Source organism: Centropristis striata, chromosome 18 (genome assembly GCF_030273125.1).
Source record: "Centropristis striata isolate RG_2023a ecotype Rhode Island chromosome 18, C.striata_1.0, whole genome shotgun sequence".
NCBI lineage: Eukaryota > Metazoa > Chordata > Actinopteri > Perciformes > Serranidae > Centropristis > Centropristis striata.
Genome location: NC_081534.1, coordinates 10,162,665 through 10,306,843, shown reverse-complemented (window position 1 = coordinate 10,306,843; position 144,179 = coordinate 10,162,665). Strand labels below are relative to the sequence as shown.

Sequence of the window (144,179 nt, the reverse complement as noted above, 5' to 3'; positions counted from 1 at the left end):
TTGTAATTAGGCTCATCTGTTTTTTTTAAAGAAGCCTTTTCCAATGAGTTGGATCGAAGTGTTTTTGATTTATAAAGTTGTATCTTCAATAGAACACAAAACATATTGGGCAGTTTTAGTTGTTAAATTGTACTAGATGTCTGGGGTGAAAACTACATTACTTTTAAGCAGTTGGTATATGTAACTCACTATCATTGCAGTTAAATCAACCAAAAGCTTAAGTAGTATTGACTAAGGGTTAAATTATATCAACTGAAGGTATCAAGTTAAATCAACTTAAGAAATTAGGTGGTGAAGTTATATCAACTACAGTTATCAAGTTAAATCAACTAAAGAAATTAGGTGGTGAAGTTATTTCAACTAAAGTTATCAAGTTATATCAACTAAATATATTAGGTGGTGAAGTTATATCAACTAAAGTTATCAAGTTATATCAACTAAATATATTAGGTGGTGAAGTTATATCAACTAAAGATATTAAGTTATATAAACTAAAGTCAGAGTTGAGTCAAATAGCAAGATTTATTTGAGTTAACTCCATTTTCTTTGTTGGCTTGACGTAAAATTCTTTCGCAGCATGGAAATTCAAATTTTTACATTGAAACAGCTAGTTGGGTTTTACAGTGTACTCAATAAAATGTAGGCAACAGATTGCACGCAATATTATTAATTAAATCTAACTACGTTACAAGTTGAGTTAATAACAACTTAACAGGAAGTGCCTGTCAATTAAAAACGGAATAAATCTATTGTGTTGGATTCATTCAAAATTCTCTTGATTTAGAATTACATACACATAAAGATTATATTTAATGTGATCAAAATAAGTAGATTCTATCTCAAACATTTTATATTTAAGTTACTTAAACAACTGCCTCAAAATCAAGGATGCATTTATATTTAATACATTTTATCAAATATATTAAGTAAAATGAAATCACTACAGAATAATTTGTTAGTGTAGTATTTCATATTTTCGAGTTACTGTGTATTAGTTTTCATCATGTCTAACTTTGTATTAAACTTCTTTTCTTTGTCTGGTAGAAATACGATGAATAACTGGTGATAAGGAGGTTGTAATTGTAATTGTTAGCAGATTACTCTTTTTTGGGGGGGTGGGGGGACTGTTAAAATTCCACATTTACTATGTGTCCATTTGATGTTCAAGAAATCAAACTAAATACTGTACATATTTAGTGGTACAGTAGTAATAGTGTACAATGTTAACATATTCTTATCCTTAAACCAGGCTGATACTGTGAATACCTTTAACTTTGATTTATTTCGGGAAGCTTTGCTGAGTACACACTACCCATTTCAGCATCTACCAACTTCCCACTTTAATCATCTGATACATTCCCAAATGGAAGCTGCCCAGTAAAACTTCCATTCTCTGCCATTTGTTAAAGAGCAACACCACTGGAGGTTCAAACTATGCTTCAAACTATGCCCTTTAACTTCAAAATGTGTGTTTGTGTGTGTGTGTGTGTGTGTATGTATGTGTGTGTGTGTGTGTGTAAGTGTAATTAAAATCACATAAAGTTACCTGTGTGTGTGTGTGTGTAATTAAAATCACATAAAGTTACCTGTGTGTGCGTATATGAAGCATGTTTATGCATGTGTGAGGAGTGTGCGCACTTTAGTGCGTGTGTGTGTGTGTGTATCTGTAACTATAATCACATCAAAGATCAAAGGCAATCAGATCAAAGCAATCAACAGAATTAACTGCAGCTGTTGATGTTCCGAAAGAGTGACAGCAGCCAGAGGTGGACAGACTCGAATTTCTGGCCTCGAACAGAAAGCATTTTTGGCAAAACCATAATACCTATCATTGATCCGACTTCACTTTGAGCGTCCTGAGTTCTTCCTGAACGTCTACATATGATTTTTTTAAAGAAAAATAAAAAAAATTGCTTTGTTAGAGCGATCTAAAAAAACTGTTACATCTTCCTTTTTTCCAAATCGTTGCGTTTTTCATATGGGAGCCAATGAGGCTGTTGGTGGTGTTGGTGGATCATCTCTGCGTCGTACGCCCAAACTATAACTCTGACAGCTTTACCAGAGCATTGTGAGTGAGAAGATAAATTTTCCTACGTTTCTATGTATAAATTATTTCTGTAGAGTGGAATTTGCGGCCTGGAGCGCAGTTTTCAAATGTATTTTTTGACAGTTTTACCTCTCCCTCTACACTCTGAACGATGACATCACACACTCTGACACCAACATTCCATGCAATACACACCCATTATAATCTCAGAATTTCTCCCAAAATGATCATGGTCATTGAACAGGGATTGATAAAAAACTATATGACCTATCGAAACGTGGATTAATACACCAATACACAAGACTTGTTTCTACTGTTTAAAGTTTAAATGGAGTCTCTACGTGAAATTATGCCAGATAAGTAGACGTTTAAAAATCTCCAATTATTGTTCTTTTTCACTCATTTTTTGTCGGCCGTCCCATTCATTTCAATGCAAAATTTACGACTTACGTCGCGAAAAATTCGTATTCTGTAGAGAAAAGTAATAGCACACCGATCCCGATCAAACCGCACGTTTTGATATATAATTTGTCCTGCAACTCTTCAAATTGTAGGACTAGTAGCGGGACGAAAAGCATCCGGAAGAGGAATAAGAAAAAATCCACAGTATAACAGTAGTGGTCCCTACAGCTATTGCTGTATGGGACCAGTGCTCGGTGCGATTGCCCGGAGGCCCTAATTAGCCAGTAATACTACTTTAAAAAAAAAAAAAATCATTTCAGTATCTGTGGGTAGATACTGGTGGTTAGAAAATACTTTTGAAACAGCATTTAAACTCTATGCAACTCTCAACTGGAACCAACATTTTAGGGAACAACTCACCATATTCAACAGTTGAATAGATTGAAAAGCATGAAAACGCTCACAATGGCAATCCTAAAAAGAAGTCTTTACACAAGACTGAAATCCCTGTGAGGAGGTTATTCACTCATTTTTGCTACAAAATGAAGCTAGGTAATAGGTAAATTATACTCAAAATAAGAAAATTAAGATACTATTGCTAGATATAAGAAGAAAATACTTGGTAAGCTTCATGATTTTGCAGTGTCTCAACCTTACAATGTGAAGACATCCAGCAATACAATTTATTGTTCGATCATTATCCATGAACAACCTAGCTGCGGCCTCTAGCGGTCAAAACAAACATTTATGTCACCTTAACTATTTCACTCGGACATTACATACATTTATTTACTGTTTAAACTGTCTTTTATAATGCCTTACTGGGAATTTTTTTTTGCCCTAAACCTAGGTCATTGGTTTTGTAGCCTAAATTCACCAAAACTGGAGCCTTTTTTACAACTGCACGTGTATCTATAATGACGCGTGTGTGCGTGTAATTAGCAATCAGAGCAGAGCAATCAACAGAATTAACTGCCACCAACTGCTAATGTCCCGTAACAGAGGTGGACAGACTGGGATTTCTGGCCTCGAACAGAAAGCATTTTTGGCAATATAGTGGGGCGGATTAGCTCAATATTTTACAACAATCGTTCACTTTGTGATAAAAGCATGAAATTTGGTAGATGTGTTGGTGAATATGTTTCGAACAAATCTGGATATTGGGCCACCTCAAAGCGCCCCCTAGTGGCCATGGCAGGCATTTGTTATACGAATAAATCAATGATTAATAAAAACTGCCCTTTTAATAATACCAACTGGTAATGAATTGTATGTTGTTGGAAAGCCTGATTAGTCACCTTTACAACGAGGTACAGCTTGTAAGGATCGAGCATTCATGGAATGAGCAACGGGGCTAAACGTGTGGGTAGCACCCCCCAAAAATGTGCATCCCCTGTGTAGTGGGGTAGATTAGCTGAACAATCGTTCATTTTGTGATAAAAGCATCAAATTTGGTACACTCATTGCTGAATACATGTTGAATGAATCTGGATACTCGGCCATCGCAAAAAAAATTCTGATGGCTGTGGCGGCCATTTTTAAAAATGGCCATTTAAAAGCGGCAATTTTTAAAAATGGCCGCCGGTGGTTACTGGCGAGGAATGCTTTGCCTACCCTACAGCTGCTGTTTCATGTTTTCAGCACCACAAATATAATTTAGAGACATGTTAAAGTGACAAAAGCTTTATTACAGTCTAATAGAAAAGAACATTAACTTTGTATAACATTTTATTAGGTCTTGATATTCCCATTCCCAGCTAGCTCATTTGCTAGCTAGCTCGATGGCTAGCCCGATTGTGGTGGGGCAGGAAAAATAACTGAAAGAATGTCTAACTGGATTTTTGTTAATTTAATATGTGTATTTACATTTTTTAATTTACGTTTGTATATTTAGTTTAAATTTTTTAAATATTTTAAGAAATAATTTAAATATTTTTTGTAATTTTAACGAAGAAAATGACTGCTATGGCCACTAGGGGGCGAATTTGCGATGGCCTAATATACAGATTTGTTTCAAACATATCCACCAACACATCCACCAAATTGTGTTCTTCTATCACAAAATAAACAATTCTTGTGATTTATTGAGCTAATCCGCCCCACAGGGGATGCACATTTTTGGGGGGTGCTACCCACACGTTTAGCCCCGTTGCTCATTCCATGAATGCACGATCCTTACAAGCTGTACCTTGTTTTAAAGGTGACTAATCAGGCTTTCCAACAATATACAATTCATCACCAGTTGGTATTATTAAAAGGGCAGTTTTTATTCATGATTGATTTATTTGTATAACAAATGCCTGCCACGGCCACTAGGGGGCGCTTTTGAGGTGGCCCAATATCCAGATTTGTTTGAAACATATTCACCAACACATCTACCAAATTTCATGCTTTTATCACAAAGTGAACGATTGTTAAGCTAATCCGCCCCACTACAGAGGATTGTGAGTGAGAAGACAAATTTTCCTATGCTCTATGTATAAATTATTTCTGTAGAGTGGAATTTGCGGCCTGGAGCGCAGTTTTCAAATGTATTTTTTGACAATTTTTTCTCTCCCTCTACACACTGAGCGATGATGTCACACACTGTGACACGAACATTCCATGCATACACACCCATTATAATCTCAGAATTTCTCCGAAAAATGATCATGGTCATTGAACAGGGATTGATCAAATCAAATCAAATCAAACTTTATATATATAGCGCTTTTCATACATAGAAATGTAACACAAAGTGCTTTACAAAAAGTAAGAATAAAAAGAGAAAATAAAAATGACAAAACCCATCCCTCCCATCCCCACATACATATCTGTATGTACACACACACGCAGATACGCATGCACACAAACACACACTCAGACTCACACACAGCACATATTGATTGACAGTGTAGGGCAATGGCATAGCCACCCCAAAAAATTGCCGTCAGATGATGCATTGCGACACCTGGACAGGTGTGCAACCATCAGGAGTGATTCTGATTTGCGCTCCTTGTGGATTATGATCCTTGACAGACAGTGGTAAAGTGGGCGTAGGATGATTTCTACGCAAGCCTCGGTATTTATCAATTTGGGCGTGAGGACATCATTATTAGTAAATGTAAAGAGGTGAATAATATATCTCCATCATAATAATAGCAATATTCGGATATCATATAGATTATTAGGCTTTATATATCACGATGTAATTACTCAAACCTCGCTGGGAGTTTAATGGTCCGCTACTTTGCTGACAGCAGCACTGATTTCCTTCTTTTTCACTTTTTTTGCTGCCAAACAAAACCAGTTTGTTGTGTTGCAGCTGTCGGACGTCAGCGTTTCACTCTGACTCTGAGAAATTCCTCCTCTTTTGGAATTAAAACTTACTTTAAAACATTGTTTACCTCCTTCAACCAAAAAGCTGTGAAAACTTCTAAGTCCGTGCTCGAAATGTAAAATATTCACTGAACTTGTTTGAGTTTATAACTGTAAGTACTTTTATTTCATAACCTCTGTCGCTGCGTATTTCTGTAATTAGGGCCATGGGGCAATCGCACCAAGCACTGGTCCCATACAGCAATAGCCCCGAGCACTATTGTTATACTGTGGATTTTTTCTTCTTCCTCTTCCGAACGCAATTTCGTCCTACAACTTAAAGAGTTGCAGGACAAATTATATATCAGAACGTGCGGTTTGATCGGGATCGGTGTGCAGTCGAAATGAATGGGATGGCCGAAAAAGAACAATAATTGAAGAATTTTAAACGTCTACTTCTCTGGCATAATTTGACCCAGTGACTCCATTTAAACTTCAAACAGTAGACACAAGTCTTGTGTATCGGTGTATTAATCCACGTTTCGATAGGTCATATAGTTTTTTATCAATCCCTGTTCAATGACTATGATCATTTTTGGAGAAATTCTGAGATTATAATGGGTGTGTATTGCACGGAATGTTCGTGTCACATAGTGTGATGTCATCGCTCAGAGTGTAGAGGGAGAGAAAAAATTGTCAAAAAATAAATTTTAAAACCGCGCTCCAGGCTGCAAATTCCACTCTACAGAAATAATTTATACATAGAGTCAGAGTTATAGTTTGGTCGTAGGACGCACAGATGCGCCACCAACACGCACCAACAGCCTCATTGGCTCTCATATTAAAAATGCAGGAAGATTTCTGAAGAAGGGAGATGTAAGAGTTTTTTTAGATCGCTCTAACAAAGCTATTTTTTCATGTTTCTGAAAAAAAAAAACATATGTAGACGTTCAGGAAGAACTCAGGACGCTCAAAGTGAAGTCGGATCAATGATAGGTATTATGGTTTTGCCAAAAATGCTTTCTGTTCGAGGCCAGAAAGTCTGTCCACCTCTGGCTGCTGTCATTCTTCCGGGACATTGGCAGGTGTCAGTTAATTCTGTTGATTGCTTTGATCTGATTGCCTTTGATTTTGATGTGATTACAGTTACAGATACACACACACACACATGCGCGTAAGCGCGCACACTCTTCACATATGCATACACATGCTTCAAACACACGCGCGCGCACACACACAAACACACAGGTGACTTTATGTGATTTTAATTACACACACACACACATACACACACACAAACACGCTTTTTGAGGTTAAAGGGCATAGTTCTCTGAAGAATCTCATTATAGTGTACACACACCGGCAGTAGCCCCCGTGGCCCTTTCAGAATTTCCCCAGAGGAAATTTTCTAGTTATGTTTGATGTTTGTTTGTGACTTGTTTAGTTTTAATGTTATTTAATGTGTTAAAGTTGATTTACTTATTTAGGTTGGTTTTGTGATTTTATTGTTGTTGTCCTTTTTCTTTTCTTTTTTTACTGTGTTTTTTCAATTGGTGATTTATGTTGTGTTTTGTATGAATTAATTTTAAAAAAATTTGGTGTATTTTGCTTAAAATAGCAAAATTATCTGCCAATGGAAATAGAAAATTTGGCTTGTCAAGACTTTCTAAAACAAGTTAAAAATATCGGTAACCCTTCCTTTTACAGTCCGGTAATTACCAGGTAAATACCTGGTAATAAGATGTATTTACTAAGTAATAAGCAGGTAATTAAATGTAATTGCCTTGTAATTACCAAGTACTTACCGGGTAATTACACAGTATTTAATTACATATTTATCTGGTAAATACCAAAAAGCTACCTGTTATTTACTAGATATTTTCCTGACATCTACCAGGTATTTACCCAATAATTACCTGGTAGATATCCTGCAATTGCATATTGTAGACAATAAACCCACTGAATGTGTCTATATGTGACTTTGTTAGGGTGATAATAACTGTATATATTTACCTCAAAAATTATCACTATTTACCTGGAAACTAGCACATATTTACCTGTAGTTACCTGATATTTATCTGGTAAATACCAACAAGTTACCTAGTATTTATTAGATATATACTAAAAAAACTACCAGGTATTTATCCAGGAATTATAGATTACATATTACCCACCAACCTGTGTAGTGACAGTGAGGGTAGTAATGACTGATATTTACCTTGTAAGTACCCAGTAATTACTTGATAACTTGCAACTATTTACTAAGTAATTACTTTCTAATTAACCAGTAGTTACAATTTACCCAATAACCCCCATGTAATTATGCAGATATTAACTGGTATTTACCCAGTAATTACAAATGTGTACCACGTATATTCCAAAACATTATCAGGTAAAACCTTGTGAATTACCCTGTAAGGAAGGTGGAACTGTACTGTAAAAGGAAGCCTGGTTTGTTTCAATGATATTACCATATACTTTCCTGGTAATTGCAGATTATAATCATCTACCCCACCCATCAGGGTCTGTAGTTTTGAACATGATATCTGGCAAAAACTCCCATATCTCCCTGATAATTATCGGGATCATATCGGAGTTTTACACAGTAGTTACCCTATAAGAAAGGTGGAACTGTACTGTAAAAGGAAGCGTGGTTTGTTTCCATGGTATTACCCTGAACTTTCCTTTACATAAAGATACAATGCATTTTGTTACACTCCTTCACACAACCTGTGACAAATATGCAAAAACAGGTGAACTGTCAAAGACACTAATTTTAATTCTTAATCTGCAAAATACAATCTGCAATACTCAATACATAAAGTGCAAAAGAGTTTATTGCAAAACAAGTAGGACATGTTATAAAAAAGTGCAAAAAGTGCCAAGTGCAGTTGCATCTTGCATGGAAATCTAACACCAAAAAAGTGTCAGGGTAGAAATAATCATAACAAAATAAAACTTTGCTGATCCAACGTGTAAACTTGCCTACTACTACTATGCCTAAATAAAACAAGTAAGTCTGACAACATCCTACTGGAAATGGCAGGGAGTGGCTAGTCAACGGTTATTGAACGATATCAAACTCTAGGGGCAAGATAAAAGACCTTTGGAGAAAAGAAACCAGGGTCTAACTACCAACTAAAAGGTTTTTGGATACAAGAAATGTGGTTGGATCCCCACCAGATAAAACAAAAAGACAGTGCAGTAATACATTAAAATAAATGTATTTTTTTTAAATGACATGAAATTACTGCACTTTAGAGCTTGATCCCTCACTTTGGCAGGGGTTTGTTGGCATCTAGAAATGCCTTGCAAAATTTTGCGTAGTTTGCTAAAGTCTGTTTTTCTTTGAAGAGGGGCAGCTCCCCAAATTCTGCGCCCTTTGTGGCTATCATGACATCTGCAATGACCGCAGTCCCTGCAATGGTATTCCTGTCCACTCAGAGTTCTTCACAGGTGTTGGTCATGCTGCGGTTTCGCCTGAAGACTTTTAGGACCGCTTTGTAGTGGTGGACAACGTCCTCTGGGCTCAGAACTACAAAACAGATCATCAAAAGAAAATATAGATTAACACTGTTTAATAATTCCAAATATATTTATAATCCTGACATGACATGAAGATCAGGGGTTAAACCAGTCATCTTGTGTCTGCAGTGCACTACTCTTCTTCACTCCATGGTTAAATTGATACAGTTGTGGATACTCTCTACATAGCTGTTTCGTAATAGGGCCAGCCTTGACTCTGGTAAATATAGCCCATATAAGATTGTGTTTGGGTGGAGGGGAGGGTGTTACCTTAGTATTATGCCACATCAAAAAAACAACACATGAGCATGATACACTGAAATTATGATGGAAATGTGACTGCAGTGTCACAATAAAAGATGCTTCCATGAACATGAACATCTTCGGTAGACCTTGGTAGGTCCATGTGACAGGAGTCTGAAAGCCCTATGCAAAAATGAGCTACCAGGTCATCTAGCTTCAATGTAATGTAATCAAAATAAATAAAACAAATTAAACTTTTGCCTTCAATGTATAAAACGGGGTGCATTTACCAAATTTTGGGGGCATTTAAAAAAATAAATAAATGGTGCATAATATTGCTGAAGTGTAATGTAAACAACAGTGCTGTTTGTGTGTGCGTTGTTCCAGAAGCAACAGAAATGTGAGTCATCTTTTTCCAGATGATGGGTTACCTCTCTTTCCAAATGATGAGGGTTTTTTGGATTTGCTCTTCTTCCAGTCATCATCAGAGGAGTCTGAAGACCCATGTTTTTTGTGTTTCCTCTTCTTCTTCCTCTTCCGATCCTCGTAAGAGTCATCTGAGTCAGAAGAGTCAGAGGAATCCCCATTCCTCATTTTGCAGTTGCAGAGATGCGTCCGCCCTGCTTCCAGGATTACAGAAGAGAGATAGCGGACAATGAGAGTTAGGGGATTTCAAGTCACTGACTAAACACTCTTTCAGTGATTGCTGTAAGAATATAGAGCCATTTCAAACTTATTTTAACACGAAAACATTGTTGGATGTTCCTTTAACTAATCAAGACTCCTTTAGATTGTATTTACAGCCTTTTGGGAGGAACAGTATTGATACCTTTTGAAGTTGTGTGGCCAACCTCTGTGTGGAGAGCCTTCTCTTGGTTGAAGTCACTCTCCTCTTTCAGGAGTCGGTTCTCCTCTTTCAAGAGACAAATTTCTTCCTTCAGTAGCTGGTTCTCCCCGTTTAATTTTTGAAAGTCACCCTTTAACTTTGCCATGGTTGGTGCCTTTGTTGGTGCATTTTGTTGAATCTCTTCAAATAAAAATAGTGCAAAAAGATGTATTAAATACTTATTATGTTAAGATTATCTTATTATTTCACCGTGTTGAAAATTTGTGTTCAGTCATAAGCTGTTCTATTTCATTTACACTTCTAAGCTTTGTAGGTCCCTGAATACCCAGGTATGTGAACTAAAATTAAGATAAAAATAATTTAGGGGGTTTAGCTCGTCTTTAAGAATAGAGTTCCTGACAGCCTGGCGCCATGCAAGACCACTGTATGAACAACAAAGATTGAATAAAAAGCCATTAGTTTATGGTTACGACTGGCTATGGGGGAAAACTTAAAATGGTTTATCTTACCATCTTTGTCAGACTGGATCACCTGGTCATTGTCAGACTGGATCAACATCGTAGGGTTCTCCTCTGGTGCAGTGTGCTGCTTTCTTTTGGTTTTGCGTGTGTTCAGCATAACTATAAGGGGTAAAGGAAATAAATTAAGATACATTTTTCAGAAAGTAAAAAGACATTTGGAAAATTGTCAAGAGAATTTCATTAGAAAAACTCCACTTTTAAGTAGTAGTGAAAATAGCCAATTTACAAGTTCACAACACGTGTGTTTTTAATGTCTCTTCTGTATAAATAGAAAATTCTCAAGTTATGATTAAAAAAAGTCTCTCTGAGAAGTCATAGGCTTAATGTATCTCTAGAATGTAATAATATACATAAATAATAGTGTTAATATAGCATCAACATTTGTTTAAACACTAATACAGCTAAATTGGAATATTTTCTAAACATTTAACAACACAGGTCTTGTATGGGGGTCACTGACACAAACATCTTTCAGATAGGTATGTATTGTAAATACTGTACTTATTTTTAGGATTTTTCTCTATTAAATTATTGTCTGTAAAATGATCAAATTAATGAATAAAGTGGAGAGGACAAATAGTCAAAGTGCTGCTATGTATTCTCCAATAAACTACATTCATAATCTAATCTTTTAATAAGCAGGACATTAAGCCTATGTGTCAAAGCTGTTATATTATCATACTGTTAATACTCAGTTGTATTAAAGCTTTTCATCATGTTCTGTTTAGCTGATCCAATTTTATTGGTTACATTTCACAGAATTGAATCTCATTATAGTTGATTTTACCTCAGGTAACATCACCTGGACATTTGATTTAATGTCAATACTTCACTGATCATGTGGCTTGTAATGTAGCAGCTAACAAACCAGTGTGGATACAGACAGCTGATAAACGTAGGGAAGCTAAAGACAGACTGACAGCTCAGGACAATACAAATGTGGAGCATATACAAATTTATGGACTCACACGGTTCGACCAGATGAGTGACACACAGACAAACTCTGGTGTTAAACGTGAACACACAAGTGTCTGTCTTTCTCACCTTCAACCAGCAAACCATCCGCCCTCTCCTCCACTTTCTGTCTGTCTATAGTCTTGGCTACACGCGCTGCAGAGCGCGCGTAATCTCTCTCTCTCCCTCACAAAGTTAATCAAGACTCTAAGAAGTACAATTTATCCAAAAAAGTTCAAATCAATGGACAAAAAGGGGGTCGCATGTCTTTCTTACCAAGGTGGAGGTGTTGCAGAAGATCCGTGGCTGGTGGTCCGACCTCAACTTGCATCCGAGCTTTTCTCCTCCTGCCCCCGCACGCTTCCGTGTGCTACGTATCATGCGTCATTGCGTCATTACGTATGCTTCGTTGAATGCCCGCGAAGAGACCCTCGGAGATGCTAGTCTGTGCAGTTTGAGACGGACTACTCTGCAAAGCGTAATATGACTTTGATAAGAAGATTACTTGAGAGGACAGCGCAAGGACGTAAACAGTTGATAGGATGGCTCCAGGAGGAGAGGCTATTGGCAAAGAAAAAAAGATGCCCTGTTTGCAACAACGAAATGAAATTCAAAAGAACAAACACGACCAAGGATGGCTATCGGTGGTAAGGTGGTATTATTATTATTATTATTATTATTATTATACATTGAAGTCAATGGCAAGTTGCATGTGTTTTTCCCCTAAAATGACCATATTGACAATCTAATGTACTATCATAATGTAGGTGTTACTCCTTCTAACTATCTTTACAGTGCATAGGCCTACTTGCTATGTTGAATGAATGATTGAAATACTTTTTTTGCGAGAATAGTACAGCAAATACAGTTAAGAACAATTAATGTTAACCTGTTTAGCACTAAAGACCCTGTATACAGGTACTTTAGCACAAAAAGCCTTGGGCTTGTTTCAATTATGGTCATGTATGTTATTATGTTACAGGAGCTGCAGAAAATCAACTCACAAGGGCAGGAGTATCACAAGGTCCATCAGAGATGGCTCAATATTCTCCCGGTCTCACATGTCATTATCATCATGGATGAAAATGATGCACAGGTTGGTTGCTCTTTCTCTCCCTCTCACTTCAGTTCAAATGGCTTTGTAGGCATGATGTAACACTACATATTTTGACAAGTTAAACATTTATCTCTTATGCTCTCTCTCAAGATGCATACATGTGTTTTGTTGCGCAATAATAATGGCCAGTGAGAGCTGATTAAATCAACATTGGCTTTTTCTTGCATCTTAGTTAATTTAATTTTATCTTTAAGACTATTCCAATCAGGCTGACCTGATACTGTACATGCAGATACCATGATGTACACAGTGTGTCTTAATATAAATAGCCAAATGCATACACACATATTACATAGTCAATCAAAAAAAATCCAAGAAATCACACATGTTCATCCATCCCAACATGTACAATAGCTATCGTAGGCACCAACCTAACTATAATTATCCCTACCTGACTCCAAAACTCTCCCATCCTTGTTGCTAATACGTAGTTGTCCTCTATCTTGGGTCAGTTTGTCACAGGGTTTGAGGAGAAGACATGTGGATATGCTAGAGGATGGAGTATGTGGTAGCAGCAAATCACTGACTGGGGTGACTACACTTCTATGTGAAATTTTCTGTGCAGCAGTCAGACGACTGGAGAGAAGAAGGGAAATGCGAATTGGAGGGAGAAGAGCTTTCGTAGCGATAGATGAGAGCAAGTTCAGACACAAAAGAAAGGTACACTTGTATTTTGTTCATAAAATGTCAATTTCTGTTTTGTGTTGCACGGTGCAGTATTAAGTAGTTGTTAAAACAAGGACAATAGGGTTTAAAGAAATGAAAGGCATAGTCCACTCAAAAACATCTACAATCTATAAAGCACCAAACTGATTGCGACTTTATCATTCTTAAATGTTGCATTTAAGTTGGACTGCCTTTAAGCATGACATTTTGTTTATTTTCAGTATGGACGTGGACGATTTGGAAAGACCTGGCGACGTCGCTCGTGGGTCTTTGGGATGATGGAAGTCAGGCAGTCCCGTAGACGCCCTGTTTTAAAACTGGTTGAAAATCGATCCAGAAGGAGATTGCTTCCAATCATTAGAAAATATGTTAGACCTGGAAGTAAAATCATTAGTGATTGCTGGCGTTCCTACAACCGGTTGTCCCATGACGGCTACATACACTACCAGGTAAATCACCAGAGGTATTTTGTCCACCCTGGGACTGGTGCTCATACACAGCACATTGAACGGGCATGGCGGACTTATAAGGAGGACATCTACAGGTACAGGGGGAACCTGACAGAGAAGGCCTTGAAGATGATCTTAAGGTTCATTGAGTGGAACCACTGGCTCGGGAAAGAGCATAGGAAGGGCATTCTTGGACGCTTATTTAAAGACATAAGAGCATTTCACAAAGTGTAACCAGTGATGAAGTACTGTACTGCATTGTGTTCACCTCTGTTATCATCGTTTTCTGATTGAATAAAACACTAGTTAAGTTGTTAAATTTACTTTATTGATCCTGCAGGGAAATGTGTATATTCCTTATGGTGCAAAGGCTCAAATGCTTTCTTTTATTGTACAGCTTCTACTTACTCTATAAATTGTAGACTTTCCTGGTCTTACCTGGTAATATTGCAGAACATATTCAAAAAGCAGATTTATTCCAAAGGATATTGTAAGAACATGGTAATAGTACAGGAACAAACAAGGCATCCTTTTACAGTACAGTTGCACCTTACTTACTGGGTAACTTGCAAGGTTTTACTTGATAATGTTTTGGAATGTATGTGGTAAAAGGTCCTAATTACTGGGTAAGTACCTGGTGATTACTGGGGAAGTATGAATTATTGCCAGGTAACACTGACACAGTATACCGTACCAGTAATACCACTAGTAATTACCAGGAAAGTATATGGCAATATCATTGAAACAAACCACGCTTCCTTTTACAGTACAGTTCCACCTTTCTTACAGGGTAACTACTGTGTAAAACTCCGATATGATCCCGATAATTATCAGGGAGATATGGGAGTTTTTGCCAGATATCATGTTCAAAACTACAGACCCTGATGGGTGGTAGATGATTATAATCTGCAATTACCAGGGAAGTATATGGTAATATCATTGAAACAAACCACGCTTCCTTTTACAGTACAATTCCACCTCTCTTACAAGGTAACTTCTCTGTAAAACTCCGATATCACCCCGATATTTACCTGATAATTATCAGGGAGATATGGGAGTTTTTGCCAGATATCATGTTCAAAACTACAGACCCTGATGGGTGGTAGATGATTATAATCTACAATTACCAGGAAAGTATATGGTAATATCATTGAAACAAACCACGCTTCCTTTTACAGTACAGTTCCACCTTCCTTACAGGGTAATTCACAAGGTTTTACCTGATAATGTTTTGGAATATACGTGGTACACATTTGTAATTACTGGGTAAATACCAGTTAATATCTGCATAATTACATGGGGGTTATTGGGTAAATTGTAACTACTGGTTAATTAGAAAGTAATTACTTAGTAAATAGTTATCAAGCAATTACTGGGTACTTACAAGGTAAATATCAGTCATTACTACCCTCACTGTCACTACACAGGTTGGTGGGTAATATGTAATCTATAATTCCTGGATAAATACCTGGTAGTTTTTTAGTATATATCTAATAAATACTAGGTAAGTTGTTGGTATTTACCAGATAAATATCAGGTAACTACAGGTAAATATGTGGTAGTTACCAGGTAAATAGTGATAATTTTTGAGTAAATACCTGGTAAGTACCAGGTAAATATATACAGTTATTATCACCCTAACAAAGTCACATATAGACACATTCAGTGGGTTTATTGTCTACAATATGCAATTGCAGGATATCTACCAGGTAATTATTGGGTAAATACCTGGTAGATGTCAGGAAAATATCTAGTAAATAACAGGTAGCTTTTTGGTATTTACCAGATAAATATGTAATTAAATACTGTGTAATTACCCGGTAAGTACTTGGTAATTACAAGGCAATTACATTTAATTACCTGCTTATTACTTAGTAAATACATCTTATTACCAGGTATTTACCTGGTAATTACCGGACTGTAAAAGGAAGGGTTACCAAAATATCTAATATCCTTCTCATTTTTTTCTGAAGCATTTCTAGATATTTCTAGATCTTTTCCTGGATTTGCTACATTTTTTTCTAGGTCAGCTTCTAGATTTTGCTAGATCCTTTTAATTTTTCTAAAAAAGAAATTGATATTCCTAGACTTTTTTCTAGATTTTTTTTCCTAGTTCTTCTGAGAGCTTTTCTAGATTCTATATTGACTATTTTTTTGATTTTTCTTGATCCTTCTCTAGATTTTTCTAAATTATTTCTAGATCTTTTTCTAGATTTTTTAGATGATTTTTCTAGAATCTAGAAATGCTTTAGAAAAATCTAGAGAAGGATCAAGAAAAATCTAGAAACATCTAGAAAAGATTTTGAAAAATTAAAAGGATCTAGAAAAATCTAGAAAATGATCTAGAAATGCTCTTGTAAAAACTAGGAAAAAAATCCAGAAAATGTTTTAAAAAATCTAGAATATGATCTAGAAAACAAATATCTAGAAAATCCAGAAAAAGATCTAGAAAGATCTAGAAATGCTTTCGAAAAATCTTTTGTTGATCATTTTCCAGATTTTTCTTGATCCTTCTATAGATTTTTTGAAAGCATTTCTAGATATTTCTAGATCTTTTCTGGATTTTGTAGATTTTTTTCTAGAATCTAGAAATGCTTTAGAAAAATCTAGAGAAAGATCAAGAAAAATCTAGAAAATAATCTAGAAATATCTAGAAACATTTCCAAAAATTAAAAGGATCTAGAAGAATCTAGAAAATTATCTAGAAATGCTCTTGTAAAAACTAGGAAAAAAATCCAGAAAAAGATTTTTTTTAAATCTAGAATATGATCTAGAAAACAAATATCTAGAAAATCCATAAAAAGATCTAGAAATATCTAGAAATGCTTTCGAAAACTCTAGAGAAGGATTAAGAAAAATCTAGAAAAGATTTCGGAAAATTAAAAGGATCTAGAAAAATCTAGAAAATGATCTACAAATGGTCTTATAAAAACTAGGAAAAAATCCAGAAAAATGTTTAAAAAAAATCTAGAACATGATCTAGAAAACAATTATCTAGAAAATCCAGAAAATGATCTAGAAATATCTAGAAATGCTTTTGAAAATCTAGAGAAGGATTAATAAAAATCTAGAAAATAATCAAGAAAAATCAAGAAAAGCTCTAGATCTCTAGGTTTTTTTCAATCTCACTTTCTAGAGTTTTCTTGATCCTTCTCTAGATTTTTTTGAAAGCATTTCTAGATATTTCTAGATCTTTTCTGGATTTTCTAGATTTTTTTTTCTAGAATCTAGAAATGCTTTAGAAAAATCTAAAGAAAGATCAAGAAAAATCTAGAAAATAATCTAGAAATATCTAGAAAGATTTCGAAAAATTAAAAGGATCTAGAAAAATCTAGAAAATGATCTAGAAATGCTCTTGTAAAAAGTAGGAAAAAAAATCCAGAAAAAGATTTTTCAAAAAATCTAGAATATGATATAGAAAACAAATATCTAGAAAATCCAGAAAAAGATTTAGAAAAATCTAGAAAAGATTTAGAGAAATTAAAAGGATCTAGAAAAATCTGGAAAATGATCTAGAAATGCTCTTGTAAAAACTAGAAAAAAATCCAGAAAAAGATTTTTTTTAAATCTAGAATATGATCTAGAAAACAAATGTCTAGAAAATCCAGAAAATAATCAAGAAAAATCTAGAAAAGCTCTAGATTTTTTTTCAATATCACCTAGGTTGTCCTAGATCTATTTGTTTCCTAGTTTTTCCTAGAGAAAGATCAAAAAAAATCTAGAAAAGAATTTAGAAATATCTAGAAAGATTTCAAAAAATTAAAAGGATCTAGAAAAATCTGGAAAATGATCTAGAAATGCTCTTGTAAAAACTAGAAAAAAATCCAGAAAAATATTTTTTTTAAATCTAGAATATGATCTAGAAAACAAATGTCTAGAAAATCCAGAAAATAATCAAGAAAAATCTAGAAAAGCTCTAGATTTTTTTTCAATATCACCTAGGTTGTCCTAGATCTATTTGTTTCCTAGTTTTTCCTAGAGAAAGATCAAGAAAAATCTAGAAAATAATTTAGAAATATCTAGAAAGATTTCAAAAAATTAAAAGGATCTAGAAAAATCTAGAAAATGATCTAGAAATGCTCTTGTAATAACTAGAAAAAAAATCCAGAAAAATATTTTTTTTTAATCTAGAATATGATCTAGAAAACAAATATCTAGAAAATCCATAAAAAGATCTTGAAATATCTAGAAATGCTTTCGAAAAATCTAGAGAAAGATTAAGAAAATTCTAGAAAATAATCAAGAAAAATCTAGAAAAGCTCTCGATCTCTAGATTTTTTTTCAATATCACCTAGGTTGTTCTAGATCCTTCTCTAAATTTTTCTAAATCTTTTCTGGATATTTCTAGACTTTTTTCTCAATTTTTTTCCTAGTTTTTCCTAGTATGTTCGTGTCACAGTGTGTGACATCATCGCAAGAGTGTAGAGGGAGAGAAAAAATTGTCAAAAAATAAATTTGAAAACTGTGCAGAAATAATTTATACATAGAAACATAGGAGAATTTGTGAGACGCGCCACCAACACACACCAACAGCCTCATTGGCTCCCATATTAAAAACGCAGGAAGATTGTGTGTGTGTGCGTGTGTGATCATGATTTATCAACAGCCGATCATTTTTACGGCGTGATTGGAGAGATACGATCTTTTGATAAATCCCACGTGAATCCTGTTGTAAGACGAAATATACACTCAGATCTGGTGGTTCGATCCCTGACCGTCGCAGCCTACATGTCGAAGTATCCTTTTTTGCAAGATACTGAACCCCAAATTGCTCCTGATGCTGCGTTCATCGGTGTGTGAATGAATTCCCAATTCCCAGGTGGGACCGTTTAGGGTAACCTCTGCCACCAGTATGAATGTGTGTGAAAGGGTGAATGAGCGCAGTGAGTGGTCGCAAAGCGACTAGAACAGCGCTATATAAGTGCAGGTCCATTTACCATTTACCATGATTAAATAGTGTTTTTGATCACACGTAATGTGGATACGTTATGGCTACGTGTATGAGTATGTGCATGAATGTTAAATTTCACTATGTTCATCTCATTGGGCACGCAATGTCTGTGTGTGTGTTGTGTTTTTGCGGTGTGCTTTTTCTATTATTTTATTATGCTGGGCTTACACCAGATTTTAGTTTGGAATTAAAATTTTCAACAATAAAATCACAGGGTGCAGGTATAACCTCAGCAGGGGTGCTCTGTAAAATCTCGATAAAATTTGCAGCCACTTAAGAAGTCTCACCATTCTCACCGGGGGCCTCCTGAGGGTTAAAACTGGCGATGTTAAAATACACACAGTAGTGGTCAGACACAGCGAGGTCCACAACATAGGTCACACCAGCGGACAGGCCGTAGGTTATGACCAGGTCCAGGGTGTGTCCTCTGTTGTGAGTTGGCTGCGCGACGTGCAGTTTAAAATCTAGGCAGCATAAAAGGTTTAAAAATTCTCTGGACATTGTGTCCGAGATATTGTCAATATGTATATTAAAATCAGCAGCTATTAAAACCCTGTTGTAAGTGGTGTGTATGATTGACAAAAATTCTTAAAATTCACTGATAAAAGAGGAAGAATATTGAGGTGGTCTGTAAACTGTGATGCAGATAATCGGACGGCTGCTAAAAACAAAGTTCAAAGACTCATTTAATAAAACTTTTTTGAAAGATAATTTTAAAGACCCTTTTATTTTTAAGTTTTGACAGTAGCATATCAGATATGTTTTAATTGCTGATGCGGTAGGCTATTGTTGACTTTTAAAATGCGCCGGATAATAGCCCATTTTGTAAATAACTGAGGTGATGCAATGCCTAGTAGTGCTTCAGTGTGTTCCTTTTTTTTTTTTTTCCCATGTATTTTTATTGAGCTTTTATAATACAAAGATACAAACAAACATTCATTACAGAACGCTTAAACAGAGACAACAGAAACAGGTTGACAAAAAACCACCCCCCCACCCCGTGGAGAAGACCCGCAAGTAAAATATTACAAGAACCCTGCTATGCTTATAGGAGATCAGGTATCAAGTTGGGTTAGCATTAGCAAGGTACTGTATGAGAGGTTGCCAAGTTGCGTCGAAATGTTGGAGTTTGTCTTTTAGAACATATCGAATTCTTTCCAAGTGGAGTGTATTAGTTAATTCCCCTAGCCACATCTTAGCTGTTGGTGTGTTTACACTCTTCCATGACATAAGGATCATTTTCTTCGCTATTATAAGACCATATGAAATAAAACATTGTCGTGTTTTGTTTAATTTTTTAAAGGTTTCAGACACCCCAAGAATAATAAGAATGGGTTCTGGTTTTATCACAAATTTCATAACCTCGGACATTATGTTAAAAACCCCAGACCAGAAAGAGGAAATCTTAGGGCATAGTACATAACTATGAAGATGGGTTGCAACGGAAGACTTGCATTTATCACACACAGGTGGTACTTCTGGATATATTTTATGTAATTTTTCCTTTGAGAAGTGGAGCATGTGTATAATTTTAAATTGAATAAGGCAATGTCTTGCACTGTGTGAGCAGGTGTTGATCTTCTCAAGAGCACTGTCCCATAGATCCTCTGAGATCGGTTCGCCAAATTCTTTCTCCCATTTGTGTCTATGTGTATGGGCAGGGGGAGGACTCAATGACAGGAGATTATTATAGATACGTGTTATCAATTTTGGTTCATTTACTGGCAATTCCAGACACTCATCTATTAATGTTTTGGGTTCAGTCTGAAAATCCTCCAAGTGCCTACGTATATAGTCCCTGATTTGCAGATATTGAAAGAAATTATTATTTTCCAATCCAAATTTCTGCTGTAATTGAGAAAACGAGGCAAGTACACCTTGTATATACAGATCTTTAATACATTTAACACCTTTCTGATTCCACTTAGAGAAGGCTCCACCCAAACCAGACGGGGCAAAAGTGGGGTTTCTATCGATGGGTAATGCAGAGGATAGGGATTTAAGATTACAACTGGATTTGATTTGTTTCCAGATACAAATCATGTTATGAATAATAGGATTGTTGTTATATAATAATCTACTGACCTTGGTTGGTGCTAATAGAATTGTAGCCAGTGAATATGGATGGCATTCCTCCTGTTCCATCAGTAGCCAATTAGGTGGTGAGTTTGTGGTGTTTAGCCAGAAAGTAAAAGTCTTGATCGCTGAGGCCCAGTAGTAAAACAAGAAATTTGGAAGTGCTAACCCTCCTGCAGATTTAGGCTTGCAGAGATATTTCTTACCTATTGTGGGAGCTTTGTGTCCCCACAAAAAGGGAGTAATTAAGGAGTCTAGTTGTTTAAAAAAAGTTTTTTTAAGGAATATTGGAATATTTTGAAACAGATATAGTAACTGTGGGAGTAAGACCATCTTAACCGCATTTATTCTCCCAATCATCGAAATTGGGAGAGTATCCCAGAACAATAACCTAGACCGTAGTTTTTCTATTAAGGGAGGAAAGTTTAGTTGAAAGAGAGAAGTATATTGTCTTGTCACTTCTATACCCAAATAGGTGAGATTTTCCGAGGAGATTTTAAATGGAAAATTATTCAGGAACGTCAGATCATCCCTGTGGACTGGCATTAAGACACTTTTTGTCCAATTAATCCGATATCCTGCAAAAGTGCCAAATAAATTGATTTTATCTAAAAGTACTGGAATGGTAATTTGTGGACGTGTTAAATAAAGAAGAATATCATCTGCATACAATGATATTTTGCTAACTGTTCCTTTAGTGGTGTACCCATGTATCTGAGGGTCAAGTCTAATACTTTGAGCCAGCGGCTCAATAGCAAGAGCAAAGATTAAAGGGGAGAGGGGGCATCCCTGCCTCGTCCCCCTACATAACTTAAACGGGGAGGATAGTGTTCGGTTAGTTAGGATTTGGGCTGTAGGGTTTTTGTAGATAAGTTTAATTAGTGACAAAAAACCATCTCCGAGATTGAATCTATTGAGAACTTCAAATAAATATCGCCACTCAATCTGATCAAACGCCTTTTCAGCATTGAGTGCAAGTATAACAAGATCAGAGTTTGGTTCTCTTTTCGTGTACATGATATTAAAAAGGCGTCTCAAATTGAAAGTAGAGTTTCTGTTAGGTACAAAACCCGTCTGGTCAGGATGGATTAATCTCTCCAGCAGGGGGCTCAATCTGTTAGCAAGCAATTTGGCAAATAGCTTCCCATCAACATTCAGGAGTGAAATAGGGCGATATGCACCTACTTCCTGTGGATCTTTCCCTTTCTTATGAATTACAGTGATCACAGCTTCAGTTAAAGTCGGTGGTAGAGCCCCACTTTCCTGAGCGTGTTTAAATACCTTCAACAAATAAGGAGATAACTTTTCACAATACGTTTTATATAATTCTCCAGGGAGTCCGTCAGGGCCTGGTGATTTATTACCCTTTAATGAGGCAACAGCAGATTGAACCTCTTGGATTGTGAGCTCCGCATTTAGCGATTTACAATCTTCAAATCCTAACCTGGGTAGATTACACTTATCTAAAAACATATTAATAATCTCGGGCTCTGAGGTGGATCTAGAAGTATACAAATCTGTGTAGAATTCGAGAAACCTGTTATTAATATCTTTGGGTTTTGTGAGTATTTTGTTATCACAGGCTTTTACCTTATTTATTGTCCTATCATTCTCCATTTTTCTGAGTTGATGAGCCAATAATTTATGTGGTTTATCTCCGAATTCAAAGAACCTTTGTCTGGTATACAGGAATGCTTTACTTATTTTCACAGACACAATTTGGTTATATTCATATTTTAATGTTGTTATTTTCCTGTGCAGAACTGTAGATGGGGATCGAGCATTTTCCTGATCCATTGCTTTGATCTGTCCTTCCAGGTCTTTCAATTTGGACATGTTTTGTTTCTTCCTTGATGCTTCAAATGAGATGATGCTACCTCTAATGTAGGCTTTAAACGCCTCCCAGAGAGTGGAAGGAGAAGTCTCTGGGATATCATTCATCTCAAAATAAAATGAAATTTGATCTTTTAGGTACTCACGAAATATTTTATCTGTAAGTAGGTGAGGGTTTAGTCTCCAAGAGGTATGCGGTTTATCTAAATGGTCTAAACATATTGAAAAGGAAAGTGGACTGTGATCTGAAATCACAATACTATGATAACGAGCATCCACTACAAAAGGTGCCAGTTTGGCGTCAACTAGGAAATAGTCTATCCTACTGTAAGAGTTATGCACAGGTGAATAAAATGAATAATCCCGACCAGAGGGGTTCATCATCCGCCATATGTCTAGGATATTTGCGTTATTCATATATGTATTTAGGAATTCACTTGAGGCATTTCTGGGAGGTGTCTTTGTGGAGGATCTATCCAGATATGCATCCAAAACGGTGTTAAAATCTCCTCCGATTATCAAATTAGTCCGTGACATATCTGGAATTAATGCAAACATTTTCTGAAAGAATACAGGGTTATCAGTATTAGGTGCGTAGATGTTTACTAGGGTGAGGGAGATATTCTGAGTCTCTCCAATCACTATAACATAGCGACCCTCTTTATCGGTTATTGTTTTTTTCTGCAAAAAAGGTACACCCTTTCTAATTAAGATTGCTGCACCTCTTGCTTTGGAAGAAAAAGCCGAGTGATAGATCTCACCTATCCACTTTGCCCTGAGCCTGCCATGTGATTTATTATTCAGATGGGTCTCTTGTAAAAACATAATATCCGAGGCCAGTGTTTTAAGATGGGACAAAACCTTTCCTCTTTTGACTGGATTATTTACTCCACGCACATTCCAACTGGAAAAAGTGAGGGTTTTTTTCACCTTGGTGGTATCATTCATAGTATCTTGCATATTGGTAATCAGTTTTTGTAAGGTCTTCTGTCCCCAACCCAGCTCTCCCTCCCCAAGTCAACCTGACCCACATATTAACAAAACTAAACAAAACAAAATAAACTACTCTAGCCAGTTCAAGTGAATGGCGCGAGCCTTCTTAGGGAAGCCGAAAAACAAACAAATCAATAACTAAGGTTACTTCCACACCTATTGGTGGCCTGTTAACTTCAAAAACGGCTCCCGAGCTCTGAAACTTAATAATCAAGAACTTAAAATATTAGAAAGGGAACGAGCGATCGCACAGGGGGTGTACATGTGGGCACACACACCCCCATTTATACAAGTGCATCTATCATCATGTATCACATGTACCTGGGAGACGCAGAGTAAAACACAAATGTACTCCCCAAACCTGAACATCTATTCTACAGGGTAAGAGTGGGTCACAATGGGCATCACACTTAGACATATAGCTGAGTCTAATCACAGAACTAAATAAAATGGATAAATGAATAACGCTTATACTGAGAAAAAGGGATTGTTGTCAGATAGTAACAGTACAGTATCTAAATTATAAAGGATATGGTGTAGTATCCCACGACTTTTACACCTTGCATATTTGTTCTCACCGTCATGCAGTTGTGTGTCCATTGTGTGTTTTTTGGCAGGTAACAGTTGTTGTGCTGATGTCAGCTGCCGAGGCAAACTAGCCAGTCACAGATAGAAAAGGAAAAACAATTCCCAAGATCCATGTTTAATCAGTCCGCTGCTGCTGTAGATGACTCTGGTCCGAAGAGTCGCCCCGCGTATTCTTCGGCTTTTTTCGGGTCTGTAAAGGATGTCTGTGTACCATTGTGTGTGCCCAGGAGTCTCGCGGGGTAAAGTAGTCCATACCTGACGCCGGGCTTGTCGCGCAATAGCTCCCTGGCACGGTTGAAAAGAGCCCTTCGTTTAGCCACGGCCGGAGGATAGTCGGGAAATATTTGAATCCTCTTGTCTCTGAAGTAAAGTTGTTTCGCCGCGCTGGCTTTCCGTAGGATGTCCTCAAGCACATGATAATAGTGTAGCCTCAGGATGAAGGGCCTGGGGGGCTCTTGAGGGTCGGGGGTTCTCCGGAGGGTCCGATGCGCTCGGTCAATAAGTGGCTTTTCATCCAAAGATAGCGCATCTTTTAGCAGGTCAGCTACGAAGTCCCGCGGTCTGGATCCTTCTACCCCCTCGGGAACTCAGATTATTCTAATATTGTGCCTCCTAGATGTGCCTTCTAGATCCTCACATTTTTCAGTCAGTTTCCCCACTTCGGAGTTCAGCCGTGTTACCTGGCGGTGGAGAGCGGTAACATCATCGGAGTGGAGTGAGGCTGATTTCTCCAGCTCTTTAATAGTCTTCTCGTGCGAGGCCGTGGCTCCTTCAAGTGTTTCAATGGATGTCTGAATTTCCTTTTTAGTTGTAGCCAGCTCCTCTCTCAATTCTGTGCAGACAGTCTGTATGCGTGCATCTATGGAGGCACATATATCGTCCTTGATCTGAGTGACTTCATTTCGTAGGTTAGCGATAGCGGCTAATATTGCACGGTTAGGTGGGTCCGCCTCGTCACTCATATCCTCAGGTATGGGTGTGTCACTCGGGTCCGAGGGCTGGTCGGGGCCTGCTTCTTGTTGGTCGTATTTCCTCGTTTTCCCCTTTTTTGACATAGTTTTGTTTACATTGGTCTTTATAATGCACTTTTGTGTGTCTTCTTACGTCGTTCCAAGGATCTTAAGAGCGGATTTGTAAAAGTTTAGTGTATTAATAAAGAAAAAGTTATCAGAGCTCGTGGGAACACGTCTTACTCCTCCATCGCTCAACAGCGCCCCCTTCAGTGTGTTTCTAACTACTCTCCAGTCCTGGTGTTATAAATGCTGGCATAATGAAAGGTATTTATTGACTAAGTTGGACATCACTGAAGGCCTAAGTGTGAAATGTACCGCCCGCCACTGATTAAAACCGACATGGATGATCAGTCTTTTGACAGAGGATGGAGTGAGAGGAGCAGGTCTGGGAGTTTTTGTAGAAAAGTTGGAACAGTGGAGCCGGGGAAACAGTGTGTGGTGGCATTGAAGAAGCGCACATACCGGATAATGGAGTCCCCAATTATTGCAGTAGTCGGTGGGAACAGCAGATAAGGTGAGGCGGGGCGAAGGCGAACTGTCGCACTGATCAGCCATGTGATCAGCCGGGGAGAAGGATGGAGAGGGATGAAGGAGGTGGTGGGAGAGCAGGATGGAGATGAGCGTCTCGGTGCTGGGGTGAAGACTGGTATGGAGCTGCGACGCCGAGGCATGGCTGGAGGAAGGGCCGGAGTCGACGAAGAGCCTAGGGTTCCTCGGGACAGCAGAGAAGGTGGAGGTATTCCTGAGTCCTTGGGCAGTGGAGGGAAGTCAGGCTGGGAGAAGATATCAAACCTGTTTTAAGCAGAGTGTCGCAGCTCGGTGGCACGCGGGAGGAGCGCCTCCCTCTCCTGCCGCAGGCACCGGCCAGAGTCCAGGGCTCAGAGTGGGCTGGAGTGGAGGTATCCAGGGCTTTATCCGGGAGAAAGCCCGGAAAGAGGGCGTCAGCAGCGGGGCGGCCAGCAGCGATGTCCGCCTCAGGAGGTGAGGAGGCTTCCGAGGCCAGCTCGGCGGGGCCTAGGCGGCATGCGCTGATTAAAATCCTTTTCCAGTCCAAGTTAAATGTTAAAACATCAGAATAAAATGTTAAAACGAATCATGCATTAAAACGTTAAAACATTAAAAACAAATGTTAAAACGATCTCTGCAATAAAACGTTATAACATCAAAATCAAATGTTAAAACGATCTTTGCATTTAAAACGTTAAAACATTAAAACCAGGCACTGGTAAGACTTTACTGATGTGGTTTCTCTACCAGTGGTATGGTTTCCTCCAGGCCGCCGCTCAGTGTGCTTAAAATCAACAAGTCCGATGTCTAAAAACCTTTAATGCACGGTCATCACATCTCACAGATAGCAGGATCCAGTGCATAAGGCAAATAAAATCATCGGCAAGCAGTTAAATTGCGGTTAAAAATGTTGTTTTAGGAGATTTTCCCTCGCTGTCAAAATGTTTGCCGGTAGCCGTGGCTCGATGGCGACCGGCGGACGTGACGTCTCTGTGCGTCTCTGTGGATTGGGTCCAACGAACTCTCCAGATTCAGCTGATAAAAAACTATATGCCCTATCGGAATGTGGATTAATACACCAATACACAAGACATGTGTCTACTGTTTAAAGTTTAAATGGAGTCTCTAGGTGAAATTATGCTGGAGAAATAGATGTTTGAAAATCTACAATCTTTTTCGCTCATTTTTTTTCGGCCGTCCCATTAAACTTGAATGCAAAATTTTGACTTCATGATATTAAGTCTAAAATACACAGATCTTTGAATAGAGTTGTCAAACACTTTCAACCCATAAGAACCCATGGTGACACCTGTGTAACAAACACTTTAAATCTTCTAGAATCTCCCATATTCAGCTTTATGCTTCACCTTAACTCATTAAATTCCTCAGCAAGACTTCTCCAAAATGTGGCTGTGACTGGAAACAGAAATGTGAAAAAGTAGCTAATTTCAAAAAGCTTATTTTTGTTACGAGGCTAAGTTTAAACCTATTTAACAATTCTAATCTGTTAACAGGGTGTCCTGTATTACATTTAACTTGTTCTGACCAGATTTCCTGAACAAATTGAGATGAGATGGAGATGCAAACAAAAAGGCAAATTGATATTTGTTTTATTTATTATTGATTTTTTTTTTTTCTATGTGGTCCATTTGGTCTGTGGTATAGTTCCCATCATTTTCCTTTAAGGATAAACAGGTCTGGGTTCTTATGGGTTAACCACACTTATAACAAAATCAATTTGAAAATGTATATTCACTGACAACAAGACAACAACACTGTAGTTACTGCACTCTGTTTATGCATTACTATTAGAACCTTTTACAGCAAAACCAGAGTGAACTAACTACATTTTGGGGGTCAAAAGTAAAAAAAATCATCATGATTTTTTGGAATAAAAATTACATCATCAATACAAGTAGAAATGAGTGTCATATATATATGACCCATTTGGCTGGCCAGTTAAAAACGTTCAAAACTTTAGAGCAGTTTTTTTCTCAGTTTAACCCTTTGCGTAGTTACTGCAGTTAGGCTTTGTAGGGCAGTAGCAGGGCGCATTACATTACAGATATTGCTGGGAACACGTTTCTATTTTATTAAATTTTTCGCATGGGTACATGACCCTCATATCCCCCAAAGTGCTGGATGACAGCAGTTTAAAAGAAAAATTGAGTTTTTGAATGGGGTTTTTGGGAATGGGGAATTTGTGTTCTCTTGTCCATTACTTTAGCCTTCTGATTGCTGCCAAACAACCAAAAACAAAATATTTTTTCTGGTTTTAAAGGTTGCATTACAGTGACATAGCTTATTTGTGCTGTTCATTACCCACTTAGTTATGATAATCACATCACTATTGTTTTCTCCATATCAACCAGCCATTTTTAGCTTAAGTGCAATATTAAAACATTAAACGCTACATTACTTATAATAAAATGTTTAGTCATGATCAAAGGAAAACCCATCTTTCATGTAAAGATGGTGAAATAATTAAGTTGTGATCTCAAGATAACATGCTTTTGTCTTCTGTAGATGGCTCTTCACTGTAAAAAAAGCAACCTGTTTTTACGGTAAAAAACTGGCAGCTGTGGTTGCCAGAACTTTACCATAATGAATACGGTGCAACTTTTTCGGTAAAATGATATTAGCACTGTTGATTTGACATTTTACCGTAAAAAAAATAAAAAGTTTTTCCATCAAAAGAAACGCTGTTCTGACATATAATTGACAAGAAAATACTTTATAAATGCAGCATATATTAAAGATTTCACCATTAAATATTAGAGTATATTTCTGTTAGAGATATGGTGTTGAGTACATTTAACAGTGAGAAAAAGTATTTTTTACAAAAAAGAAATGCAAAAATAACAGTGACGGCTTGTATATATATTACATTAAATACATATTTCAGTGTATTTTACAGTGGAGTAATGTATTTCTTTTTTTTAATGTAAAAAACACTGTTTTGGCTTATATATACATTTACAGTGTTTCATTGTTACTGAAACTGAATTAACCCATTTATCATTTTTCAGTCTTTTACTGTCATGGTTTAGCAGTTTTTCACTGTAAAATCTACAGACATTTTTTACTGTGCACTCTGTCAACAATAATGTACTTGTCAAATTCCAATGAAATGGAAACAAGAAACAGTCACTCACAGGTTTTTTTCATAGACAAAAGCTCTTTTAATGAAAATCATGTATTTTTCTGTCAAGTAGAAAAGATTGATCATATGCATACTATTTATAGCTTTTACATAGCAGGCAGTAGAAAAAGAGTTTACATTTAAAATATTCAGAGCATTCAAAAGCATACATCATCTAATAAATTAACACTGAGACATTCCCGTACATCATCGACTCACTATGGTTTCTACTTTTGGCTGGTCTGATTGGTGGTTGTTCAGCTCCACTACAAGAGTGTGCAAGCCTGGACTCAATTCCATAGGTCCAGAGCAGTGCCAGAACTGGGCTTTAAGGAAGATGCTGTAATGTGCTGAGTGAACATAATCAATCACTGTATGAGAAGCTATAGAAAAATGTTTCTGGGTATTATTTTGACCCAGGTGATTTCAGTCTGACACATCTGAAGTATTTTTTGTTTATTTGTTTTTTCCAGCTGAGATGGCTAAGCTTGCATGTCCGAGAGGTTATTTCTGCTGATAATGTATCACTTAGCTGTCTGCATTCATGGAAGACTGCTTGTTCATTTGCTGCTGATTTGCTGTTTGTGTTCTTTCACATAGCTGATGTTGACACGTAAAATTAATGAGGGTACAACCGCAACGGGACACACATCACAAAAATATACAGAAGCTTACATAGCATATATGCTTCCATCTAATCCTCACTGGACATAATGTGTGTGCTCTACTTCGATTATAGGGCCAATACATGTCCGCGTATTGACAAACTGTTCTTGTTACAGCTATATCATGCATACAGTACGTTGCTTGTAGAGTATATGAGCACTTGCAGGGGATAATGCTGCCTCACAGTTTATTCATTACTTCAATTTCTTGACTGCAATTGAAGATTTTGGTGAATTTAAATATGGTTTGCACTGTTACTGGTTAAGCAATGTGACACTAGAGAGCTGGAAATAATTCTATGTTATAAATTATCACTTTTTGACATAACTCTGCCTTAAAGGACACAAAATGTGTATGATAATTTCCCTTTTCTATTTTGATTCTTTGACAGACTCAGTTGTGTAATTTTTCCTATTTTAGAGATTTGGAGGTTATCTTTTCAGACCACAGACCAGCGACCTTGCAACTACTCAAGTTTTGCAGCAATCAGATACTACACCCATCCTAAGCTGATAATTATTAAAATGAGAGTATTGTTTGTCTGAAGTAGATAGCCCTAGCGGTAGGAAAACCAGAAAGTCTGGCTATATAAGTATTGAGACACTTTGGGGCTAAATGGTAGGAAAAAAAATTGCTTGACAATCTGTATGCAAAAATACTATAGTAACAATGTAGAGAGAAAGCAATAACGAGCAAACAAATTTTGGATCATGGCAGAAAATAAGCTCTATGGCAAACACACCTTTCTGATGCTTTTCAGAAGCTATAATCAGTAGAATAATCTTCATGACACAACCTTATTATGAAGCGTTAATGCAGTTGACAAAAGTAAAAAGCTAAAGTAATGCTATCGCAAACTACTCCACGGTCTCGTGACTTGAACGTCACAGCCGTTAGCTTCAGATGCTCCCCAACAAGCTAACCAGCCATTTTGACAAGCGAGCAAATCCGTAGCCTAATAAATTGTTTATTAACATAATTTACTAAGTTCACACCAATGGAAGAGGTCTGAAAAACACGACTAGAGGCTGTGAGGCAGACTAGTGAGAAAGTTCCTGTCTGTGTCCGCTGTGATGACGTTTAATGTTCCCGACAACCACTGTAGTCTTATTTAGCCACTTGTTAGCAACCGTCTTTTTAAGGACACATAAAAACACCAAAATTCACAAGTAGTACTTATTTTGTGTCATATAACAGAATGTGAACATCTCTTCGGCTTATGTTAACCACATACCTTATTTCAGGCATCTAACCAAAAACCCATTCAAAATCTTCATTGAGTTTGAGAGGAGAGACCCCATGAAGATAAAATGTATTAATGAATTAATTCCAGGTTTAAGAAAACTAATTCCTGTGGCGCCCTATTGTGTCACAGCAAGTTATTGTGCAATTGTACAATAACTGTGATTGACAGCCCAGCTAACAGTGCTGTTCAAAAGTTTGGAATCTCCTGCCTCAGCGCTTGAGAGGACAACTCTATATATTTTGGTCATGATGGCCGACCAATTAAATATTAAAATCAAATTCATTCCTGGTGCCCGTTTTTCCATTTCGTATTTTTGATCTGAGCCAAAGATTGAATTATGAAAAAAAAGCATTTTTTTGTTTTTTTGTTTTATAATATAAACAAATAACAAAAAAATAACCAGTCATTTTTTCATTATTTGATTTTGATTGCCAATTGACAATGGAAAGAACGGATGATACACGGATTCACCAGGAATTAATTTGATTTTAATATTTAATTGGTCGGGTTTACGTGACCCTGAAGTTTGACTGCAGTCAAGTGAGCCTTCATTCGCTTCTCCATAGTCAAACCAGCCGCCCCTATAATGTAGTGACCCGTATTTTGATATTTATGGTAAATTCGTTGAAACTGCTCCAAGTGAGCTGACATGAAGGACAAACACTTTACTGTCATTCTTTTTCACTTTTTTTCAGTATAAAATTCTTACCCGCAGAGAGGAGATGAAGTATCAACTTGACCACGTGAAATACTTAAATTGGGTGGCGCCAAAAATGTATTTGTTGAATTGACGTGCGGTTTTCAGTTTTCAGAATAAAAGTGTTACACAACCAGGCCCAAATATCATTTAAATATCGATTTAAGATTAATTGCATGATATTCATGATGTTCTCTGTGTATTTTTTTTTTTTGGATATAGACTGGACAGTAAAATATTCCATTATATTAAAAAAAAAAAAAATTGAAATTTGTTTCCAGGCATAAATTCAACTTCAGGTAAATTCTAGAAGACCTCAAGTTTCTTCTCATAAACTTACAGGACGTTTCACTGTGGAATATCAGTTTGAAATGCCCTTGAATATTAACTGTACAGTAAATATTCAAGTGCATTTTATTATGAATTTTAATTTAATGTAATATTTTACTGTACAGTCTATAGCCAAAGGCGTTTCATTTAAAAAAAAAAAAATCCGCAGTGAACAGTTTGGTGAATATCATGCAATTAATCTTATTTCCACATTTATCTGATATTTGGCCTGGTTGTGTAACACTTTATTCTGAAAACTGAAAACCGCATGTCTACATCAAATACATTTTCGGCGCGGTGCAATTTGATTATTTCACATGGTGTGTTCATGTAAAGTTAATACTTCATCTCTTCTCTGCGGGTAAGAGTTTTATACTGGGGAAAAAAGTGAGAAAGAACTTGACTACGGAGAAGCGAATGACGGCTCACTTGACCGCAGTCAAACTTCCAGGTCACGTAAACCCGACCAATTGAATATTCAAATCAAATTAATTCCTGGTGCCCGTTTTTCCATTTAGTATTTTTTGATTTGAGCCTAAGATTGAAATATGAAAAAGTAAGCATTTTTTTCGTTTTTTGTTTTATAATACACAACAAATAACAAAATAACCAGTCAAATTTTCATTATTTGATTTTGATTGCCATTTCAAAATGGCAAATGATACACAGATTGGTCCGGGTGCCAAAGTATAATCCCTTTTTCTGTCCAAACGAAAATACGAAAAAACGAAAACAGTGCCCCCTTTTCCTTTTTTCGTTTTAAACTAAAAACGGAAAAACGGATTTTGCTCTCAGCATCAAAAAACGAAATAACCAAAAAACAAAATGAAATAACGGCTGTTATTTAGTTTTTGCAAATTAATTTTTTAATATTTTCTTTTCTCCTTTATTGATATGACATCGGACACATGGGAAGCGGGTAAATAAAAGTCCCGTCGAAATAAAAGTCCCTTATTAATAAGTACTTATTATCAAGCATAAAAAAGGGGAAACAATTATCATCATACACTAGTATAGGCTACTGTTCTCTGAACCATGCATGGTTCACATTTATTAACATAATTATTATTGATTATTAATTATAATTATAACTAATGCCAGGCCTAACGCCATAAATGAAAGCTATCGCTATGAAAGAGTTTAAGTTTACTTAACATTTTTTTTCCCAAGATAAATGAAGTAGAACATTAAAAGATTCCCTTTGACTAGATAGGCTATAGCACATTCAGAACATTGTCATATCATTTAATTACAACCATAGGCGGCGGGTGAGCCTGACGTTTGGGAAGACTGATCTGACCACATGTTATACAGCCCGGTCGCTGGTGCTGCTGGTCGCTTCTGAAGTAAGCTACTTTTACGTTGTTTTATCTCATCACCATGGCAACGCAGCAGCTGCATCATAATAAATCCCTGGAATATGGGTGAAGCTTGCTCGCTATCGCAGCTCCTTTGATGAGAACGCGCTGCTGCCCGCTTCTGAAGTACTTTTACGTTGTTTATCTTATCACCATGGCAACGCGTTGTCACTGCTGATAGCAAAATCCGTTTCTTCGTTTTTGGTTTAAAACGAAAAAAGGAAAAGGGAGCACTGTTTTTTTTTGTTTTTTTTTTCCGTTTGGACAGAAAAGGGAATTTTACTATGGCACCCTGACCTGAAACGCTGGTTATCCGTTTTTTTCCATTTTTTCATTTGAGCACAAAATTGGAAAGTGAAAAAACGAGTCATCCGTTTTTTCAAACAAGTTGATTTTTTGTTTTTTTGATTTTTCGTTTACAAATGAATAACGGATTATAATTTAGTACCCAGACCATTCATGCTAATAATCTATCTATAATCTATAATCGTTTACAAATGAATAACGGATTATAATTTAGTACCCAGACCATTCATGCTAATAATCTATCTATAATCTATAATATATTATAGAAAGTCCTCTTTACAGATGGAAAATGTTTGATGGAAGGGTTTATATATATATATTTTTTTTTTAGCAATGTAGTGATTCTACCCAAACTAGTATTTACAATTAATGTAGCATTGTAAATTTCTGTAAACCACAGGTGCATTGAATGCTTAACTTTTTTTTAACCTATTTAAAAGCACTTTGGTTAACAATAGGCACCAAAACCACTTGGTTGAGGTTTGGTTAAAAGAAAAAGGTCAAAAAACACAAATTCCAGACAAAAGCCCTTCGTGGCTTTTAACCTCTTATTGATTTGATAATGGACAAAAAAGCCCATTGCCGATCAATGTATCTGTGGTTAGTAGAAATGTACAATGACAGCATATTTTTCTGGAGACTGGGCTAGTTTAAGCAGACTGACAATTTATAAGGCATAAAGAAACAAAGATACCTCTGAGTCATAGTTAAAAAGGAATAGACGAAATCACCAGTCATTGGTAAAGAAACTATAAGTTTAGCATCAGAATCTATGCAAATTTAAATGGGAATGGCTTCCCGTTTCATTGTCAAATGCAAAATAATGTCTATAACAAACTGGAATTACCAGGCAATGTGTTGCTTTGGCAAAGCTATTCTTCAAACTTTACTTTTTTTACTTTTTATTATTTAACATCACTTCTTTAATAGAAGGAGATTAGGCTAGTCAGCAAATATCAGCTGAACATACTGACAAAGAACAATTTAAATCTATTTAATCCAACCACACTAGAGTGAGGTAACAGGGTTCAGTGACGATCTAGTATCACTTGTGCTTTTCTGGAATGGAAAATTCATTTTTAGAAATATATTTTCACCTGTCATGCAACACTGGAATGATATCCTCTAAGTTGGAAGGTTTTAATATTTAATTCTTCTTCTTTTGGGGCAAAACTATTTCAAATGTATAAAAACAAATATTTATAACAAAAACAACATTTAAAACAAATCAATATATCAGGTGATTCCAAACTTTTGAAAAGCAGAGTTTTTCTCAAAACACCCTGGCATGTACTGAATGTATGCATCAATAGGACCTGTACAGTGTCTGATCTAACCTCTTATATTCTCTAATTCAAAGGTTCACATCAGAAGCCTCATTATTCCCATGAACATAACCTGACTGAGTACTCAAAGCAAATACTTTTCTTCTTACAGATTACTGCATGCGAACCACTTTGTTGAGGAATTATCTATATTTACATTTTTTAAAATGTGTGATCATCTAGAGGGTTAGAGGCAAAAGCCTCTGCGCAGCTGCAAACCAGTTTTACATCATTGTTGTCCGAAAGCTTTGTTTACCCTGGCTATAGTAAACATAAATCAGACCCAATCAGAAAATTATCTTTTAGTCACCGGCTTACGCAGTGTCTACACAGCCTGTGAAAACAGAATATGCATGTTAGTGTGGAAGAAGGGCCAACATAGAGAGAAACTGGTTAATTCCCAATGTTATCTGGCGTGTGTGTAGGATGTACTCAGACACCACAGTACATACTTTTTAAGAATAACTTAGGGGTGGGCGATATATATCGATATAAAAAATATATCAATATATTTCTAAACGTGATATGGAATTAGACCATATCGCATGTATCGATATAGTTCAAATTTTTTTCTATCTCTATATATAAATCCTGCCCTTACTAGGGTTTGTCATATTTAGTTATTTTGTAATGTTTGTTATTATTTTCTCATATAAATATATTAATTTCCTATTTTATTTCATAGGCTATTTTCATTTAAGATTTTTTTTAAATGAGCACTTTATGGAGCTTTGATTTTCTAAAAAGGTACTCCTGTTATACAGTATTTATGTTCACTTAAATAAACGGTTTCAACAACATCTTTGACTTTGACTGAACATTTGCTCTCACTTTGCGATAAAAAATATTGGTATATATATCGTATATTGATATTCAGCCTAAATATATCAGGATTTGACTTTTGGACCATATCGCCCAGCACTACTTAGAATTAGAGTTATATTTAATAACCGACTGAGCTTGAGCATTATTCCCACTCCATTCTTCTCAATTAAGTATACCAACATTTTTCTATTATCAATTGTTTTTTAAAATCTTCTTTTTTTTTAAGCAAAACTGCAAAGTAATACCTTCAATTGCAAATTAAACAACTTATAAAGATTTTATAGAGCACTCTCACTCACTATTTTCTCACATTCAGCAAGGGCTGATGGACTTTCGGTCTCTAATGAAATATATATTCATAGACTTTTCAGCTCTATTCATTGTCAAAAGTCGTCAGGATCTCTTAGGTGGAGACAGAGAAAGTAAAGAATAAAGAGAGAATTCTATGGAAGTAATTATCACAGCAGAAGACAGCAGGGAATTCAGACTACTTTAATAGGTTGTGAAGAAATCAGTTCAGATCTACCTGAAGGGAACAGAGTGGAGGGATACATTTAAAGGCTGGTTGTGATGCTAAGAAAATTATTGATTTATTAACATATTTATTTATATATTTAGAGGGTAAGGGGAGAACTGCAGATATGTTATGTAACTGTATAAATGAACACAAGCTTGAAGGCTGGGGCTATGTATTCATAGTAATGATGAGAAAAAATATATACCAGGGAAGACTGGTGTTAAAGGAAGGCGCTCAGGAGGAGAGGATGGGGAAGCAGAGAGAAGTTAGAAAAAGAGGAGGTGGGGTGAGAGGGGAAGAAGGTGGGATAAGCAAGAGAGGGGGGAGGAAGCATGAATAATCCATTGGAGAATCACGACAGGATTAAGACAAGGTGGGAGCCAAAAATATCCCCAGAAAAGGCAGCTTGGCGCAATAACGCTGCACCGGAGCACAACACGACAGCAGCCACTCCTGCTGCCAGTCTCCGTCAGCTCAGGAAGCAAAACGTTGGGGGGATTATAAAAAGCCACGATGATGTTGCTGTGTACAGTAAAACTTTCAGAGTCATGCAGTATAAAGCCTAGATTTACACTCGGCCATCTTTCTAAGACATTTAGATTTTGGTAAATGTAACATCAATTAATTTCATCAATTCATCATTTTTTGAAATCCAAACCTCCCTCCCTACTCAAGAATGACAGTAAAAAAAATCAAAAAGTAATTTACTGATGTTTAAAGGGGAACTCCAGCAGTTTTACACATCAGTGTTCAAGTTCAGTGTATTTATCATTGAGATACTGTGACAGCTGTGATTCCACCTGTCTTTAACTCTTTGTTATGCTCCAACATAATAGAGGACTATGTTAACTTCAGTCCCTCCCTAATTGATAACTTTGTTGACTGTACTGCAGATTCACTGCGAACGACGCTAGACTTTATTGCCCAACTAAAAAAGAAAATAATAAAACAGAAAAAGTTAACTCCATGGTACAATTCTCAAACCCGTGAACTGAAGCAAATGTCATGAAAGCACGAAAAGAAATGGCGTTCAACTAAGCAGGATGAATTTCTTTTAACCTGGCAGGACAGTCTTAAAACATATAAGAAAGCCCTCCGTAAAGCCAGATCAGCCTATTATTAATCATTAATTGAGAAAAATAAGAACAACCCAAGATTTCTTTTCAGCACTGTAGCCAGGCTGACAGAGAGTCACAGCTCTATTGAACCATGTATTCCTATAGCCCTCACTAGTAATGATTTTATGAGCTTTTTCAACGAGAAAATCATAACTATTAGAGACAAAATTCACTACCTCCTGCCATTAACTGGCACTGAGGCATCCTTAAACCCTGGAGCCTTAGAAACGGGTACAAACCCTGATAAATATTTAGATTGCTTTGCTCCCATCAATTTCCAACAACTAACTTCAATGATTTCTTCATCTAAACCGTCAACCTGTCTCCTAGACCCCATACCAACAAGGCTGCTTAAAGAGGTTCTACCTTTAACGGGTACCTCTTTCTTAGATGCAATCAACCTGTCATTATTAACAGGCTATGTGCCACAATCCTTTAAAGTAGCTGTAATTAAACCTCTTCTCAAAAAGGTTAATCTAGATCCTGGCGTTTTAGCAAACTATAGACCAATATCTAACCTCCCCTTCCTCTCTAAGATCTTGGAGAAAGCAGTCGCAAATCAGCTTTGTGATTTTCTTCAACACAATAGTTTATATGAGGACTTCTAGTCAGGATTTAGAACCCATCATAGCACAGAAACAGCATTGGTAAAAATTACAAATGACCTTTTAATTTCTTCGGACAAAGGACTGGTCTCTGTCCTTGTCTTACTAGATCTGAGTGCTGCATTTGATACAATTGACCATCGTATCCTATTACAGAGACTGGAACATGTAATTGGCATTAGAGGAACGGCACTAGGCTGGTTTAAATCGTACTTATCAGACCGTTTCCAGTTTGTTCATGTGAACAATGAATCCTCCGTGCGCACTGATGTTAACCACGGTGTTCCACAGGGTTCTGTGCTTGGACCAATTTTATTCACTCTTTATATTCTCCCTCTAGGTAACATAATTAGAAAACATTCAACTAACTTTCATTGTTATGCTGATGACACTCAGTTATATATATCAATCAAGCGAGACGAAACTGATCAGCTAGCCAAACTTAATGCATGCCTTAAAGACATAAAAACCTGAATGGTCCACAACTTCCTAATGTTAAACTCTGATAAAACTGAAATGATTGTGCTGGGACCAGAACACCTCCGAAACTCATTATCTAAAGACCTTATTAGCATCGGTGGCATTACCCTGGCCTCCAATACCACCGTAAGGAATCTTGGAGTTATCTTTGATCAGGATCTGTCATTTAACTCCCAAATAAAACAAACTTCGAGGACTGCATTTTTTCACTTACGTAATATTACAAAAATTAGACACATCCTGTCTCAAAAGGATGCAGAAAAATGTGTTCATGCTTTTGTTACTTCAAGGTTAGATTACTGTAATTCCTTACTGTCAGGCTGCTCCAATAAATCCCTTAAAACTCTTCAGTTAGTCCAGAATGCTGCGGCTCGTGTACTGACAAGAACCAAGAAAAGAGATCATATTTCTCCTGTTCTAGCTTCGCTGCACTGGCTCCCTGTAAAATCCAGAATTGAGTTCAAAATCCTTCTTCTTACTTGTAAATCTCTAAATGGTCAGGCACCATCATATCTTAAAGACCTCATAATGCCATATTACCCTTCTAGAGCACTACGCTCCCAAAATTCTATGTTACTTGTGGTTCCTAAAGTCCTTAAAACTAGACTGGGAGCCAGAGCCTTCAGTTATCAAGCTCCTCTCTTGTGGAATCATCTCCCAGTCTCAGTACGGGAGGCAGACGCCCTCTCTTTATTCAAGAGTAAACTTAAAACTTTCCTCTTCGACAAAGCCTATAGTTAGGGCTGGGCTTCTGATGTTTTTGCTAACTTGTCACTCTTAGTTAAGAATGCCGTGCGAAACCATGCAGAACCAACGGCACTGAGCGCATATTATCGGCGCCAGTGAGGCTCGACACAGCCTTAGCTGTTGGGAGGGCCTCTTGGTTCAGATGTTTTAGCTAAGAATGCCATGCGGGACCAACGACATTTAGCCGTTGGGGAGGGCCGCTTGGTTCTGATGTTTTAGCTAAGAATGCCATGCGGGACCAACGACACTGAGCGTGCTTGTACGGCGTAAGTGAGGCTCGTCACAGCCTTATTCGTTGGTAGGGGCCGCATGGTACTTGCAGTGGTGGTGTGGACAGGGGTTTGTCCACTCCCTAGGACTATCACGGCACAACGGATAGTATCATCTTGTCCTGTGTATTATTGTATGTATTTCCAGAGTACTCGCACTTTTCTTTGCTCTGTCTTTTACAGGGTGTGGAGCTGTGGTCCTGCTCCATCACTCCTGCTGGTCTCACTGCTGTGGATCTGGTTCGGCCCCAGATGGGAATGCTCCTCTCCTGGTCCACTCTACACTCACCATCACTACTGGCCAATGGTGGCACTTCATCACCTGCTGCTGTGCCCCTCCCAGAACTGCTGCTACTTGCTGTCTCCCCCTTTCAACCGTCTCTCTATCCTCCCCCAAGCGTCAAGCGTTTTTTAAGCTCCTATTCGCAAGGCCAGATTAGGAACTGGGGAAAGTCGACCATCGTACCCAGACCCTAAAAAAGTCACTGCACAAAATATACTGCTGTGGACACCACATGGGTTCAGATTAGGGCTGTACGATTATGGTCAAAATGATAATCACAATTTTTTTGATCAATATTGTAATCATGATTATTAATCACGATTATTCATCATGTTCAGGAAAACATCTGTACTTTTATTGCACTACTTTAAAACAAACAATAGGAACAGTTTTTAGTGTGTGTACAGAGTGTCTGGTGTTTGTTGTAAACAAACAGAGATCGCTAAGTGAACACCTCCTGCAGCAGCAGCACATACAAACTGTACTGCTACAGAGCTAACTCTTAGCTTATTAGCAATTTGCGGACTGGACGCTAAAGAGTTAACATCCCCTCCGGCTCTGCAGCTGGGAAAGACTGCTGCAGGGGGAGTGTGCCGCTTCGACTCGTTCTTACTGAGGATATCCACCAGCCGCGGAACAGCCATGTGTATACGGCTGGGTCGCTACGCTGCCGTTAAGCGCCCGGTCGGAAGCCCCAGTTCTTAACGAGCGACTTTTTCTGGTGTTATTGGAGACTCCTTTTCCAATAACACCAGAAAAAGTCGCTGGATTAGTCCCTTTTTTGAAAAATAGTCGCTAAGGGGGTCTGAAAAGTTGCTAAATATAGCAACAAATTTGCTAAGTTGGCAACACTGTTTCACCAGCTTTTACAAATGGCGCATCGAGTACTACATCACATCCTGTTTAGCGTTCTATCCAATCAGTAACCAGGCTTTTTTCAGGGGAGAAAAACGACCCTGCCCCCTGGTGGTTGGTGGACTACTGGTGTAGAAAGTGCTTGATTAGATATGCAGGAGAGCCGCACTTTAAAATGGAAATATCGCCGACGATCAGGTTAATTTAATCTTGGCGGCCAAAATCGCGATCACAATTAAAATTTTATTAACTGAGCAGCCCTAGTTCAGATCCAAATGTCACAAAGGGGGTTGAAAATAATACATTTTGTGTAGAGCACAGCAATGCATATCACTCTTTGCAAAGCCACCAGACTTCTTTGACAAAACCAGTAATTTAACCTTGCAGAGCTCATGAATTATTGGCCTACCGTTGCCTAGAACTGTTAGTATGTGTGTTATTATTTGTCACATAATTAACGCGCTGTTGACAGCAGTACACTGCTTAGCTTCTGTGCTGGTACTAGCCAACAGGGAATCTACCTACTGCCGTGGTAATACACACTAGGTATGGATAGGGACATATATGTCGCATCAGCCAGAAAACTACATCAGGTCACATAGGGATAACATTTTCAGAAGGGCTTGAGATCATGTTGAGCCTACATACATTGACCAAAATGTGAATGTTTGGATTCGAAAACATAAGGTACATCACTGGGATGCTGCAGAATTTTTTGAAAACCTCAAAATACAAAATAAGCGACTCGCACTTTAAGCCCTAGTTCCCTTTCCCTTTAAAACCCCCTGTAAACTTTCAAACCTTAATCTCCCTCTTCCTGTACGACATAAATAAGCCACATTTAAAGTTAAAATTGGAATAAAATACTCACAAACTCAACTGCTTCATCAGAACTGTCATCACATTCTGATTACATGTGACATGCAAACTAAGTGACATACAGCACACCTCCAGCCGGTGAGTATTCCAGCTTAGAAATAGTGGTTGGTTTCTGGGGGAAAGTGTTAGGTCGCTTAGATGAAGTACTAGAGCCCTGATTCACCTTGCATAATAGGAAATAAAAGTCAAGCTGTCTTCTTATTAAAATAATCTGTCTCTCACAAGTCCCCACCTGCATTGAAGTGCAATACTCTTATGCTGGAGCACCCCTTTCCTTTAAACATGCTATAAAATCTGTTCATTTTGAGGTAATTGTCTTTAACTAGTGGAAAAATTTGCCCTTTTCAAAATAGAGTTACTTTCTTCTGCATCTGTCACACCAGACAGCAGCTTTCTACATGCCATAAGATGGAACACTGCAAAGAAGGTGTCTCTAAAAACAAGATAAAAACACTAAATATAATGGAAATGATCTTGCTGCATGGACAGATAATTTCACTTGACAATATTTCTTAAATTAAGATTGTTAAATCTAGAAATAAGCATGTTGAACACTTAAAATGAGAAATTAACTCTTAAAACAAGATAAATTATCTAACACTTCTAAATCTAAAGTTTTTCTATCTTGGTAAGAAAAAAATAATTTGCAGTGTAAAACTCATTAAATCAGCAAACGACTCAACATGAACATTTCTCATAGCCAGCCTCATTCACAATAGAAAAAACTTACAATCATCCCTACTGCTGGCATCTTTTCAAATTCAAATGAGGACTTACCTCCTGTTTTGCCAGCATCCATTTTCTTTATCTCTTCCTCCTTCTAACACTTTTCTCATCCTTGCCTACATTTCCTCTCACTCCATTCCCCCCTGTATTTATCCCTGTGTCACTTCAGTCAAATGAGGTTAAATCTTCCTGCTGCTTGGTCAGAGGCATAGATTAGCAAAACAGAGTTCAGCTCTGCCAACACCTAAGAAGGCAACCAGAAAAACAAGCAACACAGAGACCAAATTGGAAATGTCCTGTTCTTTAAAAACTTTACCGTGGCGACATGTGTGCGGGTGTTTGTTTATGATACGAAGACATGCAGAGCTGTTCGTCTAACAGTGTAGTTGCATTAGCATTTACATAGCATAGGGAATTTAGCAGTTATTAAAGATGTCGAGAAGGGGATTAGGAGTCATTCTATAGGAAAATCCCGACATGTGAAACATCATTTGCTGGCATAAACATGCATGCTCTTGTTTCAACAACAACATACATACTAAAAAATAATAAATAAATACATACTAACAAATTGTGACTGCCGAAGATGAACAGTTATGAGAAAGGCATTAAGAATGAACTTAAGTTAGAAGCTTAAATTTCACAATATTGTAACAAAATCAACAATAAGGTACACTTTAAAAAAAAAACAAAAAAAAAACCCTGTTGTTTTTATGGTAAAAAAACAGCAGCCCTGGTTGCCAGAACTTTACCGTAATACATGTGGTGCAACTTTTTCTAATATTACGGTAAAATGATGCATTGTTCATTTCCCGTTTACGATTGCCATTTTATTCCATATTTTACTGTAAAAAATAAAAAGTTTTTCCATCAAAAGAATCTGCCATACAATTGACAAGAAAATACTTTATAATGCTGCATAAATGAAAGATTTTACCATTAAATATTACAGTATATTTTTGTTAGAGATATGGTGTTTAGTACATTTAACAGTGAGGAAAAAGTATTTTTACAAAAAATTGCTAAATTGCAAAAATTATAGTGATGGCATGTATATTTATGACATTTATTATTATATTTATTTTATATTTTTGTTACAAACAAGGTGCCAGTGTATTTTACAGTGGAGTAATGTATTTTAAAAAATACTGTTTTGGTTGATATATATATTTACGGTGTTTCATTGTTACTGAAACTGAATTAACCCATTTATCATTTTACGGTCTTTTACTGTCATGGTTTAGCAGTTTTTCACCGTAAAATCGTCAGACTTTTTTAACAGCGTACCCTCCAATTGAACAACCTGTCCCTCAACTATTCAAACAAGACACAAACAACCAACAACATTTGACACCATCTCATCACAGTGTTTTTTACTGCACCTGGTTCTAAAGACATCTCAGTCATAATGTAAGAAAAATACTCCACATTAACGATATCTACATCTGTATGAAAATATTGGAAAACGCAAGTACTGTGCCTACGACTATGCCGTATGAAAAACAGACTTAGGAAGCCCCCGGGTACTTACAACCCTTAAAAAAGGAATACCACCCACTTTAAGAAACAATTTTAGTCAGTAGAATGAGTCAGATCAGACCTTGGCCAAGGCCACAGCCTATCTTGAAAAATAATTTGTGTATCTGCCCTGTGATTCAGATCTGCTTCACAGTTTTAATGAGTTCTTCCATGGCCCATGCTGCACCCCTCCACCACATTCAGTGCTCATGAACAGTTCCTAGGATTTCCTACAAAAAGCACTTGAATTGTAAGGTTTGCCATAAAAATTTGTTAAGTGTGGAAGCAACATGATTGGTAAATTCCATGTAGGTCGGTATTGATAGGGTCAACCCGTGTGCAAGTCCCATTGATGAAGTAATGTCTGTAAATTGAGTCTAACTCCAGTTCTTTTCACCAAAACTACAATGCTTAAGTTATTAAGCATTGTAGTTTTGGTTCCGAACCTAACACTGTAAAAAAAAAAAAAAAAATGTTGTTTTTACGGTAAAAAAACAGCAGCTGTGGTTGCCAGAACTGTACCGTAATAAATACGGTGCAACTTTTTTTTAATATTACGGTAAAAAGATATTGGCACTGTTTAAGATTTTCATTTTATTCCATTTTTTACTGTATAAATAAAAAGTTTTTCCATCAAAAGAAACACTGTTCTGCCATATAATTTACAAGAAAATACTTTATAAATGCTGCATAAAAAGATTTTACCATTAAATATTACAGTATATTTTTGTTAGAGATATGTTTTGTACATTAAACAGTGAGAAAAAGTATTTTTTACAAAAAATAAATGCAAAAATGATTGCTTGTATATATATATTACACTATATTTTTGCTACAAACACGGTGCCAGAGTATTTTACAGTGGAGTAATGTATTAAAAAAAAGAGTAAAAAATACTGTTTTGGCTGATATGTACATTTACATTTCTCATTTTACGGTCTTTTACTGTTATGGTTCAGCAATTTTTCACTGTGAAATCTACAGACTTTTTTTTTTTTTACAGTGCAGTACCTGTGCAGCTTTAAGCATTTACCTTTATTTCATAGTGATCACTTGGAGACATGGTGGCTTCTGTTTAGCATATTTGTTACATAGTGTCTTGCTTTAAAGAATATTCTAAGAACCTAATCCGTGATCACATTCAATGGCTGGTTTAACAAAGATATATTAAGATGCCTTTAGATTTGGTAATGAGATGTAGGCAAATTCACCTATATTAGTCATGCCTAAATCGAATCTCTACTAAAGTTACACCAATTAACAACTAAAAAATCTGGCTTTTAAGGAATCTGGCTTGAAACTCAAGCTGTGTTCACACTGCTAACCACAAAGATAAAAAGGCAGTTTCAATGGAAGCTGACACAGTTTTTACAGCACTCCAGATGTAATAAAGTGTTAAGTTTTTGTTTCACCAGCTACTGTGTGAGTAAAGTAACCAGCATTTTAAATGAGCAATGGCTAACATTAGCTGTGATGTTGTGTCAAATGTTAGCTAATGCTATCCTAGCTTTCAGTGTATTGCGGTGCACATGGAAATGGCAATGGGGTGGCAAAATGGCCATTTTGTAACATTGTCGTTGGTAGTCTGAAAATAGCATAAGTGACCATATGTGAGCATTACTCTGACGTCAAGTGCATTTCAAAAACATTTCTGGAAGAAACAATTATTTCTAGGTATTCATTGGGTTGAGAGAGCACTGACCATGTTAAAAGGGACTGGACTATCCATAGGCCCACAGTGTATATGTACCTTTTTTAGAGTGGTATAGACAGCATAGAAGGCCCAGACTTTGGCAAAGTCAATCTCAACAGAATTCACCAAATACTCAGAATAATAAGAGCAAACAGTGTCTTCTTTCCAGAGTTACGTGGACACATTGTACTCACGTTTTTTATTCCAGGTGTTTGGGTCACAAAACTCCAATCAGACAAGTTAAGCCAGGCTCAGACCGCAGAAGCTTTACAAACGATTTTAAAATCAAATTGCCTCACACGCATAAGGAGAAACTACACAGATGTTCTTCTCTCTTATCTCAAACATTATTATCATACCAGAGGGAGCAATGCACCACCTCAACTGATCTCTCTCCTGTGATCTCATGAAGAAGCAGATGTAAACAAACCAGGTGCCACAATTTGCTGTAATAATACTTTGCAGTGTCTATTCTTTAACGAGAACTAGAGGCGAACTGTCCGTTTCAATTTCTGTCAACAGTAGTATGCTAGCTAACATTAGCCCACAGGGCTAGATTTTTTTCACCGTTGCTTGGCAACACGACAGCTGCTCTCCTCTGCTAATGTAATCATTCTCGCAATCATCCAGATCATAACTCCATTATATCAAACATGTTTGACATTATCAGGGTGGCCCCAATGAGTCTTTGAGCAGATTGGAAGGTTTAAGACCCATTCACCCATTGGTACAGACCAAAGTCTTGGACCACATCTCACCACCAATTATCTGGAGGGTTGAATCGCCCCCAAACCCATCAGTCAAGCCGGGCTCAGGCCACAGGAGTTTCAGGCCGATTGAACCCCAATTAACCCCTCCTGATAATCATGAAGAAATGTGGCCTGAACTCTTATTTCAGCAAGATTATCAGTCAATGAGAGCAGTTTACAGATCCAATCTTACACCTCCAAAACTGTTTGCAGACTCATCGGGCTGCCCCTATAATTATTAAACATGTTTGATATTTAGAATTTAAAATCAGAATATGATGTTAGCAGCTAGCATGCTATTATGACATATATAAAGTTTATATTATAAATATTTAAAGTCTCATCTCCAGTTCTTCAGTGTTGATCGCATATTCCCAACTATTTTCTTACCCAGACTCATTTAGCCTTCTGGTTTTGTTTATCCTCACCACAAAGCAGCAGTTTGTTGCAACGCGTCAATCGCTTTTTCTGCCATGATAAGGTCAATAATATTCTGTAAATGCATGTTTTAGATTATAGTGAAGATTATCTGGGAAGAGTCTCCTGATGTGTGTGATGCAACCCAATTTCAAAATCGGTCAGGTTTTTAGCACTCCTGTCATCTGAGTCTGGCTTTAGACAACGTAGTATGGGCAAGGACAGGAAAACAGTAGCATAAAAAATGCTTGTTGACAGTAACACAAACCTATATATGCCATATGTATTTTCAAATGAATAATTCATTATATAATAGATAGATAGACAGATAGATAGATAGATAGACAGATAGATAGATAGATAGATAGATAGATAGATAGATAGATAGATAGATAGATAGATAGATAGATAGATAGATGTAAATAGAATAGATGCCACTCAATAACAAAGCCAAAAGAAGGCTAATGTTGTCCCCATTCATCAAACCTGTTAAGTGACATACAAGATAAATGAGTTGCAATACAACAGTAATTTGTCCTCTGCGGCTATGGCTGCAATGTAGATTATTTAGCAAGCAAAGTGGTGATTGCATAATTTTATTGCCCTGTATTGTGGAGATATTGTGCTGTCCCTTGTTGTTTAAACTAAATATATGCTGGTGCATGGTTAAAGGACAGTACACCCATCTAACTGCCCTAACACTGACTTTCAAAATACCACCAAAGATTATAGCATATTTATATCTATGTTAATGCTGTTTTTTGCTTTTTAATGAACATGCATTGTAGTCATTAGTTTAATGAAAAAATAGATTTGGAGACGTCACTGAATATCCCATTGACTGTAATGTGGATATTTTAGCTGTAATGTCACATACATTCTAGTTATGGTATCCCCATAGAACATAAAAAGGGGCTATATCAAACCATATAGCAGGAGCTTACAGAATGGATCAAATATAAGTTGTACTTGTAATATTACATGTGTTAACATTGTAAATGTGCAACACTTAAAGAGGTATGGTCACCATTATTTGTTTATAAAAGAAATGCTGCATTACTGGATGAATGGTTGTTTTACATCAGTGGTTCCCAAAGTTTTTCTACTGGGCCCCCCTTTTCTATCTAAAAAACACTATCAAGGGAAATAGCTGAGCTTTGACTTTATTATGGCCATAAAAAGTTAATGTGAGCTTTTGCAACCAAATGAGGCGTATACTGTATGCTGAGACTTCAAGGCTGCTCACGACCCAAGGAAGCGCAGTCAAGTGGGGAATTGTTTGGATGAGCTGTTCTCGAGAAAGCTGCAAGCAGCAACAAAATTGGCCCATTTCAAACGGCACTCTTTGAACAGGCACTGCACTAGTATGAAAAAATACAAAGCTTAGCTTTTAGAGCATGTTAACTTCAAGAGTATCTGGTACCTTAGAATATTAAGTTATAAAGTACACTAAGCAAGTTTAGCTTTTAAAGAATAAGGCTGGCAATGTTTTGTATTTAATTATCAACCATCCAATGAAAAGACCAATAACAACCAATGAATTGATCATTTGCATATCAAAGCCTGATATCCTTGTGCCATGGAGTTCCATTGATGAAAAGCTCGCCAAATATTTATTAATGTGCAGCTGTAAATAGTCCAGCAAATGCACTATTTAACCGTGTTAGAGTATGGGAACCATAGGACAGGATAGGTAGGTCGCAAATTATTGAGACATTCTAACACATTGTTGGTTTAAGTTTTTTAGGGGATTTGTTGACATTAGTAACAATTTTGATTAATGCCAAGCTCTACTTTAAGTTTTCGCCCAAAAAAGACCGACGACAATATAAAGATCTGTTTTAAATGTTGGATAGTACATGCTGTTTCAGTGATCCATTAGTAAGACTCAGCGTGTTGCCTTAGAAGAATATGTTCTATTAATTTCTAGTCATGCTATTTATATAGGAGGAGTCTAATCATAAACATTCATCATTTGGAATGATGCTAATCGTAAGAAAGCTGAAAAGTGGTGAATGTGGCAATAACAGCAATAGCTTTCTAGGCAGCAATGGCAGGCTGTCTATGATGATACCAAGTATATTTATGAATGATGATCCAGAAGAGCTAACAGTACTGTTAAATATTAAAATATTTGCTGCTAAGCTTGGACTGCCATATAGCAAACTGTAATAGTTGTATTTCAGACATTGAATGGAGATTCATCTATATGCTGTACATTTCTAACCTATGTTTTTGTTTAAAGTTATCATTATAAGGCCTGATAAACAGTTCTGTTGTTTGAAAAAGGGCTGTTGAGAAATGAATTATTGCCTCACATGAAGGCAAAGTAGAGAACATAAAGGAGTCAAGACACAAACAAACAAGAATATGGTTTGCCAGAGTTTCCCATATAAAAGTGTGAATCATCAACAAACATTGACACTGCAGTGTGCAAGGAATAAGATCTAGTATACTGGTAACATTCCACTGTTTATTACTGGCCTACTGTGTTCAACTTTTTCCCTTTTTATTCTTTTTTATTTAAGAAAATTCTGTCATTAAAAATCTTTCTATAGTATTTTTTCTTAGAAAATATAGAAAATAGTAATTTACAGTTATTTTACACATGAAATATCCTCTGGCTTTTGTTTTGAAACAGATATGACTAATTTTGTTCTTTTGCAGCACATGGTGTTACAGAATATGCATCGAAACAACAAACATAAGTCACTACAGCGTAGTAATAATAAAAAAATATGCAGACTTCATACAGAAAAATTAAATGCATGCATACATACAATACAGTGCCATGCAAACAGTTCATTTTGGGAAGTAAATTATTTAAGATTTGCATTTCTTTCCTGTGTTTCAAACATTTCATGCCTTCTTGCTATACATACGTGACATGGCTTTTACATAATGTGACGCTCACTGCAGCTGCTGCAGGAAGTAGCTTGCAAAGAACTCCTCACTTCTTAGTGGGGCAATGTTTGGTTGATGAAAAGTTATAAGGTTTTTATCATTGACCATTCAACACTTAAGATTACTTTCCATTTCCACAAAAGCAGGAAATGTGTTTGTGTTTGATAGGTAAACGATTCCTTTGCACCTTTGCATCTTTTTTGTCACTGATATTAATTTCAAACAAGGAAATAACACCTGTCATTAAATGACAATGACTTATTCCCTCTTGCACTCCCTTGTGAGCAATATTCCTCACTGGCATTTGGTCCAATATAAACAGTCTAATCTACGCCATCTGCCTTAGCTGTCCTCCGTGAGGTCCTTCACTTTTTCATTGGCACCACAAAGAAACAAGACAGCAGTGCCTCTTCAAGGGCAGCCCCTTAATAACCAGCCAATCCTCTAAGAAGGTATTGACTGGTCTGCAATCAGCCACATCTGCTCACATATGGGGCAGCTCTATCACATGCCACCAGCTAAGATCTGCCTGCAAGAGGTCAGTGTGAGATTGGTATCTGTCAGAGCTGCTGACCTTGAGTGTGTTTGTTTCGGGACTGCAACAGAGATTCTTATCAGGCCTTGGGACACGTAGATAATGCTGTTTACCTTCTGGGGAGAATGCAGCCATTTTAGGCTTCTGAGAATGAATATTGAAGAAGTGTATTTGTAGAGTAAACTCTGCTTTTTGATCGGTTCTTATTTGAAGTAATGGCACACAATTTGGTCATTCATTGCAGACCCACTCCAGGCCTATAGGTGGGAGAAGTGGTCTACACTATTTATGAAATGTTCCCTATACACTGCAAAAAGCTAACTTGTATTTTTTTGGGCTGAAACAGTGATTTAAGTTGGTAAAACTTGGAAATATAAATATTATTGATTGATTCATTCATTACCATTAACCGCTTATCCGCAATCGGGTCGCGGGGGGCTGGAGCCTACCCCAGCTGTCATTGGGCGAGAGGCGGAGTACACCCTGGACAGGTCGCCAGACTATCGCAGGGCAAACACATAGAGACAGACAATCAATCAACCAAACCAATTAAACCTAAGTTTAACTGTGGGAGGAAGCCAGAGAACCCAGTGAGAACCCACGCTGACACGGGGAGAACATGCAAACTCCACACAGAAGAGCCACAGGCGGGAGGCGAACCAGCAAACCTCTAGCTGTGAGGCGAGAGCGCTAACCACTACACCACCGTGTAGCCCAATATTATTGTTTAGGGCAATAATGTAAGTAAGCACAACAAAGCAAGCCAGGTGTATGCTCAAAGACAAGTTGGTGAGTTGTTGTTACTTATATCTTTATGTTGGGGTTCAAAACAAGCGGCAATAGTTCTGCTAACTCTTATTTCTTTGTTGTGAAATGCGGAATGCCAACTTTCTGAGTTGGCACTGTACTTGAATTGTGGCTGTGCTGCCTCCAGCTGGAGTCCAAACAGGTAAGCAACCCTTATCATGTTTCAACTTACAGTTGAGTTGAATTCAGAGTTCAAACTCAAAAGCAAAACTTAAAATATTTAGTTTAATTGTCCAACTTAAATATGTTATCAAAGTCTGTTGCCTTGAAATTTTGAGTTCACCCAACTTTTCTTTTTTTGCAGTGTAGAGAGCCAAGTCTTGTCCCCTACAGGCTAGATGTTATTCAACCAGGTTCCATAGTCCAATGGAATCTCTTTTTAAGGGTGTCTAATTGGCCTTTCTGAGTCAAATTCTTTCCTAGGGCTTTCTCTCCATTTATTAAGATCAATGAGTGGCTTATATATTAAATCCTATTAGCATATGAACCTTTGATAATTGGGGGAAAAATGTTACAAAACTGTTAAAACTCTCATCTGTCTAGCATTGACTTTACATATTTTACATTAACTGTTCCTTCCTTAGGTAGTATCTTTAATATCCAGTCTGACATGCTGTTGATATTAACCCACAATGGTTCTAGGGTTGGGGAAATGGGAATAAAGCGGCATATTTTTGGTCACATGGGGGCCTTGGAACATGCTGAAAACACACATCTTAAAAAAATATCACCTCAAAATGCCTATTTAGAAATCCAGCAGATAGAGAGCAACATTTAGTGTTGTGTTTCTGATGGTCTGACCAATGTTAGTCCTGTATTCAATCTTCTTCAAGCTCTGTTTTGGTTGCCACCGACTTATGTGGGAAATATGTCGCCCTTTCCTTGCCAAATGCTCCAATATATACAACACCAGCTTTGTCTGCCTGCTGTTTGTTGCTAGGAAAGTAGATAAAAGATGTTAAAATGCTTTGCTGAGCTGAGCTGATATGAAGAGTTGGATATTAACTCTGTGTGAACTTGTCTTTTGAAGGGTTTTTTTATTGTTTGTATTTTAACAATTCTGACTCTGGTTCTGCTTATTGATTCTGGTTCTTAAAGGTCCTGGATTTCAATTTCAATTCATGTTTATTTCACAAACAAAAATGTATTAAATATTTAATTTATTTTCAAAGACTTTTACACAGTTCATGTTGATTCATATTCATATTCACAACCAATTTAATTTAATTTATGGTTGGTAGATTCATTTCATACACTTTAATGTAGCTGTAACACTGAAACCAGCCAAAATGACACAGTGTCCAACATACGTAGGTGGCCTGGTGTCACTGGTGTGTTTACTGCGTGCACAGCGGGTGTGTGGTTCAGCTGCTGGGTGTATGGGAGAGACGGCGAGCCTCCTCTGACAGCAAACTGCTGTGTCAGCAAACGGAGCAGACAAGAAAACCTGCGGTGCATGGAGCACAGCTGACTCTCACACTAGCAACTCTTATTGATTTTCCCATTGTCCCTAAACAAAACAAAATGTGCAGTGTCATCCGGTCCAGAAAGATGGCTAATGTGGAATTGTTTAGGAACCGATAAGCAGAACTGAAATTGTATTTTTTTTTGGATCCAAACTTTTGGAACCGGTTCTTGGTGGCCAACCCTTGTCTTTTAATTAATTTTCAACATAAAAATATTGATTAGTGCAGCTTTAAACCTGTCAAAAACACAAGTATTAAATAAAAATTGATTATGCATTTTTTTGAACGCACTGGCTCTATCTAGATAAATGGTGTAAAAGACAAATGTTATGTTGTAGGGCTGAATTTATAGTAGTTTGTTTTCTTACAAATATTTATGATCTTGAATGAGATTTTCTTACTTCTGGAACAAAACTCAGAGGTTCTAGTTTTACCTCGGCTCCCTATCATTTCTTCACACTATTAGACAGTGTACTTGACAAAAAGTGCCTCATTACTTAATTTAAAACCTGCTTCACAAACCCAAACAACATTAAATAGTGATTATTTAAAGGTCCAGTGTTTAGGATTTAGGAAAATCAATTGGCAGTAATGGGACATAATAACAATTGTGTTTTCATTAGTGAATTAGTGTATATTCACCAGAAACTAGAAATTGTTGTGTTTTTGGTTGATCAGAATGCGCCCTTCATAACTACATACAGAGCAGGTTCTTTCCCATGGAGTTCATCATGTTGCACAGCCATGTTTCTACAGTAGCCCAGATCAGCAAACCAAACACTGGCTCTAGAAGGGGCCCTTCATGTTTTACATCACCTGAAGGCCACTGAGGGTTCTGCTACATGCTTGGAAAGGGAGGGTTTTTTTTAATTCAATCTGTAGATGCCACTAAATACTACACACTGGACCTTTAAATAAGCCTGAATAATTCATGGTTCATGGTTGTTTTATGTGAAAGTTCAAACTTACTGAGACTTTTTTGTTGTTACAGAACTTTGTCAAAAAAAAAAAAAATCTGTACACTATTTGGCACCACTGCTAGTTTTGAATCACATTCAGACATTCCCATTACCAGTGCCATGCCAGTAAGCTTTTGTAAGTGGTCGACAGAGACATTCATACTCTCACAGAAACTTTCCATTGTCATCAACCTGCTAGAAAGTTCAATATTTGAAGCCTTGGAAACACTCTTTACTTTTGGTTTTACTGGTCTGGTGCAAAAGCAGTTTAGGGTTTACTCAAGTCATACTCAGGCTTACTGCCTTTTCCAAATACTGCTGCACGACAGTCACTTAGCACTTCCTCTTCACACGCTGCAGCCCACTGCAGTTCCTTTTGCTATGGCCTTCAACCTTATGTGACCTCTAGAATAAAGCAGAATATTTGTCTCCTGCTAATTTAAACCTCAACATTTCTATTCACACGATGCAATGTGCAAGATAATTCTTCATTATGGACACAGTGTATGCCATCTGCCCAGTTCAGCTGTTCAGCTATTTTTAATGTCACAGAAAAGCATGCGGTGTGCTTTCCACAGTTTCTCTTTCCACAAAATTTGGTATTCGTTCTTTTGCTGTTATCAAGTTGGGAGGAGTAAGGTGCGTACACAGTCATCTTCTGCACAGTTTAATTTTTACACTTTACCATGATCACACTAACCATTTTCACCGTCTTGTCTGAGTGTCCTTGGCTTAACAGACTGCTATGTTCCCCATTCACGTCTTTTCAGATAAGGGCTGCAGGAGATGAACATAGAATTGCTATTATTTAAATGGACTAAGTTTAGAATTTAATTACAGATTTACTTGCAAGCATACGTTCTGGGAACTAACTTGTTTGTATTTACCAAATAGTTGGGAAAGAGGTTTGGAACCGTGAGCATGTTGCAGTTTGTGCAAATGAGATACACTGTCCAGACTGAAGGACTGGATGACTGACCAGTGGGGCTGCGCTCTACTCTGGCCAGCTTAGCTGCTATTGGTTGGGAGTGACCGGTTCCCACTCCTCAGGGGACATCTCAGACTCCCCTGCACCTCAAGAGGCGCCTCATCATTGGAGAATACCTCTAATCCACCAATAACTGACGGATAACCATTAATACTCATTTCTAAAATTACAAACTATTCAGACATTTGTCACATGATCAGGATTCTCCCTGACTTCGATGCACTCTATTTCCTCCCTTTCTCTTTCCCTCTCCCTCTCCCGCTCCCTCTCTCTCTCCCGCTCTTTACGCTTGGCCCGTTTCTTTTTCTTGTGTCTCTTTTTGGACGGCGGGAAGAAGGTCAGGAAGACGGGCAGGATGACAAAGCAGTGCAGCACGGTGCAGCCCGCGGTGAGGAGGGAGCACTTGAACAGTGTGTAGGTCAGATTGGAAGGCACAAACACCAGGGGCATGATCCCGATCACAAAGCAGGATGTGTTCTGCAGAATGGCCGCCCCGTGCTCCTCCAGTGCCAACTTGATGCACTGCGTCCTGGTGTGCTCAGTGGCTAGCACAAAAGTGTACAGGTGTGGTGCACAGTGATCCATGGCGAAGTTGAGGGTATAAATAAGGCACAGGATTGAGATGCTGTCCATGCCAACGTTCCAGAGGGTCATCAAACCCAAAACGCCCAGCTCCACGGATGTTACCGTGAGGATGAGCCAGAAGTTCCCCAAGGGGTTGATGACTAGGAAGAAAGTGAGGATGAGGATTGTGAGTACGCTGAAGCCTGAGGTCAGGATGGGCGAAATGACAGAGGAGCTGTAGCGGTCCATAAACACGAACGTAGGATTGAAGGCAATGAACTTGATGCTGTTAATCAACATCAACGGACGAAGCTTTTCTAGAAGCTCCACCACCTCTTCTCGCTTCTTCTCTGTCGTCCGTGCCACCAAGTACATCCGCGAGGCGATAATGTCGTATTCATCAGTCTCCCGGTTCTTGGAGAATATGATGTCCTCAGTGAAGTGCTGGTACTCTGGACTGCGCAGGAAGGAGCCCTTGAGGATGGTGATGAAGTCGCTCTTGGTTGATGCACTCACATTCACCACTCGCAGGTAGTGGAAAAAGTTGTCCATCCAAGAGATCTTGTTGAAACCATGACTCAGAGTCTTCAGGTGCTCTTGTACTGTGGAGTTCCAGTACTCAATGGGTTCATAAATATAAAACCCAATCACTGGACTGTAGTTGCTGAAGTATTTCTGCTGGGTCAGTGCATACGAAACACTCGGGGAGTTACTAGCCAGCAGGTTCACGATATTTGATCCATCACTGATTTGTAAACATCCCATGAATGAGAAAGAGGCGTAGATGAGATATAGAATGACTACGAAGGGTTTGACATAGGTGTTGGTAATCCATTCTGTGTAGTGCTCACGGAGGAAGTGCTGGATGAAGTGATTCTGGTAGGGGACACTGTCGTGGTGTGTGGACAAGTCATGGCCGTCACTCATCATGGTTTTAAACCATGTGGGCTGGCGGTCAAGGTACTCCACTGAGGGGATTTTACAACAGAAAACACTGTGGTAGCGGTTCTGCTCCAGCTGCCCAGCAAACACTAGACAGGAGCCATAGAAAGAGAAAACGTAGAAGTAGTTGACCAGGATGGCAACACACATGCTCTGGCAGAAAATTTTCACCGACTCGATGTTGGTAAAAGGGCTGGCTCCCATGCCAAAGGTGATGATGTAGAGTGAGCTGGTCATGGTGTAGCACACCATCACATCGGCAAAAGCGTCTGCCACACGCTCCTTGAAGGGGAGGTTTTCCCTTGTTCTCCTCCAGCCTGCCAGCAGCTCAAACACCCCTTTGGTTCCATGGCCTAGAAGAAAAGAGAGAGCTCAGTAAGAATTCTGTTTGCACTGATTTACTAGCACTGTGTACATCAAAAATTACATGGTCTGGAAAATTGTGCTATTTGCATTATATAATTATTCCAAGGGAGTGAAAAGGTCCATGTCTCAAAAGTGGAAGGAATTAGAATTCTCTTGATTCGTTAAACCAAAATTTTGTCATTGGACTGAACTGCTACACCATATTTGATTTGCAAAACAGAATTTTATGAAGTTGCATCAACAGAGGATATAAAAATATTATAAGCACTAAAGGGAAAATCAAGTAATGAATCTCATCTTTAAACTCTTATGACACCATAACAACTGCTTTAAAATCAATAAAATGTGGATGTTCCTAATGTTTAAAGCACATTACACACCAGTATTGTCCTCAGTTTAATTACAGAAATGTCAACATTTCCTTAAATTTTCCTTTGCAAGAAACACTGTTTGATACACACACACAAAAAAATCTAACTCCAAAATTTGACTTGAAAAGCACAAAATCACAATCTTTTCATCATGATGACGCCCAAAACATAATTTACTGTTCCTTCTACATCTTATGATTATCTGTGGTCTCCATGCAATGCATGTATCATCCCATTGGCTCAATAGTCTGGAGTGTATATTTTCAGACTATTGGACGGACCCAGATTTGTAGGCATCATATCAAACAGATGTCAATGAGCAGATGTCCAGGGTTCCAGTAAGAGTAAAGACAATGGCCTCGTTTCCCAGATTCGCTCTTAGCGCTTAAGAAGCTCTTAAGCGCTAAGAGCGTCTTAGGGACGCTCTTAAGAGCGCTGTGAAAGAAGGAAGTGTTTCCCAGAGTCGTTCTTAGCTTAAGAAGATCTTTCACTAAGAAGGAAGTGTAAGATCGCCCTGACCCACTCTTAACGGCCTTCTTAGCGACCAAACGCTCAGTGCAGCCGCATCAGGGAAAGTTATATCGGACACAAAGGAATACTAAAACCCTGCATAATGATGAATGTGCGCTCATAGCTGCAGAACACTGACGCAAGAAAAATAATAGCATAAGAAGAAAAATAACGATATAAAAATAAAGAATTGCCCATGTGTTCCTGTAGCTACATAAATAAAATAAATCATCATTACTATCACTCTTTATGTTTTCACACACATTCGGCATCTGCATATGAGTTTACAGTAGCTATAAAAACATCAACAACCCTGTGGTATTTCACAGATATGAGGGAAACTGACAGGTGTAATTGAACTCAGCTGGAACCTCATCAAGAGGGTCTCCACCTGCAAGTCTATATAAAGGCGTTGCCGAAGTCCACGCGTGTGAGACACCATGGCTGCAATACAGCATATTCTCGCTGCGAACCAACAGCGTCGCCGTGCGCGAAGCCAGACGGTTTATATAAACGCTTATGTGCGTCAGCACTTCTCCCCACTTCCTGGAGGGTGGTGGGGGACGGCACCGGCCTCAGCAAGGCACCGGTTTCACGGAGTGTGGCAGCCGTGACACCGATCCTCCTGCGCCATGCCCGGAGACACATCAGGATGCCCACCACGCGGGACGAGGTCCGCCAGTGGGGTATATATGCATTAATGGCTTGATTACTACTCGGATACACCTGTTAGCTGTGATCACACACACACACACACACACACACACACACACACACACACACACACACACACACACACGTAGCCTTATTGGACAGGTGTGTGGGGTGACTTAAGCGCTGATAGAGTGGTGGGTGATCGATTTGCCTGGCATCGATTGATTTATATTTCAGCACCACGGCGGTGGACAGCTCCCACTAAGAGCTTCTTAAGAAGCTTCTTTGGCGGGATCTTAAGAAGGCAGTTAAGAACGCATCTGGGAAACACCCCTATCTTAGCGCTCCTTCTTAGCCGAACCCTTCTTAAGAGCCTTCTTAAGTCCTTAAGAACGAGCGAATCTGGGAAACGCGGCCAATTTAGGTTATTTGCAGTTGGAAAAGTCCCAATACTTGGATGGGCATTACAACTGTGTAGTTTGTTTGTTTTTTTTGTCAATGGCACAAACCTCTAAAGATTTGTTTATTGACTCCTAAAGTGTATGGTATCCAGACACTGGCCAGACACTGGCCTTTGTACCTGTCGGGTACATAATAGTCGGGGCGGCTTAGGACCAGATTTAAGAGGAATGGGGACACGCCGGACAAAAGCACCAATTTTTTTCCACATGCTCTCTATCACCATAGGTTTAAATTTTTGGTAGGAGCCACTTCATCGAGATTGTGGATCAGAGATGGCAGCCATATAAAGTCTATGAGAACCAATATATCTTGGTGTCAAAATATACATTTTCTGTTAGGAAAAATGAATATATAAGATCTGACATGAGATGAAAGCTTTCCCTTGATTTGTTTGAGCAGTGTACACTGCAGCTAATCCGCACTCTCCCGTCAACATATATTCCAAACATTTTCAACTCAGGATTCCCTGCTGCAGCACTTGAAGACCTGATAGTCTGGGTAAAAACGAACATATCTATTTGATCAAATAATCATCTAGTGATATGCTCAATAGCTTTAAATGATATTTTTCATCCAGAAAATGAATATTTTGACATCAAGATTGACCTTCTTACTGGCTTGGAAGATATATTGGTTCTCATAGACTTTATATGGCTGCCATCTCCGATCCACAATCTTGATGAAGTGGCTCCTACCAAAAATTGAAACCCATAGTGAAAGAGAGCATGTGGAAAAAATGTGGTGCTTTTGTCCGGCGTGTCCCCTTTATTTAGCGAAGCTGCCTGACTAGAACTAACCATGAGCAGAAGCTACAGGTAACACATTATAATTCAAATGACCAGAGCCCAACATCCTCAAATGCCATGTTTGGTCCAAAATCGGTATCAAATTTATGATGCTGTAGAGCAGAGAACACAATTCAAAGCGTAATTTATGAATGTTCTGATTTTTGGTTCATTTTTTGCCGACAGCTGGGGCATCATGTTTGAGCCTGACGGTAAGGAGTAAGTCTACCGTCACTCTGATTTGCACCTCTGACAGTGGCCGACACACTGTTGTTTTTAAGGTAAAAAACTGGCAGCTGAACTTGCCAGAACTTTACTGTAATAAATACGGTGCAACTATTGTAATATTACAGTAAAATTATATTAACATTGTTGATTTCCCATTTGAGATTGCCATTTTATTCCATATTTTACTGTAAAAAATAAAGTTTTTCCATCAGCAGAAACGCAATTCTGCCATATAATTGACAGGAAAATACTATAAATGCTGCATGAATTAAAGATTTTACCATTAAATATTACAGTATATTTCTGTTAAAGATATGGTGTTTGGTACATTTAACAGTGAGAAAAGTAAATGCAAAAATGATGGCTTGTATATATATATTACAATATATTTTTGCTACAAACACGGTGCCAGTGTATTTAACAGTGGAGTAATGTATTTAAAAAAAAATTTAAAAAATGAAAAAAATACTGTTTTGGCTGATGTATACGGTAGTGTTCAAAATAATAGCAGTCCAATGTGACGAACCACATTAACATCCAGATATTAAGTATAATTAGGGCCTCGGGGCAATCGCACCGAGCACTACTGTTATACTGTGGATTTCTTCTTATTCCTCTTGCGGACGCAATTTCGTCCCGCTACTAGTCAAAATTATAAATTAACAACAATAAACAAATTATATATCAAAACGTGCGGTTTGATCGGGATCGGTGTGCTATTACTTTTCTCTACGGAATACGAATTTTTCGCGACGTAAGTCACAAAAAACTGCCCAAAATTTTGCATTGAAATGAATGGGACGGCCGAAAGAAAATGAGCAAAAAAGAACATTAATTGAAGATTTTCAGACGTCTACTTCTCCGGCATAATTTCACCTAGAGACTCCATTTAAACTTTAAACAGTAGACACAAGTCTTGTGTATTGGTGTATTAATTTGCGTTTCGATAGGTCATATAGTTTTTTATCAATCCCTGTTCAATGACCATGATCATTTTTGGAGAAATTCTGAGATTATAATGGGTGTGTATTGCACGGAATGTTCGTGTCAGAGTGTGTGATGTCATCGCTCAGAGTGTAGAGGGAGAGGTAAAACTGTCAAAAAATACATTCTAAAACTGCGCTCCAGGCCGCAAATTCCACTCTACAGAAATAATTTTTACATAGAAACGTGGGAAAATTTGTCTTCTCACTCACAATCCTCTGGTAAAGCTGTCAGAGTTATAGTTTGGGTGTACGACGCAAAGATGCGCCACCAAAACCACCAACAGCCTCATTGGGTCCCATATTAAAAACGCAGGAAGATTTCGGAAAAAGTGAGATTTGACTGTTTTTTTAGATCGCTCTAACAAAGCTATTTTTTCATTTTTCTTAAAAAAAAAACATATGTAGAGGTTCAGGAAGAACTCAGGACGCTCAAAGTAAAGTCGGATCAATGATAGGTATTATGGTTTTGCCAAAAATGCTTTCTGTTCAAGGCCAGAAATTTCACTCTGCCCACCTCTGGCTGCTTTCACTCTGCCAGAAGATTCCACAGCTGTTAATTCCGTTGATTGCTCTGCTGTGATTGGTCGACCCCACGCTTTGATGCTCTGATATGATTACAGTAACAGATACACGCACGCACACACACACACTGGTCATTTAATGTAATAACAGTTAAAGATACACGCACGCACACACACACTGGTCATTTAATGTAATAACAGTTAAAGATACACGCACGCACACACACAATGGTCATTTAATGTAATATCAGTTAAAGATACACGCACACACACACACACACACTGGTCATTTAATGTAATATCAGTTAAAGATACACGCACGCACACACACACACTGGTCATTTAATGTAATAACAGTTAAAGATACACGCACGCACACACACACTGGTCATTTGATGTAATAACAGTTAAAGATACACGCACGCACACACACACTGGTCATTTAATGTAATAACAGTTAAAGATACACGCACGCACACACACTGGTCATTTAATGTAATAACAGTTAAAGATACACGCACGCACGCACACACACACACATATATGCGCGCGTAAGCGCGCACACTCCTCCAGATACAAATGTTTCACACACACATTTTGAGGTTAAAGGGCATAGGTTGCTGTATAAATAAATACTTGAAGAGGAATAGTATCATAACATTACTAGTATTAATTGTTTGAAATCTCTGAAGAATCTCATCATAGTGTACACACACCGGCAGTAGCCCCCGTGGCCCTTTCAAAATTTCCCCCAGAGGAAATTTTCTAGTTTTTATTGCTACATGGCAAACAAGGTACCAGTAGGTGCAGTAGATTCTAAGAAAACCAAAAAGACCCAGCATTCGTGATATGCACGCTCTTAAGGCTGTGGAATTTGGCAATTAGTTAAAAGCACCATTTAAAACATCCGCAAAATCCCTCCCCGTAAGCTTTGCAAGATTCTGCAACTCTGTCAGGTAAGACTTAGTTGTAGCCTGCCCTACCTGTGCGGCGCAAACAATTGCCAGTTCAGATATTTCATACGCTACTTTTGGTTCACCCGCGTAGATAAAGTGTGGTAAAACGCTTTGCAACGCACTCACCGCAGCCCCAGAACTGAACTCCACGATGAGTGTTTGATCGAATGGGGAATCAGGTTCATCTATTGTTACCATTTTGGAAATAGACCCATACTGCTTCAAGAACTCAAAAACTTCATTATCAGTTACTGTATTTGTCATACCCTCCACCATTACTGAATTAGGTACCTTAATTTCATGTTTATGAAAAATGTCCATGATTTATACCTCTGATTGTCCAACAAAAATAAATGTGTGTGTTCCAAGACCTTATCAAATCCTCCTGGCTAGCTCGCCAATTATGTAGCATATATTAAATGTACAGTTTAAGGTGTTAATAATAATAATAATAATAGTAGTAGTAGTAGTAGTAGTAGTAGTAGGCTAGATAAACAGAAGATATAGATTCGGCTCAGGAAGGAAATGGAGGACTGGAAACACCACACAGAGACCAGAATTGAGTTGCAAAAAGGGTACCGTATATTAGAAACACAAATAAATATAACAGAAAATTATTGTAACAATAACTTACAGAAAATATATATAATTGTATTTAAATAAAATAAATAACTCAACTATTTAAGTTGGATAAAGATAATTCACAGAAATTATATAATTGTATTTCAAGTAAAATACATAACTCAACTACTGAGGTTGGATAAAGAACAAAAAAATAAATCAATGCAAGATTAACCCACAATTGTTGCAATCAGAATTTTGTAAAACACATGTTATCGTTCAACAATTAAATACATAAATTATGACCCAGCATCCCCGTCCCAAAGTTCACAAAAAGTTCCACGTTGCCAGTAACGGAAGAGGAGTGTGCGTGTGTGTGTTAAGGAGCAGAGGGGGGAATAGTGTGTGGAAGTGTGGGGTGCAAGGTTCTGGCTGACTCCAATGGAGCCTCCTACCCGGCCCGGCAGGAGTAGTGGGAACTGGGGGAATTGCTGGTGAATATTTCAGTCGAAGCTCTTGGGTAGCTCGCCATCACAATCATCTAATCACTTTCATCATCTCCATTGACACCTGGCCAGTTCAGTACGGATGGATTCAACCCCAAAACCCCGCAGCGGACCCAGCGGCAGTCGGCTCCTATGATTTAAAGGACGTCACATAAACCGGCAAGTATATAATATATAATTCGGCGGAGAATTTGCAACAAACAATTCACCTCACCTGCAGCACAGACAGATCAGACGCGAGTGGCTCAATGCAAAGAGACCGGAAGCTACCGCAGCTTCCTCTAAAAATAGACTGCCGTGACTGGCGGCAACCCGTCACGTGAGCGTTACGTCACTATCGCGGGAGTACAGGTAACACCGCGATATTAATGACGAAATTGAAAGGAAAGGAGAAAAAGCTGCTTTATGCACCTGGGTTACAGGTGTGTTAAAAAATAGCAGTGTCTGCTGTTTACTTTGCAAACTCAAAACTATTTCGTACAAACGTTTTTGTTTCTAGGATTTAGCAATCATATGAATCACTAAACTAATATTTAGTAACTAGTATTTAGTATGACCACAGTTTTTGATAAATGCTTCACATCTGTGTGGCATGGAGTCAACCAACTTGTGGCACCTTTCAGCTGTTATTCCACTCCAAGATTCTTTAACAACATTCCACAATTAATTTACATTTCTTGGTTTTGCTTCAGAAACAGCATTTTTGATGTCACCCTACAAGTTCTCAATTGGATTAAGGTCCACTCCATAACATCAATGTTGTTGGTTTGGAACCCAGATTTTGCTCGTTTACTAGTGTGTTTAGAGTCAGTGGCCCTCATTTATCAAGCGAGCGTAGAAACGAGTGCAGATCCGAGTGTATATTTTGTCTTACGACAGGGTCCACGTGTGATTTATCAAACGATCGTATCTCGCCAATCACAGCGTAAGAATGATCGGCTGTTGATAAATGTGGCGGCTCAAAACATGCGTAATTTAAATAACACGCCCTAATATATACCCGATTCAGAAGACTCGCCTTCAGAGTTTACGACACCGAAGGGCGCAATACGGCCAAAAAGAAGATTTTTTCACCCTCTAAAGTCAGCTTTATTAGCAAAGTGCACCGTTACAATTAACAATAGGGGCAATATAGACATATTAAAGAAATACGCAGCGACGGAGGTTTTTGAAATAAAAGTACTTGTAGTTATAAACTCAAACAAGTTCACTGAATATTTTACATTTGGACCACGGACTTAGAAGTTTTCAGCTTTTTGGTTGAAGGAGGTAAACAATGTTTTAAAGTAAGTTTTAATTAAAAAAGAAGAGGAATTTCTCAGTCAGAAAGTGAAACGCTGACGTCCAACAGCAGCAACACATTGCTATTATTATGATGGAGATATGTTATTCACCTCTTTACATTTACTAATAATGATGTCCTAGTGAGAGGAGCGTGTGGCAGCGCTGATTGGAAATGTTTCTTATTTCGAGCAGCACCGCTGGTGGAGGAGACGCTGACGCTCCGGTGTCGGAGCTGGATAATAATAATAATAATAATAATAATAATAATAATAATAATAATAATAATAATAACAGTAAACAGCAGAAGACAACAACATTTAATATCCTCGGCTAGTATTCTGTTTAAAGAATTTCACGATCGCAGGGGGTATTTATTTTTGAATTATGTTTTAATGATAAATTATGTAGTCTAAACATGTTTTGCTTTGTCACTATTAAAAATCAAAACACCAGAGTTTTATCAGCTTCAGGCATCGATACAATAGTCTAAGATCAATTCTCAGACTCAGACGTGTGGACTTCACGCTGACTCAAATTTGCTTACACGAGCTGAGAGCAGACGTGAGATCTGATCGTACTGTCCGCTCACGTCCAAATTGATAAATGCCGAGGCTTGCGTAGAAATCATCTTACGCCCACTTTACGCTCACTTTCTGACGTACGCTTGTTTGATAAATGAGGGCCATTGTCTTGTTGAAAGACCTTCAGCATAAGGCAACATGACCTCTTCAAGTATTTTGACATATGCAAACTGATCCATGATCCCTGGTATGTGATAAATAGGCCCAACACCATAGTAGGAGAAACATGCCCATATCATGATGCTTGCACCACCATGCTTCACTGTCTTCACTGTGTACTGTGGCTTGAATTCAGTTTGGGGCTCGTCTCACAGTTTTATCTGCAGCCCTTGGACCCAAAAAGGACAATTTTACTCTCATCAATCTACAAAATGTTCCTCCATTTCTCTTTAGGCCAGTTGATGTGTTCTTTGGCAAATTGTAACCTCTTCTGCACATGCCTTTTTTTAACAGAGGGACTTTGCGGGGGAATCTTGTAAATAGATTAGCTTCACACAGACTTCTTCTAACTGTCACAGCACTTACAGGTAACTCCAGACTGTCTTTGATCATCCTGGAGCTGATCATTGGTTGAGCCTTTGCCATTCTGATTATTCTTCCATCCATTTTGATGGTTGTCTTCCGTTGCCACGTGTCTCTGGTTTTACAGCCTATAATTGTTTGCAGCTCTTTATAAGTTTTCCCCTCTCCAATCAACTTTTTAATCAAAGTACGCTGTTCTTCTGAACAATGTCTTGAATGACCCATTTTCCTCAGGTTTTCAAAGAGAAATGCATGTTCAACAAGTGCTGGCTTCATCTTTAAATAGAGGCCACCTGATTCACACCTGTTTTTTCACAAAATGAATGACCTCACTGATTGAATGCCACACTGCTATTTCTTTGAACACACCCCTTTCAACTAATTGCCCAATTGCACAGCCTTAAGAGCTGCATATCACCAATGCTGGGTCTTGTTGGTTTTCTGAGAATCTACTGCACCTACTGGTACCTTGTTTGCCATGTAGCAATACAAATATACTAAAAACTTGGATTAATCTGGTTAGTAACATGATGTCATGGTCTTTTACTGGCATGGTTTAGCAGTTTTTCACCGTAAATCTACCGACATTTTTTTACAGTGCAGTGAAAGAAAAACTTCCACAGATTCATTATCTGGGAGCCTCATGTGTAAATTTTTTTTTTCAGAACATTGAGGAGATCCTTACAAGAAAAAGCTGAAATGAAAATTTACATTGGGGGGAAAAAACATCACAATCACATTCTCTGACTCCCCCTATAACTCTATGAGATATACTATAACCTTATCAGCACTAACAGTGGACTACTCAAGTACTCTAATTTAGAGTGAATGTCAAATCAGCCAGTGTGTTCACATCAAACTCTTTGTGTAAATATTTATGCATTTTTATTTCCTGATGTGTAGATAGCAAGAAGTTTTCCTTTTTCTTTTTCTATGACACCCATGTCCATGATGCATTCTAAACATACTTATAATGTGTTAATTTGCTTATAGTACTGTAGAATTATACCTATAACCATAAGTTACATATCGGATCAAGGATCATGGCATACTAGGTCTTATTGTTGAAATACATTATATTTTCTATAGTTAATTATAATCGCTGTTATAATGCATTACAATGTGCTTATAAGTCACTCAAAGTGAATATTGGCTGTTTTAGGTGAAGTAATGACATAACTGAACTGTAGGCAAATATAAAACACGAAAAGCTAGTTTTAGTCACCAAAAGTGGTTGTTGTTGTCTCTTAAATAGCTCGTACCAAAAATGGAGTACTCCAATTTGAAACACTAATGTCATTTTCCCCCGAAAAAACAGATAACAAACTTGGTCAGGTACTTCAATTTGATCGAGCTAAATTAAATAAAATTTCACTATAATGTGTTACAACTATGAAAATTATAATACTAAGTAAGTGACCAGCAACTATGAAGCTTTTAATTAATCATAATATTCTTTATCATTTTTTCTCATTTTTGTTCAAAAGCATTATGGATATTTATGAGTGCTTTAAACTATAATTATACAGTGTAGTTAGGCTGATTATAATGCCTTATAGACATACATAAAGTATTATAATCTGTTTATAGTACTGTATAATTTGAGTTTAAGCACCCCTAAATATTCACAATGCTTTAGAACAATTAAATCAATCAATCAATCAATCAATCAATCAATCAATCAATCAATCAATCAATCAATCAATCAATCAATCAATCAGATTTTATTTGTATAGCACTTTTCATACAAGAGAGATACAACACAAAGTGATTTACATAAAAAGGAGAAAGTAACAATAATAATAATAATAATAATAATAATAATAATATTATTCATAATAAAAATATCAAAACATAGAAACAAGCAAACACCCTCCACCCCTGACCCTCCATCCACCCATCCAATTAAAACCAAAGCACAAACTGAGGAAGAGACATCTAAACAGCAGTGAGGAAACACTGGAGGCAGCTTAGAAATTAATTAGATAAAAAATAAAGTAAGGTAAGAAAAAATAAATAAATAATAAAAGTAAATAATAATAACAATAAAACGTTTTTTAAAAAGTTATATAAAAATATAAAACAATAAATAAATAATTAAGAAGCAGAGCATGATAATATATATATATATATATATATATATATATATATATATATATATAGACTTATAAATAGTAGCAAATAAATAAATAAAAGAGAAGATGTTATAACACTCAGATGCATGAGCAGAAAAATCTCTAAAAATGGTTCAAGTAAAAGCCAAATTAAAAAGATATGTCTTAAGTTTGCTCTTAAAAATATGAATTATTACAACAGAAGACATGGATGTCATAGAACGTGTTAGCACAGTGTTGTGGTTTTGATATGATTTTTTGTGGGCTCAATCAGCTATAGCTGGCCTCACAATTGACTGGATAAGCAGTATACTGGACAAGCATAACAGCAGTGGATATGTCAGGGTATCTGCTGATGTTAGCTGTCAAATGCAGGCCCTAGAGGCTACCATGTCCAGTACACCCTTCAATACAAAAGTGCTAAAGAAAATAAACAATGCACTGATGTTTTTCAGTATTCTCCCCAGTACCAGTAAGGCTGCTGAACAGTTTTAGTGTGACATGATAGATTAAAAATAAAATGAAAATGTGAACATCTTTAGTTTGACTCCTCTAATAGCGACACAGGCATTCTCTTTCTCTTCATATCTGAGGTAGAGTTGTACATAGTGCTTTCTACCATGCATCAGTAAGCAGCATCCAAATATGTCTGCAGCAGGCCCATTCATGTGAGTCAAATCTGTGGGATTTTCACTAGTCGAAAATATAGAGATGGATACACAACGTTCAAAGGCATATGCTCCATAGTGCAAAATCTCCCACACAGGAACACCCGCCCACCCACGCACACTGTTCATTTATTTGTAAAATGCTGGAGCTGCATTTCTGATGAGGGGGAAACTGCTGCAAGGGAATATGCTATAAATTTCTGAACACTAAAATCAATTTAATGTTCCTTCACCATGTAAATATTTCAGTACAAGTGAACACTGGATTTGGCCTACATCAGCTTTAAAATATTCTTTCAAATCAAGCAGGTGGAAAGGGAAATGAGAGGGATTGCTACCATTGTAAATTTCCCCTTGTCTGATGCAGAGAAAAAAAACCATAGTTAATTAACTATAAAAGATTAGGCCTTTGTAATGAGTTGGCTAGATTGCCTTCCCTGCTTTCACTTTTATTAGGTTGTGCTAGACGAAATTAGTTAGTGTCAGTTGGTTTAAAGGGTATGGAGAGAAAGATAATTCATGCCCATGGTTCTTCCAACATTACACAGTGTCTTCATGTGTTTCCCTTCACCGGTTAGCAAAATAGGATGTTAAGTAGCGTGTCATTCTCTAGACATGATTGGAAAAGCTTTGGGAATCATTAGAGTGATTGATTGCTGGCAGGAGGAGGTGGATAATAACAATGAGCCCATCTGGTGAAGGGTCTCTGGTTAGTATAATCTCTAACACTACTGAAGAACAAACATGTAAGTGGTAAAATATGTATCTCTGGATGTATTCATATTCAACAAGATGCTGTACTGGTTATACTTTTGCAGGAATCAGTTAAAAGGGAATCATCAATTAGTGATGCATTCTGATTGGGTCGCAGCTGTTTATTTTCAATAGCAATTAGTATGTTGGTTATTTAGTGAGTAGAGTTGCACACAAGAAAGATGGGGAGAGAGAGGGCCGCAACATGCATCACAGTTCCCTGGTTGGTACCTAACAAGGGATGCCATGGCATGGTAAGTCAGCATCATCCATCCATCCATTCTCGCCCGCTTATCTGGGGCCGGGTCGCGGGGGCAGCAGGATAAGCAGGGCATTCCAGGTGCCCCCCTCCCTAACCAACACGTCCAGCTCCTCCTGGGGGACCCCGAGGCGTTCCCAGGCCAGGCGAGAGATGTAATCCCTCCACCGCCTCCTACCAATTGGACGTGCCCGGAACACCTTTAACGGGACGCGCCCGGGAGGATCCTTACCAGATGCCCAAACCACCTTAACTGGCTCCTTTCAACGTGAAGGAGCAGCGGCTCTACTCCGAGCTCCCTCCGGATGTCTGAGCTCCTCACCCTATCTCTAAAGCTGAGCCCAGCCACCCTACAGAGGAAGCTCATTTCCGCCCCTTGTATCCGCAATCTCGTTCTTTCGGTCACTACCCAAAGGTCATGACCATAGGTGAGGGTTGGAACATAGATGGACCGGTAAATCGAGAGCTTTGCCCTCAGGCTCAGCTCCTTCTTCACCACGACAGTCCAGTACGACGCTTGCATTACTGCTGACGCCGCACCAAACCGCCTGTGCATCTCATGATCCGTTCTACCCTCACATGTGAACAAGACCCCGAGATACTTGAACTCCTTTGCTTGAGGCAGTACCTCTCCCCCCACCCAGAGGGGGCAATCCACCGTTTTCCCGCAGAGAACCATGGCCTCAGACTTGGAGGTGCTGACTCTCATCCCGCTTCGCACTCGGCTGAAAACCGCCCCAGTGAGTGCTGGAGGTCCCAGTTTGATGAAGCCAAAATAACCACATCATCTGCAAAAAGCAGAGATGCAATTCTAAGGTAACCAACCCGGATCCCTTCCTCCCCCCGGCTGTCCATGAAAACCACAAACAGAATTGGCAAGGGGCAACCCTGGTGGAGGCCAACACCCACCGGGAATGTGTTTGACATTGTGCTGAGTATGCGGACACATCACTCACTTGGGTTATGTAGGGATCGGATAGCTCGTAGCAACGAGCCGGTACCCCATATGCCCGCAGTACCCCCCACAAGACTCCCCGAGGGACACGGTCGTAAGCCTTCTTTACATCCACAAAACACATGTAGACTGGATGAGCAAACTCCCATGACCCCTCCAGAAGTCTTGCAAGGGTAAAGAGCTAGTCCTTTGTCCCACGGCCAGGACGGAAGCCGCATTGTTCCTCCTGAATCCAAGGTTCGACAATCAGCCAGAGCCTCTTTTCCAGCACCCTGGAGTAGACTTTCCCGGGGAGGCCGAGAAGTGAGAAGATTCCACGGTATTTGGAAAACACCCTCCGGTCCCCCTTTTTGGAAACCACCCCGGTCTGCCAATCAGCAACATACCCTGAGCATTTTTATCCATTATCCCAGAAGTCTGTGAGGGAAAAGTTCCCAGAGGGTTGAGCCAAGAACTCAAATGAAACAAGTATCTGCTGTATGAGTGCAAGTATCATCATCTGTACTACTGAAAGTCTGTCAATCTTCTCTTACTCTTGTAAGAAATTATTTCCGGTTTAAACTCCACCACCTCCAAGTGCGGTTATACACAGTCACTCATAAAGTTGAATAAAATATTTTTTTTTACCTCTTTCCATGAAATGGTTGTAATAATGTGATTTATCAATCAACAGAAGATTGTGTATGAAAACAAAATTATTCCAACTTTATGGGCCACTGTGTAGATGCAGCTCATTTTAGTTGGATGAAGAGATACAGATAATGGTGTTCTTGTTCATCCTCACTCTGGGTCCCTTGTGACATCTTTAAATTCTTTGTTTTGTCCAATCAACAGCCCAAAACCAAAATATATTGGATTGGCTGTGATACAAAGTACAGAAAAGCATTAAATCCTCACATTTCAGAAGCTGCTACATATTATTATATTATATACATTATAAAAAAACATGTGGACTTCAACTCTACAAACCATGAAGTTGATTATGTGTTCACATTAAGTATGCCTGTTTGCATTCACACCTATGGGCAATTTAGGACCACCCATTAAACCTAACCTATGCTTTTGTACTGTGGGAGGAAGCCGTAGGACCCCGAGAAAAAACACACCGAGAACATGCAAACACACAGAAGAGCCGCAGGCCGGATTCAAACCCGCATATTTCTTTCTGTGAGATGACAGTGCTAGCCACTACACCACTGTGTAATACCATATTGTCATGTCTATTTTTTAATATAAAGGTTATGTTATTAAAGAGTAGAGATTCCTACAGACAATGGACACTACATTAAGTGTATGGTCTGGTGATGATCAGAAAATAGTAACAAAAAGCACACAGAGATATACACACACACAACCATAAACATAAAGGAAATATCCTTGTTTTGTGAACAGCTTTACTCCATTACCATACAGCAACGATGCAACTTGTTTTATCTTTCAGACAGCTGTTTGTCACAGATCATTTCAATATACAGAAACATGAAACATTCAGAAACGATAAATGTGCTTAATAAGGGTAGCCCTTCCTGTTAGCCATCATGTCTACTTTAACTCTATTGAGTCTTGGGCTATTTCCTCCATTTTTGAATCCTTTTCATCCTGCCTGTATACACCACTTGAAAAATGTTTAAATGCCATGTTGGTATATTTTTTTCAGCACAGCCTCACCTATATGACCTAATAATTGATTTTTTTTTCTGACTTACTGGATCAACACTTTGAACCAAAAAGAAACAAAGAAAAAACAGCATAAATGTAATCTTGTGATTGCGTGTGATCCTGTCTTCGAACTTTGGTTTTTATTCTAGTGTGACTCTATTTTATTTGTGTCATTTTTAGTGTAACAATTTTGGTCATTTTGTGTATTTTTTAGTCATTTTGTGTCTTTGAAAGTAATTTTTAGTCTTTTTTGGTCATTTTGTGTCTTTCTTTTAGTAATTTTGTGTCTTTCAAAGTAATTGTGTGTCTTTTTTGGTAATTTTGTGTCTTTCTTTTAGTCATTTTGTGTCTTTTTTTGTGTGGTAATTTTGTGTATTTTTTAGTCCTTTAGTCCAACAAAAAAATGTGATTTTGAATCTTTTTTTTTACTTTCAAACACTATCATGCTCAATAAAGAATTTGAAATGTTGAAAAATGTGAACAAATGTTGCAAATATAACATATAAGAGGGTTACATCCAGTTCTTTTTGTTTGTTTTATTTTGTACAAAATATCATCATCAAACTGAAACTGGCCTCATGGAGTTTACAGCCAGAACTTTAGAGGTAAATTTACAGTAGGGCTCCACGCTGCTTTGTTTTCTAGTCTGAATGTGATGAAGAAGTCATGCTTTGGAGCTTTTGGAGACTCCAGAGGGTTAATGTAAAGTATGATTGTAGTAGATAGAATAAAACATTTCAAAACACTGGTACAACCCTTCAGACCCAATTTTTAGAAGCACTCAGACTATTGTGTTCATACTTTGTTGATCAAGTCTGCTTTCTAGTATGAGCAGAGCTCTTTTTATCAATGACAAAACCTTCTTCACCTCTCTGTGAAACCTGTCTTTGAAAGCTCCACTCCCAATCCTGAGAAGAATCCTAATTAGAAGGTATGTGAGAGACCTGAAAGAGTGCAAGGAAAGATCAAAACCAGCAACACATTGCATTAGTAAAAAGCAATATGACAAGGCAACGCATTTCCATGTGTTTTGGGACTGCCCGTCATTTCAAAATATTGGGAAGAAATTAAATTGAATATGGGGAAAATCATGAAAATAGTGATCCCACCAGGGTTTGAGAAATTATGTCTGGGGCTAAGACCGGACACTGTGAAGGGACCTATTAGCGAGTAAAAAAGCAATTACAAGGAAATGGTTGGCAAAAGACTCTCCTACAGTCGATGATCAAAGTTGTTAAGGATATTTTCATAATGGAGAAGCATTCATTTGTCAACATTCATTCTCAAGCTAGCTAGCTAAAAGATAAATTTGAAAGTTATTGGGAAAGTTGGACAAACTATCTAGTATCACTGTTTCATCAGTGATCAGTTCTACATAACAATATTTCAAAAAGTCCCGCCCTTTTTGATTAACCACGCCCCCTTTCACAACTAATTAACTGTTTTTCCTAGAAACTTGTATGAGGTGTCAGATTACTCGGCATAGAGTCCCTGTTTAACTGTTGATTGATTACCACGCCCCTTTTGATTAGTCACGCACCCTTTCATAACTTTTGAACCGTTTGTCTTAGATACTTGTATGAGGTGTCTGTGAACTCAGGACAGAGTCTCTGTTTAACTGCTGATTTAAGCCACGAGAATAAGGTAACTTTATGTGATTTTAATTACACACACACACACACACACACACACACACACACATACACACACACAGGTAACTTTATGTGATTTTAATTACACACACACACACACACACACACACACACAGGTAACTTTATGTGATTTTAATTACACACACACACACACACACACACACACACACACACACACAAACAAACACACTTTTTGAGGTTAAAGGGCATAGTTCTCTAAAGAATCTCATCATAGTGTACACACACCGGCAGTAGCCCCCGTGGCCCTTTCAGAATTTCCCCAGAGGAAATTTTCTAGTTATGTTTGATGTTTGTTTGTGACTAGTTTAGTTTTAATGTTATTTAATGTGTTAAAGTTCTTATTTATTATTGTTTTATTTATTTACTTACTTATTTAGGTTGGTTTTGTGATTTTAAAAAATTAGGTGTATGTTGCTTAAAATAGCAAAATTATCTGCCAATGGAAAGAGAAAATTTGGCTTGTCAAGACTTTCCAAAACAAGTAAAAATATCTAATATCCTCATTTTTTTTCTGAAGCATTTCTAGATATTTCTAGATCTTTTCCTGGATTTTCTAGATTTGTTCTAGGTCATCTTCTAGATTTTGATGGATCCTTTTAATTTTTCAAAAAAAAAATTGATATTCCTAGACTTTTTTCTAGATTTTTTTCCTAGTTCTTCTGAGAGCTTTTCTAGATTTTAGATTGATTATTTTTTCGATATTCTTGATTTTTAAAGTATTTATAGATATTTCTATATCTTTTTCTAGATTTTCTAGATAATTTTTCTAGAATCTAGTAATGCTTTAGAAAAATCTAGAGAAGGATCAAGAAAAATCTAGAAAAGATTTCAAAAAATTAAACGAATCTAGAAAAATCTAGAAAATGATCTAGAAATGGTCTTGTAAAAACTAGAAAAAATCCAGAAAAAGATTTAAAAAACATCTAGAATATGATCTAGAAAACAAATATCTAGAAAATCCAGAAAAAGATTTAGTAATATCTAGACATGCTTTCGAAATCTAAAATCTAGAGAAGGATTAATAAAAATCTAGAAAATAATCAAGAAAAATCTAGAAAAGCTCTAGATCTCTAGGTTTTTTTTCAATATCACTTTCTAGAGTTTTCTAGATCCTTCTCTAAATTTTTCTAAAGCTTTTCTAAATATTTCTAGACTTTTTTTCAATTTGTTTCCTAGTTTTTCCTCGAGCTTTTCCAGATTTTTCTTGATTATTTTTTAGATTTTTCTTGATCCTTCTCTAGATTTTTTGAAAGCATTTCTAGATATTTCTAGATCTTTTTCTGGATTTTCTAGATTTTTTTCCTAGAATCTAGAAATGCTTTAGAAAAATCTAGAGGAAGATCAAGAAAAATCTAGAAAATAATCGAGAAATATCTAGAAAGATTTCGAAAAATTAAAAGGATCTAGAAAAATCTAGAAAATGATCTAGAAATGCTCTTGTAAAAACTAGGGAAAAAATCCAGAAAAAGATTTTAAAAGAATTTAGAACATGATCTAGAAAACAAATATCTAGAAAATCCAGAAAAAGATCTAGAAATATCTAGAAATGCTTTCGAAAAATCTAGAGAAGGATTAAGAAAAATCTAGAAAATAATCAAGAAAAATCTAGAAAAGCTCTAGATCTCTAGATTTTTTTCAATATCACCTTCTAGGTTGTTCTAGATCCTTCTCTAAAATTTTCTAAAGCTTTTCTTGATATTTCTAGACTTTTTTCTCAATTTGTTTCCTAGTTTTTCCTAGAATGTTTGTGTCACAGTGTGTGACATCATCGCAAGAGTGTAGAGGGAGATAAAAAATGGTCAAAAAATTAATTTGAAAACTGCGCTCAAGGGTGCAAATTCCACTCTACAGAAATAATTTATACATAAAAACGTAGGAAAATGTGTCTTCTCACTCACAATCCTCTTGTTAAGCTGTCAGAGTTACAGTTTGGGCGTAGGATGCACAGACGCGCCACCAACACACACCAACAGCCTTATTTGCTCCCATATTAAAAATGGAGGAAGATTTCTGAAAAAGGGAGATGTAACAGTTTTTTTAGATCGCTCTAACAAAGCTATTTTTTCATTTAAAAAAAAAAAAAAAAACATATGTAGACAATCAGGAAGAACTCAGGACGCTCAAAGTGAAGTCGGATCAATGATAGGTATTATGGTTTTGCCAAAAATGCTTTCTGTTTGAGGCCAGAAATATCAGTTTCTCTACCTCTGGCCAATGTTCCGGAACATTCCGTTGATTGCTCTGCTCTGATTGGTCGACCCCACCTGGCCACCTGGTTGCTTAGCTACCAAAGCCTCCCCCAGCCCCCCTCCAACACAGACATTTTAACTGAAAACAGTTAACTCTAACTGTCACACACATGGCATTTTTTCATAAAACATGAGACCTTATAACTTGACCATACATTGTCCAATCTGCCTCAAACTTGTCATGCATGATGATGGTTCATCACTGACCAGTTCTACATAACAATATTTCATAAAGTACCAACCTTTTTGATTAGCCACGCCCCCTTTCATAACTAATGAACCGTTTGTCCTAGAGACTTGTATAAGGTGTCAGATTACTCAGGATAGAGTCCCTGTTTAACTGTTGATTGATGACCCCACCCCTTTTGATTAGCCACGCCCCCTTTCATAACTAATGAACCGTTTGTCCTACAGACTTGTATGAGGTGTCTGTGAACTCAGGACTGAGTCCCTGTTTAACTTCTGATTTAAGCAACGAGAATCAAAGGCCAGAGGCAAGCACACAATCAAAATTTCTTTAGAAATGTTCTAGTTTTCTAGTATTATCATGTGAGTTGATGTTGCTCTTGTCATCAATATTGTTATCACCCCATTATAAGGTACTGTTGCAGAAGAAAACATGGATGAAGGAAGGTGCACATTGGGCAGATAAACTCACTATTATTATGGCACTTATTGTGATTTTCTAATTGTCATAATATTTTTTTTTCCTTCGGATATTCAAGTTGCCTATCAATTTAGGTATAAGGAATGTCCTTATAGGAGTATTGTGATAGAGAGTGTAAATACTTTTGCAAGGATATGATGTTGATTTTTAAATTAATTTATTTTCTTTTTTTTAAAAGTGTTTTTCTTCTCTCTTTGTCTTTTCTTTTTGTTTTAAACCATTTTCTTTCTTTCTATGTTTTGATGAAAAGGCTTGATGATATGTTTACAAAATGTAGAGCAACATGCATGACCTATTTTTTTTTATTCAAATAAAAAGTTTTATAACAAAAAGCAATACAACAATGTGCTTTACATTATACTATGCTTGTTTAAAAGTGGACTAATGTAGCCACAGGTGTCTCAGAGGAGATTGATTCAGGGGTGGTAGTGAATGCGGAATTGCCTTTAACCCTCATTCTATCCAATGGTCAGCAGTTGGCAACACCAACAGTTGCAGAAAGAACTCGTTTGTATGTAAGTCCATAGAAATATGACTTGACTTCTCACTAGATTTATTACTTAAGTAAACATTCTCATAATGAGTTTATGTTCTCAGATGTTAGTTTCAAGTCTCATTCAACACAGCATGATATTAATTTTGTAAATTATGGTCTCATTTATAGTAAAATAGACAATATAACAGGGTATGCTTCAGGCCGACATGTACAGATTTGTTCTGCTCGTCTTGAATGCTATGGACAATGATTGCATTCTTTTTAACACTTCATGTAAGATGTTAATGTTAGACTTTGTTGTAAGCTAAAGCTACCCCACTAATGCTAGCCCCTATCAATCAGATTTCAGTCAAAAAAATCGAATAAAATGAATGATACATGTTCAGTTGGTCTTGTTGGTCACGTTGATCCCGCCCCCAGCCCTTGATGTAAGTGGTTTTTGGTTTGAGACCAGCTAAGAGTTGGTGCCGCTATGGAACCAATTTTTCTGGCAAAGAGCTGGTTCTTTGACTGTCAAAAAGTGAGGAACTGGTTCAAGATTAGGCACTGGCTTTGAAACAGCCCTGGAACTGCCTTGGTCGAAAAGGGGTATAGGAGAACAACTTTCCCTTGCTTATCAAGCTAGATAGCTAGATAGCTAGATAGCTAGCTAGCGCTAGCGTTGTTGATGGCCAAGCATCATTTGCATGAACCGGTTGCAGAACGACATTAAGGCAATGGTCAAAAAGCAAGATGTGGTGGTGAAATGCCAAACTCACCCATTATTGTTAAAGTCCGGGGTAGCAACACATTACAAGTAACGTTATTAATAGAAAAGTAGTTTTTATTTTGTTTTTAGCATCTTTTTAAAACTGTACTTTTACTTTTTACTTTAATATTCTTTGGGGCTAGTAATCAACATTTCACTTTGCTACATTTTTTTACCTTTGTTATGCCATTACACAGGAAAGCTTTAACTGGTTAACTGGCTGAAAACAGTTCTCTAGGGACAAACTTTGCATGTGATAAGTCCGTAGTCATGTCAGGGTTCTCAGCAACTCTTAGTTATATTCAGTTAATTTTGTTTTCATGCCATATCATTAACTCCCCTGTCATTTCAGATCCTGCCACTCCCACTTGCCAGGCAATCAGTTCATTCCCTTCACCTGGGTTTCCCTGCTCATCTCACCTGCAGGCCATTCCCTCATTCGTTCCCCTGTATTTATACTGGCCCATTTCCACTTGTTCTCTGCCAGATGGGTAAGCCTTCCAGCATACCCTAGTCTGTTTAGCTGTATCCCAATGTCAAGGAAGGATGCTCAAACGGCTGGATTTGAAGGACACTACGTCATCGACATCCGCCGAAGGACTGTCCCAATGTCGAGGATGCTCCGGAGGACAGAGTCCTTCTTCTGCCCAAATTCCGAGGATGCATGTGTGTATCCTCCCTGGGCTCCGACTACCCATAAAGCATTGCGCACACCGGTCTACCGGGAGATTTAAAAATGGCGAGCGTAGAAACAGCGACGCCGGCGGCGCAATATGCATATACATATATAAGTATTTTCAGTTTACACTGAATGTTGTTACATAACTTACAAAACGTGTGTTTTAAGTCAAGCAAAAACATATAGATAAACAAATGCCAGAATATTTAGCTAAAGATAATAAACGTCATCTTGATACATTGCCAGGTAAGTTAATTAATGCCGTCTCAGTCGCTAAAGTTATTATTAATTAATTTATATGCGTCCGATGATGATGTACTATGTGCAACTATGCCATTCAGAAAGTTATTCATTTCTTTATTGTGTTTACAGGGACCGAAAGTCCGCTATTATCCGTTATTGTTATTTAACTGTTATTGTACTGTACTGTAAAATAAAAAGAACACAGAACATATTTCCATGATGAATTATGCTCCGCTGCTTTTATGAAACTAAGTAGGGGCCAAGTTCAGCCAGGATCAGTTTAATATTCAGGTTTAATCCACTTTGTGGCTTTTACTTGCTAAATCGTGGAGATTCAACCTTAAAGCATCTTCTTCCATTTTTACATATATGTGTCAGAGTGCTGATGCCAAAGTCACATCCATGTCGTGAACTGATTTTGAAATTGCGGCGCTGAATTTATTTATTTATGTATTTATTTATTTTTATTAAACTGATAAGAACATATACTACACTTGATCTTAGCCAAAAGGCCGAGAGCGGCGCTGAATTTAAGCAGGACGTCCAATTACGCAATGACGTACAGCTGCACACTCCGAAGGCTGTCCCATTTATGCGTTACACCAGTGAAAGGAAGGACTCTGGCCTCGCCTCCGGAGGACCCGGCTCCTACCAAGGAAGGATCCTTGACTTTGGGATACAGCCTGTTTCTGCCTGATCTACCTGTTCTGAACCTGCCTGCCTGTTTCTTGGATTTTGGATACCTGCCTGCCCTTTGCTGGATTTGTTTGCCTGTTTTGACTGATCTCCCGGTTTTGACCTTTTGCCTGAACATTTAAGTAAATGGAGTTTCCTGCTTATCTAATGTCTTAGTGTCGTGCTTTTGGGTTCTACTCTGCCAGTACTGGTGATCTCTACAAGTCAAGGTTAAATCTTAAGGGGACATAGCTATGAGAAAAACACATTTTGAGTGGAGGGGCACCTTACACTTTTTTATCCAGTGGGCAAATAAAGGAAAGGAGAAAAAGCCCGGTCAGTGTGGACAGGCTTTAATCAATGTGAAAGTGAAAGAAGCAGGAGGGAGAGGAGGACATGGCTGGAAGCATGACTGTCGCTCAATGTTAATTATGTTTGGAGGAAACTGACAATTCGGTCAATGTCTTAATGCTGATAGATGCAAAACTGAATGTCCAAATTTTTACTTGGGCCTCTTTGACTGTTAGGAAACACAAATGGATGACGAAAGAAAAGCAGGGGTGATGTAACACAGCAACAGAGACAGAGAGAGGGAGAGGGAGATTGCATTCCTGATTATTGCAGTGATAAAACTTAACCAGTGTCACCGTGATGTCCCCTAAACAATGGCACACACCTACACACACACGCAATATGACTAGCCTCTTAGATCTTTATAGCCACCACTATGAGTCTGCAGGGAAGACCACACTCTCATTTGCTGTTGCTCTCGCCATCTTCACCCACACACAGACGCTCTGGAAGAAACACCCACATACAGACAGCAAATGAACTAATCTGCCTCCTTTCACCTCCCTTTTTCCTCTATATATGAGACTGCAGGTGGTGTAACACGCTTTCAGGCAGCTGCAGTGAAGGCCCACACTACTTGTTTCTCAGTATCTAAACAGCTGAGTGCACTGACTGGGGATTGTATTTAGATAATAACAGCTTGTTATCAGCAATGTCAACCTGCAAAAAACAATCAAAATGTGCTTTTAAAGCTGCATGGCTTAGCTGTTTCCCAAGTGTAGCTGCTATTGAGCTCATGTCCTCAGTATTTTTTTTTAATGTTGTGGCTTTACCATCTGTGGGGAGTTTACATTATAGAGCTAAAACTAACTCTTTTTTTGAATAAAGCCCTGCTTATTCAATTTCATTTCTCCTTCAGCTCAGTATTCAACAAAGTGGACAATGTTGTTTTAATCAATCCTCTCACAAGCTATGGACAGTGATGCTGCTCTCAATTGAAATGTTTCTTGTCCAACAGGTCATCCACAAATATTCCTCTCTCTCATGGGCTCTCAGGAGACGCCATGCCACTGTCCTGACAGACCATTAGCCTATTCCTAAAAATGTCCCACTCAAACGCAAAGCCCATTAGTTAGACAACCCTTTTTTCCGAAAATACACAGTATTTTGATGTCCAAGTGATAATTGTAACCCAGTCTATGATCTTTCCAGTCTTTCGCATAAGTTTTGCGTAAGTCCATTATCATTTCTGTGTATGCATTAGGGCTGCACAATTAATCAAATTTTAATCGTGATCACGATTTTGGACACCATGATTAAATTAACCTGATCGTGGGCGATATTTCCATTTTAAAATTCAGCTCTCCTGCATATCTAATCAAGCACTTTCTACACCAGTCATCCACCAACCACCAGGGGGCGAACGCATAGTTAAGGTTTCATGTAGCTGCCTAAATAAATAACGAGCGAGCGCTAAGCAGGATGTGACGTAGTACTCAACGCCATAACAACACGTGCCATTTTTAAAACCCTGCGAAGCAGTGTTGCCAACAGGGCAACTTCGTTGCTATATTTAGCAACTTTTCAGACCTCCTTAGAGATTTTTTTTAAAAGCGACTGCCGACAAATCCAGCGACTTTTTCTTGTGTTACTGGAGACTCGTTCTTACTCTTCTTAACGAGCCGCAGTGGCCGGCATTAACTTAATTGATCAAAATAATCGTGATTATCATTTTGGCCATAATCGTGCGGCAAGCAGGACTGAACGGGACCGAGCAGAGTGGAGCCGTCGGGGGTGGCGCTGTGGGCTCAGTCCCTATGTGTACCAAATAGCGTGTCTCCTACTACTGTGCTCGGGGTAGGTGTAAAACATGTTAATTCCTGTTGCCAGCGGAGGGCGCTATGACTGTTTGTCAATATTGACATGTGGGTGTGTTCAGGGCTGGCCCATCATCACATGTGAGAAATTTGGGACAGATTGGATAATGTATGTTCAAGTTATACAGTGTCGTGTTATATGGCGAGACGGCATATTTTGCCGCCATGCCACGGCCACATAGTGTGACCGTCAGTAAAGCCTTTAATAGCTTTTTATCCCAAAGGCCTTGTGATGATACTGACCAAGTTTGAAGTCAATTGGGTGAATGCATATAATCATCAAATTGATAGTTCTGACCCTTTTGCATATTTTGAATTTTCATTCGATTCCGCTTAAAAAGACAGCCAGAGATGGATATTCCCATCAGCTCAAGGTGCTAGCTAGCTGCATCTGATCAAATCTTTCCATGACAGTTGTCAAAGGGGTCAGCTTTTGTCTACCTCTGTCTGAAATCACAGGTGTTTTGAAGAAATGACTATGAATTTTGAGAGGTAAGTCTGCTATCTTTATCAATGTAAATTGCATACTTGCTTCAATTGAATGGAAAGCTTGACAGGCTTGGCAATATTAACTAAGAAGGGTGGAGTTAACCATTAGCTGTGTTGTCATTAAAGTTGAATCAAATTATAGATTATAATTTTAAAAAATTATAGCGAATAAACAAAGCTGCATAAACGTATTGCTGTAGGCTAATCTGTCAATTAACAGTAGAAGAAGAAGAGATTATGCGAGAAAGAAAACAGTAGAAGAAGAGAATGAGCAAGAGAGAGAAAAAATAGGATGCTAATCGGACAACTTTGGCCACACACAAGAGAAAATATGTTATTTATATTGTGGGTTATTCTTACATTGTTAATGTTTAGTTGTTAAAGTTGCTGTACATGAAACTCAGAGCGTATCGACTGCAGCAGCTAATAGTGCTATCTATCGCCACTGTAAACAGTCCTAAAAATGGCAACAGTGGAGATAGTGTAACATGAGTAGGAACCTGGGTTTTCTGATAAACAGAATTCTCAAGTTTAGGCACGGGAGTTGAACAGCAAGACTGAATGAATGACTGAAGAGACTCCTGCACAAAGCTGCTGGAAAACACTACTCACAACTTATTTAAACCAGGATTTGGACCTTGACTATGTTATTAACCCTAACCATTGTTGTTTACTGCTGTATTAATGCACTGTAAAAAAAAATGTCTGTAGATTTTACGATGAAAAACTGCTAAACCATGACAGTAAAAGACCGTAAAATTATAAATGGGTTAATTCAGTTTCAGTAACAATGAAACACCGTAAATACAAATATCAGCCAAATTTTTACATTTTTAAAAAAATAAATTACTCCACTGTAAAATACACTGGCACCATGTTGGTAGCAAAAATATACTGTATTATATACATATATATAAGGGCCGTCATTTTTGCATTTATTTTTTGTAAAAATACTTTTTTTCACTGTTAAATGTACTAAACACCATATCTCTAACAAAAATATACTACAATATTTAATGGTAAAATCTTTAATTTATGCATCATATATAAAGTTTTTTTCTTGTCAATTATATGGCAGAACAGCGTTTCTTTTGACAAAAAACTTTTTATTTTTATATTATCCATAATATTACAAAAGTTGCACCGTATTTATTACGATAAAGTTATGGCAACCACAGCTGCCGGTTTTTTTTACCGTAAAAACAACAGTTTTTTTTTACAGTGTGTTCTGAATGTGAATGTCATGTACAGCACCTTTAAGCTGAATTTCCATTTTACTAAAATCCAAGATTCTTATAATTACCCTGGTCCATGTACCTGCAATGTCTAAGCTCTATCTATCTAAATGAAAAAGATATCATCTTGGTGTTATTTTTTTGACTCTGAGCTGTAATACGATGCTCAGGTCACTGACGTACTGCAGTCTTTTTTTTATTTGAGGCATATCACCAAATTCAGGTCATGATCTACTCATTTGCAGACCCAGAGAAGGTGCATGAATGCTTTTATCTCCTCCAGGCTTGACAATTATTTTGCACTGCATTTGAGTCTCAGCAGGCACTTATACTCATGACCTCAGTATTTCTAAATTCCTGGCTATCCCTGACTGTTTTATTTTTTCTTCTCAAAATAAGCATTTAATTGGGATAATTCACTAACTATTATTATTTATTTAGCTGGTGATAGCCTTTGCTCATTTTTACCTGCAGTATTGCTGAAGTTTTGCACCAAAACAGCAGCTGAAAAGCACAACTGCACGATTATGGCGAAAATGCTAATCACAAGTATTTTGATCAATTATTGTACAGGCAACTGCTGAAGTTCCATTTGAAGCTCTAAAATAACTTGTTGCTAGGATACAGACTAAACACCCAGAAGCATTCTTGATAATATCAGGAGACTTCAATCATCTTTCTCTCTCCTCTCACCTGACTGGATTTACACAGTTCGTTAATTGTCCCACCAGAGAAAATAAAACCATTGATCTGCTGTATGCTAATGTCAAACAAGCTTACAGAGCTACTGCCATGCCCCCAATAGGACGATCGGACCACAACTTAGTTCTTCTGGAGACTTGTTCCAAACCCTGTGTGTGGAGGCAGCCTGCAACTAAACTCATAGTCAGAAAATGGACACCAGATGCAACTGAGGCTCTAAAGGACTGCTTTGAATGTACAGACTGGAATGTGTTGCTGGAAACAGAGGAGAACAGTATGGACATTGACAGACAGGTTGACTGCTTTGCTGATTACATCAACTTCTGTAGAGACACAGTCATACCCACTAGGACTGTACGTTGTTTCCACAATAACAAACCTTGGATTACTAGTGATTTAAAGGCAATTCTCACTGAGAAGAAGGCCGCTTTTAGTGATGGTGACTTGCTCAAACAAGTATAATATAAGTTTAAGAGATGAAAGATGGCAAAGGTGGAATACAAGAATAAACTGGAGAGAAATCTACAGAACAGCAACATCCGTGAAATGTGGAGAGGAATCAACACCATCTCTGGTTACAACAACAAGAAAAGACAACCAGTGGCGGGTGATGAAGAAAGAACTGATGAACTCAACCAGTTCTTCAACAGATTCAATACAGAGGCCTCACCCAATGCTAATGCTCCTCCTCCTCCTCCTCCTCCTCTTCAACATGTGTGCATCTCCAAAGCAGCATCCACCCCCCCCACCCCTCCTCCACCTGAGCCTCCACCCTTGTCTGTCACAGAGATGGGGATGAGATTGGAACTGGGAAGACTTTGCTCTGGGAAGGCTGCTGGTCCAGATGGTGTGTGTCCAAGGCTGCTCAAGGACTGTGCTGCCCAACTGTGTCAACCTCTCCACAAGATCTTCAACCTTAGTCTACAGTTGGGGCGAGTGCCGGCACTGTGAACAATTTCCTGTGTTACCTGGGTACCAAAAATAAAATGTCCAGCTGAACTTAATGACTACAGACCAGTACCACTCACTTCTCACGTCATGAAGACTTTGGAGAGGCTGATTCTACGCCTACTGAGAGCTGAAGTCAAAGAATAACTCGACCCCCTGCAGTTTGCATATAAACAACACATCGGAGTGAACAGTGCTTTCCTCTACATGCTTTGCCGTGTCCATGCTCATCTGGAGGAAACTGGTGCTTATGTGAGAATCATGTTCTTTGATTTTTAAAGCGCATTCAACACCGTCCAACCCAACATACTCAAAAATAAGCTCACAGAGATGGGAGTGGATCTTTCCTTCATCTCCTGGATCACAGATTACCCAATAGGAAGACCACAGTATGTCAAGTTGGGGAACTGTGTTTCTGGGACATTAATGAGCAGCACAGTCCACAACGGACTGTTCTGGCTCCATTCCTGTTCACACTGTACACGGCGGGCTTCAAATACAACTCTGAGTCCTGCCACATCCAGAAGTACTCAGACACAGCTATTGTGACGTGTAACAGGAATGGACAGGAATCGAATATAGGGATCTGATAAAAGCCTTCAGTCTGTGGGGCGGCTGTGGCTCAGTTGGTAGAGTGGGTTGCCCACCTATCGGAGGGTTGGTGGCTCGATCCCTGACCATGGCAGCCTACATGTCGAAGTATCCTTGAGCAAGATACTGAACCCCAAATTGCTCCCGATGCTGTGTTCATCGGTGTGAGAATGAATTCCCAATGGTGGCAGGTGGCACCGTTTATGTTAGCCTCTAACACCAGTATGAATGTGTGTGTGAACGGGTGAATGAGCGCAGTCTGTAGTGTAAAGTGCTTTCAGTGGTCGCAAAGCAACTAGAAAAGGTCCATTTACCATTTACCATTCAGTGACAGTCACAAGAACTATCTCCTACTGAACACCTCAAACACTAAGGAAATGATCATAGCTTTCTGCAGGTTCAAGCCACCCTTCAGCCAGTGAATACCTGTGGGGTGGACATCGAGGTGGTGCCAAGTTATAAGTATCAAGGTGTATACCTGGATAATGAGTTGGACTAGCCCCTAAAAACTGACGCTCTCTACAAAAAGGGGCAGGGCCGACTCTTTTTCTTAAGGAAGCTCAGATCTCTTGGCATCTGTTGTAAGATGCTGCAGATGTTTTATCAGTCTGTGGTGGTAGTGTGTTGTTTTATGCTGCAGTCTGCTGGGGAGGCAGCATCAGACACAGAGATGAAGGCAGTTGGACAGACTGGTCTAAAGAGCTGGTTCTGTGGTTGGAGCCAGGTTGGACACACTGGAGGAGGTGGTGGAGAGATGCACTGTCAAGATGTTCCAGGCCATTCTGAAATACCCAGATCATCCGCTACTCAGAACCTTTATGGGCCAAAAAGACAGCAGTGGACGGCTCCTCTCTCTCTGTTGCAGGACGGAGAGATTCAAAAGATCCTTCTCTCCTACAGCCATCAGGCTGTCTCATTCTAACAGATTCTACCAGACTAACTGAATTTACTCTCGTGGATGAATAAAGTAATTTTCATTTTGATTTGATTTTGATTGATTAATCACAATTATTAATCACGATTATTCATCATGTATTTTTATTGCACTACTTGTAAACAAACAATGGGAACAGTTTTTAGTGTGTGTACAGAGTGTCGCGTGCTTGTTGTAAACTAACAGGGGATCACTAAGTGAACTACCGCACTGCTACAGAGCTAACTGTTAGCAATTTGCAGACTGGACATTAAGAGGTTAACATCCCCTCCGGCTCTGCAGCTGGGAGAGACTGCTGCAGGAGGACTGTGCCGGTTCGACTCGTTCTTACCCTTCTTAACGAGCCTCTGGCACCCGCAGCCGTAAGGGAACGAGTCTCCAATAACACCAGAAAAAGTCGCAGGATTTGTCGCCAATCGCTTTTTTGAAAAATAGTTCCTAGGGGGGTCTGAAAAGTCGCTAAATTTAGCAACAAAGTTCCTTAGGTGGCAACACTTTTTTGCCGGCTTTTACAAATGGCGCGTGTTGTTGTGGTGTCGAGTACTATGTCACATCCTGCTTAGTCTTCTATCCAATCAGCAACCAGGCTTTTCTCAGGGGTGCTGAGAAGGGGCTCGCCCCCCTGGTGGTTGGTGGACTACTGGTGTAGAAAGTGCAGGCGAGCCCGCATTTTAAAATGGAAATATTGCAGACGATCAGATTAATTTAATCGTGGCGGCCAAAATCGTGATCACGATTAAAATTTGCTTAATTGTGCAGCTGGGTTTTCAGCTACCCTGAATCACCTATTCCCCTTCCCTCTAATGGGGGACAGCCGATGCTGTCTGCTAGCCATGACAGCAGTGTATCGGGAAGCAGAGATGGATGGAGAGGCAAAGAAAGATGGGAAGCTGTAGCTCAGAAAGAAAGGATGAAGAGGCAAGAGGCGTTCTCAAGTCTCTCCCAGATGCAGGTACATCCCTGAATGGATCTTAAGAGGGCAGTTTGTCACCAGCTCTCCTGCAGACTATTTTCTGCAGACAAGAGAGGCGGGGGAGAAAAAAAAAAGCATTATAGTCGCTCAGCCTGACCACGCTGCTCCTATAATGGAGGCCCGGCCTGCATGTGCCCTCCCCTTCTCCCCTTGCGCTCACCAAAAAGCCAGAGTCATTAAACTACATTACTGCTCTTAAACTTCTGTGGCACACAGACCCTCAAAACACATCCATCACGTGGCAACAGAGCATGTCAGTTGCTCCCACCCACCATGGATTCTCATGATCAGGATGACTGTTAACCATGCCGGCTTGTCACACAGGTGGAGATGATAGAGGAGCCAATATTGCAAGGAGGAGGTCTCACCGAGGAAAAGTGATCCAAACTCAATAAAAACAGATGAGGGAAATGAAAGTGAAGATGAACACAAGGGAGACCAAAAGCAATCTTTACATCCAAATCAATATTTGGACCATAAGATTTCTTATACACATATCCCCAATTTAATTCTCAATTTTAAATGCACATTTCAACATTTCTACCTACATCTGTTGGCCTGGGAGCTCATACACTATTTTAGCTGGAGCTGAGTTAGGCCCGTAGACTGTATATAAATAATGGATGTAGTCACTGCACTGTAAAAAAAAATGTCTGTAGATTTTATGGTGAAAAACTGGTAAACCACAGCAGGAAAAGACCGTAAAATGATAAATGAGTCAATTCAGTTTCAGTAACAATGAAACACTGTAAATTTATATATCAGCCAAAACATTCTTTTTTACAGTTTTATTTTTTTAATACATTACTCCACTGTAAAATATACTGGCACCATGTTTGTAGCAAAACATATACTGTAATATATATACAAGCCATCATTTTTGCATTTATTTTTTTGTAAAAATACTTTTTCTCACTGTTAAATGTACTAAACACCATATCTCTAACAAAAATATACTATAATATTTAATGGTAAAATCTTTAATTTATGCACCATATATAAAGTATTTTCTTGTCAATTATATGGCAGAACAGATTGATGGAAATTTTTTTTTTTTTTTACGGAAAATGATAAAATGGCAATCTTAAACGGGAAATCAACAGTGCTAATATAATTTTACAGTAATATTACAAAAAGTTGCACCGTATTTATTATGGTAAAGTTCTGGCAACCACAGCTGCCTTTTTTTTTACTGTGTGTGACGTCACCCATTGGTTTGTGGAATGCCTGTTTCAAGCATCGAGTTTGGCATCTCGATCCCATCTTTGTTTTTTTTCACTTGGGGAGATCATATTTGGACTGGGGTGGCACAAGGATGGCTATATCTAAAAATAAACTCTTAATGCTAAAATGCAATGTACCTTACTCACTAGAAAAGATTGAACAGCCGACTCCTTGGAGTGTCTTTTAGTACAACCGAACGCTGAACAAGACATTTTTAAATTACCAATATGTTCAAATTAAAACTGTGAAAGGGTCACAGACAAAAACACAGCAAACAAGTTCACTGCTATTCAGATTAGTTCGCTTCTATCCTGATTGACAGCTTGCCCTGTTAGCACCCTTCAATCACAAGGTAGCCACGCCTCAAAATATACGCTGCTTTATCATCTATTTTCTTCTAAATAAGACCGGTATTTACACAATTAACATCATATTGTCTTGAAGAAGACTTGAAATTGGTGATTGAAACCATAATTTTGGCACATTAAATTTTTTTGAGGTAATAAATCAAGTGAGAATTGAGATCAGGCGGCAATCTCCGTGTCTGAGCATCAAGGCCAACCAGGAAGTTTCTTAAGCCTGCAATCCACCGAAAATTCCAGCAGGGGGTGCTAAGTTTGGCTGCAAAAACAATCTGCCCATTAATTTCAGTGCAAAATTTGAAAACTTCTGACTTGATTTATTACCTCAGAAAAAATTTTCAGGACAACAGGTCTCAATCGCTAGTAAAAAATCATCTTTAAGACAATTTGATGTCAATAGTTCTAATAATGGCCCCATTTAGAAGAAAATTGAAGATAAAGAATCATATGATTTGGGGCGGGGCTACAGGTCACTGACAAAGCTAGCCGTCACCAGGAGAGAAGCAGAGCAATGCGTATCCACGGCAACAAGTCAATAAAGTTATATATAACGTTGTATAGATAGAAAAGAGGATGTTTACCGATTTGGTCTCATACCTTTGACCCTTTCACTGTATTTTCACTTAATGATAAAAATGTCTTGTTCAGTGTTTGGTTTGACTAACAGACACTCCAAGGAGTCGCTGTTCAGTTTTCTGAGGTAAGAAAGATACATTTTGTTTACATCCCAGTTAATGCTCCAATTAATGCTAACATGAATTAGCAGCGGCTTCTCTCAGTCAGGTGTAGAGAGGCGTGTAGTCAGTGTCGTCAGATCCCTCTCCTCCTCCACAGTCCAGATATGGTCTGCTCCACGTATCGGAAACAAGATGGCGACGAGTATAACGCTGAACTCTGGGCTTCCAACGGGCAGTCCACAAACCAATAGGTGATGTCACGGTGACTACGTCCATTATTTATATACAGTCTATGATTGAGATGGATAGGACCGGAGTTCTTTCGCAACCACTGCTGGCGACTCCTGTTGGAATATTGAAAGAATGCAGGCTTAAGGCAATTCCAGCTTTGCTTCACTGCTCAGACCGGGAGTTTGCAGCCTGCTTAGGCCCTGCTGCAGTGGGTTACATACAGAAGTAATGAATACTGAAAGTCATTACTAGTGAAAGTCATTACGGAGACTGCAGGGTGAGATTTACTTCGAAAGCCTCTGACTACAATTAACAAAAACTCACAAATTCAGGGACTCATTCCTATTTGGCTTTAGACTGGCTAACACCAGACTATATCACAAATGAGATATAGTCTGGAGACCACCTATTAATTTTCCATAGAAAAGAGCCATTTAATGGATGCTAGGAATGTCTATCATAAGCGTCTGTATGTAGCTCTTAGCCAATCGTATCAGTTATACCAGATGACATACGTAGAGTGACAGAAGTTAGAGGAAGCATCGAGCAAGAAGACGACTGATGTTTACATAGCCAGACTAGGCCATCTCTACTTTGGGACTAAAATGTTATTTTTACACCTTACTCCCTCCTCATGTCATTCAACCACACACATCCACTGATTTTATGGGCAATAGACGAGCTGCTGCGGGTCTCTCAGCGGCTCCGCTGTCCCCCGGCTCGTAGCGAGATCACCGGCGTTACAGCAGTGAATGGTAGCGGGGCTAGTTAGTAGATAAGGCTTTTGCCAAATCATGTCGGAAGCAAGGCTAAAACATCCTTTTTCGCGGTGAAAAAGGAGTGTAAAGTCAAACGTTGCTCTTCTTTTAAAATAAACTTTGGCTCTAAACTATCTACAACACCGTCTACAGCTAGATCCAAAGAGAGCTTGGGGTCTGCTGCAGCCATGTTGGATCCATAAGAAAACTACAAGCTTCCATCTGTTCACGTCATTGTCTTGCCGTCCCTCCCCGTTCTGTGATTGGATCCCTAAAACAGGGCTAAGAAACGGCCGTGGACAGAAGACTGTATTGCAGTTCGAAATGAAAACGGGCGTGCAAGGCAGTATGGGTATACCCAGGCTAATTTGGCTTTAAATCACATTTAAAACCTATTTTCTCATTCAGCTTCTTACTCTGAGCTCACAAACATTTCACAGGAGAGATATCTCGTCTCACAAGATGTAAAACCTTTACCCGCAAGCATTACCAACTTAACTTAATCTTAAGTTATGACATCTCTTGCCAGGTGAAAAACTAATATGGACATTTTGAAAGGGGTCCATTGACATTTGACCTCAAGATATCTCAGTAAAAAAAAGTTTCTTTGGGTACCCACAATTCTACCTTTTACATACAGGCCCAGTTTATGCTAATTCCTTGCAGTTTGGGGAATATACCATGCAGTTTTTACCATGGAGTACACATGTGTTATTGAGGCCATTTTTGAAAGCTTGACCTCACTGTATAAAATGACCTATTGCCTCATGAAACTGTATAACCACAAACTAGAGACCTCTGGCATTCAGAGGATCTATTGCTTTCCAAAGTACATTGACAATATTGGGGTTTCTGAACTGTTTCCAGGATAGACGTGCACACCATTCAGTCACAGAAAACTGTAAATATCTCCAGAATATCAACTGTTGTTACATTATGTTTTTAATACCCCATCACAGTATTTTTCTATGATGTTCCTGGAGGACTTACTATCTTAATGTAATTTTTTTTAAACCATTTTTTATCAATATGCAAGTATTAAAAACATTTTTTTTGCACCGGATTTGTTGAGCCTGGGAATGGGGGTCTTCTAACAAAATGTTCTAATACCTAATGCACTTTCACTAATTTTGTATTACAGATTTATGACTCAAACAACTTGACCCACCTCCACCACCCACTAATGTTTGTAGATCAACTGTAATTAGTTAATGATAATGCACAAGTAATACAAGTAAGTAGACTGACTGGGTTTTAAAAATCTGAATTTATTTCTTTACAATAAAACTTTGGTAAATATTTAGAGGTGTTGTTATTTATCGCTTATTGTACAATGATTTTCTGGTCCTGCCCATTTGAGATGAAATTGGCCTGAATACTCACACACACACACACACACACACACAACACACGCTCCCCATCTTAGCAGCAACACTGTCCTGGAATCTGAGTAGGAGTCTGGCTGGGTTTGCCCCCAGGTGTTACCGTGTGTTCAGACCGGACGCGTAGCGAATTTTCGCGTTGCGTCGCGCCGCGCGAGTTGATCGCGTGAGTAGTTGAATTTACTCGCGTCACTCGCGCGAGTAAATAACTCGCGAATTTTCGCCCAAGAGACTATTTAGCGCCAAATAATTCCCTCCATTTCATTCTGTCATCAACCATGACAAGCATAGCGTCCCTGTACCTGCTCTGGAAGTCCGAGATACGTCGGAAAACACGCCGTCGTGTCTGGGTGAGTGACATCATCCGGAGGCGCACTCAGCACGGAGAGAGGACCGCAGAGTACTTCCACCTTTTTCCTGTCCCTCCTGCCGACCCACTCCTCCTTCCTGCCTCTTTTCTCCTCTCTCTCATGTATGTATCTCGGACACTGTCGTCCAGAATCTCAACGCTGATAGGCTGTCCCGACACAGCGTCACGCGAATATTTCGCCAAAGTTGAATTTATTGTTTCATTCGCGCCGCGACATTCGCGTCAATCGCGGCATTCGCGTCGCGCGAAACCCGCGATTCGCGCCGCCGGCAAAAATTCGCGTCTATTCGCGTGTTTGCATTGACTTTGTATGTAATCTTGTCGCGCGAAATATTCGCTACGCGTCCGGTCTGAACGCACCGTTAAACAGCATATTTGGTCATTTGCATTTAAAAATTCTCTCCTTCTGGAAGAAAAGTATGTTGCTACTACTTTTCTGCAGCAAAACATGGAATTCACATCTATTTTTTTTTTTTCGTCTCGAGTTTGGGATTTGCATATTTAAATTCACAGTTCAATTTGACTTTCGACAAGTGATGTGTCAATGAAGCCTTGATGATAGATGATTTTCTGAGCTCACTTGATGGGACTCTTTGTTCAACAAAGGGTTAAAAGCACACTAAATTACTGTTGCTCGAACCTTTTTCTTCAAACCAAGCCCACTATCTAGTGGGCTCAGTTTGTTTCACCAAAGTGTTTCACCAACAAAAATAGGAGCCACCACATGGGAGATAAGATAAGAGGAGTACTTGATCCTACTTTTGAGTGTAGAAATTGAAAGCCAATTCTGATTCTGATTTCTGATTGTTAATTGAAATGATGGAAATCCTAGACATATGAGACCAAATTAAAAGTCACAAGTCAACATTTAAGCTGTTTAACAAGATATGTCTGGAGTTGTTTCACTTCAAATTAATAAAATAATCCACTCCCATAGGTGTCAAACTCACAGACATTAATATAGCTGTACACTGTAAAAAAAAACCAAACTGTTGTTTTTACGGTAAAAAAAAAATGGCAGCTGTGGTTGCCTGAACTTTACCGTAATAAATACGGTGCAACTTTTTTTAATATTACGGTAAAATTATATTAGCACTGTTGATTTCACGTTTAAGATTGCAATTTATTCCATTTTTTACTGTATAAATAAAAGGTTTTTCCGTCAAAGAAACACTGTTTTGCCATATAATTGACAAGAAAATACTTAATAAATAAATTAAATATTTTACCATTAAATATTACAGTATATTTTTGTTAGATATTTGGTGTTTAGTACATTTAACAGTGAGAAAGATAAATGCAAAAATGACAGTGGTGGCTTGTATATATATATATTACATTAAATACATATTACAGTGTATTTAACCCATTTATCATTTTACAGTCTTTTACTGTCATGGTTTAGCAGTTTTTCACTGTAAAATCTACAGATATTTTTTACAGTGTGTCATAGCTGTGTTTCAGGTCTATAGCTTGATGAGACCTCAGTCTGTCAATGCAGAATCAGATTCATGTGTTTCCATTTTGCTCTGGCAGATCCTGAGAGTGAGCTAACTAGCAGAAAGTGTCTGCTTATGCTGTACAGTTTTTTGTTGAAGTTGTGCTGAGCTATTCTGGCTTTGACGGAATTTTGAAAAAAAAATAAGAGGGGAAAAAAGGGAGGGCTCTGGGTGCTTAATGAAAGAATCATTTATTGGACACATTTCTTTTTTCTTAAAGTGTCACTCTTCAAGATGACAACAGAAAGCAGAGGCAGTAGTTTTAGTTTCACCCAGCTATTAAATCATCAAACACCTTTCTATGTTTCTAAATTTTCCCCAAATTATGAATATTTCGTATAACTGTCAACTAAGACCTACATCTATCACCATGAGACTGAAATGACATGAGAAAAGTATTGCTGTCACACATCTTTGATGTGAAATGAGTTCACAAGCAGGAATATGATGCACAGTGAATTTAAGGAAGATATGTTTTTCTGCTGATCCATTAAATATACAAGAGCTCACCACACTTTGATGCTATATACAGGCGTTGTTAAAAGGGGTCCTTTTGAGACCCCACTTCCTGTTGAATGTTCCATTAAAAATGGATAAGCCTCCAACACACCTGCTCATTGACTTGCATCTGTAGAAGTGTCTCTCCTCCCGATCAATATTCACACACACTCCAATGGTGAATCCAATGCTTGTTTTAAATATTGCTGGCTACAGTTGGCCTTTTCAAGTCACAATTGTTAAAAAAATAAGTTTATTTGGAGTTATTATTTCAAGACATTGGTTTTTCCGGTGTCTAAAGACTTTTTACTTATTTAAAGCATTCTTACAAAGAAAAATCTACTTAATGCACTGGCAGATAATTTTACTTGTTTCAAGCATGTATTTGCTTAATTCTAGTTTATTATTTTATTTTTTTTGTCATTTGGTTTTTGCAGTGCAAAAGTGTTTTCCAAGTCATTTCTCAATGCTGTATATATTTACAGTGGGCCTTAGTCACATCTTGTGCCATTTAATTTTGAAAAATACTGCAATCCAGCCTGATTGGGACATGTACCACTAAGTTTGGCTCTTTCTGATTGACTAGGCCAAATGTTTTTGATGGCTTGTGATAATTGTTTTGCCAAATCAAAAGACACTGCAGTACTGTTGTTTTTGGCATCCGTTTCAATTTTAGTCTTAGTCTAGTCTTTGTCCTGTCCCTCCCACTCTCCCACCCGGAGAGGAGAGGTACCTGACTGCTGTTCCCGCAGTTCATTTTCATGCTGTTTCTTTATCCTTTTCTCATTCCCCGAAGGATAACTCCGCTTCACCTTGTTAGGTAGATGCACATGCACTGGGAATCTGACGTGCGCGAGCAGCGCGACGGACGCTCACGTTGTCACGTTTTTATTTATTAAATTTAATTTTTTTTCATGGGGCCACTATTAGTTTGCGGGGCCCTACGCAACTTGCGTAGTGTGCGTATTGGGTGAACCGGTACTGCGTCAGGGAACTTAACATTGAGTAACAGAATCACTATGCTTCAGCTGGCAAGCTGGGCGTGTGTGTGTGTGTGTGTGTGTGTGCGTGTGTGTGTATTATAACATTTTGTCTCGTCTCGTTTTAGTCAACGAAAATTAGGAGACATTTTTTGTGTTTTATTTTGTAAACCCCATTTAGTCTCATTTTTATTCTTCAACAATATTTCATTATATATTTAATTATAGTTATCGTCACATGACCAGCATTTACGTTGAATCTTGTTTTTGTCACGTGATAAAGGTTCGCTGGCAACGATATTTAGTCATAATTTTCGTTGACGAAAGCAACACTACACTGCACACTGTAAAAAATGTCTGTAGATTGTACGGTGAAAAACTTCTAAACTATAACAGTAAAAGACCGTAAAATGATAAATGGATTAATTCAGTTTCAGTAACAATGGAGCACTGTAAATGTATATATCAGCCAAAACAGTATTTTTTACAGGTTTTTTTTAATACATTACTCCACTGTAAAATACACTGGCACAGCGTTTGTAAGAAAAATATACGGTATAAATATACATTTCATTTTATGTACGAAACACCATATCGCTAACAAAAATATACTATAATATTTAATGGTAAAATCTTTAATTTATGCAGCATTTATAAATTATTTTCTTGTCAATTATATACAAGAATATTTCTTTTGATGGAAAAATGTTTTATTTTTTTATGGTAAAATATGGAATAAAATGGCAATCAACAGTGCTAATATCCTTTTACTGTAATATTAGAAAAAGTTGCACCGTATTTATTACGGTTAAGTTCTGGCAACCACAGCTGCCATTTTTTCCCCCGTAAAAACAACAGGGTTTTTTTTACACTGTTTTAATCAAACACGTATCATTTAAGACTTAAAAATAGCCCTCTTTCAAATGACTTTAATCTAAAGACTATATCTGTTCAGCCATCTCAGTACTGAATTAAAAAGGTGTCCCTGATTATTGTGTATCATTATCTCTTCTATTCAGGGCCAAACATAAGAGTGCTGTTCCCACATGATAAAGACCTAAAGCCATGGGCCTCAGCAGTGGCCTCAAATTCTCATTACTCTCTGACACACACATCAATGAAGAATTATCCTGCTGCCTGATGAGTGGCATGTAATATGTTTCACTTGAGGGGTTCTGTAATAAAAAACTCAGTAAGGATACCTTGAGTGTTGATTGGAATTCTGCCATATTTTACTGCATACTGGTAAATCAATGGATTACAGTTAATACTGAATGTTATGCTCTGAATATGAATATGTTAGCATGAGCAGCATTAGCTCAGGGATGAAAGGACGCATGAGAGTATGTGAGGACATACTGCATTTGTGTGTGTGTGCGTGTGTCTGCAGTGCTGGAGAACATCTCTTCATATGACCAGTGTTGGGCATGTTACTTTTAAAAAGTAATCAGTTATAATTACTAGTTACTTCTCCCAAAAAGTAACTGAGTTAGTAACTGAATTACTCCACAATAAAAGTAACTAGTTACCAGGGAAAGTAACTAATGCTTTACTTAAAAAAAAAAAAAAAGTCTAAATAGGCCTATTGGGCAGTCCGTGGCCTAGAGGTTACGAATCGGGCTGGTAACTGGAGAGTCGACGGTTCGAATCCCGGTACTGACAGGTCAAGGACTGAAGTGCCCTTGAGCAAGGCACCTAAACCCCCTCCACAGCTCCCCAGGCGCAATAATGTGCTGCCCACTCTCTGCATGGTGTGTTCACTTGTGTGTAAAAAAGGATGGGTTTAATGCAGAGGTTGAATTTCCATTGTGGGATTAATAAAAGTAATTAATCTGTCTGTAGGTTTCACAAGCCAGTAGCATAGAATAGAAGTGCATAGACAGGTACTTACACAGAACCTTTGATATTTATTGCACCTCAACAGACCACAAGTGGAAGACATACTGTACCTCAAGGATTTTCTTCATCAAAAAAATACACAGTGTAACAATATGAGCTTTAGCTGCTTAGACGGCGTGGCTGCGTGCCCTTCTTTGTTAGGGCAGCTCACATTAGCCACACCTGGCCTGCTATCATCATCAACAGTGTCAGCAACGCTGTTTTTAGTTGAGAGATGCTTCATTAAATTAGAGTTGCTCACAACGGAAGTGGACAAACACTTCACCTTGGGACATAATGTAACCTTAACATGTCCGCAAACACGCAATTACATGTTTGGTGGCTACACATGAACAGTACCTTTCATTTAATCCAGCAATTCAGTCACACCCAAAATCTAATCAACCCACTCGAATGTTACAACGAATGTATGTCATCAGCTAATGCTAATGCTAGCTAGCTAGCTTTGTTAGCAAAGGGCAATCATTATCCAAATGTCTTTTTGTCCAACTGAATACTGAACTGATCTTTAGGCCAGTAGTTGTCAACTTTTTTGAGTCGCGACCCCCAATTTAACATGCATGTTGTCCGCGACCCCCACTCACTGAACAGAATCTCACACGCACAGTTCAGATCATACAAACTCAGTTGATGCGACGAATTTTGGACAAATAATGAAGCAGACAACAACTACAACATCCCTCTGTATGTGCATTTATATATATTTTTTACATTTTATTGTTACTTTTAATCTAAGTCCTTTGCTATAAGTTTAAAGGTCCATTCTGACCTCCTGAGTGTGTAACAGTCAGCTTCAAGCCAGAGACTCCTTGGAAAGTAAGAACTTGCTACTTTGGGATTTGTCAGAAAAGACACAAAATTACCCAAAAAAGAATTAAATTACCCGCAAAATGACACAAAATGATCAGTAAAAGACACAAAATGACCAAAAAATAACATAAAATTACCAAAAAAGGACTCAAATTGACCACAAAATGACTTAAAAAAAGACAAAATTACCAAAAAAAGGAAACAAAATGACCAAAAAGACACAAATTGACCACAAAATGACACAATATGGCCCAAAAAAGAAACAAAATGACCAAAAAAGACACAAGATGACTAAAAATAAGACGCAAAATGACCAAAAAAGGACTCAAATTGACCACAAAATGACAAAAAATGACCCCAAAAAGGCACAAAATGACCAAAAAAGACATTAAATGACCAAAAAGACTAAAAAACATGAACACTTTAACACAGTTGAGACAGAGCTGACTTCCAAAATGATTTGGCAACCCCCAGAAATCATCTCGCGACCCCAATTGGGGTCGGGACCCCAAGGTTGAGAATAGCTGCTTTGGGCGACCAAAATGATACGTTGAACTTCGATGAAGTAAAAACATGCATGCCCCAAAGCAAATCCTGCTCTATCATCTATTTTAATCTGAATAAGCACTTCTGCATTGGCTTCACTTTTCATCCCCTGAGACTGTTGGCTCGTTGGCTGTCTCTCAGTCTTTCGTTTTGAGTAGCTGAGATTTACCCTTGTCTGGCAGACCTCTTGCTCTTCCACAAAGCAAAATAACTAGTCCTCGTAAAAAAAATTACTTTTTGAAGGTCTGGGCATAGAGGTAACATTACAACGATTTTAAAAGAGACACACACCACCATGGCTGTGTCAACTGAGTGAAGGTTGGTGACAACATGGCAGTAGGGAAAACATCGATTGGACTCCAAATGGCTTGCTCTTCCAAACGAGGAGTATTTTTTTCCATCTGGGACCATATCATCATGGAGCTACATTAATTGATGTATAGACATGGTTTATGATTCCTCCCTGCAGTCCTTAACCCTGAAGCTGTCATACTTCCATCATCCCAGATCCACTCACGGCAATAACATTCATACATTGATCATTAGTCATCCAGTCCTACTTAAAGAAACAGGCAGGAATTCCCAGGGGGCTTTTCAACATCAGCAGAGATGGCCACCCCAACTGATTCGGCTGCGAATGTTGAGTGTCATGATTTATCTTACCCTCAATGGATAAATAATATCAATCTGTAAAATAAAAAAAAATCAAAGTCCAGAAAGAGAACGCTCCACACAGCTTGTAAATCATGTAGCAAAACCAACAGGAGCATCACATGCTCAGATATGTGGCAGCACACATAGAGCGGGTTTGAGGGAGATAACTTTTCATGAAAACATCTTTGATGACCCATCCTTCATCAGTAGTGTTTATAGTTAACAGAGCTGATCACCCCAATTTAATAGACATACTGTTTTTATTTTGGCAAACTGGTACATTATTCCGATGGGAAGCTAGAAGTAACATAGATTTACTTTTGATTTAATGCCCCTTACATTTTCCGATAGGGCAGCACGATTATGGTCAAAATGATAATCACAATTATTTTGATCAATATTGTAATCATGATTATTAATCACAATTATTCATCATGTTAGTGAAAACATCTGTATTTTTATTGCCCTACTTTTAAACAAACAATAGGAACAGTTTTTAGTGTGTGTACAGAGTGTCTGGTGCTTGTTGTAAACAAACAGAGATCGCTAAGTGAACACCTACAGCAGCAGCACATACACACTGTACTGCTACAGAGCTAACTGTTAGCCTGTTAGCAATTTGCAGACTGGACGCGAAGGGGTTAACACCCCCTCTGGGTCTGCAGCTGGGAGAGACTCCTGCAGGAGGACTGGGCCGATTCGACTCGTTCTTACTGTTCTAAGAATAGTAAGAACGAGTCTCCAAAAGTCTCCAATAAGACCAGAAAAAGTCGCTGGATTTGTCTTAGTCGCTAAATATAGCAACAAAGTCACCAAGTTGGCAACACTGCTTGGCCAGCTTTTATGAATGGTGCGTGTTATTAGATAGTGGCTAATAGCCCCGCTACCGGTGATCTCGCTACGAGCCGGGGGGACAGCGGAGCCGCCGAGAGACCTGCAGCAGATTGTTTATTGCCCATAAAATCAGTGGATGTGTGTGGCTGAATGACATGAGGGGGAATAAAGCCTGAAAATAAATGATCTTGCAGAAAGCGAGAACTGGAGAAGCAAAGCAGCAAGCAACACTCTCTCACAGACACACACAAAACAAACATCCATTTCTGTTGCTCTACATACGTCATCTGGTATAACTGATACGATTGGCTAAGAGCTACCTACAGACGCTTTTGATAGACATTCTAAGCGCCCAATAAACGGCTCCGAAGGATCGTAAACCACACCTCCTCTACGGAGAAATGAATGGCTGGTTGCCAGACTAGATCTCATTTGAGATTAGTCTGGCGTTAGCCAGGCTAAGGGAGAAGACTCATTTTCGTACGTTTCTATGTATAAATTATTTCTGTAGAGTGGAATTTGCGGCCTGGAGCGCAGTTTTCTAATTTATTTTTTGACAATTTTTTCTCTCCCTCTAAACTCTGGCGATGATGTCACACACTGTGACACGAACATTCCGTGCAATACACACCCATTATAATCTCAGAATTTCTCCCAAAATGATCATGGTCATTGAACAGGGATCGATAAAAAACGATATGACCTATCGAAACGTGTCGAATACACCGATACACAAGACTTGTGTCTACTGTTTAAAGTTTAAATTGAGTCTCTAGGTGAAATTATGCCGGAGAAGCAGACGTTTAAAAATCTCCAATTATTGTTCTTTTTCGCTCATTTTTTTCGGCCTTCCCATTCATTTCCATGCAAAATTTTGGGCAGTTTAAAAATTCGTATTCTGTAGAGAAAAGTAATACCACACCAATCCCGATCAAACCGCACGTTTTGATGTATAATTTGTCCTGCAACTCTTCAAGTTGTAGGACTAGTAGCGGGACGAAATTGCGTCCGGAAGAGGAAGAAGAAGAAATCCACAGTATAACAATAGTGCCCCGAGCACTGGTCCCTACAGCTATTGCTGTATGGGACCAGTGCTCGGTGCGATTGCCCCGTGGCCCTAATAAATAAATGTTATTTGTATAGCACTATTCATCCATCCATCCATCCATCCATTTTGTCCGCTTATCCGGGGCCAGGCCCCGGGGGCAGCAGGCTAAGCAGGGCATTCCAGACGCCCCTCTCCCCAGCCACAACGTCCAGCTACCGAGGCGTTCCCAGCCAAGGAGAGAGATACAGTCCCTCCACCGTGTTCTGGGTCTTCCCGGGGGCCTCCTACCAGTTGGACATGCCCGGAACACCTCTAAAGGGAGGCGGCCTTATGAAGCGGGAAAACAAAAGATCGAGTACCTCGCCAGGCACGGGTGAATCGGGGCCCCTCCTGGAGCCAAGCCCGGGAGGGTAGCACGCAGGCGAGCGTCTGGTGGCCGGGCGTTCGTCCACGGGGCCCAGCCGGGCTTAGCCCGAAGAAATCACGTGGACCCGCCAACCTGTGGGCCCACCACCCGCAGAGTTAGGCTTAAGGGTCAGGTGCGTAGTGAGTTGGGCGGCAGGGAAAGGGGACCTGGGCGTGCTGACCCCTGGCTCCAGTGGCTAGCACTATTCAAAAAATGCAAATTAAAGTGCCTTATAAAAACAGTGACTGGATGTAAGTCACCAGTTCTATCATGAGTACATGCACCTACTGCTTAATATTAAATACATATTCAAAATAAGAATTTTATAAATAAAAACTGGTCCAAGGCTGAGTAAGAAAGCTTGGCTGTCTGTTGTGCTGTGCTTACATGGAAATTTCACATGCTCCTATTTTGTTTATGTTGTTTTTGTAGGAACATGTGTCATGTCCAAGAAATTGTGTTAAGTTATATGTTTTGTCCTGTGTCCATGTTGTCTCGTGGCTTCCTGTTTTATTTTGGAAATTAACTCTCCTCTCGTTTCAGGTCACTTGCCCTTCCTCGTGTGTCACCAGTCTGATTGTCTGCCCCGCCCTGATTGTTCCCACCTGTTCCCCATTACCTTGTGTGTGTATATATAGCCTGTGTTTCCCCTTGTCCTGTGCCAGTTCGTCTTGTCTCGTGAAACAGTAAGACCCACGCCAGCCATTTCCTTGTATCTTGTCCACGTCAGGTTTTGTATTTTTGACACTTTGCTTGGCACTTTGCTTCATGTTATTTTGATACTTTGTAGCCTTCATGTTTTTCCTCTCTTGAGTGATTTTTTTGTTGTTGTTCCTCTCAGTGAGTGATCTTTGTTTCCTCGTGTAGTTTTTGATTTTCCTCAGCAAGAGCGATTTTTCTTTGTTACTTTTTCCTAAATAAAGGATAGTTTATTTGTAAACTTTGTCTGAGTCGTGCATTTGGGTTCGGGTCCACGTTCAGTTGTGACAACATGTATACCTGGGTGAAGCGACCATGCCATAAGCTGCCAGTCCTTTGGAGTACTGGAAGTCTAACCAGGCCCGCTTCCCAGCTCTTGCCCATGTAGCATGCAAGTACCCAGCACTAGTGTTGACAGCGAATGGCTGTTCAGCGCTGTCACCCATGTTATAGACAAGAAGAGAAACCGCATAGATTGCGAAAAGGCAGAGATGCTCATTTTTGTTCAAAAAGACCTGCCTCTCACATTTGACTCATAGGCAAGGCCTTTATATGTCTGTCAGTCTTTCAGCCTTGTTCATTAGACTTTAAAAAGAGGCTGTGTACTGACAACCGAAGCTGGTGCAAATATGTTCGAAATGTTTTATTGCTTGCACATCACCCCTCTGTTGCACCTTTTTGCAGCTCATAGTGCAGTGTAGATTGAGCCCACCTATTTATTTATATTCTGATTAGGGACTGAAAAGCTGCTTATATTTTTTGTGATTTTGTTTGCACAGTGGAGATTGAGTAGTCACATTTTAGGCTCCTGTTTTAAGTTAAATCTGAATTTAAGCAGCAGTCTGTAATGTACATGTAGCTGACTAATTTAAGCACATTTACTGTCAAAGAGTAAACATTTTTATTCAATTTGGGTTTAATTGCTGTACAGTTTCACTTTTCACTTTTTTTTAGTTGGTCTTGTGGTCACGATAATCTCGCCCCCAGCCCCTGACGTAAGTGGTTCGTGACACAAGACCAGCAAAGAGTGGGTGCCGCTCTGGAACCAGTTTTCCTAGTTGAGAGCTGGTTCTTTGGCTGTCAAAAAACAAAGAACTGGTTCAAGATTAGGCACCAGCTCCGAACCAGCCCTTGGTTGAAAAGGGTGTAATCACTTCTACACTGCTGATTTTAATATAAACAGCTACACACAAGCATTTCCTACATGATTACATTGCTTATCATCCAAAACTGCCAAACATCAAGCAAGTGCAACAATACAAGATATAGTAAACCAGCTTATATGCCTCACTAGTCCAACACATAGACTGTACGAAAGTAATCAATGTAGTTGCCCTGACCTATTGTTTGTGGAATCAAGTTTTGAAATCTTAAGTTCGACATTTTGTTTGCTATATTGGTTTCTTGCAACGAGCGCAAGAAGCTAGCTACCTAGCTTGGTTGGCAATCATTGTTAAATATCTTTTTGTCCAACTGAACACTAAACAAGACATTTTTAAGCGACCAAGTTATACAATGAACTTTGATGAAGAGGAAACACACATGCCCCAAGGCATACCCTGCTTTACCATGCATTTTACTCTAAATTCTTCTTCCTTTGGAATCCTGGTTTATTTATTTTGTCCATTTTTGAATCATTCAGGCTGAATGAATATTAAAATATATTAATACCACCAAAATTGTTTACCATGACATGTGGATTCCTTTTTTTCAGTACAATCTCACCTATATGACTGGATTATAATTATTATTTTTTACTTTTTCAATACCTGCATCAACATTTTAACACAAAAAAAACACCCAAAAGAACATAACATCAGATTTTGAAAATTAGGTTTCATACTTAACTACATAACACAATAATGTTCATTAAATAATTTTAAACGGTGTGAATTTGAACACAGATCGCAAATACAACATATAGGAGGTAAAATGAGCATATCATTGAGTTCTATTTTTTAATATTAAATATATTTGACCTTATTTCCGGTTTTACAAGACCTATCATCATCAAAAAGAAACTGGCGTGGAGTTAGTAAGTTGGTAAGTTAACGGCAGGGTTCCACACTGCTTAATTTTTACATTGTGACATCATGAAGAAGTAGAGATGGTCCGATGTGTATCACACCATAACAAACACTTTTAAAGCACATGTATAATGCGATCAGATCGGTGACTTCATTTTGCAATTAGTGGAGTCATCCCCTGCTGGCCATGAGAAAAAGTTAAAGACAGCCACAGGCCTACTCGATGACTGCAAGCTCTCAAAAAGCCAGTCTGATATTGACTCTTGAATTGCAGCCTCTTGCTCTTTCACTGTCCTTTTTCTCTTCTTACTGTCTTATTTTCCTCTTCCACTCACCCTGTTTCGGTTCCAGCATGACACCAACGACGCTCCCCAACAGCATTCCAGTAAACTCAATACTGCTCTGGCAACAAACAGGATTTCTTTGTATGAAAGTACAATTTGTGTCTGATTATGTTAGAACACATTTCTTACTTGAACCTCTCCTCCCAAAATAAAACAAATATACCTGCACACACCTCGGGCATTTGAATTTATGCTCTCACTGTGAGGGAAATGTGACTGAGGTGAAAAAGATTGGATTACGGCTCAGCACCACGACCATGTCCCTGTGGGATGTACAGTGGCTGCAAGTTGTGGTAAGTAAATACAATACAGTTTGGGAAGATCAATATGCTGAGCTGCCTGTCACTGCCTGTGAAAGAAAGACTGAGCTGTTACTTCCTCTGTGATGTCGCAGCATGTAAGTTTCATGAGTCCTGCTCTGCTCTCTATCCTTTCCTCCTCTCCCTTTCTGTTTTTACACTTCTAACAGCCCTCACGTATCCAGAGTGAGAAGGAAGTGACAAGCTCAGCTCAGCAGTAATTGGCCAGTTGGTAGATGATATGGCAGATAGACACAGGGAAGAGAGACAAGGGGGAGAAGCTGCTCCATATTAAACAAAGGTCCACCCGCACGTGGTGATACCTCCCCCATGTAGAGTTTCTTCTTCTACATGAGTCAAAGGCCTGAGATGACATTAGCTAGATAGTTCAGAGATAATATTGGATTAGTTTTACTATGATGTTAAAGGAGGCTTTGAAGAAAGAGATAAAGGGAAACCATTTCACAGCTTTACATTCAACGAACCGCCCAGCTTCAGGGGAAAGGGGGGAAGCCTCTCTCTTGCACTCCAAAAAAGGGGTGTCTAAAAACCAGATAAAAACACTAAATCTGAGGGAAATGATCTTGCTGCATGGACAGATAATTTCACTTGACAAGATTTCTTAAACTAAGATTATTAAATCTAGAAATAAATTGAACGCTTAAAATAAGAAATGAACTCTTAAAACAAGATAAATTATCTGACACTTCTAAATCTCAAGTTTTTTTTTATCTTGGTAACAAACAAATAATTTGCACTCTGCTCGGGCCAGTTTATCGCTGCTTGCAGCTTTAAATTATCTTGTTTTAAGAGTTAATTTCTTATTTTAAGCGTACAACATGTGTAAATGGAATTGAATGTATTGCCATCACTATCACCCTGTCTCAGCAGATGTCATTTAATGTGACTGGTGTGTATAGACCATCGTCATCTGACTACACGTTTTAGGAGCATTTCAAGAACCTGCTTAAAAAATTGGACACAAAGAAATAATGTATGGTTCTGGGCAATTTTAATTTAAATTGGACACATAGGGCCCTAGGCGTGCTTGAGCCCCCTGCCCTTTTTGCCTTGTATTAAAAAGTTCCATCTGAGTGTTTTTAAAAAATTTTTAAATAACATGAATGAACAGGGATGTAAAAAAAAAAGGTGCTACAAAAACTCCACAGTACTTTATCGTACCCATTTTCTTGTACTACGGGGTTGTTCTTATATTTTTCTTTTTTTTTTTTTACCGCCTGCATCATATTGAACTGACACAAGTGGGATGGAAAAATGTTGGTTGCTGGTTGCAAATGCTGGTTTTATCTGTGAAAAAACATGTTTAAAAAAAGAATCCAATTGAATGTCAAATAAGACCTAATCTGACCAAAAAGGACAGGGTCACACCTGCCTGGGCTACTTTCTCGATTTAGTAGAAGCGTTTCTGCTTTCTGTACACTTCTGTGCATTTCCAGAAATATGCTGAGTTGAGCGGAAAACTGATAAAAAATCTGCACAAATCAAGCTCAGATTTCCCCAATTATGATGAGGAACAGCTCTATTTCCATTTGGCATGAGCCTTATTAGACTGAAACTGTGTATAATTTTTCTCACGGTAAAAAAAGGTGGAAATTCATTTAAGATGGCGGCCCGCTACTGCTACTGATGAGGAAGAGGTCTAGTCCGTCCAGTGTCGGCTTAGTTAGCCTGCCAATCCCTGGCAGTGGGTTTTCATTTGATTTTTTTTGTTGTACAATGATTGGACTTCTTCCTTTGGGTTTCTATATTTGCTTTGCTATATTTTCATTTATATATATATTGCTCTTCTGTTCTGTGTCATTACTTTTTAGGCCAGATTTTGGTTTATTGTTATGTTTTGTTATGGGGAGGGGAGATTTTTTCTCCATATATTGAGTTGGATTATTATTTGTAGGGTTTCCATTTTGTCACCCATGATTTATGTTATGCTGCTACACTTTTTATCTTAATAATAGTCAAGGGGTATTGTCTGATTGTTCTGGAAGCAGAAAATCTTGGTGCTTCTGCTGGGGCCTCCTGTAGGCCTGGAGGAGCACTGCATAGACCTGAGGAGCCACAGCTGAACTGAATCCCCTATAATTGCATGTGTTTTTGTCTCTTGTCTCCATACACCCAGAGGAAGGCGCAAGACGACACGCGTTGGTGTTTTTTAAAAGCAACCCAGGTAAAATAAAGGGGTTTTAACTACTTGAAGTATATTTACACTTTTCACAATATAAAGTTCTACTGCGCTGTGTTGCCGCTGCGCTGTCTGTCTGACCCGCCAGTCACTCATTCCCCCGACCCCCCTACCTCTCCGTCCTCCTCAGAGACATGCACGCGCATTCACACACACACACACACACACACACTGAATATACCAAGCTGGTTTACCAAGGTCCAAACACACTGCTGCATACGTCGTTTGGTAGCCGCGAGCTAACATTAGCTGACAATTAATGTTGCTTTATTCACAAAAAATGTAACTGTGAATAACGATCTGAATGACTTTCTGTCGCTAAACACATGCAGCTTTCAGAATAAGAGCACAGTGTGTTAACAGAATCCACCACAGATTTTACAAGAAGACTGTCAAAATAAGATGCCTTAAATAAAAAATACAAGAACCCTTATTTTTCTTTCCAATAATTCATTAAAATCTGCAATGATTAAGATCAGTGTACATGATGGCACCAAATTTGGGCTTTTTATTGAAAAAACTAATTCTCCAGGGAGCATAGAGATTCTATGTCACGGTGTCTATGTCTGAGGTGTTTGCTGTTTTAGCTCTCAGAGTGCACAAGATTGATGCATTTAAGTCAAAATGTACTTTTTTTTTTCCTGGGGGGCATGAACATCGGAAAATATTCAGCAGACTTAAATTGGAAAATTTGAGTTGGCTTATATATCCTCTACAATTGAACGGTGTTTATGGATTAGTTATGCCTCACTAGCACAAGCAAAAATAACACTGTTGGTTTAAATATTCACAATAAAGTAGATCAATAATTAATGTGTAATATGATGTGAAATTAAATCTGTCAGAGGCATCATATGTGCTAGATGTAGTTCATCACCATCTTCAGTACTTTATGACCTATTAGTATTATGGGTAGATTCATTTAGACTCAGTGGGCTGTTTCATCTTCATAGTAAGGCTCAAAATAATGTATGCGGCTCCATTATGATATTTTTTTCTTTTTTTGGCCAACAATGGCTCTTTAGTTAGTAAAGGTTTCTGACCCCTGGTCTAGTACCAAAAAGGGTTCTATGGAGTCACTAACTCCCTCATATGATGTTAAAAACAACCACAATAACTTTTTTCATGGCATTGCTGCTGTTTCTTTGAATTGCTTCTATTATTGCAAAAAAAAACGAAAACCTTAACCCTTTGATGCACAACATGGGTCTAAAGTGACCCGACTGAGTTTTTATTTTCCATATCTTTGCAATAAATTAATTTCATCATTCAGTATTCCAGGTTTTCCTCAATCAACTTGTCCTAATTTTTCATTTTCATTTCTTACTTTTGGAATAAAAACCCTTTTTGTATCACTATGCTTCTAACCAATTTAAGACCTGACAAAGAAGACAAAAATATTAACTAATCTATTTTGTTAAATTGGTGTTTTTCCAAAGGAAATTATTATTTGGTGGCTCTAATAAGTCTCAAATGTTGAAATATGTGATTTTCCCATGCAATCTTGTGTTTCTGAATACTATTTTAAAGTTAAACCTTAAAAGAAGACAAAAATAATACATATACTCAAATTGTTAATGTAGTGTATCACTTTTTGTATCACTATGCTTCTAATGCACAAGGTCATGTTTGACCCATGTGTGTAAACTTGAATAATACAAAGACTATTTTTCTGCATAAAGTATGAAAGGAAAATGGATATAATGATCTATTGTAATAAATTTAAAAAAAGATATTCAAACACACAGCGAGCATGAGCCGCATGGGGGCGGCTGTGGCTCAGTTGGTAGAGTCGGTTGGCCCCCAACCGAAGGGTTGGTGGTTCGATCTCTGACCGTCGCAGCCTACATGTCGAAGTATCCTTGATACTAAACCCCAAATTGCTCCCGATGCTGCGTTCATCGGTGTGTAAATGAATTCCCAATGGTGGCACGTGGCACCGTTTAGGGTAGTCTCTGCCACCAGTATGAATGTGTGTGTGAGTGTGCAGTCTGTAGTGTAAAGCGCTTTGAGTGGTCGCAAAGCGACTAGAAAAGCGCTATATAAGTCCAGGTCCATTTACCATTTACCATGAAATAACATGGGAGATGAACGTGGGTCATTTTTGACCCATGTTGTCCATTAGAAGGTGTTTATCTGTTTTGCATCAAAGGGTTAATAAACAAAACCATAATTGTCATAAATAAGCTTTTCAATGTAACCTGATGATAACATCTCAACAGGGGGCGCCACACTGCCGTTACAGCTTAGAGTATCAGTATCCATTTGAGTTCTCAGTGTCTGCTCTGATCTGGCGTTGATATAGTGATAGGGGTGTGTCTCAGTCAGGACCTCCCAAGAGGAGGGTGGACATCTGCTGCCTCTGAGGTGCTGTCACATGAAATTACAGACTTAATCAAGTCCTCTCCATCTCCTTCGCCCTTCTCCTCCTCCTCCCCTCTCTGTGACTTTCTTTTTCTCTTCCCCTCTCCTCTGCCTCGTCCCTTTTTATCTGTCTCTGTCTGTTCCTTCTTCTTCGCCGTCCTTTTGTTCACTCCTATACATCACATACATTTTTCTCCTCGCTCTTCTCTCCTTGACTTTCCTTGTTAGCCTCTCTCACCACCCCACGCCTCCATCACACACTCACACCCCCTCCTCTCCTCTCCTCTCCTCTGCTGCCTCTAGGTCACAGGGAGCTGATCCAGCCTCCTGTTCCTGAGTCTTACTTAAACTTCAGTTATGTCAGCTGGCCTGCAGCAGAACTGCGCCGAAGCCCAAGGGATCCAGTGACCTTAGGAGCACACAGGGAAGAAATGCAAGATATACAGTAGTTTCAATGGCCAAAGTATATCTGAAGAAGCAAAGATAGGACAAAAGGAAAAGGTATGAGGCAGAGAGAGAAGTAAGATATTAACAGTCTACAGAGTTTTCAAATGTTATTAATTTAAATTGTGAAAATAAATAAATAAATTTGATGAGAACGTTCATTGAAGAGAACAAATAATTACAAATTTCACTGATGGAGATAGGCAGCTTCATTAGGTGTTGCATGCTCCCTTGTTAACCAGATAGATTTTTATTCTACAAATGTTTTGTGGTTTTTTTTGTCATTTTGTGTCTTTTTTAGTCATTTTTTTTAGTCCTTTAGTCCAACATAAAATGCGATTTTGATTTCTTTTTTTACTTTCAAAACACTATCATGCTCGATAAAGAATTTTAAATGTTGCAAATGTGAACAAAGGTTGCAAATATAACATATAAGAGGGTTACATCCAGTTCTATCATTTTATGCAAAATATATTTGAGCTTGTCTCCAGTTTTACTTGGTATATCATCATCAAACTGAAACTGGCCTCATGGAGTTTACAGCCAGATCTTTAGAGGTAAATTTACAATAGGGCTTGCAGGCATGCTGCTTTGTTTTCTTGTCTGGATATGATGAAGAAGTCATGCTTTGGCGCTTTTGGTGACTCCAGAGGGTTAAATCTGCAACCTAAATTCCAAAATAGTTAGCTGTGTAAAATGTAAATAAAAACAAAATGCCTGAAATAAATATGTCTTTGTGCTTTATTCAACTGTAGGTTGCTAAGGAGTTGCCAATGATTGGACTACGCAGTGATGTAGTTGTAAGCACTCTCGTCTTACAGCAAGAGGTGCCGGGTTCATATCTGGCTTGCAGCTCTTCCTCTGGAGTTCTATCCGGGTCCTCCGGCTTCCTCCCACAGTCCTAAAACATGCAGTTTAGGTTCTCTAAACTAGACTCTAAATTGCCGGTAGGAGTGAATGAAAGCATGAATGGTTGTCTGTCTCTATGTGTCAGCCCGGTGATAGTGTGGCAAGCTGTCCAGAGTCTACCACACCTCTCACCCAATGTCAGCTGGGATCAGGAGTTCGGAAAAGCAGTTAAGGAACATAAAGGAAAGATAAGGAAAAATAAAATCAACAACGTCCCAACGTTTTGGAATCGGGGTTATATGAGGCTTCTTAATAAATTCCAGGAGTTTATACCCCACACAGTACTTCAGGATTTTATGCCCTTGTGTTGCTCCTCTTGCAGTTGATACTGTTAGATAGAGCTTATTAACAAATACAGTGAGGATAACATCACTTTAAGTTCAGTCAAATAATGAAAAACCATACATAATCAATCACATGGAAAAAAATAGGAAATCTTCTGACCAAAGAATGTGTTTCACAAATGCAGCTGTAAGCTCCACAGTAACACACAGATATAGACACATATGCAACAACTACAATGAACTGCCGGCATCCTCTCCAAGGAAAAGCCCATCACAATTATGCTAATCACTTTCCCAATCAAACTGATGTGAGTGTGTGGGGCTCCACAAGGGACTGTTCTGGCTCCATTCCTGTTCACACTGTACACAGCGGACTTCAAATACAACTCTGAGTCCTGCCACATCCAGAAGTACTCGGACGACACTGCTATTGTGGCGTGTATAAGGAATGGACAGGAATCTGAATATAGGGATCTGATAAAAGCCTTCAATGACTAGAGTCACAAGAACAATCTCCTACTGAACACCTCAAACACTAAGGAAATTATCATAGATTCCCACAGGTTCAAGCCCCCTCTTCAGCCAGTGAATACCTGTGGGGTGGACATCAAGGTGGTGCCAAGTTATAAGTATCTAGGTGTATACCTGGATAATAAGTTGGACTGGTCCCTAAACACAGACGTTCTCTACAAAAAGGGGCAGCTTAGATCTCTGGACATCTGTAGTAAAATGCCGCAGGTGTTTTATCAGTCCGTGGTGGTAGTGTGTTGTTTTATGCTGCAGTCTGCTGGGGAGGCAGCATCAGACACAGAGATGCAAGGCGGTTGGACAGACTGGTCTAAAGAGCTGGTTCTGTGGTTGGAGCCAGGTTGGACACACTGGAGAAAGTGGTGGAGAGATGACCTGTCAACATGTTCCAGGCCATCCTGAAATACCCAGATCATCCGCTACAAAAAACCTTTATGGACCAAAAAAACTGCAGTGGACGGCTCCTCTCTCTCCGTTGCAGGACGAAGAGATACAAAAGATCCTTCTCTCCTACAGCCATCAGGCTGTCTCATTCTAACATAGATTCTACCAGACTAATTGAATTTCCCCTCGGGGATAAATAAAGTAATTTTGATTTGATTTGATTGAGTGTCAACCCCTAATAAGCCCACCACTACACACATGTACACACAAAAAACACAGTCAGTGTCTCCCACTCACCCATGGCAAAGAATGGGATTCCCAGCAGCGTGGAATTGAACTTCCCATCCGATATAAAGAAGATCCCTGCGGCTGTCACATTGGCAATGCAGATGGTCAACACGCCCAGCAGGCCCAGGAATGGCTTTCCTCTCAAGCAGTCCCTCATGGAGCTAGAGATGGTGGCGGCCAGGAGCACCAGCACCAGGCTGACCAGCACCTCCCCCTTGGCCAGCACACCCGTCTGGTGGAAGTCCCGCCACAGGCTGAAGGAGGTGAGCGACTGGATGTGGAGCTGGTCGGGTGTGTGGGGCATCTCGCCCGTGGACAGCCGGCTAACCAGGGCACAGAACTCGTTCTCCCAGCGTTCAGCAATGGCATCCTGCACCACTGGTCCGTGGTTGCGGAGGTAGTAGGTGATCTGGACAGCACGGGCGAACTTGACCTGCTGGTCGCGGCTGTTGGGCGAGAAGGATACACCGCCAAGCTGGTGGCCAATAAAGGACACACGGCCATCCTGAAAGGGATTTACAGATATCTAGCATTAGCTGTATTACATAAACACACACAAAAACAAATCATTCAACCTGTTTGAAATGTTCAAAAGGCAAACACTAGTGATTGGGGAGCAGCCAGCAGTACAATAATCTGGAAAGTTCCAGCCCACACAGAGCAATGCAGCATTTGCCACAGTGTTGATTTGCCATTTAACTTGAACTCACCTTACAGCTGTGGAAATAACTGGCTGTTAAGGTTGATGTGCTGCTTCATTGTAGTGAGTACATTTATTTAATCATAAAGTGCATGCAAGACATCACAGTTGCAAGAGTCTGGAGATAATGTGATTGTGCAATAAGAATTGTGCAGAGTAGTGAAGAACTCAGTGAGGCAGCTCAGGCAATAAATGTGGATCCGTCAGTCTGTCAGGAAGAATTACAGAACTGGAGTTATTAGCTATTATTAGCTAGCTTAAGCCTTCTCAAATGTAGGCTGAAAATGTTGCCAAGGTAGAACAGTATGAAAATTATGAATGAGTTACAATATTTATTTTTTTAAGTAGCCTGTAAGCAGCAGCAAAACATATTAGGAGCTGAGGAAGACTGTAAACAAAATATATCTAAGGTAAGGGTTGACACAAACGGAAATAATAAATGATGTATAAGAATTTATTGTTCAAATTTAGCAACTACCAGCCACCCAAAGGTCTCTGAAGAGATGTTTCAAAGCTAGCTAAAGGGCTATTTCCACTACCGGGTAATAGCCGGACAATACCTGGAATGACGCGGGTCTCACTTGCCGAAACGCCCCTAATTTGAATACGAGCAGTCCGGAGCCAGCTTTTGTCGGGACTTTTTTAGTCCCTGTTGAAGAGCAGGTTCTTTTTTCTCCTCTGAAAACAGCCTGGTTACTGATTGGATAGATCGCTAAGCGGAATGTGACGTAGTACTCTACCCGTCAACAACACACACCATTTGTGATTAGATCACTCTCGCTCCTCGACAGTCCAGATAAGGTCTACTCCCCGTATCAGAAACAAGATGGCGGCACAAGATGGCGACGAGTGTAACGCATCAGACCACCAGTTTAGGCCACAGCTATCCTAAATTCACAGCACTAGTAATTTCCAAAATCATTGTTTATGTTTCTGTAATGGTTACCAAAATTATATTTTTATTGCTGAAATATAATTATTCTTGTTATCCCTGAATTTTCAAATTTACTGTTTTACAAAAAAAACCTGAAAATATTAAAGTACATTATTATTTCTTGATTAAGATGTCAAATTATAGTTATTTACTTGCATTCCTGAACATAAGAGTATGATATACACATGAATTTTAGTGATTGAATGGTATGCTTGAATTATTTCTGACTTCTCAGAGAAGGCCAGTGAGCCGGCTACAATCTGGCTATAAAAACGGCCTGTATCCAACTTACCATTTTTAAGTAAAATTTTTGAAATACTGGTTTTTAACCAGTTAAATGATTTTTTAAATAGAAACAACATTTTAGAGAAATATCAATCTGGTTTTAGAATGAACCACAGTGCCGAGACAGCTCTTTTAAAGATTTTAAATGACTTCAGGTGTTATTTAGATTCACAGAAATTAACAGTCTTGGTTCTACTGGATCTCAGCGCCGCCTTTGATACAGTAGACCATCACATTTTATTAAACAGACTCCGAACCCTGGTCGGCCTCTCTGGTAGTGTTTTTAACTGGTTCAGTTCTTATCTCTCAGATTGAAGTTTCTTTGTAAGTATGGATACATGCTCATCCAGAACACATGAAATCAAGTGTGGGGTTCCCCAAGGGTCAATTTTAGGTCCAATTCTTTTTAATCTGTATATGCTTCCCCTTAGGGATGTCATCAGGAGACACGGCATCAGCTTCCACAGCTACGCTGATGACACACAGCTGTACATTGCCGTGTCTCCTGATGACACAGAGCCAATTGATTCCCTTTTAAACTGTATTTTAGATATCAAGTCATGGATGGCAGTGAACTACTTACAGCTCAACCAGGACAAAACAGAGGTTTTAGTAATCGGTCCTGAAGGCAAGAGAGAGAAACTTTTACCAAAACTACAAGATTTTACAACTTAAAAATGTGTAAAGAACCTGGGCGTCATTTTCGACTCTGAGCTCAATTTTATTCCACACATAAAAAATATAACAAAGATAGGTTTTTATAATCTTAAGAACATAGCCAGAGTCCGCCCGTTTCTCTCCCAGGCCAACACGGAGGTGCTGATGCATGCTTTTATCTCTTGTCGTTTAGACTATTGTAATGCCCTGCTCTCTGGTCTTCCCAAAAAGAGCATCCACAACCTACAATTATTACAAAACTCAGCCACACGCGTGCTGACGAGGACCAGAGGGCGGGAGCACATTACACCGGTTTTAAAATCACTGCATTGGCTCCCCGTGTGTTTTAGGATCGATTTTAAGGTTCTTTTATTAGTTTTTAAATGTCTTAACGGTCTTGGGCCATTTTATCTATCGGATATGCTTTTATCATATCAACCCTCGTGGGTCCTGAGGTCCTCTGGCACCGGCCTTTTAATTATTCCAAGAGTAAAAACTAAAACCTACGGGGAGGCTGCATTCAGCCATTATGGCCCGCGCCTATGGAACAGCCTGCCAGAGAGCATCAGGACCGCAGAGACTGTTGATGTTTTAAAAGGAGGCTCAAGACCCACCTGTTTGGTCTAGCTTTTAACTGATTACTCTAGTTTTTATCCTGTCCTGTTGTCTTTTAGTCTTTTAGTTTTTATCCTGTGCTGATGTCTTTTAGTCTTTTAGTTTTTATCCTGTCCTGCTGTCTTTTAGTCTTTTAGTTTTTATCCTGTCCTGATGTCTTTTAGTCTTTTAGTTTTTATCCTGTCCTGATGTTTTTTAGTCTTTTAGTTTTTATCCTGTCCTGATGTTTTTTTGGCTTTTGGTTTTTATCCTGTCCTGATGTCTTTTAGTCTTTTAAGATTTTATCCTGTCCTGTTTTCTTTTAGTCTTTTAGTTTTTATCCTGTCCTGTTGTCTTTTAGTCTTTTAGTTTTTAGCTCCAGTGTTCCCTCATGGGGGCCTCCTCACTGAGGGGTGTGTTTTCAGTCTGCCCGTGGGGATGTGGTCTTGGAGATTACCTGGACCGGGGGACTAGGCGGCTCTGCACCATGTGTGGAGTCCGCCCCGGTCTACCCAGGTCCTGGTGGTCTCTGTGACGGCGTCCTCTATGGCTGTGGGCTCTGTCACCTCTCAGTGTGGATGCTCCCACAGGTTGCTTTTTCCTCATCTGGATCCTCGGTGCCTTGCCATGTCTCTACACTGTCAATCAATATGTGCTGTGTGCGAGTCTGAGTGTGTGCTTGTGTGCGTGCGTGTCTATGTGCATGTGTGTGTACATACAGATGTGTATGTGGGGGAGGGAGGGGTGGGTTTTGTCATTTTTATTGTCTGTTTTTATCCTTATTCTTTGTAAAGCACTTTGTGTTACATTTCTATGTATGAAAAGCGCTATATAAATAAAGTTTGATTTGAAGTTTGATATCAAAGCTTTTTGCTGACAGTATATTAAAGCACTGTCTTGCTTTCCTGATAAAATATTTATTATGTCACACACCCACACAACATTGTGATTTTAATTTGAACGCCTGCATCACACTGTTTTATTGTTGCAACCAGAAAAAATGTCAACGTTAATTTTCCAGCTTATTGTAGATATGATTTATCTTCTTATAAACACAATAATCCAGCACAATCAAGCAGCCACAGTTTGCTGTTTCTCAGCAGGGAGCGTGATATAAATCTCAAGCTTCTAGATATATAAATCCCGGTGATTGTTTGCTTCAATTACTGTAAACAATTTACTGCAGTGATTGAAAAAAGTGGATGAGTTATTCTGCAGTAGCATTATGTGGGCAGCAGAATAAATTAGTTGTGGTGGACACTGAACCTTAAAGTCTCATAATTCACAAGTCAAAAGACAGGTTTCCTCTTAGAGCCAGAAATCCTGTAACTGACAACCCCTAATATATCAATTTATCAGGCAAGAACTGCACATTATTTCTGTTAAACATTATTACTCTCAAAACACTCCTACTCACTGCCTCAAATCTGTCAATTTATGACAGTGTATAAGTGTGTTTATGTAATGTAATCACTCAGTAACTGCTTAGGGAACCTGGAAAGCTTCAGCTCCAATTTCACTTGTGTAATTGCACAAAGCCAAAATGAATCTACCACACTGACTTTCAAACTTCACTAGAGCATTTCAAATGAATATCAATAGTTACAACACACTTATCTTTAAACTTCCAGCCTACACTGATGTTATACATGTTTAGACTGTTTGTAGAGCTCAAACATAATATGCTTAGCAGGGATGGAACAGCTTTACGGGAAAAAATTGGTTCGGGAAAAAAGTATTTGGTTCGCCGGTCACAATTTGGGGCATGTTTGTGTTGTACGGTTCATTTCAGCTCAAGTCTGAGACCATGGTTCTGTGCTGGAAAACGGTGCAGTGCCATCTTTGGGTTGGGAGACAGTTACTGGCCCAATTGAAGGAATTTCTTGGGGTCTTATTTAAGAATGAGCGTAGAATATATATATATATATATATATATATATATATATATAATATGGTGTGATGGAGTTGTACCGGACCACTAGGGCTGCACAATTAATCGAATTTTACTCGTGATCGCAATTTTGGCAGTCACGATTCAATTTAACCTGATCGTCGGTGATATTTCCATTTTAAAATGCAGCTCTCCTGCATATCTAATCAAGCACTTTCTACACTGCCGTTTTTCTCCCCTAAGAAAAGCCTGGTTACTGATTGGATAGAACGCTAAGCAGGATGTGACATAGTACTCGACGCCACAACAACATGCGCCATTTGTAAAAGCCGGCGAAGCAGTGTTGCTGACTTAGCAACTTTGTTGCTATATTTAGCGACTTTTCAGCCCCCCCTTAGGGACTTTTTTTTTTTTTAGCGACTAGAGACAAATCCAGCGACTTTTTCTAGTGTTATTGGAGACTTTTATGGACTCGTTCTTACTCTTCTTAATTATTATATTAATTAGTATATTAATTATGTGACCCGGAAGTTTGACTGCAGTCAAGTGAGCCGCCACTCACTTCTCCGTAGTCAAACAAGCCGTCACTATATAATGTAGTGACCTGTATTATGATATTTATGGTTCATTTATTGAAACTGCTCCAAGCGAGCTGACGTGAAAGATAAACACTTTACTGTCATTCTTTCTCACTTTTTTTCAGTATAAAACTCTTACCCGCAGAGAGGAGATGATGTATTAACTTGACCACGTGAAGTAATCAAATTGTGTCACGCCAAAAATGTATTTGTTGTGTCGACGTGCGGTTTTCAGTTTTCAGAATAAAGTGTTACACAACCAGGCCCAAATACCAGATAAATATGGACAGAACATTAATTGCATGTGTTACGTCCACTTGACAAAACCTAGACAGCAGACAATAACATGAAAATCATAAAATAATCAATCATATTCACAGAACTGTTCACTGTGGGGTTTTTTTTTAATAAAACGCCTTTGGATAAAGACTGTACAGTAACATTATATTTTTAAAAAAAAGTTAAAATTAAAGTGTCCGTTTCCAGTCGCTAATTCCACTTCAGGTACATTCCAGAGGACCTCAGGTATCTATTCACAAACTTAAAGGACTTGTCACTGTGGAATATAATAGCATTTTCGGCGCCACACAACTTAATTATATCACATGGTCAAGTCAATACTTCATCTCCTCTCTGCAGGTAAGAGTTTTGTGCGGGAAAAAACGTGAAAAAGAATGACAGTACAGTGTTTATCCTTCATGTCAGCTTGCTTAGAGCAGTTTCAATGAATTTACCTTAAATATCACAATATGGGCGCACGACATTATATAAGTTCGGCTGGTTTGACTATGGAGAGGTGAGTGATCACTTTCCGGGTCACGTAAAAAACATTTTTTTCGTTTTTTTGTGGTATAATAAAAAACAAATAACAAAATAACCATTATTTGATTTTTGATGCCAATTGAAAATGGAAAGAACGAATGATACACAGATTAGTATGCTGCAAGTTTTTTATTTTTAAATTTTGTTCAAGCAAAGACATTAATTGCCGAATAAATAGAAAAAGAAAAAAGCAATGACCCAGAAAACGGTGATATGAACCAAAACATGAATTGTACCAATCCACCCCTAATGCGTAGTCTTACTCGCAGTAAATAATCAGACATAATCAGGGCAATCATCCGTTAATGTCCTGTATTGCATTTAACCTGTTTTTACCATATTTCCTGAACAAATTCATAAAAAACAAGTAACAAAAATATTGCTGTGATGGATATGTCACATCAGGCTTTTAACCTAAATTCGAAAACCTGGTGTGACGTATTTGTCACAGTAACAAAAATGGTAATAGGCCACTCAATTATTTTCACTTTTTAAATTATTTTAAATTAATATATGCTCTGCTGTTCAATTTAAAGTACATTTGACCAAATACAAACAAAAATAATCCTATCCTATCCTGTCACAATTTTGATATATGTTGTGGAGATGCAACAAAAAAAGCAGAAAAGGTGTCTAGTTTTTTTTAATTTTTAAAAAAGAAATATCATGAACATATGTTCCATAAATGCCCAATGTAACATATATGTCACACAACAGATATGACATTTAGGAGTAGTATTTAAAAAAAACATAAAAAATGTTTTCTATGTGGTATTTTTTTATTTTGGTCTGTGGTATATCCCCCATAATTTTCCTTTAGGGATCAGTAGGTCTGGGTTCTTATGGGTTAAAAATAAAACAAAAGTGGTTTGTTTTCTACTCTTACTTTTGGCACACTTTAAAAAAGAGAAAATATATTTTTTAGTGTGTGTGTGTGTGTGTGTGTGTGTGTGTGTGTGTGTGTGTGTGTGTGTGTGTGTGTGTGTGTGTGTGAGGGAGAAAGAGAAAGAATGAAAGAGTGTGTGTGTGTGTGTGTGTGTGTGTGTGAGGGAGAAAGAGAAAGAGAAAGAATGGGAGTAGGTGGGGGATGGGGCAGCACACAAAACGAGTATATGTGTGATTTCTGTGAGAAGTTAAGTGAAAAGGGAGGAAGTGAGAACTCTCGAGCTTTCTAAGAAAAGATGGAGGTGATGGGTGGGGGAGGTGAAAAGAAAAGCGACCAAGTCTCATGAACACATTTAAACAGAGAAACCATTTAATTCAGATAATACTAATATATACTCCCAAAACAACGTCTGGTTAAAGGGGTTCTCCATAATTTAACAGAAATAAATATATAACTGCCTAATCTTGAATCCTAAAAATAGTTTATTAACAAACAGTAACATAGAGAATTGGTCAATGATTGTAAAGAATTTAAATCCACAATAAAAATATACAAATACTCCTGGGTTCTTTCATGAAAAAGATACATTTTACTTCTTGATGATGTGACATAATCAAAACCTTATTGGTTTCTGGTGTTCACTGAGAAATAATCCTGAGATGATGCCTACAAAGTATGCATTATGTATTTTGACCACAAGTGCACCATTTTCAAGCACTTTTTCAAACTTCCTTTCATTCGTTGTCAGCCATGTGAGCAATAATTCAACATAATTAAATTATTTCATACACTGTAAAAAAAACGGTGCAAATTTTTTAATACGATAAAAAGATATTGGCACTTGATTTCACGTTTAAGATTGCCATTTTATTCCATTTTTACTGTATAAATAAAAAGTTTTTCCATCAAAAGAAATGCAGTTTTGCCATACAATTGACAAGAAAATATTATTTATAAATGCCGCATAAATTAAAGATTTAACCATTAAATATTACAGTATATTTTTGTTAGAGATATGGTGTTTAGTACAATTAACAGTTAGAAAAAGTGTTTTTTTTACAAAAAATAAATGCAAAAATTACAGTGATGACTTGTATACATATAACAGTGTATTTTACAGTGGAGTAATGTATTAAAAAAAACAACTGTAAAAAATACTGTTTTGGCTGATATATACATTTACAGTGTTTCATTGTTACTGAAACTGAATTAACTCATTTATTATTTTACTGACGTGGTTTAGCAGTTTTTCACCGTAAAATCTACAAACATTTTTTACAGTGTACCATAGTGAGTGTGTTTTCATTTCGTAAAATTATTTTGTAGAACTTAATGACTCCAAGCTCATATTCTTTTTTTATGTATTTTAAGCTGAAAAATCTCAATCAAGGATTTTAATGCAATTGCAGGATAATCTTAGCCTGGGTATACTGCCTTGCACACTCGATTTCATTTCGAACCTCCAAACTGTCTGGAAACTACGGCCGTTTCTTAGCCCTGTTTTAGGGATCCAATCACAGAACGGGGAGGGACGGCAAGACGATGACGCGTACTACTTGACAGATGGAAGCTTGTAGTTTTGTAGTTTTCTTATAGATCAAACATGGCTGCAGCAGACGCCAAGCTCTCTTTGGATCACTGGCGATGGCACCATCATTTTTCAATTTATTTTTTGTAAAATAACTTTTTCTAACTGTTAAATGTACTAAACACCGTATCTCTAACAGAAATATACTGTAATATTTAATGATAAAATCTTTAATTTATGCAGCATTTATAAAGTATTTTATTGTCAATTATAAGCAGAACAGTGTTTCTTTTGATGGAAAAACTTTATTTTTTATGGTAATAATGGAATAAAATGTCAATCTTAAACAGGAAACCAACAGTGCTAATATATATATATATATATTGGTAAAGTTCTGACAACCACAGCTGCCAGTTTTTTACCGAAAAAAACAACAGCTTTTTTTTTTTTTTTACAATGTACGTAAAAAGTTAGAGAAGGAAAGAAGAAGAAATTTACTTTTGTTTTCACATGTGACACGAACCCTGTTCTCCTGGGTGAAAGTCTGCCCTTTGTTCAATCCATCCACCTCTGCTGCCTCCTGCGCCAAGCGTTGTATCCGCCATTTAAAATCACTACTACGTCCACAAGATGGTGGCGGAGAACAGTCTAAAACAAAATGTGAGTCATATTTTGCTGCATGTACAAATGCCTTATACTGACATTTTTGAGGGGAGACCAGTTTCATTATCTCCATGTTCTCAAACACACCCTGGGGTGAGCCAATTGTTGACACACATTTAACAAAAAATCAGCCAATTCTAGAGCTTCCTGTAAGTGCTGATGAGAATAAAAAGCCAACTACTCATGTAAGTCCAGTCCGCTACCTATAATATTAACTTTTTATACGCATAAATACATTAATTTACTATTAGGGACCGAGCACTGAGGGTGCGAGGACCCTAATATAATTGGTATTATTATTTTTCTTCTGAAAAAGTAAATGCCTTTTTGAGGGCTTTCTCATATTCCAAAACTCACCAAATTTGGAATATACGTCAATCTCCAGTGAAATTTACGTATTCTAGTGGTCCCAGGAATGGCCGTGGTAGAGACATGAAAGTTGGTACATATGTGTATCATGGGAAGACGCACCAAAATGTAACAAGAAACCATGCCCTAAAACGTACAGGAAGTCAGCCATTTTCGATCAAAAATGGCGTTTCCTGCTGTTTTTTGCCATTTCCACGTTGCATACTTTAACAAACTCCTACAGATTTAACCTGATCGACTTCAAACTTGGTCAGTCATTACAAGGCCTTTGGGATCAAAAGTTATCAAAAGCTTTACTGACTGTCACACTATGTGGGCGTGGCATGGCGGCAAAATATGGCGTCCCACAATAAAACACGAGACTGCATAACTTGATCCAGTCCAGCCCTGAACACACCCACATGTCAATATTGACACACAGTCATAGCGCCCTCCGCTGGCAACAGGAAGTAACATGTTTCACACCTAGCCCGAGCAGTAGATTTCACATAGAGACATGAAATTTGGTACACATATGAATTGGTGGGAGCCGACGATCGCTGGACCCAGCTTGGCCAGCTCCCCCGACAGCTCCACTCTGCTTGGTCCCGTTCAGTCCTGCTTGTTTAATTTGTTATCCATATAGATTTTACCACCACTAACCTCCACACCTCCAAACTATGCAAGCATGGAGAAACGTGCCTGCATTTCTACAGCAGTCCCCTGCTTTATATCTGTGTGTGTGTGTGTGTGTGTGGTGCTCACTCAGCTGACGGGTTGTGTCCTGAGTAGAGAGCTTTGAGCCGTTGCATTATCTTTATGTACGTTGCACTTTTTACAACAGAGCCATCTCAGTGTTTCACATAACAGATACTTTTATCCATGCAGCTGTCTGCTCCGGCTCCTCGCAGGCTCAGCTGCCTCTCACAGGTGTAAGACGCGTTACAACACACAAACAAACAGACAAATGGGGAGATGGGATTAAAAAAGTGTTCCACTTTAGAATAATCTATTTATTATTAAGCTGGTTAATTTTTGTTGTATAAAAATACTTTTACAACCCTGATTCCAAAAGTCTTTGACCCTGTCTATAATGAAAATATAACAGACTGTGATCAGTTGTTCTTTGTCTATCTTATATTTAATGGGCAAGTATATAAACACTAGTGGTGTCAACAATAATCGATTCGGCGATGCATCGCAATGCGGGGCATGCGCGATTCAGCATCGATGCGGCAAAGTGCCATAATCGATTATGTTTATTTCCTGTCCTCCAGTGGAAAGTTGTGGGGGCTAGGGTGGGAATTTCACAACGGCCACGACAGCCATGGCCGTCGTTGCCCCACACTCTGGCCTTGATGCCCTGTGAAAAAATTTTCAATTTACTGCCAAGGTGGCCTTTGCACCCCTGTCAAAGTTCCAGTAAACACAAAGCTAACCGTCCTTCGAGACAGGTGCGCATCAACACATGGCTAATTTGAATATTCTAATGAGCCATGTGTTGATGTGCAGCACAGGTAAGCTAGCGGGACAAGCTGTTTTGATATGTTGTGACTGAAGTATGTCGTAGTATTTGACAGAACTTAACATTTACGTTTTTATAGAAAGTACTATTGATAGGTAATTAGGGACCGAGCACCGAAGGTGCGAGGACCCTATTGAAATTGAAGGAATTATTATTATTATTTTTCCGGGTAATAAATCGCTTATTTCGGCCCTTTCTCAAATTCAAAAACGCACCATATTTGGAATATAAGTCGATCTCCCATGAAATTTATGTATTCTACTGCTCCCGGGCATGGACGGTGAAAAATGACCAGCTAGCGCCCCCTAGAAAATTTCAAAACAGCCTCATGATATAGGCTTTTTTCACGTACAAACACGAAATTTGGAACATACGTCTATCATGGGAACACGCACCAAAAAGCCTCAAGAACCCATACTCCAAAACGAACAGGAGGTCGGCCATCTTGGATTGAATATCGCACTCTTCATCGTTTTTGGCCATTTCCACGCCGCATACTTTAACAAACTCCTCATACAGATTTCACCCAAATGACTTCAAACTTGGTCAGTAGCATCACAAGCCCTTTGGGATCAAAAGTTATTCAAATCTTTACCCACTGTCAAACTATGCGGCCGTGGCATGGCGACAAAATGTGGCCTGTCGCCATAAAACACCAAACCGTTATAACTTCTCCATACGTTCTCCCATCTAGTCCAAACTTCTCATGCTTCATCAGAGTCCAGCCCTTAACACTTCTACATCATAACACTTCATAAAGCCCCGCCCCTTATGCTTTATACACGCCCCCTTTCAGCAAATGACCACCTTGCATACTTTACATAACTCCTACAAGACATTTAATCCCAATGACTTCAAACTTGGTCAGTACAATCACAAGGCTTTGGGGAACCTAACTTATCAACACCTTTACTGACCTTCACAGTATGTGGCCGTGGCAGGGCGGCAAAATATGGCGTCTCGCCATCTAACTCCAGACTGGATAACGTGACCATACATTGTCCAATCTGTCCCAAATTTCACACACGTGATGAGGGGCCAGCCCTGAACACACCCACGTGTCAATATTGACACACAGTCATAGCGCCCCCCGCTGACTACACTAACTCACTTGTTTTACACCTAGCCCCAGCAGTAGGTTTCATGTACAGACAAGACATTTGGTACACATATGAATCATGTGGAGACGCACCAAAAAGCCTCTTGGAGCCATACCTCAAACCCAACAGGAAGTCCGCCATTCTGGTTTGAATATCGCAACATTCAGCGTTTTGGCCCATTTCTACCTCGCAGACTTTAACGAACCCCTCCTACAGATTTTACCCGATCAACTTAAAACTTGGTCAGTAGCATCACAAGGCCTTTGGGATCAAAAGTTATTCAAATCTTTCCCGACGGTCACACTATGTGGACGTGGCATGGCGCCAAAATATGGCATCTCGCCATCTAACACCAGACTAGATAACTTGACCATACATTGTCCAATCTGTCCCGAATTTCACACACGTGATTCGGGGCCAGCCTACAACACACCCGCATGTCAAGATTGACACACAGTCATGGCGCCCCCTGCTGGCAACAGCAAGTGACATGTTTTACCCCTACTCGGAGCACCGTGGCAGGAGACACACCATTTGGTACGCATAGGGACTGAGCCCACAGCGCCGCACCCGACGTGGCCTGCGCTGACATGGCCTCCCCCGACGGCTCCACTCGGCTCGGTCCCGTTCAGTCCTGCTTGCAGGCCTAGTTACCATTGTATTTGCCTATTTAAAGTCGACTCGTTAACGTTACATTTTTGCGTCATGAAAACTAGCGATAGCTAGCTAGGTGGGTTAGCGCTAACGTCTTCCCTACCTCAGGGACAAGGGGTCGACATTTAGCTGATGAATTTGAAGCTGATAAATTTCACCTCAGCAGGTTCCTTTTTTATGGCAGGAGGAGGCATTTCTCTTTCCTTACTTTTAGATGAACTCAGGCAGGAGATTCATTTTGCCATCTTTTCAAAATATAGCCAATAAAATCTATTGTTATTAGGCCTATCTGACTGCTTGTATTGCCTCATGACTGACGCAAAATGTCCCTTGTTGTGTGCAGTATAATTGTGATGCATCGCAATGCATCGTAGAATCGAATTGAATCGAATCGTTACCAGGTGAATCATAATCGAATCGAATTGTGAGGGCAGTGCCAATGCACACCCCTAATAAACACTATATATTTAATGTTTAAAATAACGAGAAAAAAAGTCAAAATGGGAAGAAAAAAGTCAAAGTCACGGAAAAAAGGTCAAAATGACAGAAAAAAGTCTAAATCATGAAAAAAAGGTCAAAATGAGAAGAAAAAAAATAATCAAGAGAAATGAGAAAAAAGTGAAAATCACGAAAACAAGGCAAAATAACGAGAAAATAGTTAAAATAACAAGAAAAAAGTCAAAATTAGAAGAAAAAGTTGAAACCATGAAAAAAATGTCAAAATGGGAAGAAAAAAGTCAAAGGCAAGAGAAAAAGTCAAAAAGAGACGAAAAAAGTCATAATCACAAGAAAAAAGTCAAAGAAAAAAGTGGAAGTCATGAGAAGAAAAAAGTGGAAGTCACAAAGTTATATTACTTGCAACTGGGATGAAGTATCATCTAGTATTTTTTTTATTTTTTTTAAGTTTGATTATGTTGAATTAAAAGGCCCAAAATGGAATGGGTCCACCAGACCCAGCAGCACCTCCTGTATAACAAAAAAACGAAACACCCTACGAAGGTTAAACTGATAAATTGTATATTTTATTGTAAATCATTCTGAATTGAATGCCTTCCAAACATTCCACAAATAGTTGGGACAGAGGCATGTTCACCACTGTGTTGCATCAGCTTTTTTTTTAATAACACTCAGTAAGTCTTTAGAAATTGACTCCACTAACTGACTGACAACTTGAGATGCTCAACGATCCGGGGTTTCATATTTTGTGTTTCATAATATTGCACATTTTCAGTGGGAGACAGGTCTGGACTGCACTCTTTTGCTTTGTAGCCATGCTGTTATAACGTCTGGAATGTGTCTTTGTATTGTTTCACTGAAATAAACAGGGACGTCCCTGGAAGAGTCATTGTCTTGATGGCATGTAGAACCTGATAATGTAATTAATTCCCGATAATGTAATAACCCCGATAATGTAATAAAAATCTGCACTTGAGTCATTAAAAATGTAATAAAACCTGATAATATAATAACTTCCTGATAATATAATAAAGTGCATTTCCCAATAATGTAATACACTTTTTTTTACCAATAATGTAATAAAGTATAAAACCAAGCACCTTTAGATTTCAAGAAACTGTTGAATGCATTCATGTGTCATGGATACCTCGCTTGTGAAAAACGAATAAACGGGTCAAAAGTTAATAAACATTCAACTTTGACCTGTTGGTGGCGCTAGAGCTCTTGAGCTAGAGTTGCCTACACAGTATCACCACTTGAACCCAAGTAATGGATGGTCTGCTGTTAAATTATTACAATATTGGGGAAGTATTACATTATCAGGACTTGCGAAATGAAGGCTAACCTGATAATGTAATAACCTTCCATTAATGTTATACTTTATTACATTATTGGTAAAAAAGTTTATTACATTATTGGGAAATGCACTTTATTACATTATCGGGAAGTTATTACATTATCAGATTTTATTACATTTTCAATGGACTCAAGTGCCGATTTTTATTACATTATCGGGGTTATTACATTATCTGGAATTTATTACATTATCAGGTTCTACATGGCAGCATGTTGCTCCAAAACCTGTACTTACCTTTCAACATTAATGGTCCCTTCACTAGTCTTAACTTAATTTGTAGATGCAGTGATGAACTGAGTTCACTGAAAACAGTTTTCTGAAGTGTTCCTGAGCCCATGACGTAATGTGTATTATACAATCAAGCAATTTCTCCAGATTCTCTGACTCATTTAATGATGTTATGGAGTGTAGATGGTGAAATCCCTAAATTTCTTGTCATTGTGTGTCGAGAAACACTTTTCATAAACTGTTAGAATTATTGTCTGAATCAGATTACTATGTATTTGTGTACATACAAGGAAAAAATAGTCAATTTATAGCTGGAAATATTTCTCTATAATTTCAACACCTTTTGCACTAAAGTTCTGTATTAATCAGCATGAGAAAATCATTTTCATTGTTTATCGCTGTGCAGTTCCAAGTTCCAAGAGTGTTTTTAGAGATACATCCATTATCCGTTAACAGTTATTCTTTAAAATGATAATAATTTTATATTGTTTATACATACAAACATAAAATTATTTGCTCACTTTTTTCACAAAGCGGAGAACCTTAACCCCAATATATCCTGGGCAATTTTAAAATAACCCCCTAAAACCTGAAGTTTTTCTGGAAATTCAACAGAAGTGTCAACGCTTCCTACTAAATAATAGATTTTTCAGCCTCCGTAGCAGATAGAAATTAAATTCAAAAAGTATTTGAGAGCTTATAGCTGTCATATCTGAGCTCCCTCCGCTATAGTCGTCTTCCACCATGATTTCAAAGTTCTCGAAAAGTTGTATGTTGCATTGTGACACTCCCACATGTATTCTGATGCATTGCATTGGCCAAGAGACTGAAAATAGGTGGAAAAAACTACAAATACTACAAAACAATAGAATAACGCAACAGCGCCCCCCAGTTTTAATGGTAGAAATGCGGTAATGCTTTCCTGGCTTAAATGGGTTAAAAAAGATAAGCCAGTCATTACATTCTGTATAAATTCCATTTCAAAAAGTGTCCCAACTCTTCAGTAAAGGTGTCAGTAAATAAATATAATATATCAGGGACTAGTTATTCTTAATGACAAAAGTTATGATCAGTCAGGATGAGGTATGTTTTGGCCCGTGTTGTTGTGCCGTCGAGTACTACGTCACATCCTGCTTAGCGTTCTATCCAATCAGCAACCAGGCTTTTTTCAGGGGAGAGAAACGGCCCTGCCCCCTGGTGGTTGGTGGACTACTGGTGTAGAAAGTGCTTGATTAGATATGCAGGAGAGCCCACATTTTAAAATGGAAATATTGCAGTAGATCAGGTTAATTTAATAGTGGCGGCCAAAATCGTGATCACGATTAAAATTCGATTAATTATGCAGCCCTACTACAATGTGCCAGTGGTCCTCAAATTTGGGATATTGGTTCTTTTAGGCAACACCTGACTTTCTTCCTTTTCCCAATGGCTGGCTACACCACAGCCTTGTGGAAAGCCCTGCAACTCCTGTGCCTCGTCTGCTCTCCCATCCTTCAATCTCATCCCCTCTACTGCAGCATTTAAACTGTCACAGACCTCCTTCTGCATATCGGCTTTCCTGCTGCCTAAATTTCTTGTCATTGTGTGTCGAGAAACACTTTTCATAAACTGTTAGAATTATTGTCTGAATCAGATTACTATGTATTTGTGTACATACAAGGAAAAAATAGTCAATTTATAGCTGGAAATATTTCTCTATAATTTCAACACCTTTTGCACTAAAGTTCTGTATTAATCAGCATGAGAAAATCATTTTCATTGTTTATCGCTGTGCAGTTCCAAGTTCCAAGAGTGTTTTTAGAGATACATCCATTATCCGTTAACAGTTATTCTTTAAAATAATAATAATTTTATATTGTTTATACATACAAACATAAAATTATTTGCTCACTTTTTTCACAAAGCGGAGAACCTTAACCCCAATATATCCTGGGCAATTTTAAAATAACCCCCTAAAACCTGAAGTTTTTCTGGAAATTCAACAGAAGTGTCAACGCTTCCTACTAAATAATAGATTTTTCAGCCTCTGTAGCAGATAGAAATTAAATTCAAAAAGTATTTGAGAGCTTATAGCTGTTATATCTGAGCTCCCTCCGCTATAGTCGTCTTTCACCATGATTTCAAAGTTCTCGAAAAGTTGTATGTTGCATTGTGACACTCCCACATGTATTCTGATGCATTGCATTGGCCAAGAGACTGAAAATAGGTGGAAAAAACTACAAATACTACAAAACAATAGAATAACGCAACAGCGCCCCCCAGTTTTAATGGTAGAAATGCGGTAATGCTTTCATGGCTTAAATGGGTTAAAAAAGATAAGCCAGTCATTACATTCTGTATAAATTCCATTTCAAAAAGTGTCCCAACTCTTCAGTAAAGGTGTCAGTAAATAAATATAATATATCAGGGACTAGTTATTCTTAATGACAAAAGTTATGATCAGTCAGGATGAGGTATGTTTTGGCCCGTGTTGTTGTGGCGTCGAGTACTACATCACATCCTGCTTAGCGTTCTATCCAATCAGCAACCAGGCTTTTTTCAGGGGAGAGAAACGGCCCTGCCCCCTGGTGGTTGGTGGACTACTGGTGTAGAAAGTGCTTGATTAGATATGCAGGAGAGCCCACATTTTAAAATGGAAATATTGGAGTAGATCAGGTTAATTTAATAGTGGCGGCCAAAATCGTGATCACGATTAAAATTCGATTAATTATGCAGCCCTACTACAATGTGCCAGTGGTCCTCAAATTTGGGATATTGGTTCTTTTAGGCAACACCTGACTTTCTTCCTTTTCCCAATGGCTGGCTACACCACAGCCTTGTGGAAAGCCCTGCGACTCCTGTGCCTCGTCTGCTCTCCCATCCTTCAATCTCATCCCCTCTACTGCAGCATTTAAACTGTCACAGACCTCCTTCTGCATATCGGCTTTCCTGCTGCCTCGCCACTGCCGCTCTCACCTCCAATTTTATGATTTATTAAAGAGAATGGGGGGTGTAAAACAAACATTGACCTTAGCTTGACATTGCCATGCAGTATACAATCCAAACTACCCAATAACTTAATTCAATCCAGCACTCAATTTTACTGTCCTCTCATGAATGTGACAAGAAGCTTTATCTTGTCAAACACAATAGTATTAGTGTTCGAATGTGTATATACTGCAGAAGTAGTGCACCTCTTTTTACGGAGATCCATTTTGACCATCAGTGCTTTTACCTACGGAAGCTCAGAGAAGCCAGACTTTTTTTCAAAGGCCCGGATTATCACAAGATGACAACTTGATTATCTCATTATTTTAAGACATCAAAGACACTGTACCCACTTCTTTTTAGTCATACTGCTTCTATACTATAAAAAAAAAACCTGTTGTTTTTACGTTAAAAAAACAGCAGCTGTGGTAGCCAGAACTTTACCATAATGAATACGGTGCTACTTTTTGTAATATTACAGTAAAATTATATTAGCACTGTTGATTTCCCGTTTAAGATTGTGGAGGGATTATATCTCTCGTCTGGACTGGGAACGCCTCGGAGTCCCCCAGGAGGAGCTGGACTTTGTGGCTGGGGATAGGGACGCCAAGAATGCCCTGCTTAGCCTGCCGCCTCCGCGACCCAGCCCGGATAAGCGGAGGAAAATGGATGGATGGATGAATCAGAGTGAAATTGATACTTTGATTATACTGATTAATCCTGCTCTGGTGTTCCACTAAACACATTTGAAAAGAAATGCTCAGAACGAGCTCCTGTTGACGCTACAGGTCAATATTGTGTTGATCCATTATTTCTGACATGCCGTGGTCCGACACCTGAATAATCAGAGAAACCTTGATGCACTTCTACCACCATCTGCTTCTACCACCAAGGTAAATTTACATTATTTTGAGCAATATGTTGATATTGATTAGCTCAGTGAAGCTGAAGGACACAAGTTTCATCTTTATGCTATGATGGGACCTCAAGATTTGATTAGGAGCCATAATCTGCTGTGTTTTGGTTCATTCCTTTAAATGGATCGGATTATGTTCGGGTCAAGACATCCTCTGCAAGTAGCCTCCGACCGGCTGTATTGGCCACCAATGGACGACTGAAACAGACTAAACTTTGGGTTGTGAAAGCGCTCTGAAAGATCAACTAATGAACCAACCAGCCAGCTGACCTTGCCGCCGGTACAGCCATGCTGGTAGTATGGTTAAAAAGTCAATTTAAGGATCCTTATTCAGAATATGCGTTTTGTTGTATTCTCATAGCTGATACATCATTATCATTGTATTTTTTAAAACTCAGTGTCTTTTGGGCATATAACTCACGTGACATGGCTTGTTAGGAAAATGTTGGTCTTTTTACAGAGTAAAGCTACTGCTGTTGCTCTTTCAAACCCAAGATCATGAGATAAAATTGACATTCTAATGTAATGTTCAATCATGGCTTTTATGGGCTTCCGTATTCAACTATAACACATTAATCTAAAACATTTTGGTAACTGGAGTCCATATTTGTATGATGTGACAAACTGTGCCCTCGGGGTGTGCCATATTGTATCGTTCATGATTATACCTATACATGTTTATTTTTTTTATGGGTAAAAAAAAGCATATCATGATCTTGGCAACATTCCTACTTCTTTGCGTAGTGGCGTGAGGATTTCCTATTAATGACTTAGAGTGTGGCGCCCCGCCAGAGTCTAACGTCACATTTCAAGCTACTGAAAGTATATGTAGCCTACACTATTCTTTATATGAAGTTATTTTGCATTGTGTCTTGCTCAGCAAAGTGTCTGTCACCCATCAGTCACTCCTCCGAGACATGCGCAGGCATTCACACAAACACTGCATATACCGAGCTGCCCTCCCACTGCGCTTCAAAACAAGAACCTAGCTGTCTGTATCAGTCCCGTCCCCACATCATCTCTCTGTGTGCGTTTGCGTGCGCTCGAGCCGAACTAAATACTATCAACCTGTCTGGGCCGTCAGAGTCCAAACACAGTGTTTTATTATGCGGTTTGTTAGCCGTGAGCTAACATTAGCTAACAATTAAAATTGTTTTAATCACAAAAAGCTATGATTACTTCCTGTTGCTATACAAATGCAACTTTCAAAATAAAACCACAGAATCCACCACAGAATTTACAAGAAGACTGTCAAAATAAGATGCCTTGAATAAAACATACCCTTATTCTCCTTTACAATAATTAATTAAAATAGGGAATCATTAAGATCAGTGTATATGATGGAATAGTAGCATTAGAATGTGTGAGAGGCCACCAAAATTGGGCTTTTATGAAAAAAAAAATCACTAGGGGGAAATGACCCCAGCACCCCTAGCCAGCAAATTTTCAAACTGTGTGGCTGCTCCATGTCCTAGTGGAAACATGTTGACTGTGAAAAATGTTATGTGAGGTGTTTGCTCACATTTAGCTCTCAAAGTGGATGAGATTGATCACATTGTACTATAAAATGTATCTAACCCTAACCCCCGAGATGGTTTTTTTTTTATTATTTGCTAATACTCAAGAGTCGAGAGTAATTTTTTTGTATTTGGCAACTGTTGAGATTTGCAATTTACACTACATTTAGATACATGATTGATTTTTATTTTGTTGTACAATTTTTTATTTATTTATACAGACTAAAAAATAATTTTCTATATATTTTTTAGTATTTTTTAATATCGTCAAGAATATCGTTATCGCAAAAATACTCTGATACTGAAGTATCGTGATAATCTTTTAGGGCCATATCGCCCACCCCTACTGTGCCCTGACTGAAGCTAAAACTCAAAAATTTGGGCCCCAGTTGCTTTCAGCAAATAATCACATACCAGCATTGCCATATGTCCAATCTGTCGCTATAACAACTTTGGCACTTCACCTAGCAATCAGCAAGCTCTAATTAACCATCAGACATTAGCAGAGTGATGTGGTTGCCGGTGCACGGTAAAACCACGTTACAAAAGCTGGCAGGATTTTTTATACTTTGACATTGATACCCATTTCTATATTGGATATAGTTCTTCTTAATATGATGTAATTGTCATATCTTGTTTGTTCCTGAGGCCCCATTTTCTGTCTCTTTTTATAATCATATTCTTTAATGTATTTTTACTTTTGTCACACCTGACAGTTTAAAATGATTACACAGCTAAAAATACAGCAGACAGAGCAAAAAAAAGAATATATATTTTAGGCATTTTCTCCTGGGATAAGAGCTAAAGTTCAGCTCAGCAAAAAGGAGGACTTTTATGAAGACTATGTCTGTATAACAAGCACTAAAATAAACCTCAGTTGTGACATCAAAGAGGAGGATGAGGCATAAGAAGTCAGGCAAATGAATTAGCCCAGACAGCTCGTCAAACAGGCAGACGGAGAGAAGAAGGATTCAGGAACATGGAGAGTGCACAATGCCTGATATAGAGCGAGGAGAGCTGGAGAGGAAGGAGGTCACATCAACCTTCAGGAACAGAGAAACTGGAATCCTTGCAGGACAGGAGTTAATCATGATGCAAATATATCTGAGTTAGGGCTGCACGATTGTGGCCAAAATGATAATCAAGCTCATTTTGATCAATATTGTAATCACGATTATTAATCACGATTATTCATCATGTTAAGGAAAACAACTGTATTTTTATTGCACTACTTTTAAACAAACAATAGGAACAGGTTTTAGTGTGTGCACAGAGTGTCCGGTGCTTGTTGTAAACTTGCTGAAAAACTTTGGTTCCTCCCATCTAGATGGTTTTTAGATTATGTATGTATGTATGTATGTATACTTTTTCTTCTGTTTTTAGCTGTTTTTTCCTTTTTTATTCTTTTTATAATTAGACTGTTATGCTTTTAACCTGCACTGTGAGATTTCCTCTAATGTAAAGTGCATTACAAATAAAATGTATTGTTATTATTATTACAGTACTGTAAATTTACACTGAAAAGTTTAATAGTGCAATGTTCCTATTACACTGGATAAATCAAAGACCTCCACATGAACATTTCCGGGGTACTGATGTAGCTGCCCCTTTCTGTCTTTAGTCACCACTCTGTAGCCTCGCTTAATGCCCCGCCCACAGAACTACCTGATTGGTTACACATCACAAGTAATCAGATCAGATCAAGACTAAAGTCTGCAACAAATTAGTGGACTGCACTTTTCCTTTTCAATTGTTTCACCTTCATCGTGTGTGTGTGTGTGTGTGTGTGTGTGCGCGCGCGCTTGTGCATGTGTGGAAAACCCTGTTCAAGGTGACACAGAGATCAAAGGAGAGGGGGGGAAATTGACAGCAAGACAAGAGATACAGATGTAAGGAAGGTTCTATTCATTCTTCCTGACCGCTGAAGACGGTAAAAATAATGTGGATGACAATGAACTCAGGAAGAATGAAATAAAGTTACAGATGTAACTAAGGTTCTATTTCTTCCTGAGCCAGTGTAAATTCCTGGACGACAATGAACTCTGGCAGTCAGGAAGAATTAAATAGAATGAGAGTTATGGATGTAACTGAGATTCTATGAATTCTCTATAAGAATGAATTAAATAATATTTATTTAGGAGCTGTCCTCAATTAAATAAATTCTTGGTCAACTTACATTTGTACGATTTTGTCAACTAATCGATGATAATCAAAAGATCTGCACCACTTTAGATGATCTGTTTCTTGAGAATAGGTCATTCGGCATTAAAAATCAACAAAAGAAATCTTGACTAAGTTGACGAATGGTATGTATGGTATTGGTATCGACTACTTCATTTTGGGGGGGTCGCGAAGCCTTCTTTTAAGGGATGTAATAAATCTAATGTGTTAAATATAGATGAGCCAGCATTTAATTCATTAGTGGGGCAAAAACAACTAAATAAGGGCTACATTAAACGTTTATTCATTTATTTAAATAGAAAAATCACTATAGAAAAGTTTAAAAATAAAGGCTATATCACGAGAATAAGGACATGGGTAACATCCCTCCTGCAGTATACACAGGTAACCTCACCTAGCGGTAACCTCGCCTAACAACAGAAACACAGAGCTAATGGAAAAATGGTGAAGCATCAGGGGGACGAAAATGCTGAATATCTCCGAAAGAAAAAGAGAGGGGATGCTGCTTTGAACTTCAGCAGCTCGTCTTCACAATGTCTACATATTTTAATTCATTGAGTTGCTGTCATGTGATTTGCTGATTAGATATTTACGTAAACTAGAAGTTCAACAGTGTATACAGTAACAATCAGCTTCACGATCAAAGAAAGTTTTTGGGAGGGAAGCCGACAGTACATGCAAAGAAGGTTTTCTGCATGGGAAAAGCAATGGCTCTTTTATTTTCTTTACGATAATGTTAAATGTTTGAAAGGAAATGTAAAAAAAAAATGATTTGAAGCATTTAATGAAATATGAGTTTCGAAGCATTTAAGCAAAATGTTTTGTTAAAGCCTGTGTTATTCGCAAATGTACATGTATTGGTTCCAAATCTTGGTTATCAATGTCCTAGATTACTAATAATCAGTATCGGAATCAGCCCTAAAATATATATATAAAGGTCAATCCCTATACTGTTCATGAGAAAATGTATCTTTGAGGTGAACTAATCCTTTATAAATCAGAACGCCAAATGGCACAAAAACAGCTAATAAAAAAAGAGATATTGCTGCATATATGTCTATAGCATGAATGTATTTCACACCAAGTATAGTGAACTATGTGACTCTCATAAGTGGCTCTTTATTATTCCTGTGATGAGATAGTGAAGTGACTAATTATAATTGTGGTTGTGGTTCTCCAGCACTAAAAATGGAAATGTATATTTTCCATTTATAATAAAAGCAATCATTTCTATTCCTGTGTGTCATGACACAGTACAGTAATATACCTTTTCATGACCACCATTTATACAAGTCATAGAAGAAAAGCACTTGCATAATTGATTACATTAATTATGGCTGCATTCCACTTCGGGGAGGTACAGGCATTGTTTGTGCTGGCTCACTGGGACACTTAATGGAACCGAGCCATCATTAATGTTATTAATTACACCTGTTTTTCTGTCTGCTGTGAAAACCTCTAAAATGCCAGTTATTTATAAGCCAATACAATCCTCATTTTCAAAAGTATTGAGTATCTGAAGCTTGTTATCATAGTTGCAGTTTCTTTTTGCACTAAAACTGTTTTTTATTATAAATATTTAACCTGTGGTTCTGGCCTTAACAGTGAATTTCAAAAGGTTAGTGTCTTTCGTTTCAAGCGTATTACTGATGTTATCGTGGCCGGCGGCCTCCATTAATGTTGCCTGTGTTATTATTATTATTAGTATTATTATTATTATATTATTATTATACCATTAGCAGCAGCTAGCAATTAAAGGCTGACGTCACGTTAATGATTATAAACAACGTAAATAAATAAATAAATCAGGCATGTAGTATGCCCATATTACGTTAATTGACACAGTGTCAGTTTACATAAGCATAGAGTTAATAAGTTTACATAAATGTTGGCGACTGGAAAGTTTTATTTTCTCTCTTGAAGTCCCAGAATGAAGCAGAGAAAAGTCGACCTGCAACCAAACAGCAATACACACAGCCGAAAATATTGTTCTAATTGTTATTGTTTATTGTATTTATTTATTTTTTTTGCACTACCTCAGACCTGAAGCTTGTTATCATAGTTGCAGTTTATTTTTGCACAACTGTTTTTTATTATAAATATTTAACCTGTGGTTATGTTCATTTTAACATGTTGCATTTTTCTTGTTAATAAAAATATTTCTGTTAAATTTTGGGGTCTTTTTTATCCTTGTGGTATCGAAAAATGGTATGGAGTATCGAATATTTTCCTGAGTATCGGTATCGAGTTGAAAATTGTAGTATCGTGACAACCCTATTACATGGTTTAAATATGTGTAATTATAAGTGTACAGTAAGTGTAAAATTAGTCAGTACAACACATTTTTTTAAGTAAATCATAAGCAAATTTGCTCAGTTTGTTTAGTGATTTCTACTCAGTTTTCCATATGGTTAACATAATATTTCAGTTACATTTACACAATTTATGTAGTAATTGAGCCAAGTCAATTCATTCAGACGTACTTGAAAATAATACTTAAATTTACTTATTACTCATGTTTTGTTTAACTGATTTGAGAGCTTTCAAATCAACTCAATATTTTTAAGTGTAATAATGTTGCACTGATTGAATTAAGTAATATGCAGTATTATTATTTTTTTGAGTGTGACTGCCATTTTTTTTGGAATGCACCACCAGGTCAAATTTTCTTTTTTACCAATCATGCTTTTGATTTCGATAATTGAAATTGAAAGCTGCATTTGATCGATTTTCAAATTGGAATAGAAATTGATATGGAGCATGAGTGCATGGCAGTACTCCTTGCTTTTCACTTAAGCACCCTGCGAGTTTGACTGAAGATTCACATTTGTGTTCATCCATGTAAGTCATGTCAGACATGCCAGTGTAAACAACAACACCATTACTTTCCTTCACCACTAATGCCACTTTGTACTAGGGCTGCACGATTATGGTCAAAATGATAATCACGATTATTTTGATCAATATTGTAATCACGATTCTCATCATGTTAGGGAAAACATCTGTATTTTTATTGTACTACTTTTAAACAAACAATAGGAACAGTTTTTAGTGTGTGCACAGAGTGTCTGGTGCTTGCTGCAAACAAACAGAGATCGCTAAATGAACACCTCCTGTAGCAGCAGCAGCACATACACACTGTACTGCTACAGAGCTAACTGTTAGCCTGTTAGCAATTTGCAGACTGGACGCTAAGGGGTAAACATCCCCTCTGGCTCTACAGCTGGGAGACACTGCTGCAGGAGGACTGTGGTGCTTCGCCTCGTTAAGAAGAGTAATAAGGAGTCTCCAATAACACTAGAAAAAGTTGCTGGATTTGTTGCTAGTCGCTTTTTTGAAAATTAGTCACTAAGGGGGTCTGAAAAGTCGCTTAATATAGCAACAAAGTTGGTAAGTTGGCAACACTGCTTCACCGGCTTTTACAAATGGTGTGTGTTGTTGTGGCATCGAGTACTACGTCACATCCTGCTTAGCGTTCTATCCAATCAGCAACCAGGCTTTTTTCAGAGGAGAAAAACGGCCCTGTCCCCTGGTGGTTGGTGGACTACTGGTGTAGAAAGTGATTGATTAGATATGCAGGAGAGCCCTCATTTTAAAATTGAAATATCGCGACGATCAGGTTAATTCAATCGTGGCGGCCCAAATCGTGATTACGATTAAAATTTGATTAATTGTGCAGCCGTACTTTGTACCCTTTGTGGAAGTTCCAGACAAGTCGAAAAACCAAATAATAAAATAAATGATGTCGTCCAGAGGTGCACACAGCTGGGTAGATTTCATCGCCTTCTCTGGAAACTGTGTCATGATGACTGCCAGTATACAGAGGAATGCAGCGGTGTGAACCAAAACTAAAGCAAACTTGTTGTGATTTAATGGCAATCAAAAGTATGCTGAAATAAGTACAACATGGCACTGCTGTGTAAAAAGTCTGAATTCAAGCTTTGTCAGGTCTGTCTGCAACACCATAGGCAAACAACTTTAAAATGCTTATTTTCTGAACAGAGTTTGGATCAATCAGAGTTCATTAAGGAACACTAAATTAGAGTTTATCTGAAAAATTCTAAATCCCCACATTTTAAGATACATTTTCACTGGAATTGTACCCTGTATGATTTAATCAGTGACAATCAAATCAACTGATTAATTGATTGATTGATTTAGTGGACAGCAATATTATGAAGATATCATATTTGCATTTCCATCACTGTTGACTGCTTAGCTAGTGCTTACATATGAAATACATAGTCTTATTTAGACAAAAAGCTGCAAAATTCACAACCCATATTTGACATTTCCCTTTGCATCCCTTCACCTGAATATTAAGAGGCAAAGCGTCTGCAACAGGACAATGAATAGCCTCACTACTCCACTGAGACTGTTGAGACCACTGCTGCTGTTCACACTGCTGTCGCAAATCTTAATGGAAGTTACAACCCTCCATGCTGGAGACCAGGCTTGTGATGCATTAAATATGTGCTTGTGTCAGTTTGGGCCTACAGTATGTGTGCAGCAGATAGGGAAAAAATCAGCATACAGTGGGATGCACCTCACAATCTAGGTTCATAAGCTGGTTGTTATAATGTGTGTCCATTTATTAATAAATCTGTAGAGCGTTATGAACGCGCCTCAAAGCAACACATTACAACACATCACAAAGAAACACACACAAAGCTAATTCAAAATAAACTCATAACCGTACATTGCACTTCATGCATGTGATGAACACATTTTCCATGTAAAAGCCTCACACCTGATCAGACAAATAGCACCAGGCTTCATCTGCAGAGCACATCTGCACTTGTGGCCCAACTGACTGTGTACCTGTATGGCTACATGCAGCATTTTGCTACATTTTGTTGTGGGTTAACGCTGCTGAAAGCCTGATTGATGCAGCTGCATGTATGCAGCCGGATCTCACTGAGCAAACTGGGAGAAAGAATCCAGGCAAGCCAGGGAGTCTATTATTCTACACTGTAAAAAATGTCTGTAGATTTTACAGTGAAAAACTGCAAAACCATGACAGTAAAAGACTGTAAAATGGTAAATGTGTTATTTCAGTTTCAGTCACAATGAAACACCGTAAATGTATATATCAGCTAAAACTGTTTTTTACTGGGGTTTTTCATACATTACTCCTCTATAAAATACACTGGCACCGTGTTTGTAGCAAAAACATACTGTAATTGTTACTATACAATACTCATTGTTAAATGTACTAAACACCATATCTCTAACAGAAATATACTGTAATATTTAATGGTAAAATCTTTAATTTATGCCCTAACAGCACTTCTTTTGATGGAAAAACGTTTTTAATTTTTTTTACGGTAAATGATAAAATGGCAAGCTCAAACGTGAAATCAACAGTGCTAATATCTTTTTACCATAATATTAGAAAAAGTTGGACCGTATTTATTACGGTAAAGTTCTGGCAACCACAGCTGCTGTTTTTTTTTACCGTAAAAAACAGGGTTTTTTTATACAGTGTACTGTAGACATGTCATGCTGCATGTGCAGGCAGGAGTAGGCAAGAGGGAGACACTGCATCAAAAAAGACAGGGTATCCCTTTGTGTGTGTGTGTGTGTGTGTGTGTGTGTGTGTGTGTGTGTGTGTGTGTGTGTCTAAAACAGAGAGCAGGCAATAATGGGCTACATGCATCCAATCAATGAACCTGCACCAACAGGGAAGGGAGAAAACTGTAAAGCCGGCTGTCTGTGTTATGGAGAGGCTTGATAAATGGAGCAATCTGTAGCCCCACAGCACAGCCTAAGCGAATACAAGCCCACTGCGTTCATTCAGAAATTATGGCAAGCTCCGAGGGCCAGCCTGCTACCTCTATTCACATGCTGACTGCTGCTGCACTGTCACCACGACTCAGAGAGAGAGATGTGGGGGGCTGTTGTGCGCACAGGCCTGGATGACATTCATATAAGAGCAGCTGCAGTATGCAATCAAAGCTCACCTTTAATGTTGTGTTTGGATAGCTCACGGCCACCTTATGGAAAGTGCTGTTGGAAAGCACAGCCTGCCTGATATCTTCGAAGATGGTGATGATATCATCCAAGAGGCAGCGCTTGTCCCTGTGGCTCAACACGCAGAGGTGCGCGAACGTGTAATTGAATCCCTTGTAATTGACGCGCAAATCCAACACCTGCTTGTGGACCTGCAGGACCTGGTCGGCCAGCTCCAGGATGTTCCCCCCGGACTTGGCGAGCAGGATCAACCTGCCATATCTGCCCGGGGTGTGCAAATCCGAGTACAGCTTGTGCTTGGACTGGTCGATGGGAAACAGGCTGTTGGCGAGACTCCGCTCGATCTTGGCCAGGCTGTGAGTAGGAGCCACCAGCACCTCCAGGTCCGTCTCCGGCTTGAATCGGCTCAGCACGGTAGATCCGAAAATGATGGTGAGGACCGCGGGGACAGTGAGGAAGAAAACGGGGTGCCTGCTAACGAATAAGCCCAGCCAGTAGAACGAAGCCTTGAGCCCTCTGTGGATCACTTGCCGCAGCATCCTCCACAAAATCCAGCTTGCAGATGCCCCGTCTCCTCCGATGAAGCACATGTGACATCAGACTCCGATCCCCGGCTTAGTCCAAGTCGTAAGAGAATTACACCAGGTTACACCACCATGCACACACGTTCACACACGCACACACATACACACACACACACACACACACACACACACGCACGCACGCACACACACACACACACACACACACACACACACACACACATACATACACACACACACACACACACACGCTACAACACCTGGAAAAACAGCACTGCAGTAATTCGAGGAGCGACAGACGGACACACACAGACAGGCAGACAGTCAGAAAACCATCGTGCATCAGCCGATCGAGACGAGTCCGTGTTGTCTGATCTCCATTCCGCCTCCGTGTGATGGAAAATGAGTCTCCTTCGCTGCACCGGCTGCAGTGGCAGCGACAAGCAGCGGCGTTGCGAAGTGCATGTGTGCCTCCTGTCTGCATCTACAGCTCTCACAGCAGCGGTGGCGCCTGATTTATGTACTTAACTGTAACCATGTGGCAGGGGGGGGGACTGGAGGGGCGGGTGACGGAAGGGGCGGGGGGGGGGTTATTTTAGGAACCGTGGAGGCAACAAGCAACATGATGAGAGTTGTAAAATATTCCTACTGGTGGCCAAATGACCAAAAAGCACTCGCAGGGATGAGTCAGTGTTGGCTTCATGAATGGGGAAAACCCACCTTGTGTTGTGCTTAATGCTGAGTGCAGGCAGGGCAGGGTGATTTCACATGAGCAGCCATACTGTCATACCCCGGCCTATTACAGTGGTTTGTGATTATTCCAAAGAAATACACACAAACACACTCTAAAACCCCAGTCATTGCCGGTCTGGGTACTAAAGTATAATCCGTTATTAATTTGTAACCCAAAAATCAAAAAAGAAAAAACGGATGACGAGCGTCCAATCCCATTTATCCATTTTCATTTGATGCTGCTTGACCCGGTTGTGGTGCTAGCAGCTATTGGCATCTAGCGGCTAGCGACGGACAGCTCTGTCAGCTGTGGGGACCCGCTTCATTATGCAGAATTTCAAAACTTTAACAAGTGAGATATAAAGAAATTCACTCCCCTCAGAGTTGCTGCTTGGGCCACACATACAATAATTACTTCTTCTTCTTTAGTTTTGGCCCTCTGATAGCGTCCCAGGCAGGACAGGTCACTGCCAGGTCACGCAACTTGCGTCAAATGAAAATGGATTAATGGGATTGGACGCTCGTTATCAATTTTTTCCATTTTTCATTTGGCCACAAAATCGGAAAGTGAAAAAATGAGTCGTTATCCGTTTTTTTCATTTTGGTTTTGGAAACGAATATTGAGAAAACAAGTCGTTTTTGTTTTTTTTGTTTTTTATTTATGGTTTACAAATGAATAACGGATTTTACTTTAGTACCCAGACCATTACCACTTCTGTTAATCAAGTATATTTTAATTGGGCTATCATTCAAATAACGCTCCATCTTTTGTGTCACTAAATGAATTGAGCAGGTAAATGCATTACTATAGCAGCCTCTGTGTCTGCTCTGACTGGACATTATAATTGAATGATGTCCAGCGCAGCATTAAACGAGGGCTTTTTGTAAGGCAGCAGCACTGTAAATTGTTGTTGAATTTCAGGTTAATAAAAACTATTGACAGTTTCAATTTCTAGCTGTTTTCTAAGTCTGAGAAGCCCCCCAGCTCTAGTCCAGGCGAGGCTTTCACAAAATGAAAATGCTGTGAACTGTTGCACTTGACGACAGTAGTTTGACAGCTGATGGCCAACATCTTGTGGCAGAGATGACCTTGAGTCTTTACTGTTCAAAAAGCATAGCAGTACTGTAGTATTGTATTTTTTCATTTTGAAACCAATACATTTGTGCCTGACTCCACGAGCCACTAGTGGCAGCATCTTCAGCAGCACTTAGCTAGCGAGGGGGCAAGGAACAAGTTCACCATCTTCACATTTACATGTTAGCATTAACTTAATGTAAAACACCTCACTGTGGTCCTGCTGCTGGGCTATAAAAACTATCCCGTGTTGTGGATTTTCATGAACTATGGATATGAATGTCATATATTTTCAAACAGTATGCGATAGCCTAAAATAAATAGTTATAAAAGTTTAAAAAGAATAAAAGTTTATTTCTCAGAATCGAAGGAGAAAAAAATGATACTGAGAGCCACAACATGAAGCTATTTTATTGTTGAATTATCAGTGAGACTTTTATGTGTTTGTGTTGAGAAATGTTGACGATGTCATTAAAAGAAATCCTTAAAATAGGGAGAAAAATACTTCCGTGCACAGGGTCCTCGGTTCTCCATTCAGATTGTCGCTGGCAGCGTAATGGAGGGCCGTGGTCGGGATATTATTGAAGTGAATAGACGGCTGTAAGCCTCTGCTCTCAGCGCTTCTCAGCGCCGCGAGCGGGTTTATATTGGAATCAATTGAGAACCCAGAGCGTTTCACACAAACGTGGAAGGGTACCCTTTGCGCCAGTATGATACGTCTAGGGGTGTGACAAATCGTCGGTATATTACGCTTTGGGAATGAGAACGGGTTGTGTTTAAGATATAAATACTTTCACAGCAAGCATCTTTTTTCCAGAGTCTCAGGAGCCTACCTGGAATATGCCAAGCTCATGTTTTATTTATTTCGGTCATTCTCCAATGCAGACATATTGCCAGCCGACCAAGTCCTGAGTTGGCCATTTCCAACCATTTACAGTAGTGTTCAAAGTAATAGCAGTCCAATATGACTAACCAGATTAATCCAGGTTTTTAGTATATTTTTTAT

At 38.5% G+C, this 144,179-nt stretch overlaps 1 protein-coding gene and 2 pseudogenes across 1 annotated transcript; all 3 read right to left on the bottom strand.

Moving 5' to 3' along the window:
• Nucleotides 1-8,502: 8,502 nt before the first annotated feature.
• LOC131991685 (uncharacterized) lies at nt 8,503-12,167 on the bottom strand (annotated as a pseudogene).
• A 33,222-nt stretch (nt 12,168-45,389) lies between these two features.
• Nucleotides 45,390-141,483, bottom strand: ptchd4 (patched domain containing 4). Its single transcript, XM_059357186.1, has 3 exons — nt 140,815-141,483; nt 112,074-112,569; nt 45,390-56,298 (listed from the first exon to the last, which is right to left on the bottom strand). The coding sequence occupies exons 1-3, from the start codon at nt 141,412-141,414 to the stop codon at nt 54,617-54,619; spliced, it is 2,778 nt and encodes a 925-aa protein (XP_059213169.1). The 5' UTR covers nt 141,415-141,483; the 3' UTR covers nt 45,390-54,616.
• On the bottom strand, nt 78,821-78,927 carry LOC131991734 (U2 spliceosomal RNA; annotated as a pseudogene).
• Nucleotides 141,484-144,179: the final 2,696 nt, after the last annotated feature.

Coding starts and splice junctions, on each gene's coding strand:
- ptchd4 (XM_059357186.1), bottom strand. CDS start 141,414: ATGTGCTTCATCGGAGGAGACGGGGCATCTGCAAGCTGGATTTTGTGG. Junction 112,570..140,814: donor ATCCAAACACAACATTAAAG/GTGAGCTTTGAT, acceptor AATCCCTTTCAG/GATGGCCGTGTGTCCTTTAT. Junction 56,299..112,073: donor AATCCCATTCTTTGCCATGG/GTGAGTGGGAGA, acceptor CTTTTCTTCTAG/GCCATGGAACCAAAGGGGTG.